General features: G+C 60.5%; 11 protein-coding genes and 1 long non-coding RNA gene across 22 annotated transcripts; 2 read left to right on the top strand and 10 right to left on the bottom strand.

Annotated features, from left to right (window-relative positions):
* Positions 1 to 15226: 15226 nt before the first annotated feature.
* LOC139171658 (BTB/POZ domain-containing protein KCTD12-like) lies at positions 15227 to 17923 on the bottom strand. The gene is made up of 2 exons (XM_070760079.1): positions 17807 to 17923; positions 15227 to 16706 (listed from the first exon to the last, which is right to left on the bottom strand). Exon 2 carries the CDS (start codon positions 16694 to 16696, stop codon positions 15836 to 15838), a length of 861 nt encoding a protein of 286 aa, XP_070616180.1. The 5' UTR covers positions 16697 to 16706; positions 17807 to 17923; the 3' UTR covers positions 15227 to 15835.
* A 1898-nt stretch (positions 17924 to 19821) lies between these two features.
* On the bottom strand, positions 19822 to 21844 carry LOC139171661 (centrin-1-like). The gene is made up of 6 exons (XM_070760084.1): positions 21767 to 21844; positions 21536 to 21688; positions 21331 to 21459; positions 21078 to 21215; positions 20477 to 20563; positions 19822 to 20180 (listed from the first exon to the last, which is right to left on the bottom strand). The coding sequence occupies exons 1-5, from the start codon at positions 21785 to 21787 to the stop codon at positions 20477 to 20479; spliced, it is 528 nt and encodes a 175-aa protein (XP_070616185.1). The 5' UTR covers positions 21788 to 21844; the 3' UTR covers positions 19822 to 20180.
* A 30-nt stretch (positions 21845 to 21874) lies between these two features.
* Positions 21875 to 36044, bottom strand: OGT (O-linked N-acetylglucosamine (GlcNAc) transferase). 2 transcript variants are annotated; one of them, XM_070760067.1, is made up of 22 exons: positions 35654 to 36044; positions 33578 to 33728; positions 32612 to 32855; positions 31669 to 31737; positions 28711 to 28827; positions 27890 to 27969; positions 27596 to 27791; positions 27344 to 27484; positions 26750 to 26850; positions 26502 to 26655; positions 26313 to 26414; positions 26044 to 26223; positions 25754 to 25912; positions 25575 to 25664; positions 25134 to 25259; positions 24503 to 24673; positions 24303 to 24419; positions 24003 to 24170; positions 23719 to 23871; positions 23378 to 23630; positions 23172 to 23295; positions 21875 to 23057 (listed from the first exon to the last, which is right to left on the bottom strand). In XM_070760067.1, the coding sequence occupies exons 1-22, from the start codon at positions 35688 to 35690 to the stop codon at positions 22883 to 22885; spliced, it is 3108 nt and encodes a 1035-aa protein (XP_070616168.1). In that variant the 5' UTR covers positions 35691 to 36044; the 3' UTR covers positions 21875 to 22882. The 2 variants fall into 2 exon arrangements, with proteins under 2 accessions (XP_070616168.1, XP_070616167.1); XM_070760066.1 differs by having other exon boundaries at positions 33578 to 33758; positions 35654 to 36041.
* Positions 36045 to 36314: 270 nt separating this feature from the next.
* Positions 36315 to 57472, bottom strand: TAF1 (TATA-box binding protein associated factor 1). Of its 2 annotated transcripts, none has more exons than XM_070760054.1 (40): positions 57310 to 57472; positions 57093 to 57210; positions 56777 to 56893; positions 56565 to 56684; positions 56016 to 56257; positions 55352 to 55570; positions 55068 to 55268; positions 54784 to 54985; positions 54586 to 54702; positions 53912 to 54076; positions 52743 to 52870; positions 52125 to 52232; positions 51616 to 51789; positions 51353 to 51526; positions 51157 to 51261; positions 50472 to 50672; positions 50093 to 50234; positions 49858 to 49988; positions 49375 to 49455; positions 49116 to 49265; positions 48843 to 48965; positions 48593 to 48768; positions 48024 to 48262; positions 47469 to 47682; positions 46976 to 47141; positions 46304 to 46515; positions 46101 to 46209; positions 45111 to 45209; positions 44053 to 44230; positions 43158 to 43225; positions 41644 to 41766; positions 41161 to 41253; positions 40802 to 40886; positions 40534 to 40601; positions 40328 to 40444; positions 39499 to 39624; positions 38125 to 38223; positions 37743 to 37890; positions 36840 to 37017; positions 36315 to 36748 (listed from the first exon to the last, which is right to left on the bottom strand). In XM_070760054.1, exons 1-40 carry the CDS (start codon positions 57448 to 57450, stop codon positions 36532 to 36534), a joined length of 5874 nt encoding a protein of 1957 aa, XP_070616155.1. In that variant the 5' UTR covers positions 57451 to 57472; the 3' UTR covers positions 36315 to 36531. The 2 variants fall into 2 exon arrangements, with proteins under 2 accessions (XP_070616155.1, XP_070616157.1); XM_070760056.1 differs by having other exon boundaries at positions 48843 to 48962.
* LOC139171663 (uncharacterized) lies at positions 38257 to 44457 on the top strand. The gene is made up of 2 exons (XR_011559775.1): positions 38257 to 38673; positions 43492 to 44457. It is a non-coding gene; the product is annotated as an uncharacterized lncRNA (long non-coding RNA).
* Positions 57473 to 58064: 592 nt separating the features above from the next.
* On the bottom strand, positions 58065 to 61743 carry LOC139171660 (rho-related GTP-binding protein RhoG-like). Its single transcript, XM_070760082.1, has 2 exons — positions 61632 to 61743; positions 58065 to 60295 (listed from the first exon to the last, which is right to left on the bottom strand). Exon 2 carries the CDS (start codon positions 60272 to 60274, stop codon positions 59699 to 59701), a length of 576 nt encoding a protein of 191 aa, XP_070616183.1. The 5' UTR covers positions 60275 to 60295; positions 61632 to 61743; the 3' UTR covers positions 58065 to 59698.
* Positions 61744 to 62463: 720 nt separating this feature from the next.
* ITGB1BP2 (integrin subunit beta 1 binding protein 2) lies at positions 62464 to 68102 on the bottom strand. The gene is made up of 11 exons (XM_070760085.1): positions 67921 to 68102; positions 66401 to 66450; positions 66029 to 66085; positions 65521 to 65654; positions 64996 to 65117; positions 64766 to 64821; positions 64549 to 64619; positions 63869 to 63971; positions 63067 to 63189; positions 62876 to 62938; positions 62464 to 62749 (listed from the first exon to the last, which is right to left on the bottom strand). The coding sequence occupies exons 1-11, from the start codon at positions 68015 to 68017 to the stop codon at positions 62531 to 62533; spliced, it is 1095 nt and encodes a 364-aa protein (XP_070616186.1). The 5' UTR covers positions 68018 to 68102; the 3' UTR covers positions 62464 to 62530.
* A 585-nt stretch (positions 68103 to 68687) lies between these two features.
* Positions 68688 to 75025, bottom strand: NONO (non-POU domain containing octamer binding). Its single transcript, XM_070760068.1, has 11 exons — positions 74636 to 75025; positions 74195 to 74356; positions 73176 to 73369; positions 72419 to 72720; positions 71861 to 71956; positions 71462 to 71658; positions 71267 to 71351; positions 70158 to 70257; positions 70032 to 70074; positions 69781 to 69890; positions 68688 to 69581 (listed from the first exon to the last, which is right to left on the bottom strand). The coding sequence occupies exons 2-11, from the start codon at positions 74328 to 74330 to the stop codon at positions 69444 to 69446; spliced, it is 1401 nt and encodes a 466-aa protein (XP_070616169.1). The 5' UTR covers positions 74331 to 74356; positions 74636 to 75025; the 3' UTR covers positions 68688 to 69443.
* A 1966-nt stretch (positions 75026 to 76991) lies between these two features.
* ZMYM3 (zinc finger MYM-type containing 3) lies at positions 76992 to 95717 on the top strand. 8 transcript variants are annotated; one of them, XM_070760060.1, is made up of 26 exons: positions 77518 to 77603; positions 80737 to 81522; positions 81911 to 81960; positions 82113 to 82185; positions 82724 to 83015; positions 83148 to 83340; positions 83469 to 83681; positions 83865 to 84015; positions 84112 to 84227; positions 85270 to 85356; positions 85440 to 85590; positions 85820 to 85992; positions 86978 to 87143; positions 89444 to 89502; positions 89627 to 89789; positions 90893 to 91005; positions 91083 to 91257; positions 91549 to 91695; positions 91802 to 91905; positions 92991 to 93159; positions 93258 to 93409; positions 93736 to 93850; positions 94286 to 94540; positions 94631 to 94748; positions 94851 to 95078; positions 95445 to 95717. In XM_070760060.1, exons 2-25 carry the CDS (start codon positions 80754 to 80756, stop codon positions 95050 to 95052), a joined length of 4206 nt encoding a protein of 1401 aa, XP_070616161.1. In that variant the 5' UTR covers positions 77518 to 77603; positions 80737 to 80753; the 3' UTR covers positions 95053 to 95078; positions 95445 to 95717. The 8 variants fall into 8 exon arrangements, with proteins under 8 accessions (XP_070616159.1, XP_070616161.1, XP_070616162.1 ...); XM_070760058.1 differs by lacking the exon at positions 77518 to 77603 and adding an exon at positions 76992 to 77072 and having other exon boundaries at positions 94851 to 95717; XM_070760061.1 differs by having other exon boundaries at positions 82119 to 82185; positions 94851 to 95717.
* A 1155-nt stretch (positions 95718 to 96872) lies between these two features.
* GJB1 (gap junction protein beta 1) lies at positions 96873 to 101879 on the bottom strand. 2 transcript variants are annotated; one of them, XM_070760080.1, is made up of 2 exons: positions 101242 to 101879; positions 96873 to 98103 (listed from the first exon to the last, which is right to left on the bottom strand). In XM_070760080.1, exon 2 carries the CDS (start codon positions 98089 to 98091, stop codon positions 97252 to 97254), a length of 840 nt encoding a protein of 279 aa, XP_070616181.1. In that variant the 5' UTR covers positions 98092 to 98103; positions 101242 to 101879; the 3' UTR covers positions 96873 to 97251. The 2 variants fall into 2 exon arrangements, with proteins under 2 accessions (XP_070616181.1, XP_070616182.1); XM_070760081.1 differs by having other exon boundaries at positions 101224 to 101608.
* A 2300-nt stretch (positions 101880 to 104179) lies between these two features.
* On the bottom strand, positions 104180 to 109705 carry LOC139170830 (uncharacterized). Its single transcript, XM_070758351.1, has 9 exons — positions 109391 to 109705; positions 108655 to 108728; positions 108214 to 108308; positions 107840 to 107932; positions 107291 to 107412; positions 106473 to 106581; positions 105998 to 106115; positions 105273 to 105516; positions 104180 to 105088 (listed from the first exon to the last, which is right to left on the bottom strand). The coding sequence occupies exons 4-9, from the start codon at positions 107857 to 107859 to the stop codon at positions 104940 to 104942; spliced, it is 762 nt and encodes a 253-aa protein (XP_070614452.1). The 5' UTR covers positions 107860 to 107932; positions 108214 to 108308; positions 108655 to 108728; positions 109391 to 109705; the 3' UTR covers positions 104180 to 104939.
* A 2852-nt stretch (positions 109706 to 112557) lies between these two features.
* On the bottom strand, positions 112558 to 126844 carry NLGN3 (neuroligin 3). The gene is given in 10 exon segments (XM_070760050.1): positions 112558 to 114832; positions 115566 to 116023; positions 116025 to 116122; positions 116125 to 116355; positions 119234 to 119410; positions 120542 to 120701; positions 122382 to 122449; positions 126407 to 126668; positions 126671 to 126703; positions 126705 to 126844. Coding segments are annotated over 10 exon segments (2403 nt in total). The 5' UTR covers positions 126771 to 126844; the 3' UTR covers positions 112558 to 113982.
* Between the last annotated feature and the right edge of the window lie 4946 nt (positions 126845 to 131790).

Genomic DNA, 131790 nt, shown 5'->3' with positions numbered 1-131790 from the left:
GCTGGTGCGCTGTAGAGACTCAAGGGGGGGATTTCGAAATCCTGGCCCTGTTACTCCCGACTGTTGATGGACAGTCTGCCGTTTCTTCTTCTGGGGAACGTGTTGACTGGGGGGATCTGGTGGCAGTTCTGGCCCTGGGGAAGCCACGCGGCAGGAGCCACGGAGCCCTTGCGCAATCTCTCCCTTCCCGTGACCTCTGCGGCTCTGGGCTTCCCTCGGCAGCCGTTGGCAGGCAGGAGCACCGGGCAGCCCGTGAGCACCAGGCCCAGGGGGTCGGGGGGGGGGGAGCTTTGCCCGGCTACTCAATGAGATCGGAAGGGGGAACCGTGCAGGCTCCATCACCCTCCTGGGCCTGCAGCCTTGGCTTCCCGGTGCAGCTTATGGCCCTGCAGCAGGTGTCCGAGGGGAGCTCTGCCCAGCAGCTGAAGCTGCGAACGCCTGATTAAATCCCCTCCCCACAAACACACTCGTGGTGGAAGCCGGCCTGGTGGCCGATTATCTGCCCCCCTCCCACAATAAGCCGCCTGGCAGCCTATGAAGAAGGCAAGGAGGCTGAACGTTCAGGGCTGGGCCCAGTTGTTCTTGGGGGCAGAACCCACCCGCCCTGGCCCAGGAGCCCTCCCTTGCTTGGTCCCTGGATTAACCCCCTCCCCTGCTTCCTTCGTAATCTGGCCTGTGCTGACCTTAGTGGGTGGGGGGCCATGGACACTACGGAAGGGGGGGGCAAGTGGGCCGATTCCTGTCTGCCTCCCTCAAATGCTCCCCCCCCCCATTTCCCTCCTGAGTTGCTCCTGGGGGGTCTGACACCCAGAGCTGCATCTCGGCTCCTTTTGCTGGGGTCTTCGCCTCAGGGCCCCTTGGCCAGAAGACCACCAAGATTTCATCGTACAATCTGCCCGTAATTGGTCCATTCTTCAGCCCAGGCAGCTTCTCCCGCCACGGGGACCTTCCCAAGTCCAATGTGGAGCTAAGGAGCCAAAGTTTGCCACGTGGCAGAAACCCCTGCGGCTTTGGGAAGAGCCAGTGGCTGGAATCCAGGTGGCCTGGCAGCTTCTCTCGAGGAGGCTGGGAGAGGTGACCTCTCGGGCCAGTCCAGAAGGGGCGGCCCAATGACCAGCCCCCTGCAGAAGAGAAGGGGGAGGCGGGGGAGGCTCGGAAGTTCAGCTTCCTTTGTCTGCATGGCAAACCCTTGCTCCATGCTCCTTTCAGCGGTTACCAGGGTAAATATTTTTGCTTGGTTGCCACCCACAGAGCGAGGGGTGGGTGTGGCCAGGTCCTCCGTGCAGAGCGGCTGCGCAGACCCTCTCGGGGGGGGGCTGTCTTCCCCGCTGTGCACAATGTTCTCCTGCCTTGGCTGGTTTACAAGGGGAATCCTCGCATGAGGAGGAAGGAAGCACCACTTACTTATTTATTTACTATTTATTTATTGGACTTTTATGCTGCCTCTTTCTGAGGACTCGGGGCAGCTCACAACATATAATAAAACAATATATAACATTTTGGGTCCAATTAATTAAATATAAAATCTAAAACCCAAACAACCATAAACAAACAATCCTTCCATTCGCTCAACGCTCTCTCAGCCCATTCGTCGGCCAGGGGACAAGAATCTAATGGCTCCAAGCCTCGCGGCACTAATGAGTCTCAAGACACTTGCAGAAGGCGAGGAGGGTGGGGGCAGTACAGATCTCCGGGGGGGAGCTGATTCCAGAGAGCTGGGGCCACCACAGAGAAGGCTCTTCCCCTCGGCCCTGCCAAGTGACACTGCCTGGCTGACGGGACCCGGACTCTGAGGGACTTGACCGGTCACTGGGACTTGGCCGGCAGGAGGTGGTCCTGTAGCTATTCTGGCCCGATGCCCTGTACGGCTTGATAGGTCCCAACCTTGAGGGCTGCCTCCCCTCAGGTAGGTGGGAAGCCCAAGGGCAGCCAACCAGCCCCCTGTGAGGAGTGCGGTGCAGCTGATAGGGGGGCGACCCTCTTGGAATAACACAGGCAAACCGGGCCATTCCTTTGTCCACTTATTTGCAAAAGCACAAAAGAAAACGCAGAAGTGGGAATGGAGTGAGGCCCCAAAGGCTGCGTGGGGGGAGAGTCCGCAGAGAGGCTGACCTCTCTGTCTCTGATGTCCCTTTTGTTCTTTCCTTTCCTTCTTTCTCCTTCATTTCTCTCTCTCTCTTTCTCAATGTATTACAGAGACCGATCCATGCAACCAGAGTTGCTTTCGTGTCAGGAGAGGCAGCTGCCGTTGGGAAACGGAGCCAAAACGGGGCTGCTGGAGTGGGTCAGGTTGCCGGCCCCCGGCCTTTCCCTGGTGGCACTCACCGTTCCCCATTGCCCCCCTCTCACAAACATGTAATGAAAAGTAAGGGGACGTCCAGACGCTGCCCAGAAGGCTTTTGGTGAGGCTCCGGCCGATGCCAACCTGCCTTGCTTGACCCCGCGTTGGGCAGGGCTCCGGGTGGCACAGCTGCAAGGCTCAAACAGGAGTCTATGCGGGGCAGGGTCGCTCCTTGGTGCCCACCCCACTGGCTGAAAGGGCTGCGAAGGGGAGGAATCCCAGCGGCTGAGCCCGTGTTGGAGCGGCTCCTCCGGTTGCCCCTCTTTGGCTTAAAAGGCCACTGCGCTGAAGACACACACACACACACACACACACTGCATTCTGTTCACACAATCCAAAGTGGAACGCTTGGCAGGAGAGGAAAATGAAGGGAAGCCTCACCAGGGAAACCCCCCCCCCCTACAGCCCTCCCCTCCTCTGGATGAAGGGACGGCTGCCGGACTCTCAGGACTGCAGGGAGGCTTCAGCAGGGGAAGGGAAGGGGGGCTCTGGCTTCCTAGGTGGGCCCACATCCGCCCCCACCTGGGACCAGCCCAGTCCTGTGGCATGGGGGGGGCAGCCAAAGGGCGGTCAGGGCAGAGCTGTGGAGCCCCGGGACCTTCTGCTCTGGGGCCAGAGGCCACTCCTTGCAAAACTCCACCATGAAAAAGGGGCTTTCCGTGGCAGCTGGAGCCTCCCCACCCCAGGCATGGGCTGAGCCCTTCCGTGGCCTCTGAAGGTGGGTCACTGAAGCCACGTGCCCGAGGAGGGACGGGGTAAGGGAGGGCAGACCCCTGCCCAGCCACTGCTGCTCTGCATTCCATCCGAAGTCACGCGACCCACTTGGCCCAGGCTGGTATCTGTTCTGACCACCAGGCCTGGCCTGAATCCCGAACCCCAGAGAATGACCAGTGGCCGGAAGGTGGGCAACCATCTGTAGAAGGCAGAGGCGAGAGCCTGGAGGGGCAGGAGGGAGGCCGCTCCCTTCCAGCCGAGAGGTTAGGGTCCAAAGAGGAAGCGCCCTGCAAAGGCAGCGTCGCCAGGCAAATGGCCGGCTCTTGCCCCACCGCTCCGGTGTTTAGAGGTGGGTGAGCCATGGCTGGAGGCAAAAGCAGAGCCTGGAAAGCCCCACTGAGCTGGGTCTCCCTCGGGTCCCTGGCAGCCCCTGCCCTGCCCGAGCCTCCCTTGCAGGACAGACTGGATTCTTTATTGATCACTGTGATTGGACCCAGACGGAATCTGTCTTCAGTGCCTATCTCTCAGTGGACACAAAGGGAAAGATAAACGTGTCTAGAATCACAAGGTCCAACAATGACAATGCAGGTACAAATAAACAATCCAATTAGGAACCAGTCGATATAAATCATAAGGACACAAGCAGCAAAGACGCACGGTCAGTTGTGGGAGGAGACGGGTGATGCAAACGATGAGATTAATGGCAATAATAGTCCAGACCGAGGAAATGGGTGGACAGTGTTGAGGGAAGGGTTGGTTTAGCAGAGTGAGGGCGTTTGGGGGAAAACTCTCCTTGTGCCTAGCTGTCTTGCTGTGCAGGGCTCGGCAGTGACGTCTTGAGGGTGGGGGCTGAAACAGTTCGTGTCCAGGATGTAAATATTTTCCCCGCCCTCTTTTTGACCCGTGCAGTGTCCAGGTCCTCAATGAAAGGCCGGTTGGCAGCCATTGTTTGTTTCTGCAGTTCTGATTCTCCTCTGAAGTCCGTGTCGGTCCTGTTGGGTTGCAGAACCGAACCAGACAGTGATGGAGGTGCAGGTGACAGACTCAGTGGTTCCTCTGTAGAACTGGACCAGCAGCTCCTGGGGCAGTTGGAGCTTCCTGAGTTGGCGCAGAAAGAACCTTCTTGGTGGTGCTTTTTGGGTGATGCGAGAGTCCCCCCCTTCGAGCAGAATCAGAGCAGGAAGGGCATAATTGTCCCCCCCCGAGCCCCCCCCCCCGAGGGAGCTGGGCCGCTCACTGCCCCAGGGCTGCCTGCCAGGCCAAAGGGCCAAGACATAGACAGCAACCTTCCCTGGACAGATCAGGAGCCTCCCCCGCCCTGTTTCCCTTCTTGGAAGGATGGGCAGATGTTGTGCTCAGTTCTGCACACACACACCCCCCCTGTTTCTGGGCCTGAAGGAAAATAAGAATAAAATCCTTTAGGAAGCAACCCAGCAAAACTGCTTTGGGTTCCTCCCCCATGAGCACAACTGCACTGAAGGCTTGGCAGGGTCTCTGGGACCTCCCCCCCGTCACTCCCCCCCCCTCTTCCTTTGCTTGTGTCTCCACTTCTTTCTCAGGGGCAGAGTCCAGCCCCCTCTCCCCCCCTCACCGGCCAGGGCGGGGTTGGCCGAGCTGCTCCCTGAGGTCACTTTCTTTATGCAAGAAATAAACCAGCCCATTTCCTGGGAAAGTGGTTTAAAGAAGCCCACACTTTCTGAAGCCCTTCCCAGGCTCCTTGGGGGCGGGCTCACTGGTGGGAGGCCCCCAGGCCCCTGGAATTGGGGGAGGGGTGCAGACAGACAGACTTGAGAAGAAGCCCAGGCTCTTCCTGGGGGTCCTGGTGCAGGGGGGGTGGAGAGGGTCCTCCTGCTCCTCGGGGGTGGGGGGTGAAGTGTGGGGAGGGTCAGCTCAGAGACCACATCCACATCCACCCACTCCTCAGTGCCCACCAGCCTGGGCTAATGCAAGCAGCCTTCTTGGCCACCCCAGGCTGAGGGTCCTTCGCTTCTCCTGGCCACGCTTAGAGCAGGGCTCTGTAGAGGAGACCCCCCCTCCCAACTAAGGCTCTGCCCCACCAGCATTTGGGGTGGGGTGGGGCTGTCCTATCCCAGCCAGGCAGAGGCATTGAGGCAGCTGGCAAGTAGTGTCCAACCAACCAGCAGCCTCTCCCGCTGCCTTGAAGGCCTTCTTGCTGGGGGAGGTGTGTGGTGTTAGGCGTCCCCCACCCCCAGAGCTCACGGCCCCTCCCTCCGGGGCGGCAGGGCTGCTCAGGTTAATGGTTACCCTTTAGGGCTTCTTGATTGGGGCCATAAAGGGCCAGGAGGGGGGAGGGAGGGGGAAGCTGACTTGGCACCAACTGCTCGGTGGTGGCTCCTCTTCCTCCCGGAGTCAGTAGGATTAATGTTTAAGAAACGGGCAATCGACTACATGAGGCGGTTCTGGGGTTGGCCTTGAAACCAGGAGATGGCGAGTTCTAATCCTGCCGTGGCATAAAAGCTGGCAAGGTGCAGCCCCTCCCTCTTAAGCGAATCCACCTTGCAGGGTGGTTGTTATGGGGGAAATGGAGGGGGAAAGGCGTGTCACCTACAATCCCCACCCCCACCCCCACTTGGCCAAGCGCCCCCTTCAGGAGGGACACGGGAGAGCACCAGTGGAGCCACAGAGACACAGGCACCACCACCTCTGTCCATGGCCACCTCCCGCCCTCCCCCCTTCCCTCCCTCCCCTCCCCTTCTCTCCCCCTCCCTCTCTCTGATGTGTCCCACACCCAGCGGCCTAATCCCACCTAAGCCGTTGCCAGGGAGATGCCAGCAGCTGCCACACAAGCCAGAGCAGCCAGGCAGTGGAGGGGCCCCAAGCGGCTCAACCAGCCCAGCATCCCCCCCCCTTTGGTTCATCAGCACCTGGGCTCTTTTTGGGGGGGGGGTGCAGGGTTTCATGGGTTTTCTGGGGAGGGTCAGATTTTTTGGTATGCCAGGAAGAGAGATAGGCTCTTCCCCAAACTTCTGTCTGACATTCTGGTCTGGTTGTGTGAAGGCTTCCATGGAAATTCCACCGTCCCCACACGTCCTCCTCCCCTGCTGGTGGTCTTCATTCCAATCCTCAACCTTCCTTCCTCTCTTTCCTTCTTTCCTCCTTCCCTCCCTCCCTCCGTCCCGTGTCTCCACACACGCGTGCAAAGAGAAACCTCCCCAGAGGCTTTTTCGGACCCAGAACCTCAATTCGGACTTCCACTCTGGGACCAGGAGAGCTCCGCCCAGGCCAATCTAGCCACGGGGACATTTGTTTGGGAGTGTGTGTGTGTGTCTCCGGATTTGCCTGTTGTCTTGAGCATCTGCCGGTCGGGCTCGCGGGTCGGCCAGGCATCGCGGCTCCCCGGAGGCTGGGAGCGCTTGGAGGGGGCCAGGCGGCGGGGCGACTCAAACTGGACCCAGCGGGCATTCTGATTGACCGGTGGGCTCCAAAGCGCCTCCCCGGCCCCGCCTGGCTGCCCGGAGCCCCCCGCCCGATGCCCAGAGGGACCGCCAGGCCGGGCCGCTGCCCTCCAACCAAGCCGCCCTGGGGATGACCGGGAGGGCGGGGAGGCACGGAAGCGGAGTCGCAGCTGGGCAGCCGGAGACCTGCCAGAATCGCCTGAACGCCGCTGGCCGCTAGGCGTCGCCCTTCCCCGGCTCTCCGGCGTTGCCCCGGGTGGGGGGGCGCTGGCCGCTGGGTTTGGGGCGGCCGTTACTCTTCCGCCTCTGGAGGGCCGGCCTTCCTCGGCCTTCTGGCAGCCAGCGGGGAGAGCGAGGCGGCACGTGGGCAGAGCAGGAAGCCCGTCTGACTTGGGGCTTTCTCCCACACTGGTCCCTGGGCCGCCACAGAAAAGGCCGAGCGGGAGCTGCCTGCAAAGCTCAGCCCCCCTTTGCAGCTCCTCCCAGGGCTCTTTCCCCTGCGTTGCCCAGGGAGGGGGAAGGGAGGGTGGTGGGGGTTCCCTTCGATTTGCCCCCTGCCAAGCCTCGGGGCTGCCTGCCTTCCCTGTCTGGAAGGCTGCTGGGTGGGTGGATTGGAAGGAGGTGGGGGGGGGGTGTCCCTTCAAGGTGTGCCTGTCAGCCAGAGGTCAGCAAACCTTAAGGCAGCTTTAAAACTTGTGGACTTCAAAAATGGTGGAAGGTCTCAAGCATAAGACTGATCAGGAAAGACTTCATGAACTCCATCTGTAGAGTCTGGGGGACAGAAGGAAAAGGGGGGACACGATCGAAACATTTAAATATGTTCAAGGGTTAAATAAGGTTCAGGAGGGAAGTGTTTTTAATAGGAAAGTGAACACAAGAACAAGGGGACACAATCTGAGGTGAGTTGGGGGAAAGATCAGAAGCAACGTGAGAAAATATTATTTGACTGAAAGAGTAGTAGATGCTTGGAACAAACTTCCAGCAGACATGGTTGGTAAATCCACAGTCACTGAATTTAAACATGCCTGGGATAAACATAGATCCTCCCGAAGATGAAATACAGGAAATAGTATTAAGGGCAGACTAGATGGACCAGGAGGTCTTTTTCTGAAAAGTAGAACTCAACTCCAGGCGGCTCGGCTGCTGCTGACCGGCTGCCTTGAAGAGGAGACGGTTCCTCTCCTAGAGCCCACAACAAGGGGGACTCGGCCCGGAGGGGCTCCTTGAGGCTTTGGGAGGGCGGCCTTTCCTGGTGCAAGCCAGGGGCCCGGCCTCTGCCCCACGGAGGGCCACGCGGGAGGCATCGGCAGGGGGGAGGGTCTCCTCTGGCGATCAGGCAAAGCCTTCCGGCTGCTTCCGTGGCTCAGGGCTGAAAGATGCAGCTGGACCGGCAAGGCGGTGAGTCCCTTTTCAGGAACAGGAAGGAGGGAGGGGAGCTCTTACGGCGGGCATGCAGAGGACGGGAAACAAAGCCCCTGTCCCCCCCCCCCGTTACGCTCCCCGTGAGTGCCTGTGCTTCCAAGAGGCGCCTGGAGGCTCCCTCGCAGCCCCCCCCCCCACGGCTGCTCTGCCTTTAGAGAAACGCTTCCTGTGATAATGGAGCTTTGCATGCGGGCAGAGGCAATGCTCCCATTCAGAGGGATTTTCCATTCATTTGGCAGCCAGCCGGGCCAGCTGATCCAGGCCAGCAGGGCCTCAGCAAGGGGGGCCCCTCTTCCCCACAACCTCCTTCTAGCTGGCTCCACCTGTGGGTGGGGCTGAGGCAGCCGATGCAGCAAGGGTGCGTTGAGGGGCATGTGAGGCGGCTCTGCAAAAGTGCTTGTCCGGGGTGGCCCCTCTCTTGTGCCGACTGGGAGCAGACCGGAGGACTGGCTGCCCTAAGGGAGGAATGGCCTGGACAGGGACTCTGTCGGGGTGGCATTCTTCTTTCCCTCTGTGCTTCCTCCAGCAAGGCAAACAAATGCCTTGAGCCCAGCTAGCCCCTCTGCTTTGGGGGCTTCAGGGAAAGACCCTCCCCTCCCCTCCGGCCCCACCAGCCTTTCGGCCCCTCCTGTGGGTGGGAGCCTCCCCACCGAACTATTCAGGGCATCTGCTTGGCTCTGGCAAGGCCCCCCAGCACTCAGGCCCAGCTGCCTGCAGTGGCTGAAAGATGCCCCCCCTTTCTGCCCCCCCCAGCAAGGCCTGCACCAGAGGGGGCCGGGAGGCAGCATGAATAATGAAAAGCCCCTGCTGAAGAGGCCCCGGAGGGAAGAAAGCGGTTTCCCACAGACCGGAAGTGGCTGGAAAAGGCATTGGGCAAAGGGAGGGGGCTCCGTTCTCTGGCAGTGCTGGGGGGGGCACTGTGACAAGTGGGGGGGTCCCTTTAGAGGCCCAGCACAGCTTCTGAAGGGGGCTCCTTCCAGGCACCAGGGGGGCAAATGGGCAGGGAGCTGGTTGGGGTGGGGGCTGCATGTCCATCAACAACAACCCCCACTGCTCTGCCTGGTGATGTCACTCACACACACACACACACACACACAGGCCCACACAGGAGATGGATGGAAAGGGGGCTGGGGGAGGCCGAAGGGAGGCCCAAGTCTTCCCCAAATGTTGCTGAGAGAGGAAGGTCAATTTTAAGGCAGCTTTGGCCTAGAATCCTTTCCTGAGTTACAGAGGAGGCCGGTTTCCTCCCACAAGAGCTGAGTTGTGTTGCTCAGACTCACATACACACTTGCAAGGGATTCGGACTGGGCAGAAAGCCCCCACCCACCCCCACCCCCCTTGTTTGGCTGGCCTGCCTTGCCCTCCCCTGCCACTATCTTGAGGACCAGGGTGCCCCAGCCTGTCCCCGCTCCTGCTGCAACCCTCCTGGGGGGGGGATCTCTCTGGTGGCCCCTCCAGAGCCAGAAGCAGCCGACTGCCTGTTCCAACTGGTGCTGGGCCTCCCCTCCCCCACCCCGTGGCAGGGACTGGGTCCTCCCGGTGGCGTGAGAAGTGGCCGGCCTTGGTGGCTGCTGCTTCCTCCGGGCTGCCACTTGGCAAGCGTGAATCCTAATTTTATGCCCCCCCCCAAGACAAGCCCCGGTGTCCTCGGCCAGGCTCAGCCCCCACGGCCTGCTGGGGGGCCTGCGTTGGCCGACCCTCTTGCTGCCCAGGGGACACCCCCCCCCCCCGTCTCCACCACCCAGCAAGGCTCCAGTCCAGGTGCCAGGTGATTTTCTGGCTGGAAGAGGTTTCTCCCCCTCCAGTCACAATGTCCAGGCAGTGTCCAGAAGCACCACTAAGAGGAGCTTAATTGAAGGGGGGGGGAAATCCGGTAATTGCAGCCACTCTGGGCAGCCAGCCCCCCCAACAGGCTTTGTGTCAGATCCAGCCTTGGGGTTCCCTCCTTTCTGGGGTCTTTGGGGAAACTTCCACCCAGCCCCCTGTGGACGGCTGTGGCCGAGGGCTTGAAATTCAGGAATTCGGGGAGGGGAGGAAGAAGGCAGAGGAAAGGGGGGGCAGGGGGGAGAGAGGAGGAATGTTGGGGGGAAACAGGAAGCAAGAATACAAAAGGTTCAGGATTAGGGGGCTTGTTAAATGTTGGTTAGTTGCATAAGCTTGAACTGATCTACGGGATGTTTTTGTGCAGTGTATAAAAACATAAATAAAAGACTTTTTGCCAAAGAAAGAAAGAAAGATATTCAGGCACCCGAGAGAGGCTGGAAGCGCCCAGGGAGCGTTGGCAGTGCCGTGTCCGGCTGTTCCCCGTGCCTCTCCGCTTGTCCTTCACGGCCGGGGGGTGGGTGGGTGGGGACTTGGCTGGGATGAAAATCGCAGAGCAGCTGTGCTCAGCCAATGGCCGGAGTGGTAGTGAGCGGAGGGGGGGGGCAGGGGGAGGCTCCGTGCTGCTGCACCTCTGCAGACCCCCCCTGCCTTCCATGCTTGGAGTGGCTGAAAAGAGAGTCTAGGTCCAGGTGGGCAATAAGGGAGGCCTGGCCGCAAGGACAATGGTCAAGCGCCATTCGACCATAGATGAGGGGCAGCCCCAGAGTTCTGGATTGGGGGAGGGGATGTGAGAGAGCAACGGGGCCGGAGGGGCCCAAGGGGAGGCAGGAGAAGCACAAACCAGGCCTGGGTGTCTTGAACCTGAAAGAGAAAGAGGGCAGGGGTCGGTTCCAGGGGGTGGCCAGCGTCCTCCCAGGGATTAGCTGGCCTCTGCTCAGGCCTGAGGGATCCCAGTCATGGCGGCCCCTCCCTCCAGGACCGATTGCGATCCATCAGCTCTCCAGTGGACGGCTGCATCCTTCAGCCATGGAGCCTGGAGACAGATGTTGCCGTCTCACACGAAAGAGGCCAAGAGGGACATTGAACCAGAGGGCAGGAAATGGAACAAAAACCTCTTTCAAATATATCTGGAAATAACCGACTTTCTTTTTAAGGAAAATAAAAAAGAGGGGACCTCCAGACAGAAATTGCAAAGATTCGCCCAGAGGACCAGTATAAAATTATGAAATTATGAAAGAGAGAAAAAAGAGAGCTATAAACCAATTAATACACTATCAAAACAATGAAAAAAGAAAATAGTAGAAAATTATTATGAACAATTATATAAAGAAAATACAAAGCAAGAAGGAATAAAATAAAAGACTTTTTAAAAAGAGGCCTGTACTGGCGTCTCCGCCCTCTGGAATTTGGGGTCCCATGCAAGGTGGGGCCTCCGGGGAAAGGCCGGGGGTCCTCAGGAGGAGGAGGAGGAGGCCGGGGGCCACTTTGGGTGTGGGGTGGGGGAGCAGAGTCCCTGAGCCAGAGTTGGCAGTCTGGCAACCGAGCCGAGAAGGGGAGCCGGCAAGGGGGGCTTTCAGGGGGCTTTGGTGGGACCTTGGCCTTGCGAGGAAGGGCCGGAGCCACCCGAGCAGAACGTTCGAGCTGGGCAGGAGGCCAAGTGGCCGAAAAGACCCCCAGGCCGCCCCTGCCCTCCCCGCACCCTGGGCTGTCTCCCGGTCCCCGCACCCACCTGGCCTTGCCAGCGCTGCTAATTGGCCAGGCGGGGCGCCTCCGTCACGCAGAGGGCGAGCGGCCAATTAGGGACCCCCGACGGGCCTTAATGAGTGCTGGAGCGCGGTGGCTGCTGAGCGCAGCGCCTTCCCTGCTGCCCCGCAGGGCACCCACACACATGCGCAGGCGACCCCCCCCAACCCAGTAGCCCGTTCTGCTGCTAGCAGGCCCCCTGAAGCCTCCTGGGAGCAGAAACCGGCAGGAGGGGGGGATGCTGCACCCCGCCCTGCTTTTAGTCCTAGGAGGCTGTGGGAGGCCGTGTCCGACCTCCCCAATTTCTTTTCCAGGCACCCGCTGGTTTCCCCCAGACGCCTTCTTCCCGGGGCCTTCTCCGATCCGTCCCGCGTGGAAAGGCCCAAAGACCGGCCAGCCAGCAGTGGGCCATACGTTCCCCACCGTGGCCCTAGAGGCTGACCGTGGGGGGTTGCCCAAAGGGTGGTAGATGTGGGGCCATGGGGAGAGGGGGCTCTCGAGGGCTATTATGTTCCCAGGTCATCCCTCAGCCCCTCCCACCCCCACCCCCCTCCGCTGCCTGGGCTGCTCTTTGGGGGCTGGGGGGCCGGGGATTGTGGTGCAGTGGCCAGGCTTCACCCCCGAAGCAGCCCCCCACCCCCCTTTGGAGAACTCCCTGCCTGGGCTCCCCAAGCCCTCCCCCCTTCTCTTTACTGTTAGGCTCCGTGGAGGGGGGTGGGAGGGCCACTCCTGGAAGTCGGCTGCGGGAGAGTCTCAAAGGAAGGAAGCAGCTTAGCAAAATCAATGCTCCCCTAGAAAGTCCAGCCAGGCTTCCTGTGGCTAAAGCATTTGCCCAAGACCAGGGCGATGCTGCCTGGAGGGCTCCACAAGTCCTAGGGCCCCCTGCCCTCAAGCTGAGATTCCCTGCCAAGCCCTCCTGCTCAAGTGACCTTATCCCAAGAATAAAGGATCAGGTGACCTTTCATTTTCTTACACAGACATTATGGTGGCTAGTCCCTAGGAAGGTTTGGCTGCTACGCAAGCCCAGCGATTGGAGATATTTCACATCCACAGACCAGGCTATCCTCCCCCCCCCCCTATCCCGAGCTGCCTGCCTGAGAGCCCCGGTCTGAGCCAGGCCACGTAGCCAAGAACCACTGGCTCTTTGGCCGGCCGGCCCTGGATTATTCTCCGAAGGGAAGGACATCAGACCAGCGATCTGTGGGTGACGGGCCCGGCTGGCTCCTCCCCCACCGTCTTTGGAGCAACACCGCAGGAGACGCCTCCTCAACAACGGCCGCAACAGAGTCGGAAGGGGCCCTGGGCAGGAGACCCTGCGCTGCTCCTCACGAGTCCTGAGCCTCCGTCCACAAGTCCAGAAATCTTAGGGAAAGTGGCCGGACGTGGCCTTTCTCTGAGCCACAATGTGCCAGCGAAAGGGAAAAGGGCTGGTGAACTTTGCCTGTGAACCCCCCCTGCCCCCCCCCCAGAACCAGGATGCGGCCACCAGCCAGGCTCCAGAAGAGCGCATTGCAAAACAGGAAGCTCTGCGGTTCCCCCGGCCCCCCCGCCAGCCAAGGGGCAGAACTCCCGCCGGGCCTTTGGAGAAGGAAGGGACCCCACTAACTGTCTGGACCCAGGCGCCTTCTGCTCAGGGCTCTGGCAGGCGAGAGAAGTGACCGGAGGCCCAGAGAAAGAATCCACCCTTGGCAGGAACTGGACTTCTGCCTTGTGCTGTCGAGGAGGAGCGGGGGGGTGGGGAGGAGAGCCCCCTCCTCTACCGGGCCCCTTCCTTGACCTGGGCTGCTCGCAGTGGGATCCACCCGAGGACTGCCCCATCCTTGGGCCAAGTGGACGAGGGGCATGTGGCTGCTCAGGAGGCCCAGCCAGTGCAGGGAAGCAGGTCCCCTCAACCTGGGCGGCTCAGATCCATGGAACCGATGCCCCCCGCCCCTCCTCCAGTGTTGGCCGGCCTCTTCAGCAGAGAGACCCCCAGAGAGACCGGTCATCCCTCTGCGTCTCCCTCTTAGCCCAAAAGCCCATTGGGGGAGGGAGGAAGCATCGGTTATTGTCCTGCAGGGGCCTGACACCCGGAGGCCCCTAAAACAGCCCCTTGGCCAGCCAGGAAAGAGGTCCCCCCCCTCCTGCCCCCCACTCCCAACTCTCCCACGTTCCTACGAGAGCCGTCCAGGGAAGACAAAGGCAAAGCAGACCAGAACGCTCCTGACGTCAAACTGTGGGGGGGCTGGTCAGCCGCCAGTTCTCCAGAGTGGGCGGAAGGGAAGGGAGGGGAGTGGGGCTGCAGGAGTGGGAGAGCTTTGACAGGCTGGTCCCTCCACAAAACGTGGCCTTGGTGAGCTGCAGCCTCCTTCCCGGCCCTTGGGATCCCTAAGGCTCAGCCAAGCCACCTGGGGACTGCAAGAGCCCCCCCTCTCCCCTCCCCTCCCCTGCCCAGGGCAGCCAAGCCAAGACCCTCCATAGCTCCAGCCAGGCCTTGAACGGCGTGGTTAGGCAGGGAAGGCTGGTCAAGGCTCCTTCCGGCAGCACCACTTTCCCTCCTGTGGCCCCCCACCCACCATGGCCCCCCTGAGAGCCAGGAGGGAATGAATGGTCCAACTGTCAAGGCCCCTCAGGCACAGAGCTCCCCCCCCCCCAAGAAATGGAGATTCATGATTTTCCTACCAAGTCCCAAGGTGGCATTTGCTGCCCAGGAAAGGCTGGAGGAGGCACTTGCAGGACGTCCACCTGGGGACGTTCAGGGCAGGTTTGTGGGGGTCGCTCCATTGTTATGCAAACAGAGCAAGAATATTGGGTGGGCCAGGCCTGCAGGGACCGGCTCGTTTTTCCTGGTTTGGCCTTTTTGCAGAGCTAGCTGTGTCCCTCCTGGAAGCCTGAATGCTGAAAGTGACCGGCGTGAGTTGCATGAATGTGTAGCTGCCTTGTGAGCAGAGGGTCCCGCGCGGTCTTCCTCTGCCCCTCCTGGCCCCCTACTCGTGGGCTTTCTGGCCCTGGGACCCCCCTCAATTGCCCCACAGCTGGAGGAGGAGACCTCAGGCTGGAGGTGGGGTCAGCCCTGGAGGTCTTGACCCTTCTCCTCAAGGGGAGCTGCCAGCCTTCCGCCCACTGAGCCTGAGAGCGCGAAGGGCTCGTGGGCAGCCTCTGCAGACAAAGGCTCTGGCCGTGGGTGCCACGGTTACACGGTGAGCATTTCCGTGGCGGGAGGGGCCCCCCTCCTCTTGCAAAGCCCCTCTGGCCCACCTGCTGCCTTAGGCCAACAGCACCCCCACCCCCACTCGGTGAAGGAGGAATCGGGCACCCGGACGTTTTGGTCCTTTATTAAAAGGCCTGGCCGGCCCTGACCTTGAGACAGAAGCCACCAGCTCAGAATGCCCCCGCCCGGCACAAGGCTGCCCAGCAGACCTCCCACCTCTGCACCCCCAACTGCCGTGGGCCTGGGAGGAGGGGGCTCAAGGGCAGCCTCTTTAAGCGCCGGGGGCTTCTGCTCCCCCCCCCCCCGGGATGGCCGTCCTTCCAGCTGGGAGCCAAACCTGTTCCTGGAGCAAAGGCTTCCGGGGGGCCCCTAACAGGGCCTCTTATATGTGGGGCTCAGCCAGACAACCCCCCTCCCCCCACCCCCACCAGCAACATCCTCAGGTTGGAGAACATGTCCTGCTTGTATGCTGGGGGGTGGAAAAGCCCCCTGCAGACCCCCACCCCCTCCCCTTATTTGGAGAACATGTCCTGCTTGTATGCTGGGGGGTGGAAAAGCCCCCTGCAGACCCCCCACCCCCCTCCCCTTATTTCTAGCAGAAGGTTTAGATGGCACTTCAGAAAGGGAGCGAGGCTGTCGGTGGGCAAAGCGCACGCTGCCCCTTGTGACCCCCTGGCCCCTCCTCGAACTGGGCACCGAGCCCACAGTCACCCCCACTTCAATCAAGGGGGAGGGGCGCACTTAGCGGTGCCAGTGGGCAAGCAAGGCAGGGGGCTTCAGGGCTTCAGGCTCTGCTGTCACTCAGAAGCCCTGGCACCCGAGGGGCACAGCTGCTCCAAGGGCTGGTGGGGAAAGCAAGGGCCAGGGGTCCACTCAGGTCCTTCCCAATTTGCCCCTGTGACCCCCACAAGGAAGCCCCCTGCCACTCTCTGCTTTGCATGAACCGGCAGAGCATCACTGCGCAATCCTGCAGGGACCCCAGCCCCCCCCCCCCAGGGACGCTGTACTTCTCCAGACGTGCTGAGTCCTTGCTCTGGGAGGGGGGGGCTGTGGTGGGGCAGAAGGGCCGGCCTCCCTCCGCAGCTGCTGGGGTCCAGGCTGGGAGCGTGGTGGGGAAGAGTCCGAGGGCGTGGGATGAAAGTGGCGCCAGTGGAGCACGCAGGCTCAGTGGCTTTGGTGCTCCGTTCACTCCCGGTGGAAAACATACTCGGTGTACGAGGTCCAGATCTTGTCGTCCGTCTGCTCGTGGGCGAAGGCGCAGGTCCCGGTGGAGTTGCAGGCCACCATGTGGAAGCCGGCGTCGGCCAGGAGGTCAAAGGCCTGCTCCAGGAAGGTGAACTTGAGGTAGTAGCGGGAGGTGTAGCGCTCGGGGGGCCGGTCGGGGTCCCGGCTCTCGTTCAGGGTCTCTCCAAAGACCTCCTTGGCCAGGGAGGTCTTCCCACACACCATGATTCTGGCCACCCTCCGGAACTTGGCGTCCGCTTGGCTGTCTCTCCCCAGTGTGTAGGAGCCCCGGTAGCCGATGGTTATGAAGCCGGACCGCCGGGCCACCTGCCCCCCACCGGCTCCGGCCACGGGGGTGGGGGAGCTGCCGGGGAGACCGGCCAGGGTGCGGAGGGCCTCCGTGCTGGGGGAGAGCTCCTCAGGGTCGCTGGTGCAGGGCTCCTCCCCCAGCGAGTCCTGCTTGCTGACCTTGGGCGCCAGGCTCTTGGCCAGCTCGGGCAGCCGGAAGAACTCGGCCTCCCGGTGCAGGCGGCTCCGCTCAGGGAAGCGCTCAGGGAGCACCAGCTGCCGGTCCCTCAGGTAGTCCAGGATGTAGCGGAAGAGGAAGCCGTCCCGGTCCACAAAGAAGCGGCCCTTGCTGTCCCGGGCCAGGGACTGGGCGCCCGGCCGGCCGAAGAGGTCGCAGAGGAAGGAGCCCGGCACGGCCATCAGGGTGCTGTGGCGGGTGAGGTAGACTTGCCCGCCCACATTCAGCTCCACGACCTCTGGGAAGGCTGAGCCCCCCCTCAGCCTCCCTCCGCCGGCATCGTCTGCCAGAGCCATCCTGGGCCCCCTGGAAAAGAAAGAGGCGCAGGGGGGTTAGGCCCCTCCTGTCCGTCCCCCCCCCCGTGCGGATACGTCTGAACTGCCCCCACCCTTTTCCAGGAGGAGCCCTGGAGACCGGCCCCCGTGGAGCCTGGGGGTTCTGGGGCTGCAACCCGGCCTCTGCCCAAAACGGCCTCTGCCAGGCCTGGGAACCGCAACGCTCCACGTGGGGTTTTTTCTCAATTTCTCAAATGGACTGGGGTTTGCTGGTCAGTTTAATTTGGATGCAGGTAAAGAGGATAATGTCCCCATTGAGGACAAGAGCCACTTCAATCCAGGGCAGCATCCTGTGCCAGCTCTTTGCTTTGGGGGGCGAAAGGGGGAATGACAGCAGGGTCCCAGAGGCCTCCAGCAAACGCCCTCTGGTTGGGAGGTCACATTCCTCCAGGCCAAAGGTCCTGGAACTTGGCAGCTTTCAGACTGCTGGACTTCAATTATACTGCCGCCATCCCTCCCTTGGCCTGCTGTTCACAAGGTCCCCCCACCCGTGCACATCCCGGAGGGGTCCAAGCTGGCTGTGGGGGTTTTGGGTCTCCTCCTCCTTTCTCAGGTGTGGGGCATCTCACTTTTGGGCCAGAAGGTGGGGATTTCGGAGGACAAGGGACGTCATTATTCACCCGGGTTCTAAGCTGCCCCCCTCCAGCCCTGCTCTCTTCCCTCCAAGCCCGTGGCCCCCCTGGGAAGCGGGACTGGCAGAAGGACTCAAGGGCCCCCTCCCGCCAGCAGGCCCAGGGAAGGCGGACGCGGGGCTCTGGCACATCCCGGCCTGCCGAGGGCCGAAAGGCTGGGGCGGGGGGGGGGGGCTTCCTTTGTTCTGGATCTCCCGCGCCGCCCCCCCGCCGGAAGGAGCCGCCGCCGCCTCTTCTGCCACTGTCGGCGCCCGGAGGCTGAAGGGGGAGAGAATCCCGCGAGTGGGCTCGGGCCTGGCCGCAGAGCTCCCCCGGAGGACACGCGCGCCCCTCCGAACCAGACCCCGAGCCGCCCAGTGCCCAGCGGCGGCCCTTCGCCTCGGAGCCCGGCCTGCGCTCCCAGGCGCCCCCGCCCTCGCCCCTCCCGCCTGGCGCCCACCTGGCCCGCGGCGGCTGCTCCGGTTCTCCGCTCCCGCCGACTCCGGCCGCAGGGGGGGGGGGGGACACGTCGCTTCCGCACTGCTCTGCCCGGCCGCCTCGCACGGCGCCTCCTGGCTCTCCCGGCCGCCCGCTCGCCCCGCCGGCTTTTATTCGCGGGCAGCCTCGGCAAGACCGCCCCCGCCCGCTTGACGACACGCGCCTCGCCTCGCCCCCCCACCCCCAGCCCCGCCGTCCTCCTGGTTAGCCGGGAGCGGCCGCGCGGGCCCGGGCAGAGGGGAGGCCGGGCGGAAGGCGCGCATAGCCCACGGGGCGCCCCGGGACCGAGCCCCGCTTGCGGATCAGCCGGGCTGGGAGTCCCCGAGGCGGCCCAGGATTCCCGGGGATTTGCGCGCGGCGCCTCGGACAAAGAGCGGCGCGCCCGCTGAATTCGAGCCCCCTACGCCCCCCCCCCGATTGCGAGGAGTGGGCGGCCCCCTTCTGTCCTCCCGGGTCGCTTGGGGGGACACTTCGCTCTTACCAGCCCCCCTCCCGCTCTTCATGCCGACCTGCTCCCGGTATTATAATGGATCCAAAGAGCAGAGGGGCTGCCCACCCTCTGCGCCAGTCTGGCAGCAGCTGGGATAGAGGCTCCTAAGAGGCCAGTAAGGGGCGTCCATAAGTGCACTGGTGGGCCTTTCGTCCCCTGTCCAATTGTCTTTCCTTTCTTTCACCTATCATATATATTCTTTCTTTCATATATCCTCTCCTCTAAGTTCACTTTACCCCTATATATATAATCACGTCTATCTTTCTTCCTATGTATTTGTGTATTGGACGAATAAATAAATAAATAAAAATAAGCTGTGTCCACACACGCTCATCTCAGTGCTGCGGTCAAGGTTGGTTTAGAGGCCGAGTCTTGTCGCTTTCATTAAAGCCTCTCACACGGCCTCCGAAGGCAGAAACCCGGGCAAAGAAAGAGGAGGGGGCAGCCCAGCCGTGGGGAAGGGGCCACATGGAGGAAGCCTCTCCCCAGGAAAGCACCCAAGGGCCGGAGGGGCAGTGGGAAACCCACCCACCCCAAAGTTGCCAGGTCCTAACCTGGACAGTGGGATCCTTGGTAGCAACACTGATTATGTCCCCTGCAAGGAAGCCCCAAAGCTTAGAGAACTCCAGGGTCAAGTATTCTCTCCCACAGGAATCTGGGCAGTTCTGCCCATCAAGGATCTGTCCTTGCTTGGTGGAAACTTCTAGAAGCCACGGCTCTTCTCCTTTCTGCACAAGGCAGCCTGCTAGGAAACAGTCATTTATGGGACTAAGAAGGGCACCAAAGCGGCGGGTCACCTCCAAGGGGAGCAGACACATAATGGAGAGAAAGGGGGCACAGAGGGAAGGGCAGAATAAGCCAAGCCCCCCCCCCCCCGTTGTGTATCCCACTTTTTCAGGGAGCCGGTGGCCAGGATCCGAGGAGAGGGCAGGTCACCTGAAGTGTCCCCGGGGCACCACACCCACTAACGCCAGGGGGACAGGCCGGGCTCCAGAGGCGGAGGAAGCCCCCGTCACTCTGAGCCTTCCTGCAGAACCAGCCCGGCTCCAGCCTCTGGCTTCTCCAGGGGACGCGGCATTAATATTGACCAAGTAATGACCGGCTTCTCCCATCCCTCTGCAGCTCCCTACGAGACATAACATATGCCGGCCATAAACCCCCCTCGGAGGGGCCGTGCCAAGTTGCTCTCAGGGCCATAAAGCAGCGGCACCGGACGAAGTGCAGACACGGGCTGCGAATTGCCAGAGAGCTGAATTAATGGCCGTCCAGTCCAGCCCTCCTATTTCCCTTGCTTCCAGCCAGCCCCCCCTCTGGTTACGGGATGCAGAGCGAGACTGCGGCAGCCGCTGGCCCACCAAGAGCCCAGCAGGCAGGCAGGCAGGCAGGGGGGCGGAGGGGGGCTCCAGGCGGGGGGGGCAGAAGCGCTCACTTCTCTGCAGGGAATCTGGCTGCGGTTGGGGCCAAAGAGCCAGTGTGGAAGGGACCAATGGCAACACACACAACTTTATTCATTTCTCATGGCCAGTCAGGCAGGCATTGCTTGTGCCCCTCCCCCTTTTGCCCACCCTCGGAACACACCCTCCCATTCAGCAGGAGTCCATCCCCTCCCCCGCCAGTTTTATGGGACAGGTGTTTCCCTCTTGCGCAATGGCAGGCGATCCCCGTGCTGGTGGTTTTGAGTGGGTCCTGTGCTGCCGAAGGAGGCCACGAAGGAGGCCACGTTTTCTCTTGCGATGGACTGTGACTCCTCCGCCAGGAAGGGGGGCGGCTGGGCACATACAGCATGTTGCCTGAGGGAAGATGACCCAACGCTCCTCCATCCGACTGGGCAGAGGACCCGCTTTGCCTGCAGGAAGGAAGAGCTTTGGGAAGGGAGGGGCCCTGCTCTTGACCAGTGGGGCTACCAGGCCACCTGGGGAGCGTCATCCTGAGTCCCCCCCGGCACCCCTAGAGCTGTGGTCCAGCCGGGCAGGGCTGGGCAGAGGGGGCTGCTTCCAAGAGGAGCCCCAAAGCCAGCCTCTGCCCTGCTCAGAAGGAGCGAAAGGAGACCCCCCTCCTGTTGGGGGGCTGGCTAAATTTCAATGGCCCCCCTCACTCCCAAGCCGGAGGAGTCCAGGGGGGTCGGGGGGGGCACCAGCTCACCTAGTAGTCCCGCCTCTTCATGACTTTCAGGAAGTCCTGCTCAGTCACCTCCCCATCGCCATCCAGGTCGGCTTCGGTGATCATTTCCTGAGGGGGGGGGGAGAGAGAGAGCTGGTGGGGGTGGGAAGGGAGGGAGACCCTCTTCAGGGGGTGGTGTCAGCGGAGGAGGGGAATATATCCAGGACCACCTTCTGCCGCACGAATCCCAGCAACCGATTAGGTCCCACAGAGTTGGCCTTCTCCGGGTCCCGTCGACTAAACAATGTTGTTTGGCGGGACTCAGGGAAAGAGCCTTCTCTGTGGCGGCCCCAACTCTCTGGAACCAGCTCCCCCCTGAGATTATAACTGCCCCCCTCCTTGCCTTCTGTAAACTCCTTAAAACCCACCTCTGCCGTCAGGCATGGGGGAATTGAGACATCTTCCCCGGGCCTAAACAATTCATGTATGGTATGTTTGTGTGTATGTCTGCTTTAATAACCGGTTTTTAAATGTTTTTAAATTATTAGATTTACATTGTTTTATTGTTGTTGTAAGCCGAGTCTACGGAGAGGGGCGCCAGACACCTCTAATTAATTACTTAATTAACTAACCACCCGCCCACCTGCAGCTCTTCGTCGGTCAGCTTCTCCCCGATCTCAGCGGCGATCTGCTTGAGGTTCTTGAAGGCGATCCTGCCACTCTCCTGGTCCACGAAGAGCTTGAAGGCCTTCAGCACGTCCTCCTTGGAGTCCACCTCCGACTGCCGGGGCGGGGGGGGGCAGGGGAGGGCTTGTTCCTCAGCGGGCTCCGCCCCCGCCCGCTCCCCCAGGCCTTCCCTCCCCCTCAACGACCCCCCCACCCGCGCGCGGCCCTACCATCTTCTGGGCCATGACGGAGTAGAAGGCGTCGAAGCCGATCTTGCCCGCGCCCTCCTTGTCCACCTCGGCCCCCACCCGGCGCAGCTCCTCCTTGGTGGGGTCGAAGCCCAGGGCGCGGATGGACACCTACTGGAGGGGGGACGGGCGGTGAGCACCGGGAGGGAGGGAGCCTCCCCGCACACTCACGGCCCCCCTCGCTCGCCTTCAGGTCGCGCACGTCGATGGTGCCGGTCCCGTCCGCGTCCAGCAGGTCGAAGGCCTCGCGCATCTGCTGCTTGTGGGCCGCGCTCAGCTCCAGCTTCGGCCCCACGTTCCTCCGAGGCGAGCCCCCCGACGCCCCCTTCCCGCGATGGGCCTGGGCGGGCGAGAGCCTCCGTCAAACCCCCCCGCCCCCCCTCGAAGACCCCAGGCCTCCCCCGCCCCGCCCGCTCACCATCCGCAGCTCCGGCACCATCGGCGTTGCCCGGGCAACCACCCCGCCCGGAAACCGGTCTCCCCGGACCCGCCCCTTCCCCCCACAAGAAAAGAGGCGGAGACTGGCAGCAGTGATTCCATCTGTATTTGTCAGACACTCATCCGGACACAAAGGCGGTACACGAGCAGGCAGCGGCCCAACGGTTTTTCCTCCCACCCAGCCCCGACCCCTAAGAGGCGGGGCTTCGGTTCCTCCAGCAGAAGCAACAGCAGCTCTTTCCGGAGCCTTCAGCTGCCACGGGGCCGAGGGGGGGCGGCTCTATTTGCATATCAAGGAGCCATCAAGCCCCCCCCCCCCAAATGCAGCACTCTGGTTAATTGCAGGCAGAGAGCAGAGTGGGTGAGGGGAGGTGGGGGCGTTTCCCTGCCTGCTCTGTTCTGCCTGTCAAGCCTCCAGGAAGGGGGTCAGTGGAAAGCAGCCTTGGGCTGGAGGCAGACCCCCCCTCAAGGGGAATCCATACTTACCTGGGGGGCATTTCTGCTGCAGCCAAGGCAGTCCGAGGGGCACAGAATGGCCCGGGGGAGGGAGGGATGGTGCCCCCCCCTCCATGGCCAAAGCACACAAAATGGCACCAGGCCGGCCTTCTCTGGCTATTCCCCGTCAGGACAGCGCTCACAGCCGAGGGGGCGTGCCAGGCATGAGGGAGGCCGACGGTGGCTCTCAAGTGGTTTATAAAACCCGTAAAAAAGCTCTGCCCGCCAGGAGACCTGTCCGGCCCCCCACGAAGTCCATCTTTAAAAAAAAGGGTCCAGTTCCACTCCAGGAAGGAAGGATGGCCGGACTTCTAGGGAAGCGGAGTCCGTCCAGGAAAGGGGGCTGCCCGGTCCCTCTCCTTGCCAGAGCCCAGAGACGCCCACCGGGGCCGGCGGAGTGGAGTGGGGGCCAAAGGCTTTGCCGACTCTTCCGTCATGCAGGAGGAAAGTCCAGCTGGGCCCCCCCAGTCCCAACCGCGGGTCCTTCCCGCCAGCAGTCCTGGCCAGAGGAAGGCAGCAGCAGAGGCACAAGTCCCCCTCGGTGGTGGCCTCCGCTCAGGCGCCTCCAGGCAGCTTCCGCCGTACACGGGAGGGCCCCCCCCTAGGCGGACTCTCCGCTCTCCAGGGCACCGACGATGTGCTCCGGCTTGTTTCCAGCCGCGCAGTGCTGCCACATCTGGAGGTAGAGCCTCTCCAGCTCCACCGTGTACTGCTTGGTGTTGAAGAGGGGGCTGGAGATCCTCTGCCACCAGACCTTGCCCCGGACCTTCTTCAGGCTGTGGGGGAGAAGGCACCTGCCGTCACTGGGAGCCCACCCCTCACACACCCACACACCCCTGGGCCCCAGCACTCCCCCAGCCCCTCTCCCCCGCCCCTGGGAGCACACTCACTATTCCAGGTCTGTGCCCAGCTTGACCGCAATGTCTTCGTACTCCTGCCGACTCTTGGCGATGAGCTCCAGGCAACCCAGGCAGGTCAGCTGGGAGGCCGCCACCCGGGAGGCCAGGGTCTCCCCTGCGGGGGGAAAGGCCAGAGGCTCACAGCTGCTTCCTGGGCCGGCCCACTCAGCAACAGCCCCCTGCCCACTCCCCCATACCTGGCATGGTGACCATTGGCGTCCCAGCCCAGAGCACGTCCATCCCCGTGGTGTGGCCGTTGCAAAGGGGGGTGTCGAGGCAGACGTCGGCCAGCTGGCCCCTCCTCACGTGCTCCTCCTTGGGGGCCACGGGGGAGAAGATGATGCGGCTCTGGGGCAGCCCCATGTTCTGCGCATACTGCTGGATGTTGGGCTCGCCCACCGCCGGGAATCGCAAGAGCCACAAGACGCTGTTGGGGACCCTCTTCAGGATCTAAGGGCAGGGAAGGGCTCTAGGCACAGGCAGCGGACGCTGGACAGAGCCCCACCCTCCAGCCCAGAGGCCACAGCCCACCACTCACGTTCGCCCACATCTGCAGAGTGGCCGGGTCGATCTTATACAGCTGGTTGAAGTTGCAGTAGACAACCGAGTCCTCGGGCAGCCCGTACTGGGACCGAGTGGTCACTATGATGGTGCGTGGGACCTCCTCTCCAGTGGCCGCCTTGTTGTTGATCTGAAGGGAAGGAGTCACTCAGGGGGGCCTGGAGACCCCCCGCCCCCCAATCAAGACCCTCAGCGGGAGGGACCCCTGAGTCCCCAAACGGGAGGCCGGGGGGGGGGGGGAGAGAGAGAAGAGATGTTCACCTGGGTGGTTGCTAGTCCATTGCTAATGTTGAACCCGTTGATTGTGATCTGGATTTGTCCCCGGTTGATCATGTCAATCACCGCTTCCGCAATGGTGTTCATGGGGATGACGGGCATGCTGAGGCCAGCACCGCTATCGGCATTGTCCCCTCCATCCGGGCATTTCATCTGGAAGCCAAGAGAGGCCGCCCCATCCCCCCACCCCGGTTGTTTTCAGAAAGAGGAAGCAGCCAAGCACACCGTGGTCCAGCCAGCCCCACTCCCTACCCACTGCCCCCTTTGCCACCTCTGCGGCCTCACCTTCACTATTTTCACATCAGGCAGGCTGTCCAGGAAGGCCTTGAGGTCAATGCCATTCAGGACAATCCGGTTGTCGTAAATATGCCCGTTTGATTTGAAGTCAATGACGGCCTTTTTCTGGAAGACAAGAGAGGCCTTGAGAAGGCTGGAGTTGGGGCCTCTGCCAGCGCCTTAGCCCCGCTCCCCAGACCCCTGGGTACCTTCAGGTGGGGGAACATGTTTGCGTGGTCTCCAATGAAGAATGTGCTGGGCATGTAGGCCAGCTTTTCGGAGTACTGCTCAGCTACCTCTATGGGCGAGGTTTCTCGGTCCGTGATGATGTAATCCATGAATAAGGCCCCGCTCGTCCCTGGGTAGCCCAGCCACATGGCCTGCGGGCGAGGAGAGACCGTGTCTGGAGGCCTCGGGGTCGCCCCCAGCCCCAACCGCCTCCCGAGAGCACACTCGGCTTATATTCACAGCCATGATTCCAGCCAGCCATGGAAACCTCTCTCATAAAACTGAGCGGGTGACCACTTCATGTATTCAGTGAATAACTAAGCCCAGAGTTTTGTTTTTAAATTTTAAAAATCCATGGAAATGGTCTTAAATGTGCTGGGTAAATCGTCTCTATAATTCCTGCATTGCAAGCAAGAAGTTCTGAAGACTGAAACAGTCTATTTGCGAAATTCCGGCCGCTCCCCTGTGACCCAACCTCATGCCATTGTTACCACGCACCAAAATCATTGTGATTCCTCTGAAAAAGAGTTTTTACCACGTGCACCAAAAAACTCCGAAGGAAGTAGAAGGAAATTTTCACAGAAAGACCCCATGTTGAAGTGACCGCGCTACCTGGATGGGTGCTGGCCTGAGGGCAAAGAGCTCGTTCCGGGCCCCCTTGGTGTAGCCGTTCATGTTCACCAGGATGTGGATGCCGTCCTGGTGGATCCGGTCGGCGGCTTTCCCATTGCACGGGACCTGGGGGGCCAGAACGGAAACACGCTGCTAAGCTAAGCCACGTTTCTGCTTCCTTCAAGGGTGGCAACCGACATTCACGGACTGAGACATCAGGGCACAATTTGACTTTAGATGCAAGAAAACATCGCAACTTTTGCTGTAACCTCTCAATCTCCAAGCAGAAACAGGACCGGTCATTCTGAATGCCAGAGGGTGGACTTTAATTGCCCTGGTCGTTAAACTAGAAGGGTGCGTGACCTGTCCTTCATATTGTGTTGCCCAACGCCCCTTTGACCGACAAAGGCCCAACTCTTACGTCCTGGGAATGGCTCTCACCTGAGACAAGTCAACGAAGTGATTCGCTTCAGCCATCACTTTCACTCGGAAGTTTGTGCCGTCGTCCGGGCTCAGCGCGTAGCAAAACACCTGGGGGGGAGGGGGCAACACGGGTTTTGCAGGGTCCCCAGAGGCCGCTCTCCACAGCCCGGTGCCCGCCCCCTCGGAAGGCCCCTCACCTCAAACCTGTCCGGGCTGTGCATCCCTGGGATCGACTGCATGAGGTGCGACGTGGGGTGGTTCCCGAAGTCGGAGCTGACGTAGCCCACGCGGAGCCGGCCTTCGCTGGCCTTCAGCTCCTTCGGGTGGTCATAGGGGGCCTTGTGAAGCACGTTGATCTGGAAAGCGGGAAAAAGAACAGCCCCTCCGTTTAGTGTATGAAAAGCCCCCCCTGACCCCCCCCTTGCAAGCAGGTGTCTCCGAAAGGAGAGGCTGCTGTGGCGCTTCCGAGGGCCGAGCCCGAGCCCACCTTGTCCAGGCAGAGGTTCCCGTGCCGTTCCGCAATAGCCTTTCGGAAGTTATGGGACAGCGGGTAGAGCATGCTGTGGTGAGGGTGGACGGAAGGCAGCCGGTTCTTCTCCAGCTGGTCAGCAACGATGGTGACCAGCTTCTTCATGCGCTCGTCGTAATCGGTCCAGTCGCAGACAATCTTGGGGAGAAAAAGCAGCCGCCTGTGTAGCTGGCCAATAGCGGGAGAAGAGCTGCCCAATCCACCAGGGAGCCCAGCGGCCTCCTCACCTGCAGGCAGTGGGCCAGGTTGCAGTAGGCGTCCGGGAAGTCCGGCTTCAGCTTCAGAGCCGTGCGGTAGGAAGCAATGGCCTCCGGAATGTTCCCCGAATCCTGCAAGCAGGTCAGGAGAGGTTACACCAGGACAGCCGCCTGCTGCCACTGCCACAACCAGGCCTGCACCGGCCCCGACCGACCGACCTTGTGGATGGACGCCAGGTTGCTGTGGGCGTCAGCAAAGGCCGGGTTGATCTGGATGGCCCGCGTGTAGCACTGCAGAGCTCCCTGGACGTCCTGCATCTCCTTCAAGGTGTTCCCCATGTTGGAGTAAGCGTCAGCAAAGGTGGGGCTGATCCTAAAGCACAGGGAGGGAAGGGCGTTGCAGGGGGGGAGGACACGCAGAAGCACGCGGGCCCACCCCCAGCCACGCCCAGCGTCCGAAGCCTCACCGGATGGCCTCCTTGTAATGCATGAGAGCCTCCTGCAGCTTCCCCTGCTGCTGCAGGACACTGGCCAAATTGGAGTGGGCGGCTGCAAACTCTGGGAAAACCTGCAAGAAAGGTGATTAAATTGTTATCATTATTATTCGGTTTGTACACTGCCCCTCTACGAAGATGGCCAGGAAAACCCACTGTCTCAAGGATCCAAATCACTTTTGTATCATTTTAAACTTAACTGAAAAACAATTTATGTAGAGTGACATACACAACACCTTCCCGGAGCGGTCAAGAACCAACGTGTGCTGTGAATTGATCTCCCCCCCTCCCCCCCAAAACAGCTCTTCCTTTCTCTCCCCCCTGCTCTGATCCTTCTCTCCTTGCACTGACCGTCCAGCGAGAGGGGAGGGGTTTTCAGTCTCCCACCAGAAGCCAAATGCGATGCTTTCCAAGAGGTGTTCAAAGTTGTGCAGAATCGCCCCCCACCTCCCCCAAGCCGACCCTCCCAGCCTTTACACTTCTGCAATTCACCACTGCCAAATTAAACAAAGGTGGGCCGGGCTTCTTCTGAGGCCGACGGCCATGGGAAATGACCGATGAGCTGACCTCAAGAGCTTTGCGGTAAAGGCGAACAGCCTCCTCGATGTTTCCTTGTTCCCGCTTGATGTTTGCCAGGTTATTGAGGGAATCGGCGTGAGTGGGGCACAGGCGAAGGGCCGTGTTGTAACACTCCTCGGCTTCAGCCACCTGTGGACACAAGTCACACACAAGGTTTGGCATACTTGAAAAAGAGAGCGGGAGCCCTCCTTCAGAACTGGACCCAAGGCTTCCACCCTGGCGAGGGAGAGAGGGCCTTACGCTGCCTTTCTCCTTAAGGGCGTTGGCCAGGTTGCAGTACGCATCGGGGAAGTGTGGCTGCAGCTCAATGGCGCGCTTGTAGGTGTCTATGGCCAGGTCGATCAGCCCCTGTTCATAATAGACGCAGGCCAGGTTGCCATGCACGACTGCGTGGTTGGGGCTCAGGCTCAGGGCCCTCAGGTAGGCTGCCACCGCTCTGGAAGGAGGGAAGGAGGGCAGAGGTCAAGACGATGATCCTCGGCCCACGGCCATCCCCAAGCCCTGGCCTGGGAAGGAGTGGTGGTGTTGGGTTACCTGTCAAATATCCGGGCTTCCTTCAAGACATTGCCCAGATTGATGTAAGCATCCAAGAAGTTTGGGTCAAGGGTCACAGCCTTAAAAAAATTGAACAAAGTGTCAGAGGTGTCTGCTTTAGACCAGCCGACTCCGCTTCCTACAAAGGTTAATCCTGAAATCACACCTGAAGGCCGTGTCCCCTGGGGGGTCTCTCTTTCCTCTCTCTAATTGACCAGTTTACGTGACTACATAGGTATAGATGGGAAAGTAAAGATATGCTGGGGTTGAAATCCAGAGCGAATGGACTGGCACCTCCTCAAAGCAGCCCCATCTTCCCTGGCTAAGAGTGACCGACAGGTGCCCACACCTATTCCAAAGGGTTTCCATTTCCCCGAGAACAAGTGGCCATCGCCTGAGCCCAGGAAAAGAGGCGAGTTCTTCAAGGGCAGTGACAACCCACGTGCTCAGTCCTTGGGACAGAATATCCTGAGACACAAGCTCACATCAAAGGAGGGAATAAAGTTGGTCCTGTCATATTATTTTACGTGAAACAATGACGCAGCCGCCCTTAAGATTTCACACACCCCACCCACAACCCATTTCTATTTTTATTTATTAGATTCATATTGCGCTTATCCCCCTCCATATTGTCCTTTCCTATGCTTGGAAGTGATGAAAACCCAGCAGTTCCCAAAGCCATTCTCCTCCCTGGTCGCTTCTAATGAGGAATCCCATTTTGAGGCTAAGAGACCATGGACAGAGGCACCAATTCAATCCTGCTTTTATTATCTCCACGTGTTAAGGGGTTTTGAAAATGGAACGTTGACATCCCCAGTTACCTTTTCAAAGTGATGAATGGCCAGCCAGATTTCTCCTTGAGCATTGAAGACACAGCCAAGGTTGCTCCATGCAACTGCAAAATTGGGTTGCGTTTCAATTGCCTTCAAATAACAGGCCTTGGAAGGGTTAAAGATAAAGGGGAGGGAATAGTTGCACAAAGAAAATGGAGAAAAACAACGTTAGGATCTCTCCTCCGACCCGCCAAAAGTGATCCTGCAGTATAGGCTTGCTTGCGCCAAACTAAAGGGCTGTAAACAGCTGGCTGACCCTGCGCTGGCGCAAACCCAAACCCGAGGGCAAACCCACCATTCTCAGTTAGGCTCATCCGCGCATCACCACCTTTGCTCAGCCCAGGAAGCTCCCACTCCCCTCTCCCTCCCTGACCCCCAGGAGGGTCACCGGGTCCCTGTGAAATCCAAAGCAAGCCTTTAGCACAGCGGCTGAGAGAGCAGACGAGACACTGAACCAGGCCTGTCCACGGAGCTGCCCAAAACAGGGGCCTTTAAGGGGACAGCCCCCTCTCCCTCCAGAGCTCTGCCCTGGTCTTGCCTTCCTCCACGTCTCAGCGCCGCCTTCAGCCTCCAAAACCTCCAATGCCAGGTTTGCCCAAAGGTTCGGGTCCCTGCAATGCAAGCGCAAGACGACGCGGGCGCTCCCTAACAGCGTGCCGCTGCGCTCGCTCTCGCTGCAAACTGCACTGTGTGGAGGAACGGCCCCGGAGACTGTGAACGGCCAGGCAGACGGATCCATCTACCAGAGAGGCCCTGCTTTGGAAGCGGTTGGGGTTCAATTTGGGTCTGGAATCTGAAGGCACTTGCAAAGCCAATTGTGTCAAAAGTCCTGCGGCCCAGGGCCCGGGAGGCCACACCGTTAAGAGATGAATCGTATCTGGTCAACCGTTCACAAGGGCACAATCGCACGCAAGGCGCAATTCCGCTGCGCAGCCTTTGCGCTACTGCAGGATCACAGCGCAGTAGCAGCAGCATCAGAAGAGCAGAACGCTGCAATCCAAACCAAGAAGAAAAAGGAAAAAAATGAACAACCAAGAAGAGTTAGAAGCTTTAACTATAGCAACTCCAATTATTATTATTATTATTTATATCTTTAATTTACTTTTACAATATATCTTTGAAAGAATTGTGGCTAGGACTATAATATATTCTCTAACATTATTTGTTGTATATTAAATACTTAAACTGTTTCTGAAGCCACAAGACAGAAGATTCAGGCATATGGAGGCAAATGGTTTTGCTGTGGCAGTTACAAACCCGTTACCATATTTCTCATGTGAGTTTTCGGTGCGTTCCTTGCTGGAAGAGGAGGAGGAGGAGTGTGTCTGCCCTAGATCCAGGCCTCGAGCTCCCTTCAGCGAGGCACCTTACGCATGGCATAGGAGGTTTCACCCACCTGAAACCTTCTAAATACAATATCAATGGTGAAAAACCAAAAACAAGAGAGAAAATAAAACAAGATCATTAGTAAAAAGTTCAACAAAGCAATTGAAAAATCTCTGGATACGTCTAACACAAGGGTTCAGGACAGTTTTCTGTAACATGGGAGGCATGCAGACGGGAAGGGGTTAATTGGGGAAACTGCAAACAGCAGGGCAGTTGGAAGAAAGGCTCTGGAATTTCTACAAAATTTCACTTGGAATTGCAAATACTCTTGCTGGTTTGGTCTTACAAATGCACTGATAGCCAAAGAAATACATTGCAATTTATTTCAAGTGTGTGTATTATTATCTTGACGTCTTTCGTTATCTCGCCCTTTGGACTGGAATTTCACAGAAACAGCCTCACTCTTTCAAACTAGGTGTCTCCACGCTCTGAAATAAAGAGGTCAGCAACCTAAGGCAGGCGCAGTGTCTTGGCCTACAACAGTCACACGAGAAGCCGCAGTGAAGTGCAGTCACGTTAGCTGTCCGCCCGACAGGCCGAGCGTCGCTGGTTGTCTTCTCAAAAAGACGTCTCACGCCCACCAGCACCCGTTGTTCCCGGGGCAGCTCCATGGCCCAACACGCAAGGCCCTTTGGGCAAGCCGGATGCGCATCCCCCCCACCGCCCAGAGGCCCAGCCGTCAGCCGGACAGCTACACTCTCCATACACTCCACTTGGTAGCAGGCGCGCGGGGCTTGAAGCGGAGGGCTGCCGCGGAGGTCCTTCTGGTGCCTCCACACTCCTCACCCCTGCTGCGCAAATGCGTAAGGTGGCTTGTAACAAGACAATTCCCAGGTGCCGTTTGTCTTTCCTTTTTTTGTTTTGTATTCTAAGTTTTTGTCACGCCAAGAGCCTCAAACCCCATCCTGGTATTCAAATTCTTGGTTGGAAACCAGACTGCTAGAAGCCACCTTTCCACTTCATGTAGCACGTTTTTCTTTGATCAGGTCATTTTCCAAACAAACCAACACCTTTACTCCACGTTTGGGCAAAAAGAGACTGTTTTGAAGACCCCAACTGCAACAGTGCTGTTTGCTAGCCTTTCTTCCATGAAACCATGTGGGGGCAGGGGGAGGGGGAGGGTTAAAAAATCTTTTCATAGCCATATTCATAGGGGTGGGGTGGGGTGGGGAAACATTGGATAAGGTTCTTCTACACTTACAAGCCACAAAGGACTCTAGAGGAGCATTCACAGGAAGCACGGACTAAGTCACTGGCTTGGCATCAGCAGGCAAGCCGCCTCCGTATGGGACCAAAGAGTGGTGCTGCCCCTGCCAGTCACTTCACCATAATGGGCAGTCTAGTTCTGCAGCCAGACCCAAGCGTTCGATTTCACTGCCTTAAACCAAGGGTTGACATGGGCATATGCCATATCTTGCCCTGCCACTACTCTGGGGCAATTCACAGCCTTCGGCTTTCAGCCACATCCTGGGAGGGACTCTTGGAGGTGGTCAGCGGAGGACGGAAGACTCGGTGCAAGCGTTCACACAGTTCAAAAGACTGACTCTACAGGACACCTACCTTGGCTTCTTCCAAGCGACCCAGGGCTTTGAGCAGATTCCCCAGGTCACTGCGCACACAGTACAAGTCCTGCAAGGCAAAGGAGCAGACCAGGGAGTCAGAAAGGAGGCTGCTGCAACAGGGCAACGTCCAACAATCTTCCGTGAAGGGGGAGACGGACAGGTGTGGCTGGAACCATGAAGCAAACATCTCTATGAAATCATCCTGCTGGGGCAACAGAGTTTCATGGAGCTTCCCCCATACAGCTCACGCACCACGTGTTGGATTTAACTGGGAACTGAGAAAATACTGGGAATCGGGCACTGGACCAGAATATCTCCGAGACCGCCTCCTGCCGCATGAATCCCAGCGACCGATTAGGTCCCACAGAGTGGGCCTTCTCCAGGTCCCGTCAACTAAACAATGTCGGTTGGCGGGCCCCAGGGGAAAAGCCTTCTCTGTGGCGGCACCGACTCTCTGGAACCAACTCCCCCCAGAGATTAGAACTGCCCCTACTCTCCCTGCCTTTCGTAAGCCCCTTAAAACCCACCTCTGCCGTCAGGCATGGGGGAATTGAAACACCTCCCCCGGGCATGTTTAATTTATGCATGGTATGTTTGTGTATGCGTCTGTTAGTATATGGGGTTCTTTTAAATCTTGTATAAATTTTCTGATTATTTATGATTTGTTCTATCTTGTTGGGAGCCGCCCCGAGTCTTCAGAGAGGGGCGGCATACAAATCTAAATAATAAATAAATAAATAAATAAATCAAGCAAGCACGGGGACATTATGGGGAGCATTTCCTGTTTTTTTCTGTCCATGCTGTGAGCTGCCCCGAGTCCTCGGAGACGGGCGGCATGCAAATCCAATTAAAACTAAACGGGTTCACACAAAAACCCACGGTCCACCCACAGAGCAGCCTTAAGGGCACTTTCCCCCGGGATTGGCACCACCTCTACTCACAGGGTTGTACTGCAGGGCAGAGACGTAGGCCTGGACTGCCCCTTCCATGTCTCCTGCAGCTACCAAAGCAGCAGCAAGGTTAATGTATCCATCAATGAAGTCTGGCTTCAGGCGGAGAGCGTGCCGGTAGTGTTCGATGGCCTCCTGCAGCTGCCCACGCTCCTTGTACACATTGCCCAGGTTGGAATAGGCTTCGGCCAGTAAGGGGTTCTGCTTGATCGCCAACGTGCTGAAGTGAGCAGACCTGGAGAGACACAAAGTGGAAACATTAAGGTGCATTGATCCAAGTAGAAATTATTCACTGGATCTTTGACAGTTTAAAAACTATCAAGGAAGTCCAAGTTCAACATTTGAAAATACCATTTTAATTGTGGATTTTTTTAAAAAAAATGCCCCTTTTTTGGCCGCAGTGAACTGCCACTCATTAGAACTACCACTCTATTAGAGTACCCCTGTCCGTCTTTTTGAGCCTGCAGGCTACACAACTGGGTAGCTGTGACAGGCTATATATATAGTCCCTTCTTCATCTTATTGCTTACAATGAGCCCAGGCAATGGTAACCTCACAGGCACAGCCTTAAGAACCACGCATGAAACCTCTCTCGCACAAATGGTATTTCCAGAACAATGAGACCCTGTTCACACACACTAGTGTGTCATCTATTATGAGATGCACTTTTTAATTACTTTACTGCTTTTGGGTTCACGAGAAGCAGGTGGTTCAGAAAGATTCTCTTTCAGTTCTACATTCCTTGCAGTTTCTCAATTCTGTCATGTTACCAGAAACTTTAGTTGGAAGTAGGATGTACTTGCAACGGGGCTTCCTGCACATTTAGTACATTTTGAAATATTCCATCAGATTTAAACAATGCAAAAAGCCTTTTGGGAGAGCTGAGAGGGAGCACCAGAGTGCCACCCCAGTGCCCAGAGTCCGTCTTTCTAAGCAGAAAGGCATCGGTCTCCTTACCTGTCCAGTCTGCGGCACTGGAAGTGGATGGAGGAGAGCAGCAAGAGCACGCCCGTGTTGTCAGGCTCTTGGCGCCAAAGCTGCATGCAGTGTCTCTCGGCTGCTTCAAAATCCCCTGCCTGATACTCCCGGTGAGCCAACTCCGCTAACCCTTGGAAGGAAAGCACACGTTTCGTTGGTTCTGGAGAATCACCAAAACATTCAGGGGAGGGAGGGGAGGAAAACAAAAAGTTAGATAATGGGTAAACAATGGATAGTGAAAATGGGTAAACAATGGTGCACAAATTAAGAGATGAAATGCTAACATCCAAGGGGTATTTGATGAATGAAGACAGAGACACATGGCTTCCTAATTTCATGATGAATGGTTGTACTTGTCAGGCTTCAAATATGTTGATCCTTTCCTTGACTAATAACTCCCCACACCCCAATCTTAGCATCTTCACATTTGTCTCAGCCATGACCCAGACTGCCTGTTTTAGGTTTTGTGCCAACCTTTCAGATGCTCTTTTAAAAAACAGGCCAGTGTTAGGAATATACTATCATTCATCACAAGTCTTAAATGTTAAAATCAAAAGGTTCCATGGAAAATAAAAAACGTGATTCCATGCAATGAAATGATAACATACAGCAGGTATTGTTATCTGCCAGATAAACTTAACATTGCTGAGACCACCTCCAGACTTCCACCTCCAGAGAAAGCTATAGACCACTGGTGTTTCCCGTGTGTTCATCTTCCGTTGTCAGCTCCAGAGAAATATTCTCTCCCCAATAAAATAATGAAACTCAACATTTGCTGGACTAAGAATCAGATTTTTCTAATACTCTTGAATATTAAAACACCGAATGAAACAATGCCTAAAATTAATTCAAGTCTGATAAACTGCTATGAACTAAAGTGAATAATTTGTCACAAACGACAGTATTGCAAATAGTAAATAAGCCAACTAGTTTGATGAACAGCTGAACTCAAAGATGTTATCTTCAGAAAAGAAAAGGAAGCTTTGAAAACAGCCTCATAAAACCTTACACAACACTTCTCTGTAATTTTCCATCAGGATGGAAAGTTAGCAAATAAGTCATGGAATCAGAATTTCCACACTTGTTCAACAGCATATTTTTAATCACTTTTTTTTAAAAAAAGTGAGTGGATCATCACAGCCCTCAACTGATGAAAAGGTGCTTAATACTGGGGCCCATACATAAATTGTATAGGAAACAGATCAAATCTTTTCCTTTTAGCTGTTTTCCATCAGAACCATTAGTAACCTGTGCAACATTCATCGGGAATCCCTCGGAAGAAGACCTCCAGGAGTGGGCTAGGGTGATTCTTGACCCCTTTGCTAGGCAAGCTATTGCTTTTTTTTTTTTTAAAGGGGTTCTCCGAAGAAAGGAGGCCACCCGGGGGAGGAAGAGCCCCACAGCCCAGGCCCAATTCCTTCTCTAACAGTGAAGACCACACACGAAGACTTAGAAAGGAAATTTCCTCTAAATTGCGATGATACTAATTGGAAAGGTTGAAAACATGAAAAGCTACACAGCCCCCCGTTATTTCCCTTTGTGCGCGTTGTGTCCCTTTGTGAATGTTTCGCTTATCGGCAGAAGCCGCGCTCGCTCGCCCGGCTCCTTATCTGCCCGCCCCACATGGCCCCGGGGGCCCCTCGCCACCCGCCGCCGCCCGCCCGCCAGAGCCTCCTGCCGCGAGTGGCACCCAGCCCAGGGCAGCTCGGCGCCCACCATCTTGTCGGGACGGGAGCCCGAAAGGCCCATTGAGCCGCACGCTGCCTGTACCCCCGGGAAGACACCGCACGGGCCCACTGCGCATGTGCGCGCGGCCTCCTGCACCTGCCCTCCCCCGCCCCCCACCGCGCGGCCCGTGAGGCGCGTCCTCCCCCTTCGGGGCTCCCCTCACCTGCTCCCGCCGCCGCCGCCCGGGAGAAAGGCCGGCTCTCCCGGGGCCCCAGGGGGCCTCTCTCGGCGCCCCCTCAGGGAGCCCCGCGTCCCCCGCCCGGCCCGAGGCCTCCCCGAAACCGCCGCTCCGGAGCCCAGGCGACGCTCCCCAGTGGCGGCAGGTACCTGTGCTGTCGGCCACGTTCCCCACGGACGCCGCCATGGCTCCGGCAACCGCCTCGCTCCCCGCCGGCTGCCTGGCGCGTCCTCCGGCTGCGGCTCCCGAAATGGCGGCGCGCAAGGAGATGGGGCCTGGGCGGAACGGCTGGCCGGATCTTCTTCCGCCGCTCACGAAATAGGCCCCGGACTCGGCGGGTGATTGGGCTCCGTCCCGCGAAGGCGAGGCTTACGGGGAGGGCGCTGCACGACCCGCGGCCTCCTGCCTCGCGCTCTCCTGACGGGCCCCGGGTGGAAACGCAGCTCTCCCGGAACAGTCCGCGTAGTCCTCCGCCCGACGCTTCACTGCGCAGGACGCATGCGCCATAGCTGGTGGGCGAGCATTCCCCTCCTCTATCGGGGGGCGGAGATGGTGGACGGGAGCAAAAAGGGCGGGAATTCGATTGCGACACCGCGGGGGGAGGAGGGAGGCGCCGCAAGGGGGCGGGGCTGCACCTGACCACCCTCGGATGGAGCACAAAATGGCGGCCTCTCCTCGACGGAGACTTTGGGAAGGGGGGCAACGGTGATGACCCCCCCTCCTTCCCTCCCTCCCTCAGCAGCTTCTCCTCCGTAGCTGGGACCCTCGTATCATCCCCCCCAGCGAAAGCAAGAGGCGGCGGCCCCCCCGGGCGTTCCAAAAAGGTTTATTTACAGTTGGGGGAAAAGGTCCACGTGCTGCTTGCTCCCTCCTGACACCCTTTAGGGCCGGGGGGGGGGCTCTGTCGCCCCCACGCAAGGCCCTCCAGGGCTGCCGGCCCCTCAACGGAGCCTCCCGTCCTTCAGAGGCCGGAGGGAAGGAGAGCGAGAGTCCGAGGCTGCCCGCTCCTCCTCTGTGGCCGGCCCCCTCACTCGTCAGAGTCCAGGTCGCTGTCTGCCGCTATGGAGTGGAAGTCCTCGCTGTCGTCCTCATCTTCGGACAGATGGACCTGGCTGAGGACACTGGGGCCGCATCGCTGCTCTTCCTCCTCCTCCTCCTCCTCCGAGAGCTCGTAGCCCCCCAGGCTGCTGAAACTGGCATCTCGCGTATTGGACTTTGGGCCGGGCTCCTCGTAGCTGCCGTAGCTGGAGAAGAAGAGAGCACCCGTGTCCAAGGGAGCCTCCAGGCCAGGAGTCTTCCCACCAGACGATGAGCCGCCCACCCCACGGGCCTCACCTGGCGTTGCTGTCCTCCATGGCGTGCGAGGCCTCTCCTGCGGCTCCCTCGTAGGACATCAGGCTCTCCTCGTTGTCCATGCCCATCCGCGTGTTCTCTTGGAGGACGTGAGGCTGCTTCGGCCGGACTGCGCTGGGCTCCACATCGGAATCACTCCCGCTCTCACTCAGGTGAATGGCTAGGAGACACAACCGACCGGTCACTTCTCTTCCCCACCACTGCAGGGGACACTCCCTGCCTCAGTACCTTCTCACTCACTGACTGGCCCTGCACGTCCGCTAAGCAGCATCACTACCAGAAAGGAACAAAGGCTCCAGCCGTTGTGCCTTTCCCCAGAGCGCTGCCAGGCCCACTGCCATGACCCAAATCAACAGAATCAAAAACGTCAGAGAAAGACGGTTCTTCGTTGGAACCACTCCAATAAACAGGGTTTTTTTTCACATTAAGTACTGTTTATATGATCGTTCTCATTGTACATTTTATAGACAGTATAAAAATATGAACCGTAAACAAACAGTGTTTCCCTAATTGCTCCCATGGTGACTGTCCCATTCTTCTTTCAATTCACAGGCTCCTTCGTCTATGAAATCTGCCTTCATTTTTCACCACAGTATGGGGGCCCCTCCACCCCACCCGCTTTCTTAAAACTCCCTGGGCCGGGAGGGCAGTGAAGCCTCTTCCCAAACTTATCTGATCCAGAACCCCTTCCCTGTGCTGAAACCGGGGCCCCTTTCTGTCTCGCACTTACCCTCCCCAGTTCTACCCCTGGGCTCGGATGCAACCCCCCCCCCCCGGCTCTGCTGAGACCCTCGGAAAGAGGGAGGGGAGGAGGGCGTCTCTGGAACGGGAGGAGTCTATGCAATCGACAGGGGCACCGCAGTTCCTGCCCTTTTCAGAACTCACACGAAAAGGGGTTGTCGCCCTCCTCATCGCTGCCGTCGTTGTCCTCGCCATCCGACATGAGCAAGTCCTCATAGAGCACGCTGGCCTGAGGCTGCTGGACGGAGCCTTCCTCCTCATCGGCCAGGTCCCCGTCTGCGTCCTCCACTTCCTACCACAGGACAGAGGGAAGGAGAAGAGGCGGTGGTCAGCAGCCGAGGCGGAGCAAGAGGAGGCCTGGCTTCCTTCCCACTGACACGGTGCACCGGCAATGCCGGCTCTTCCTAAACACCGACGGCTTTGGCTAAGCATTCCATCCGCTGCTGACAGAATCACTCCGGAGGGCCCTGCACTGCCGCAGCTTCTGCCATGGGAGCCGAAGCCAACAGGGGTCATGGATACTCACTGGGGCTGGAGTCTTAGGTTTCCCATCCTCATCCTCATCCAACCCTTCAATATCTACGTCAGAGTCTTCCTCGCCCAGCCTACCTTGGCCCTGCCGCATCTGAGTGGGGAACACAGAGATAATAGCGCCACTGAGGAAGGAGCAGGCACGGGCAGGGGGCAGGCGCAGAGGCCTTGGAAGCAGGCCGGCCAAGCCACCGGGGGGGGGGGGGGGGGCTTCTTGGCTGCCCTTGTTCTGCTGCCTCCACCAGGGCAATGGCTGCCTGGGCTCTGTGGGCCTCTTCAACCTCCAGACTAGCCGAGCAGCAGGCCCCAAGCCTCCAAGCTCACAGTGCCGGGCACCAGCCTCCTGTTCCACTGCCCTGCAGGGGCCTAGAGACACAACTGCCTCCCTGGACTGGAAGAAGCCGGCCGTTTGTGGCAGCTGACCAAACCCACAGCCAAGTGGAACACCCCCTCCCCACTCCTCCTTCAATGTCTCTCCTTTATCACGTAATTATATCCAGCACATTAAAAAAGAACCATACGGGGAAAACCACGTTTGTCCCAGGTGAGCTAAGCGGCAGTATCATCCTTTCCTAAGAAAGGCTTCCAACCTCAGCCCTCCGGTCACCACTAACACGGGGTCAAAGGACCAGGGGCGCCTTCCGGTTTCTCCCGCCGCTGGTTCGCTCGGGCGTGTGCTGTGTGCGCGCATGCACAGTGTTTTTAAAAAGCTTCTGCACATGTGCAAAAGCTCACAACAAGACGGGACAACCAGCTCGGGGGCGTGGCAGGCCTGGGCCCCTGGCAGTTCTAGCAACCCAGGCCGCTAAGTTACTATTGGGTCTTTAGAACGGGAGGACCCCCCCCTCTGCAAATGACCCTCTGCATTTCTGACAGGTGTCTTTTCAGACTTCAATGAAACCAGGGAAGGAGCCTCAATCTGGCATTGCAAACGTTTCTGGAGGGCTCAGAGACCCCCCTCGCTCAATGTGAGCTTGGAGCCCGAAGGCAAAGCATGAATGAAGCAGCCATAGGGGGGGGTCTCCCCTCACACACACACACACACACACACCCACACACAGGGCCCCGTCTCAGCTCTTTTCCCGGCTGCTGCAAACGGAGGAATCCCTTGCAAAGGTTTTCGAAGCCGCGAGATGGCTGAGCCCGTCACTCCCAGACACCGTCATCTGGCCAAACACGGCCTTTGGCAAGAGGTCCTCTCATTATGGAGCCCTGGTTCCGCACTGTGGGCCAGGAAGGAGGAGGAGACCCCCGCCCTTACTGTGCTGGGCCCCACTTCCAGGTGTCTGCCCTCGATCCACAGCTGCTGTGGGGAAGCCAGCCCCCCTCTCTCTCTCTTCCTGCGGAATCCTCCTGGGCGCTTTCTGACCTGCGCAGACGGCTTTTCGGGTGTGGTGGTGGGCGAGTCCAGAGCGGACAGGTTGCTCTCATCATGGTAGACGGACGCATCCCTGGACATGCTGAGCGAGGTGTTGGTGTCATAGAGATCGGGCGGCTGCAGGGCGGGGGGAGGACATCCCAGTCACAGGTTGTGTGTGTGTGCGCGCAGGCGACAGGAGCTTTCTGAGCCCCCCCCTCCCCCTTCTCTTTGCTATCCTGACCCCAGCAGGCTAGCTGTGCGAGGGTGGGGCTCAGCCCCCCATTCAGGGAGGAAAGCTCGGCCCAGTCCCACTGCTCCCTCCCAGTGACCAAGACGCCCCCCCCCTCGCTGACCCACACTCCCAGGCAAGGGCAGGCAGACGGCCTTCTTTCCTATCGGTCATCTTTCGCCCCTTGGCTGATCCTTTTTTCTTCTGTTTCGCTTTTGTAGCCTTGGGGGAAACCAGGGCAGCCGCCTCTCGGTCCCTTGCCAGGCCCTCAGCAGCCGTGTCAGCTCCCACCCCGTTCTGACCGGGGAGAAAGCGGGAGGAAGCCTGGGAAGGGCCCGAGAGAGCGGCTGGGCCCCCTGACCGGTCTTCCACACCTGGCAGGAACTGAAGGCAGGGCACAGACCCAGAAGAGCCAGCCATGGACTGATTGGATCTCCTTGGAGTGGGAAACGGCTCTGGGATTCTCCACCCCCCCCCCTCCGTCCACCTCCACCCCCCCAGGTGGAACTCAACGTCCCTCCCTGGCTTTCTCTCCTCCACCCGGCACCTGCTGAGCTGCTGCACAGACCCCTGCAGCCCCACCCCCTCTCAGGCCCCAAACAGACTGACCTGCGGCGTGTAGGGCCCAGGGGTCATGGGGTCCAAGCTCTCCAGGTCAGCCTCCTCCAGGGCGGCCTCTTTGGCAGTGGAGATGTCCCTCTCAAGCTGAGTCAGGTGCTCGTCATACTGGAGGGGAGGGGAGGGGGGAGAGAGAGTGACCCCCGCAGCACTGCCAGGCAGCCTTGAGTGGGTCCAGAGCCAGAGAGCCCCCTTACCTCCGCCAAGGTCTGGTAGCAGATGTTCACAATCTCCTGGGCTGTTTTGGTGTACTGGCTGTCTGGCCCTGCGTGGAGAAGCCCAGTCAAGGGACCAGGGCCAGGGAGCAGAGGCGGCTAGGCAGCCCCACCCACTCTGCCCCACCCCACCCCACGGAGAAGGGCTGGGCCCAGGAGGCCGCAGAGTCCGCAGGGGGCGTCCAGAAGGGGCTCACTCTAGCCAAGCCCCCTTTCCAGGGTGGGGGTGGGGGGGATGGAGTGTCCTTACCGTTGTATTTGATACTATTTCCCAGGATCAGGTTCACATCGTCCAGGAAGACCTCTCTGTTCTGGTACTTGTGCTTGGAGATATTCTGGAAGAAATGGGTGGGTTGTAGGAAGACCCCGGGCCCCAAGCGGCACGTCCAGCAGCCTCAGAGACCCCTCCCCTGCCCTGCTGTGTTTCCCTTTCCCACCATCTGAAGCAACAGGCCCAGGAAGCCCTGGAGATGTTCGGGAGAGGAACCCTCCCGCCTTCTGCTGATCCACCTCGCACCCCCTCCCCGCCCGTTTTTGACCTGGGGATCCGGAGGGCAGCTCTCGGCTTCAGCCGCCCTCACCGCTCTCCTTCCATGCTCAGCCACACACCTTGCGGACAGTCTCCAGGTCCATTGGGTTGACAATGACCTTGTAATAATCTGGCACAAATTTCTTATTCACCGGATGATGGAAGGGCCAAGACTGAGAGCAGAGAGAGAACCGACCAGGGAACTGAGAAGGGCTCCTGCAAAGGGAGCCACAACCTGGCACTGCAAACGTCTCTGGGTCTTCACAACCCCCCCCCCCTCGCTGAATGTGAGCATGGAGCCCACAGGCAAAGCAGGACAAGGGAACGGAGAAGGGCTCCTGCCACGAAGGGAAGGCCTCTTTCCCAACAAATCCTCACCCCTGCTCTGCTAACCTCACCCAGAGGGAGCGAGGAGGAAAGGTCCAGAGCAAGAATGACCCCCCCCAGGGGCCCCACAAGCATTGCTCACGTGGAGAAAGTGGGTCTCCTGGGAAGCAGGGCTGCTGCCTCCCCCAGCCCCCCCAGCCCCCCCCCCCTCCACAGCCTGCCACGGGCACACCTACATCAGGAACCACCTTCATCTTCTGGGTCACAATGTTGTCCAGAATAAAGGAGAAGGCGACTTGGTCATCGTCGTCCAGAAGGGGGTTTATGGCCTTCTCCAAACGAGCCAGTTTATCTTCTCTCTGAAACGACACCCAGGCTCAGGGAGGAAAGAGTTGCACTGACCCCCACCCTTGAACCAACTCCAGCTTCTCTTCTGATAAAAGTATTTGACCACCCAGACTTCAATTCTTCTTGTTCAAGCCCTGAAGCCCCCCACTCGTTATGGGAACCCAGGTGCTGATCAATTTTTCCAGAAATCCCAGCTGGTTTTTCCATGCCCCCAAAGCCAATTTTTTACACACTCTCAATGGCACATAGTACACTTTCCCTTTTTAATTGTTGGAATAATAAAGTATTCCGACAATTAAAAAGGGAAAGTATGTGCCATTGAGAGTGTGTAAAAAATTGGCTTTGGGGGCATGGAAAAACCAGCTGGGATTTCTGGGGGAGGGAATTTAGGGCATTAAAATTTGCTGACTTCAAGCAAGACAAAGTTGGAGCATTAAGTCTGCCACACCTGTGTCCTCTGACCCCAAACAAGCCTCCCAAGGATGGCCTCACCACGCTGAGCTCTCTGCCTAGACTTCACCCGGGGGGCACTTTCCTCCCCCCCCCCACATATACATCCATACATATACCATACATAACCAAATATAAATAGTGAAACATTTATATTCAATAAACCTTAAGCTGACACTGCTTTGTACCTTTTATAATTTTATTACCCACATCCCTCCCCTCCCTCTCCCTCTCTTCCCTTTCTTTCTTTCTTCTTCTCTCCCCCTTTCCTACTAACCTCCCCTCCCCTTCCTCCTCTACTTACTCTTCCTCCCTTCTCTGAGAGAGTCTGATCATAATTCATCTGATATTTAACAGACAGCTGTCTCATATCCCTATTTACCCTTAGCTATCGGTGCAAGTCTATTTTTTCAGTATCCATATTTATTCATATACCTTACATTTTCCTAGGTGTATATATATATGTGTGTGTGTGTTACTATCTTAATGCTGCCTCCTTAACAACCTACTTTTGTCCCCTGGGTCTACCACCTACAATCCCCTGTCACTTATCTTCTATACATATTCATTTTCTATCCAATCATCAAATTTCCCCCATACATTATAATATTCCTTATCTTTAATTTCATCGTTAGTCTCTTCATTTCTGCACAGTCCCAATTTCTTTTGATCACCTCCTCTTCAGGAGGGGCTTTTGTGGTTCCCGTTTTTTGCACAAATGCAATTCTGGCTGCGGTAATTTTATGATTGAATATTCATTTTCTGTATTAAGTTTCTCTGGTTCCACCAGGTGGGCCCTTTGGACCCGGAGGCAGCAAACAGCAATTGTGCGCAGGCCTCTTGTGACCCACAAAAGCCTTTGGTGAAGTTTATTAGTGCTCTAATAAAGAGCATTATGGAGCTTAACGAAAGCTTCAGATGTTCATTCTTTCCCTCTTCACACAAGACTTGCCTCTTTCAGCTTCTGGTCACAGAGGTCCAGCATTGACTGGGAAATCTGGGTCAAGGAGTGCTTTGGCCCTGCAAACGCAGAGCAGACAAAAAGAGTGAGACGCATTTTCTGTGCCCAAACCCTCCTCACTTTGGTTAAGTTTACAGTATTGTCACGAATAAAGCTTCACGTATTCATAGTGGCAGAAACAAAAGCCAATAAAATCCCAAGAGCAAGCCTTCCTTTGGGAGGGTCCTCTTGAACAGGAAAGAAAACTATAAATGTAATTCATTATATTTGTAATTAAATGTAATTAATATAAATGTATAATTAGATATTCGTACTCCACTGACAGCAGGAAGGATTAATGGCTCTGAGGCTCAAGAGCGGAGAACATGGATGGATGATGCTTCCCACGCGGGGTCACCGAGATTAAACACAATCAACACACACACAGAATTTCTGCAAGAGCAGAGTCTGTCAACAGCCAAGCACTTGTTCTTCCTGCTCCACTGTCAGTTCAAGGCTGCAGGTGGCTCCCCCAGAATCACTCCAGGGACAAGAAGGAAAGGATTTCAACAACCCTGAGAGCAAAATCAGACCAGCGAAGAGGAAAGGAAGAGGCTCTGGTCAAGGGGAAAATAAGCAGACATTCCAGGGACTGAGTGGGCTGGTCAGGAACGATTCTACACCAACCCTGTGAAGATGAGAGAGGCCCCCGCAGATTTAAGGACCAAGAAGGAGCAATTTCAAGAAGGGAAGCGGCTTTTGGCGTCAATTCTCAGCTGCCCTCTTCACTGCCCCTCTCCCCCCGTCCAGAGCCCTAGGAGAGCGCCAGGCTGCTGCCCCGAGGCCCTTCCCTGCCCAAGACCAGGGGTGAGTAAGTAAAGGCGAAGGAACAAAAGGGGCCAGAAACCGTTGTAGGTGGCACTGTTCTTCACAATCAGCTCCAGGTGTTCCCGAAACTCTTCGCGGGACGGGTAGAGTCGCCTGCGGACGTTCTCTCGGAGGGTCTGAAGGTCCATCGGTTTGGTGATGATCTTGTAGTAGTCTTTCACTACTTTCCCATTGACAGGCTGGTGGAAGGGGTACGTCTGGAGGGGGGGGAGGAGGCAAAGAGGAAGAGATGGGTGTTGGTTCTGCCCCCCCCCCCCGACATTCTACCTTCCCCCAACGGACCCCACACTCTTCCAGGACACCGGCCAGCCCCAGGGGATACCGAGAGACACAGCTTTGCCCCCCCTCAAGTCCCCCCCTGTTCAGAGCTGCCTTCTGAATAGTTCAAACTTTTAATAAACGGTTGAATTAGAACTTAAACCTTTGAAAGGAAATTTGGTATGCTTTAGATCAGTGATGGCAAAACCTTTTTGGTTCGCATGCCGAAAGGCTCTGCGTGAATGGACTGGCACACACACACATGCCCGCACTCATTCCCTCTGCCCCCCTCCCCCCCACGCTGCCCCTGCGCCCACTCCCACCCCCATCTACGTGCATGCACACAGACCCCACTGAAACCTGGGACAGTGAAAAAATGGCCAAGCAGGAATTCTGGAATTTCGGAAAAACGGACTCCCAGTTTGCCCGCTGGGCTGTTTTTCACACTCTGGGGCTTCGGCCTCCTGAAGCCTCCAGGGGTCGAAACAGGCTGGCAATCAGCTGGCTAGCGTGGGCAGGCACACTGGCCCTGACGTGGGCCCCTCCTCCATGGCTCCATGTGGCACCTGTGGCCCTCATACCGCAGGATTTCCATTGCGGCCTTAGACCCGAGGTCTTCAGACTCGGCAATCTTAAGACTTGTGGACTTCAACTCCCAGAATTCTCCAGCCAGCATAGCCCGGCCAAGTTAGGGGACCCCTGCTGTAGACTTATTTTAATGTCTAAGGATGAAAGCCCCCCTGTTCCAGAGAAGCCCAACTGGCCCAAGGCAAGGGGATTCGGCTGGATCAAGCCCCCTCCCACAACCCAGGCACCTACGTTGGGGAGATCCCGCATCTCGTTGATGATGCTTTCCAGGACAGAAGACAAGGTCACCATGGGGTCCGTGCGTCGTCGGTGGATGGACTTGTGGGGCCGCTGAAAGAGACAGGAAGCGAGACCATCAATGGGGCACAGCCTCTGCAGGGCCCGGAAACACTGCGGCTCCAACTTTCCCCTCCGACTTAGCCAGGATTCAAATGTCCTTCAGACTCATCGTGGTTTTACACTCACTGCTTATCCCGCGAAGGGAGCGGATCTGCAAAGTCGGAATCTGCCTGAGCTCGGTGGTCTTGGTGCAGGCTTTCCATTACCAAACTAGGCAATACCCTCGGTGCTGCGAGCCCCCAACAGGACTCAAGGGCACTGATGACATTATATAGTTTGGTAATGAAAAGTCTGCGAGTATAAATGGTGAGAGAATAAAAAAGGGTTTTGGAATTGAAGGTTAAAAAATAGATAAAATATATTCAGAGAAAGAATAAATGATAGATTATAAGAAATAATAATAATGAAGAATGTGAATAAGGTATAATGAAGATATTATAAAAATGAAGAATTTAAAAATGTTTAAATGGTTGAATATTGAGAATTCAGTCAAATAATATAGAAGAAAAGGAGATAGAAAGAGGATGTCACACAGAGAGATGTTTATTTTGTATTTGTAATGAAAAATTAAAAACTTTTTTTAAAGTCTGCAAGAAAACCAAGCGCACCAAGGACCCTACAGTTCAACCCCGAGCAACAAATATTCTCTCCCAATGATGCAATGTGCATTTCCGGAAAAAACCCCCACAAACCTGTAAATCGGAGGTGTTCAAACTTGGTCACTACTTTAAGACTTGTGGACCTCAACTCCCAGAATTCTCCACCCACCATAGCTATGCACAGCTGCCATGTCTGAAGACCTCGACTGTCAATCAAACCTAAATACTTAGGTAGCAGGAGATACTCTACTGTGAGGTCAAGATGGCGCTCAGCAGGGCTCACGTTTAAGTAGTCGCAATGCACGGTGGTCCCGACCCGCCGCTTCTTTTTGGGGGGAAGCTGCTGCTTGGGGAACTTCAGGACCAAGGACTTCCGGCGAACTTCGTCCGCGCTGTGGAGGAAGAGGAGGAGAGGCCGAGAGTGGGAGGGGCTGCAGCCCTGCAATCCCCGCCCCCTTGGGCCGCCTCCTTCCCCGCCCCGCCCACCTCTCGATCAGCTGCTTCCCCAGGACGATCTTGGTGCCCTCCACTTTGATGAGCTCCTCGTTGTCGTTGGGGATGACGGTCTTCTCCAGCTCCTCCTCCTGCTCCTCCGTCATGGCCACCGGGTTGGAGGGGGGGGCGTTCGTTTGGTAGTACAGGGGGCAGAACTTGTTGGTCCTCATGTGCCCGATGGCCCCACAGGCCCCACACTTCAACTGCAAGGGAGGAGCGGGCGGCCATCCCAGGTCAGGGAGGCGGAGGGAGGCAAGGCTGACCTTGACCCCAAGCCCCCCACCGTCAGCGGGAAAGACAACCTCAGAAGAGCCCTGCTGAATCGGGCCAAAGCCCACCGTGGGCCCCCAATTGTCCAGGGGGATCTTGAGTAGGACCCCCAACAAATGGGACCCCAGGGAGCCCTGCCTGCCCCCACCAACACAGAAGGGGCACAAGGGGGCTGCATCCCGAGGAAGAAAACCTGCTGGACGTGGCAGGAGGGAGAACGCCATCATTCCCACAAGACTCACGGCAACAGCCCAGGCAGAGCTGAAGGCTGAGTGGGGTCCCTGTCCCCCCAAAAAATACCCCCCCCCGAGCAACCCGAGAGTCTGGATGCTGAAGGGAGACCCGGGGGGCCGCAGAAGGGCCAGGCTGGGCTGCTGGGGGGTCCTGGCTCACCTTCAGGTCCGGGCGCTCCTTCATCTTGCGGGGCTTTTTCTCCGGTGGCCCCTTCAACTTCTCCTTCTCCTGGTTCCGCTTGAGCCGCCGCAGCTGCTCCTGGATCCGGCGCCTCTCCTTCCGCATCTCCTCCCGGTGCTGCTCGTCAAAGAGCGCAAACTTCCGGCTGGGGGGCAAAGAGAGGCCTCGCTCAGCCCAGGCGGCTCCCTGGCAGACTCTCTCCCACACACACACACACACAAACACACACAGCCTGGGCAGCGTCAGATTGCAGCCCCCTCTGGGCAAGCGAGAGAGGAGGTCTCAGCATTCACTTGAGAGCCGGCTGCCCGTTGCCATCTCTGCCCGGAAGGGCTCCAGCTTCAATCCACGTGGCCCCAGCACCGCCTCTTTCAACAATGGCCGCCTGGGACCGACCCCCCACCCACCCCCATATCTAACTGCCCAGTTCCCACGGCCGGAGACCAGTGGGCTCCCCCGGAAGGCCCCTCACATGAACTCGTCGTCCTTGGTGGTCCGGATTCGGCTGTAGGCGTCGATGACCGAGGCCTTGCGGACGGTCTCACACCTCACGTACTCCTTCCCGTCCTCGTCACGGAAAGTCCGGTAGATTTTCAAGCGGCGCCCAGTGGCCGAGGAGTTGAGGCTGGTCACGGAGGCCGTGTCGTCGTCCTTGTGAGAACCACCCAGGTTGCCGGGAGTGGAGGCTGCCGGGAGGGAGGGGGGAGCGCAAGGGTGACGTCGGACCCCTCCCAGCAAAGACGGCCGGCCGGAAAGGGGCCCAGAGTGGCCAGGGGGTCATTCAACTCGGGTGAGGGAGGTATATGCCCTCCCCCCAGCTCGCAATGGGACCGCGGCCCCTTCAACTACTAGGCCCCTCCGACTGCGGGTGAAGTCCTCCCCTCATGCAACCTGTCCCTCAATTCTGGGGGGCTTCCCGTGGGCCCCCCCTCGGCCTGAGCCAGGAAGCCCCTCCCTTCCCCAGCCCCCAGGGACCCCCGAGTCTCGCCCCCCTCCTCCTCCTGCCCTCCCTGGGCCCGGTGCTCACCCGCCCCCTTCTTCTCCCCCCGGCGGTCCTTCCTGGCCCGGTCCTTGTCCCCGTCCTCCCCCATCAACATGCGCTGCAGCTCCTTCCGCTCCTGCTCCTCCCTCTCGCGCGACAGCTGGGAGCTGGTCTTCTTGTTCTGAAGCATGTTCTCGATGTTCTTCCCCATCTCCTCGAAGTCACTGTCTTCGGCCGAGCTGCTGTCGGTGTCCGTCGACAGGACCTCCGTGGACTCCAGCACCCTGCAGTGGGAGAGGCCCCCAGCCCCTGAAGCTCCCGGGCAGCAGCCCCCCACCCACGCCCCCCACATTCACTCCTGCCCAACACCACAGGGCCCCCAACAATCCCCACCTGCCTAAAGTATCTGCGCCTCTTTCCAGGAAATCCCTCCATTGACCCACAGATTCCGTGGGGGTGGTGAGGGGAGGCGGCTTCCCTGAGCAAACCCCACAGAGAGGCTGACAGAGGACTTAGGGGTCCGCTCGGGGGGGGGGGGGGGGGGGAGCCGCCTGCAGCTCCAAAATGGCTCTGCCACAAACCATGCAGCCAGCCCCTCCCTGAGGACTACTCACTTGTTCTGCAAGTCGAAGATGCGCTGGCACTCCTCCTTGTAGCGCTCCTGGTGTTCTGCCACAGAGAAGCGGGACCCTCGGGCAAACTTGCTCATGGGACCCTCGCCCGAGCGGGCCTGCTCGGTGGACATGGTGCGCACCACGTCGATCACCTCCCAGCGGGAGAGCTTCTTGATCTGAGGAAGGAGAGCGGTTGGCCCCCGAGGAGGCTCAGCCCAGCGGCCCCTGAGCAGGCCCTGCCCACACCCACCTCCTCTTCAGGGACTCCAAACTTGCGCAGGAGCTGCTTGGCGTTTTTCAGGGACAAGCGCCGGAGATCGGCGTCCGTCCCGGTGACCGTCTTCTTCACGGGCTGTGGCTCCTTGTCGTCCTGCTGGGAGAAGAGCCAAGGCCTTCCGTCCACGCCCACCCCGGCCCTCTTGGGAACCAGCAGCTTCGGGATCCGGCCAGGAGGGACCGTGGCTGAGCGGAGCAGCTGTCCCTCCCGCCCGTGCCTGGTGGGCCGCCTGGGCCTCCCGCTTACCTTCTGCTGGGTGGGCTTGTTGGGGATCTTGACGTAGGAGAAGCCCTCGCCACACCCCGTCGGGTCGGCCACTCCGGTCACCTCCAGCAGGCATTTGCCTTTCATGGCCGCAATGAAGGCCCGGGTGGTGTTCCAGGGAGCGGTGCGCACCTAGGCGGAAGCAACACGGGGGAGGGGGGAGAGAGGCTGGGCACTGCGGAGGGGAGGAGGGGGCTCCTTCAAGGGGCCCCAGAGGTCCTCCAGCAGTCCTCTGCCCTACCTCGTCGTCTATCTTCATCTGGAAATCCTCCTCGTTCTCCTCCTCGGGGGCCAGGAAGGACTTCTCCCCATAGCCTGCATCCTGGAGAAGAGCACCAAAGCCCCCATCAGTCCCCCCAGAGACCCAGCCAGGAAGCAGAGGGCACCTGGGTCCCCCCAGACGCCCCACACCCGAGCCTGGGCCCCCCTTCCCCTCCCCTCGCTTCCCCCTGCTCTCGGCCTAGAATGAGGGGCCGGGGGGCGTTTCTGTGCTGCTTCTCCCCCTGGCCCAAGGGCCCTGCTCTGCCCCAGGGAAGCCGCCCTGAAGGCCTGGTGGGGCGACAGGGACCCAGGGAGCAGAGGGAGGCCTGGCTCTTCTCCCCTTGGCTGAGAACATAGTGAACCCGGAGGCTGAAACCGGCCCAGGGCGTAAGTGGGCAGACGCAGACCGACCGGGAGTCCCCAGGGGGGCTGAGCCGACGCTCCTCGGCCGGGAGACGCTCACCTTCAGGCGCTGCTCGGCAGAAATCATGCTGTAGTAGGCGCAGCACTGCTCCGGGGAGACCATCGCCCGGATCTCCTCCTCGGTGGGCAGCCGGAAGTCGGGTTTCAGGACCCACCAGTTGGAGTCCAGCCCTGAGGAAGCCACAGGGCCCCCGTGAGCCTGGCCAAGGGGGAGGGGGGAGGACAGGCCACACCCCTGTCTCTGAGGCGGACGACCGGACCCGCCCCCTGCCTACCGGTGCGCTTGAAATCTGCGCAGAGCTTCAGCCGCTTGCGGATGCTGCTCTCGGAGTGGGAGGGAAAGGCCTTCTTGATGTCCTCCATGCGGATCCTGCGCGGCCGGTCTCGGCTCTTCCAGAAGAGGCGGTAGATGAAGACCTGGAGCACGGGAGGGGGCAGTGGAGCAGCCAGGCTCTCAGACGGGGAGGGGGGGTCCCAGGGCCCTCACGGGTCAAGGCAGAGTTCAGTCCGTCCGCTGGCCCATCTGCTCAGGCCCAGCGCAGCCTCTTCCCCGGCTGGTGGCCTGGGGCTCCCCTCCCCCGTGATTTCCTCCGCCTTCCCCAACCCCCGCTGAGGGGGCGCATCGGGTGGGCTCCCTCTGCCGCAGCCACCGACCTGCAGGAAGTCCCGGATGTGCGTGTTGGCCCGCTTGGAGTTGGGGCCGGGGACCTCCGAGAGGGGACACTCCTGGCCCACCACAAAGATGTCCACCAGCTCCCGGATGTAGTAGGCCTGGCGCGTCCGGAGGATCAGGAAGTCCGTCTCAAGCATCTTGTGCAGGTAGATGGGCGCCCGGAAGAGGTTGTTTTCGAAGGCCTGGCAAGCGGAAGGAACGGCTCAGGGCCCCCGGGACAGAGGCCGCAGCAGCCGGACGTCCAGCCTCCTCTCCCCCTCTGGTTCCCTGCCGAGGAGGAACGCAAAAGCCCCCCCACGCCCCCACACCTTCGCGGCATTTGGCCGGTCTCTGCTGTCCTCACTGACCGTTACTCCAACCGAGCGTCCTTGGGTTTGACCCACTGATGTGGCATTTGTGGCAATTCACAGCCGCCTCCATCGCTTTGCTTTTCCTTCTCAAACCCCCCCCCCCCCACTATAGAATGGGTCAAAAGTGGGTCAATCCACAAATCCTGGGCTGCCCTAAAGCTGCCTGCCATTCAAGGGCTAGAAACCCCTCGGCTCTCCTCCCACAGCCCCACCGAAGCCCCCCGTCTTTCTTTCTTTCTTTCTTTCTTTCTTTCTTTCTGCTGCTGCTTCCACGGGGGGAGGGGCTTCAAAGCGCAGGTCCGTCCAGAGGCCTCACCTGGAGGAGCTGCCCAGGGTGGAGGGAGCCCAGGAAGGGGGAGGTGTGGCAGTAGACCGTCTCTCCATACTTGCAGTCCGGGGCGCCAGGGTCCTTGCCCGGTTTCTGCCAGGAGGAGCAAGAAGGCAGCGTAAGGGGAGGGGGGGCTTCCTCAGGGGGGGGGGTCTGGCTCTGGCGGCCCAAGGCCGGGACTCACCCGCTTGTAGTAGTTCTTGATCTTGGTGGCCATGCCCACCTGCATCATCAGGGGGGCGTTCTCCTCGCTGTACTCGGCCAGGATGAGGTCCCCGTCTTTGCCGGTGAGGTCCTGGGGGGTGCGCATGAAGAACATCTCCCCCCCGCCAGAGGCCTGGCGCTCCTGCTCCCTCATCTGGGCACGACACAAGGAGGGTCAAGGGCCGCACAGCACGTGCGCACAGGCCCCGAGAGCCCCCAGCCGGGCCCCGCTCCTGGCCTGACCTTGGCCTTCTTCTTGATGTGCTTCAGCAACGGCTGCACTGCGTGTGGGCCGGGCTGCGACAGGGTGCCGAAGGAGTACTTCTTCAGGGGGGGCCGGTGGAACTGCCGCAGCTTCATGGGGCCCATGTGGGTGGGGAAGAAGGGCTGGCGCAGCTCCACCGCAGGAATCGAGTGCTAGAGCAGAGGGGGGGGGCACGGTCTGCGCACGTCCCCAAGAACAGCCGGGCGCCCGTCCACCCCCCTCCCCACGGGGGTGTGGGGGGGGGACACAGCGACGGAAGCCGAGCCTTGGGTGCCCCCAGGAAGCCCAGCTTCTATCAGACCCCAAGAGGCCGTTTCCCCACAACCAGGAAAACAGCTGGACTGCAGAACGCGTCGTGCCAAGCCATGGTTTAATTATGGGCTGTGTGGTAAATGAAACCTAGCCAGTCTTCCGAACACCCCAGCAGCTGGGATGAGGTTAGGGTTACGCTGAGGCCAAGCGAAGCCCAACCCAAGGTGCCTCCAACCTGGATAATGTTGCCGCCAAAGGTCCCACGAAGGCCCTGCTGCTTCGGGTAGTAAAACTCATCATTGGAGAGATTCCAGGGGTCCTTCACCTCTGGCTGGGACATATTCTGCAGGGGAAACACAGGGGCACAAATAAGTGTGTATGTGTAACGTATTTTGGCTGATAATGAAAAGAGAGATTAGGAAGGGAGACATAGAAGATTGATGGCAGAAAAAGACCCCCTGGTCCATCTCGTCTGCCCTTAATACTGTTTCCTGTATTTTATCTCAGGATGGATCTGTGTTTATCCCAGGCATGTTTACATTCAGTTCCTGTGGATTTACCAACCACGTCTGCTGGAAGTTTGTTCCAAGCATCTACTCCTCTTTCAGTCAAATCATATTTTCTCACGTGGCTTCTGATCTTTCCTCCCACTGACCTCACATTGTGCCCCCTTATAGATCCTATTTTGCTCTCATCAGCTAGCCATACCCTTACTGGGATTTGAACCTAGGGTGTCTGCCTGTAAGGCCGCAGCTTTAACCTCCAGGCCACAGGTTCTCTTCCCGTCAGGATCTCCACCCCTTCCTGCTCTGTTTTCCCCTCTGACCCGGAAGAGACGGGGCCCCTCTCGGACCTGCTGGGGTTCTTCCTTAATGACTCCGGTTTTGCCCAGGAGGATCCGGCTCTTCTTCAGGGAAGACTCTTTCTTGTTCTCCTTGGAGGGGGAGTGGAGGGTCATCTCTTCCTTTTCATCCGGGATTTCTAGCAGGAGCACAGGAGGAAAGGGGGCCTGAAGCATCCTGCCCAATTAGCACACACCCCCTCTGACCAACCACCCAGGGCACCGCAAGGATCGGCTCCCAAGAGGGGGAAGGAAGCGACTTCCTTACGGAAAAGAGACGGAGGAGACAGTTTAACTGCCGCAACCCCTGCAGGGAACCTTGGCGCTGGCTCTGAGAATTCTGTCCGGAGCCCAGCTCGGCCCTCAGCCCCAGAAGCCCTTGAGGGATTCACGTTGACTACAGCCGAGTTATGGGAGGAGAACCAAGGAGCTGCCTCCCACCTGTTGGGGTCTGACAGAGGTTGGGAGGGACCTGGGCCAGGCCCGGCGTCTGCAGAAGGCCCAGTCCCAGGGGCAGAGACCCAGCCCGGACCCTCCGGGAGGCCTGTCCTGACTCCGGGGCCTCCAGAGGCTGACGTGAGCGAGGCAGAGGAACCCAGGGGGCAGGGGTCTTCCCAATGTGCGCGTGTGCAGAGCTGCCAGAAGGCAAGAAGAGTTAGGGAGGAGAAGGGCAAACGATTGGCCCCTCCCACCGGACATAAAAGGGGAGCAACCAGGCACCGAGTTGCAGGAAGCAACAACTTGGTTCAATTTCTAGGAGCAATTCAGCCGTGTTCGGTTTGGTCTTGCAAAGCTCCTGGCCCAGGAATGGGCCAGAATGCAAATCTAATACTGTATATTATTATTATTATTATTATTATTATTATTATTATTATTATTGCTATTATTGTTGTTGTTATTGCTATTATTTGTGTCAAGAGAGATAATGGCAGACTTCTGTAACACTGTTTGGGACTCATTACGGCTGGGAACGAACGTATTTCATAGCGGTTGAAATAAAGAGGGCTTTGGGGGCGACGTTTGTGTTTGATGATTTACCAGGCAGCCCCCTGTCAGAACGCCCCCTCCGTTTACTCCCTTCCCCCTTTAGGAAGCCAGGAGACCCCAGAAAGCAGCCAAAGACCCCTCTCTCCTCCCCCCCCCCAGCCTGAAGACACGGACGGGGCTTTTGTGGACGCTACCTAGGATGATATTTTCATCGTTGGGGTCCAGGGTCAGGACGGGGGGCATCAGGACCCTGTCCATCGCGTTGTCATCCCAGATTATGTTGTCCTCCCAGCGGCCATACACCAGCTCTTCATTGTCAATGGGGAAAATGGAGAACCACGGCTTGTCTTCGTCCAGGCCTGTTGGGGCAACGCAGTCTGAAAGCGAACTCAAGGCAGTGGGGTGCAGGCACATTCCCCCCCCCCAATAAGCTGCAGCCCCACTGCAGAAGAGAGAGTGGGGGCTCCAGGCACAGGACAAGACGGTGGTCGTCCAGGAGTTAAGAGGAAAAGCAGCTGTTTCGGCCTCACTTGCCCACGTTTCAAGCAAGCAACGTTTATGGGGCCCAGCAGAATGGTGAAAATAGAGGGGGGGAATGGCAGGATCAGACCCCTGCGACCCCTATCCCTGCCCCAATTCTTCTTTACGCCAGCTCCCTAAGCCAAACGCCTGAATGGCCGGACTGCCACCGCCTGGCCCACCCCCTTCACGGCCCATCCTCCGCGGGGGCTGCCTGTCACCCAGGCCGCCAGGGGTTTTTCCGACAGCCGATTAACCGAAGCTCTCAGCGGAGGCCGGGGGGGTTGGGGAAGGGGCTCCGTTTGCAGATCTCTGCCTCCTGCCGTGAGACACCCCCCCCCCTCCTCACCTGGCTGTTCCGGCAGCTGCTTCTCCTTGCTCTTGGCCAGGCTCAGGACTCCGGCCACGCTGGGCTTCTGCACCAGGGGAGCCGGCAGGGTGAGCAGGGAGCCGCTCCGGTTCAGCCCTGCCAAGAGAAGCCAGGGAAGACTCAGCCGGCGTGGAGGTGGCAGCAGGGCCAGGCCGAGCGGGCAAAGGGTCAGCCTACCTTGCTGGGCGTTGTAGGCGGTGGCGTTCCTGGTCATGCTGGAGGGCAGCCACCCCGCCAGGCTCGCCCGCTGGGCCTTGGTCCCCTTGTGCTTGACGTCCTCCCCGTTCCAGATCACGTCGTCCTCCCACTGCAGCTGCGTCACCATCAGGAAGTGCTCGTCGGCCAGCAGCTCCTCCTCCTCCTTCTCAGCCGCCGAGCTCTGCAAGGGGGGAGGGGAGGTTGACCGGGCGTGGACTCGCCTGGGGGTGGCCAGCGAGGCCCTGCTCCTCTGCGCAACCCACCTCCTCTTCCTCCTCCGCCGCCTCCTTCAGCTTGAAGCCGTAGTCAAAGCCGCTGCCGTCTTCGGGGATGCCCAACATGTCGTACCAGAGCTGGGCAGGGCCGTAGCGCCACTCGGACACTTTGGGCCTGGTGTCAGCTACTTTGTCCGCATCCCCCGTTGCCTGGGAGAACTTGGACTCGACCGGAGCCATCATGGTGATCTGAAGGAGAGGCGGGTGTTGGAGGGTCCAGGGAGGGACCCAGGGGGCAGACCCAGCAGGCCCCTCCCTCTCCATGGACCCACCTCGTCGTCCGACAAGCACTGCTCCGGGGGAGGGGGAGGGGCGAACTCATATTCCCAGGGGGATCGGCCTTTCGAGCCGGGCTCCGTGCTGGCCTCCCCTTCCGGGAGCTGAGCCTCGGGGACCGACTCCCGGTGTTTCTTTCTGCGCTTCCGCCGGGCACTTCGCCAGACAGACGGGACGTTCTTCCCAGGGCCAAAGAGGCGCAGAAAGCGAAGCACCTGAGCGGGAGGGGGGAGAACGGGGGGAGGGGGGAGATTTAGAAGTTAAATAAGTAAAATTAAATTGACAAGACTTCCAGCTGTGTGAAAGGCGCAAAGAGGAGACTGTCGGCTGGCAGAACCCCGTGTCTCTGTGCGTGTGTGTGTGGAGAGGGAGAGTAGTGGAAGCCCCAGGCGGGTCGACAGAGGCTGGGAGAACAAGAACCGTGGTGGGGGTCTTCACCAGGTGGCAGCTTCAGGAAAAAGACCCGCTGGACCAGCGCACTGGGGGTCTTTCAGAATCCTTTGGTGGAAAAGGAGCAAACCGGGCCCCTCGCAGCCCTAGTAGGACAACCCAGGCCCCTGGGGCCAGAACCCGAGGCCCAAAGGGTGGAGCCCGTCCCAGGCACAAGGCAGGTCAGTGAAGGGCTCCCCTCCCCTCCAGGGCCCCCCCCTCCGTCTCTACCTTTCCAGGGCGGAACTCGGGGAAAAGGGCCGTCACGCTGGGCAGCTGCTTGGTGGCATCTCGCTGCATGATCCCAGCGAGCGGCAGGGTCAGCTTCCCCTCCTTCAGCTCGGCCTTCCTCGAGTCCTGGGAGCCCGTCTCCGATTCCGAGTCGGAGGAGCTGCTGAAGTCCATTTTCTCCAAAGCGTCCGAGGAAGGGGCAATGATGGAGGGCAGGATGATGCCATCCCCCTCTTCTGGCCCTGGGAAGAAGGGAACAGCCGTCTCAGCCACTGCCAAGGCCCCAGCACCGAAAGAGCCACAGCTGCACATGCGGCAAACGGAATCTACCATTGCAGGGATCCATGGGAGGGGGGGAGAGGGGACCCTCAAAGAGGGAAAGGCTGCAGGTGGGGAGGAGAAGAGGGATTTGACAGACAGGCAAAGCTCCAAAGCAGGACCTGAGCTGGAGAGGCCAGAGTGCTTCCTCCCAGAGACACCCAGGGCCCTAACTGGACTGCCCCCTCTCCCCCCCCCCACCCCCCAGGCTGCCCCAAAGCAGAGGCCCACCCGAGGCTTCTGCCTCCTTCTCATCTTCCCTCTTCAGTGGCACTGGGGGGGGCGGGGGGGGAGGCATCAGCTTGGAGTCGATGTCTTCTGAGTCGGCATCGTAGTCGTCCTCGCTGTCATCTGAGGGGGAGAAGCAGGGAGGTCACTGGACGGCCCCTCCGCCCCCTCCCCAGCACCCTGAAAGCCCTGTGACCCGTGGTGCCCTCAACCACCTGCTCTGCGGACGAGGGGCAGGCTGCCCATGGCTTGCCGGTATCTGCGGCTCTCGTCTTCAGCCACCTCGGTGATATCGGAATAGTCCACGGCATCCTCCGTGCTCTTCACCCAGCCTGCCAGGGGAAAGGCGTCCCAGGAAGCTCTCCCCCGGCCTTCCCCAGGAAAGGGCACGGGAGGGCAGCCCCAGACCGCCCCCCCACGACCCCTCGGTCCCCCACCCGGGTCTCACGCCACAGGAAGCAGCCCCTCCCGCCTGCCCAGAGCCCAGACGGAGGGCCAGGCCCAGGCGGGGGACGGGGGGGCCCTGCTCACCCTCCTCGTCCAGCTGGGCGGCGTCTCCCTCGGGGGCCTCGTCCTCGCTGGCGGTGATCTCGGTGATGAGGCTGCCCAGGCCCAGCGCCCCCAGCCCGGCCAGGTGCTTCTTGGACTCCTAGGCGGAGGGAGGGAGGGAGGGAGCGAGGGGGGGCAGTTGGCGGCGCTCCGAGACCCTCAGCCGCCGGGGGAGGGGAGTGGGGGAGGGGTCGCCCACCTGGTCCAGCAGCCCCTCCCCCTCCAGCTGGCCCTGCTCGTTGATGTTCCCGAAGAGGAAGCCGGCCAGCGAGAAGGGCGCCGTCCGCCGCCGCCCCCCTCCACCGCCCGCCCCCTCCTCCTCGCTCTCCGAGTCCGACATATCGCTGCGGGTGCCGCCGCCGCCGCTGCTACCGGGCCAGCTCCGCCGCCGGAAGCGGAAGCCCCTCTTCCTCCGTCGCAGGAGCTGCCACCGAGAGCGAGCCTAGAGCGGCCTCCGCCTCTTTTTCCGGCCTCCGGGCGGCTTCTTTCCCCGCCGGGCTTCGCTCCGCTGCCGCTTCAGAAGACCTGCTGCGCCCCCGCCCCACTACTGGAAGACCCCCACCCGCATTCAGGCCAACACGTCATTCGGAGCGTGTTTTAGCCTCCAACCCCCCACAGCCCCCCCCCGATCCTCTTTGTGGCGCTTTTCCGCGCTCTTTTCTCTACAGGGGCGACTAGAACTGGACGTGACGGCGGTTCCCTCCCTCGGTTCCTGCAGCCCGGGAGCGCTTGGGCTTCCTTGGCAGCTGCAGCCCCCGGGCGGCTCACGTCCAAGCCCCCGCCCAGCCACACTCGCCCCCCCCATATCAAGAGGCTTCTTTTGGGGGGGGGGCGTCCAGCACGGCTCTGTGGACCCGAGGCTGAGAGGTCTGGTTGGGGGAGTCCAGCCGGATGGTGTGACAGGGCCCCCTCCCTCCGTGTCCCGCCTCCTCCCGTAATGAAAAACAGCAAAAGAACCAAGAAACTGCTTTATTACAATTTCATTCAGCATAATTTAAAAATAACTGTTAGTTGCCGTACAAATGTACTTTAAACCATAAAATCAGTTGCCAGTGTATGTTGGAAGTACCACACGATGAGGCTGTCCACTCCCTGAACTTCAACGGTCATTGGAAGCAGCCCAGCTCCGCCTGGAGAAGCCTCTTTCCCCAGGGAGAGTCCGGTCCCACCTCATCCGGCTCAGGCGGGGGGGGGGGGGGGACCTTGCAAGGCATTCGGAAGACGTTATCGCTAAATACCCTGAGGATGGCCAGGTGTCAGGCAAACGTTCTGGCCCAGAATCTCAGGTGGGGCAGAGGAGACTGCAGCATGGCCAACATTATAGCAGTCGCGTGAGATTTGCGTGCAGAGGGTGAGAACCACACCGGACATGCGTCACCAACCTCCCTGTGACGTCAGCATCCATGCAAACGGCGCAGATCAGGATCACAGGCAGGACACAGAACATAATTATTTGGAAGACGGGATGGGAGCAGGACATGACACCCCAGCAGTCTTTCTAAGGAGAGGCTGCTCAAAGCGTTTTATCCAGAAAGAGATGCTGTTCAGCACCAGGCTCTCCTTAACTGGGTGAAGATGCCCAACAACGGACATAATCAAGAGTTTCTTACTGTCGCAAAAAGAAACAACCTGCATGATGCTAAATAGGAATGTGTGTTTCCAAAAGAAAAGTTGCAAAATTCATTCTAAAGAAGGCATCGTTAGTATTCCAGGCAGTGTCAGACTCATAATGCATCTCTAGGAGAACCAATGGTATAGAAAGTTTTAAGCTTCTACTGAAAAATCAGTGCATCAGTTTAACAGCACTCAAGCCTGAATGTTGAAAAGTAGTTATGGAGGTTTATCTGCAAGGGGAAAAGGGGGAACAGAAGGCACACAAAGAGGGCTGGTTTTAAAGGCAATTCCTCACCCCAAGACTCAGTCGTAAGGCAGAAGAATCATTGTGGCAGTGCAGAAAAACCATCAGAACAGCAGAGTCAATCTAGGCCTGTTGTGTGTGTGTGTGTGTGTGTGGAGGGAAGGGCACAAGGTTGAAGCAGCAGGTTTCTTTCTATTTTCTAAACCTTAAAAGGCCTCGTGTCAGACGCCAGAGCTGTTCCACAAAGACCCGAGCCTACTTGTGATGCCATAAAGACCCTCCCGGGTTTGCAAGGCTTCTCAGCATGGCTGCCAGCAAGAATGGGGAGGTTTTTGTTTGGTGCTTTTGAAAACCGTGACAGACCGATTCTGCTGCTGGAAAGGCACAGCCCTGCCCGACGTGCGACTGGCGAGGAAGCGACACTGGTGGGGAAGCAAAGCCGCCCAAACGCCTCCTTCCGAGAGACCCTCTGTTGAGCAGAGGCGCCCGGGGCCTTGGGGCCGTTCCCTCGCCTTGGGCGCCTCCACGGGGGGAGTGTGGCAGAGGGGCGCACGGAGGGTCCACCGGGAGGCTGGTCCTTAAGGCGAGAGCCAACGGGTCCATTTCCACTGGCTCCAAGTGGCAGCTGGACCGCAGGAGGACTTGCAGAAGAAAGTTCTCGTTAGGGCCATTAGTGCAAGAGGCCAATGGTTAAGGAGATGGACCGCAAACGCACCACGCCTCCCACCGACTACAACAGCAGGCACTTCTTGGAGTTCTTCTTTGCCACCGGGTAGAGGACGGCGCGCACGGCTTCTGCAAACACTTCCCTCACCCCTTCCTGGTTCAGTGCCGAACACTCCAAGTATTTGACTGCCCCGATTTGTTTGGCGAGCGAAGTGCCCTGCTGGGGGGTGGTGGGGCCCAGGCTTTGCTCCTTCAGCTTCTTCACGGCCTCCGCATTGCTCCGCAAGTCCCTCTTGGTGCCCACCAGCAGGATGGGCACGTTGGGGCAGTGGTGGGAGACCTCGGGGTGCCACTTGTGCCGCACGTTGGCGTAGGAGGAGGGGCTGCCGATAGAAAAGCAAATGACAAAGACGTTGGTCTGCGGGTAGGAGAGGGTGCGCAGGCGGTCATACTCCTCTTGTCCGGCCGTGTCCCAGAGGTTAAGGCTGACCATCCTCCCGTCCACCGTCATCTGAGCGCTGTAGTTATCAAAGACCGTGGGGATGTACTCCTCGGGGAAGGCGTTGGTGGTGTAGCTGATGAGCAGACACGTCTTCCCCACCGCACCGTCTCCCACCACCACACACTTGATCGTCTGCATCCTTTTGCTTGAGAGGGTCCCCTGCAAACAGAGAGACAAACTAGAGCACGGCCCCCAGGCCCCCCTCACCCCCCAACATGCCAGAAACCAGGCTGTGCAAACGAATGAAGCAACGTTCATGGGGTGCAGGCAGCGTGCGAAGCCAGGCCCCCTCCAGTCCAAGGAGAAGCCTCTCTCCCTGGTGCCCAAAAGGTTGGATTGGGGGACCCTGAATTAGAGGGAAGGCCATGTGTCCTGAACAGAGAACCAGCTGCAGGCTTTAAAATGCAGGCAGCCAGGAAGGATCACTGGGGCTGGAGAGCTTGTTTGCTTTGGAGCAGGAAAAACGAGCGGCATCACCATCCACAGAGGGTGCAGGAGCACAGGAGCAAAAAACCCCTCCCTCCCTGCCCTGCCAGAGAGAAGAGAGGGCCCACAAAACGAGAGAGAAGCATGGCGGGTTTCTTCCAAGAGGCGCAGAGACAACTGAGCTCCAAAGCTTTCTTCTTCATGGTCTTCCAAAGTTTGTGTCCCAGCACGATCCAGGCTCCATTCCAGCAGCCCCAGGCAAGAAAAGTTGGGAGCGCATGGTGGGAGCCCCTCCTCTTTGGCGCTTCCCCCACAGAGAGAGGACCAGCACAAAAAACCAAGCGCAAGTTATTCCCAGCAATGGCAACTGGACCCTGAACAGAAAGTCCACCCTGCTGAGGCCGCAGGGGAGTCCAGGCAGAAAGAGGGGGGAGGGGGCTCCCGGGGGCTCCTCAAAGCAGGGACCAGGGAGGGAGGGGGCCGCCTGGCCACAGGGGCTGCAACAAGCGAGGCCTTGCCGGGCTCTCCCGCCCTTCCCAGCCACCCATCCCCCGCTCCTCGCCAGCCTCAAAGGGCCCCGCGGAGGAGCCCGGCGGGAGGGCCCGGGAAAGGCGCCCAGGAGGCCCCTCTGCAGCCCTGCCCCGGACCCTCGCCCCCTCGACGCCCTCCTCTTCTGTTAAGTCCGGGGGAGGGAGGGAGGGAGGGACGCCCCAGCAAGAAGCCCCCGCTTGCAACCCCGCGCTCCCCCCCTGGCCCGGCCCGGCAGCTCCCCGCTCCCCCGCCCCACACAGCCGGGCGTCGCCTTCCGGGGCAGCCGCCGCCTCCATCCCCCGTCCTCCCCCCCTCCCCCTCCCCCTCGGGGCGTCGGTGGCCTCGCAGCCCGGAGGTGGGGGCCCCTCCTTCTCCCCGCGCCCCCCGAGCGCCTGGTCCGGGCCGAGGCGGCCTGGTCCGGGGCGGGAGGCCAAGCCGCGCCCTCCGCCTCCCTGGAAGCCTCGGCGGGCGCGGAAGAGGCGGCTGCGGGCGGGCGGGAGGCCGAGCGGGGCGGGTGGGGGGTCCCGGCCGGTCTCACCTCCGTCCCCGGCGCGCCTCCCTCGCGGCCTTCCGGGCGCTCCCCGCGCAGCCGCCGCCGGCCGAAGTCGAGCTGGAAGCGGCTGTGGGAAACCGCGCCCCCCGTGCCCGGCCCGCGCCCTGCGCATGCGGCCCCACGCCCCACCCCTCCGAAGGGGAAGGCCAATGGCGCGCCCCGCCGGGCCTGCTGGGAAGCGTAGTTCCTCTACGGTGGCCGCGAAGCCTGTCCTCTTGGGCTCGCGAGCCCCGCCTGCAGGTAGCCGCGTGGCGTTGCTGTTGCTGCTGCCGCGGCCGCTGGCCAGGGAGGAAAGTCGCCCCGCTCTGCATTCCTGGGGGGCGGATTGAAGGCGGCCGGGCAGGAGGGCGGGCAGAGCGCGAGGAGCCGCCGAGGGTCGGGCCCAGGCCAGGGGACGTGGCCGCGCGAGAGGCTTCCGCACTGGGGCCGATGCCCGGGGCAGCGCCCCCACTCCCCGTTGCCCAAGGAGACGGTGGCGGCCTCCGGGCTGGTTCCTAAGCAACCGCGGCGGTGCCCGAGCAGCGGGCGATGGATCCCTGCAAAGAGGAGGCGCCTCGGTGGAAGAGTGAGCGAGGCCCTCGTTTGGCCCCTGGATGCCCCGAGGGGAGGGAGCCTGCCGGGAGAGCAGCCGCTTTGGGGGCCAGCGTGGAGGAGGCCAGGCCCCATGGCCGTCCCAGTCAGCCCCGCGTTGGCCTGGGCAAGATCATGGCTGCACAAGGCTCTTGCCAAAGCCCGAGGGAGGGTCTGCACCCCACCCAGCCCCCTGCAAGCACACACGTGGGGCCTCTGACTTCCTCCCGTTGAAAGAAGTTGCTTTTATTTCAGACAGGAACAGGGCAAAAACCCCTGCAGCCCCCCCCCCTCCTCCTGGTTCAGCTGGCCCCTCAGTCCTCCTCCGACCAGTCCAGGCTGTCGTCCGACTCCTCCGGGGGGCCTTCTGGGGCGCTGCCGGCAGGGGCCTCCTCCTGGGCCCGCAACCGAAGGGCCTGGGCTGGGCTCTGTGGCTGCTCCAGCCTGGCCCAGGCGATGGGGCTGCCTTTCCTCAGGGCGATTTCCACTTTGGAAGGCAACAGGCTGGCGAAGCTCTGCTCCACGTTGATGACCTGGAAGGAGAGAGCCGGGTGGGCAGGGGGCCTGGAGCCTAACCAGCCTTTTCATGGCTAGCGATGGAAGGGAGGGGGGGAGGGTGGTCTGGCAAGGGGAAAGCCGGACCAGCCAGGCAGACCTACCCCCCAGAGATCCAGCTGGGCCTGGAAGATCTTCTCCCCCTCAAAGGCCACTCGGATGTCCAGCTGCAAAAGAAGAGGAAGCCGCTTGCTGCAAGGCCTCTGGCCTGTCTTTCAGGGGGAGGGGTGGTTGGTCGCAGCGCTCAGCAGGCTGCCTCTGAGAAGCACCCCCCCCATTGGCCCTGCTTCCTCACCCCAGTGCGGTTGGCCTTGATGCAGCTGAGGTGGGGCAGGGGGGTCCTGGCGTAGAGGGTCACCACCACTTGGCTGCTGGTTTGGTGCCAGTCCTGCCGGCAAGAGTCCAGCTTCTTGTCCTCCTGGGGAGCCACAGAAAAGCAGCCGGTCTACATGCCTGCCCCCCCCCTTATACAGGGGACCCCAATTTGGAGGATGGGACCCCTAGATGGCAGTCAAGTTGCAACCACCCCCCGGCCGTTAGAAAATCTCTCCAGGGATCCCAAAGGGGGCAGGGAGGCATCCGCCCATCCCCCCCCCAAAGTTTCCGAAGGACGTTTCCGTGGCAGGAAGCCCCCCCCCCCCCTTAAAGCAGCAGAGAAACCCAGCAGCTTCCACAGAACCAGGAGCGGAAATTTTGAGTCGTTTGGAGAACCGGCCAACGCCACCTCTGGCTGGTCCCAGGGAGGGGCGGGAACGGGGAGCGTGCAGCGTCCTCCCCTGGAGGGGGTGGGGGTCAGCGGGGGTTGCTCCGGGTGCAGGCCGGTTCTTAGAACTGGTAGCTCCGCCCACCTGCCCAGGAGGCTTCTGTGCATGGGCAGAAGCATCACCGTGCACAAACCGGTGGCAAAATGTTTCCCCACCCACCCCTGGCCGGAGCGGAGGTTTTCCCGGATCCTCCTGCCACAGCCGCCAAGCGACGCCCACGGAACCAGAACTTAACAGGGGGCCTCAACCAGCAAGGCCGGTCCAATCCCTAGCTGTCCCTCCGGCTGCAGGCCCAGCCATGGACAGGGCAGGCGCTGGGCAGAAGACCCTCACCGGCCTGGTCCCCCAGGTGTGCTTCCCTCGGCTGCAGCCCCTCTGCTCCAGGAAGGCGGCAAAATCCGGGGTCTTGATCCCGCAGCAGCTCCAGGACTTCATGCTGGGCGGGTCCAGCCGGAGGGGGGAGGCAAGCGGAGAGCACGGGCAGCCATTTCTTTGGGGGGTTAGAATAGGAATTCCGCCCCCCCATCTCCCCCACACACACTTCCAGACGGCCCACAACAAGTGGGCGGAGCTTCCCTTGGACAACTGCAGCCTTGTGCCCCCTGGGAGTGGGGAGCCCAGCTGCAGGGGCCTGGCAGGGGTAAATCCCCCCCCCAGACAGCCCAATGTGGAGGGGCAGGAGGGGTGGTAGAAGGGGCCGGGTCCCACGGCAGAGAATCCATCCCCCCTCCCCCTTGGGCATCCCAGCTGAAAGCAGGGGCTTTGGGCAGGGAGGGCGTCCTGGGATTCAGCAGGTTCTGACCACTTCTGGAGAACCAATAGTGGACCTTTTGAGCAGTTTGGCGAACCAGCAAATACCGCCCCTGGCTGGCCCCACCCCCACCTATTCTCTGCCTCCTGGGTCCCAGCTGATGGGCAGGGAGGAGAGGGGGGTGGGGGTTTGCAGTCCCCTCCCCCTGCCACGCCCACAGAACTGGTAGTGGGATCCCACCACTGATGCCCAGGACGCTTACCCCTCGTGGAAGACGGGCACTCCGGGGTGGAACAGGCAGGCCTCCCCCCGGCTCTCCTCCCCCCGGAAAGTCTGGAAGGGAAGCCCGGAGGGGGAAGGGAGGGTGGGTCAAGCAGGCAGGAAGAGGCTCTCCTGGCCCTCCCCTCCCCCTCCCGGCCCAGCCCCCTCCTGCCCTCTTTCCTGAGGGGCCCCTTAGAGGCAGCCCAAGAGCCACTCACCGCGTGGCAGCCGGGGTTTCTGCAGGCCGTGCTGGCACTTGCCTCTGAGCTGCCCCCTAAGAGACGGCCAGAAAAGAGCCATTCAGAGCTTTGGGGCCTGAGCCGAGCCAGGCTGGGGAGGGGGCCGCAGCTTCCAGGCTTCTCAGCTGCCTCCCGCCACAGCCTCCCAGGGCCCCCCCAGCAGCCCAGCCTCCCCCCCCCACAAGCCCCCCCCCCCCGTGTGTCCCCACCAGGGCTGCCCAAGCCGTGCGGGGCAGGCAGCTGCGTGGCGGTGGACGGGTCCAGCTTCTCCAGGACTCGCTGCAGTGCCGGCGCCACCTTCAGTAACAGCGGCTGCTTGGGCTCGTCGGAACTGGAGGCCAAAGAGAGAGCGGGAGGGGGGGTGTCACTCCTGCCCTCCTGCCCCCCCTGGACCGGTTCCTTCTTACGGCGCATAATTCATGGACGGGGCTGGCAAGGGAAGCAGACAAGTGGAGCTTCCGCATGCAGAGCAAGTCTACCTGGGAAACACAAGGCAGGTCCCTGCTGCTGCCCAGCCCAAAGGGGTCGGCACCATCAGGCTTGTGATAATAATAATAATAATTAATAATAATAATAATAATAATAATAATAATAATAATAATAACTTATTAGACTTGTATGCCGCCCCTCACAACAATAATAATATGACAGTGTAACAAATCTAATATTTAAAAAAGAATCTAAAAACCCATCATTTAAAAACCATACAACAGAAGCCGGGGGCCCCTCCACACCTGGGCCTCTCCCGCTGCAGCACCTCAACAGACTTTGGCTCCGGAACCAGGTCCATGGTGCAGGGCTTGGGCCGGGCTGAGGCCTCCTCCGGCTCTGGCGGCTTCTCATGGCTGTGGTAGCCTTTGGTGCAGCCCTTTGGAGAAAGGCTCTCCCCTTAGTCCCGCCAGGCGCCCGCCTGCCTCCCCAGCCTTGCAAAAGACGCCTTTTCCTTGCGCGGAGGAGGCAGTTTGCGAGGGAGAGGCTCAAGGGTGGCCCTCCAGCTGAGCCCTGAGGTCCAGCGGTCTCCCCCTCCCTCCCCAGCAACCCCCACCCTCCTTTCCCAGGTGGGGAAGGTTGGGATGCTGGGGGGGGGGGGGGGAAACAGTGGCCGAACAAGGCAGCTGGGCCTCTGCAGCCAAAGCCACAGGGGTCAGAGCTGTGCCGGCCCTTGTCCACCAGCGCCCGGGGCAGATGGCCTGGTAGGACAGACACCCGGCAGGCACCCCACGGCTCCTGATCATCACCTGCCTTTATGGAGAGGAATTCGGAGAAGTCGGTCGTCCGTTTCTTGCAGCAAGACCAGCCCTACAAGGAGGAGGAGTGAGCCCCCCCTCCTCCAAGCCCAGCAGCCCCCCAACATGCTGCAAGGGGCAAGCAGGCCACTCTCCCCCTTGCTAACCGTGTGTGTGTGTGAAGCAGCGCTGGCACCCAAGGTTGGGGGGCAGGAGCCCTCAGGGCAGAAGAGGGGCCTGGCCCTGGAGGGAGGGGGAGAGGCAGCAGACCCTCCACTCAATGGGGACATCAGCCGGGGCCCTCCCTCCCTGCCCCATTGCTGTGGCTCCATCCGTGGCTGACTGAAGGGGGATGCGGTCCAGCTGCCCTGCGCAGTTACACTCCTACCTTCAAGGCATCGTGGAAGACAGGGAAGCCCGGGTGGTGCAGGCAGCCATCTGGGGGGGGGGACGGAGGGAGGGGAGGTTGGTTTTCCTTCAGCAAGCAGCTTCATTCGCCCCCCCCCCAATCCTTCCCCCCCTGTCCATTTCCAGACTAAGGGAGGGAAGAGCTACAGGTTCTCTGGCTCTGCTCTTCTCCAAGGCTGGGACCCCTGGCCCATCCCCAGCTCAAAGGCAGGCCCGGTGGTGGGGGACCTCCGCTGGGCAGGGCGGAAACCCAATTGTTCTACTACCAGTTCTGTGGATGCAGCTTGGGAGAAACACCAGGTCAAGCGTGTCACCCCATCCCCCCAATGGGTCGGACTCTGGACTACTCGGGCCACTTCCACGGTTGTCAAAGGAGCAACTCTTGACCCACCTCCGAGGATTCGCCGAGTGACGGGAAATGGCAGCCCCCCCCCCCCCCCCAGCCTCCGCTTCTGCCTCTGGGGTCTCAGGCAGGGCTGTTGTGACGCAGCTGGGTGGACCCCTGAGCCCAACTTCACAAGGAGACTCACACCCAAGACCCCTCCCCTGGTGCCGTGGCTGAGGAACTGCCCCCTCCTGCCCCAGCCAGATCAGCCCTCTGGCCCAGGATTAAATCTCCGGTGAGGGGAGCCTTGTTGACGATGGAGGACCTGGCATTGAAGAGCAGCAGGCTGAGGCCAGGGCCCTGAGCTCCTGCCACCGGGTCTTCCAGGTCAGCCCTCCCCCTCCCCGTTATAACCGAAGTGCTCCAGCCCTCTACCATCCCAGAGATCCCCCTCCCATGTCCCATCGACCGGTTGAAAATATGTAATTTTTAAGTACGTCTTGTATGGGGGGAAAAGGATCCGTAGTATCTTTGTATGTAGAACGGATATGATAAGTGTTGGGATATAAGACAAAGATTAGTGTTAATGTGCATGTTTAATTAATTTAGTAGTATTATATAAATGTGAATTGTTTATTGTAAAAGGTAAAATGAATGTATGAATACTTTGCAGATGTGAAACTACAGAATAATATAAGAAAAGCTGAAGATTTAAATATGTAATTTTGAAATATATTTTCTATGAGAAAAGTATGATGTGGAAAAGAGGATTATAAGATGATTTTTGATTAATGTGTAGGAAATAAATAATATATTGATATTAGAAATATATAAATTGGGAAATGACCACATTTTTGATTGCTGGAATTAAAATAGGGATAAAATAAGAGGAAAATGACTAAAGGCAGGTATTAAGAAAAAAAGAAATGTGAGATGTATTGAAAATGAATTGTTAAAAAATATTGTTTTAAGAATATGATGTGGAAGAATTAAAGCAAATACCCAAGACACGAGATGCTAAAAGACCAAAAGCAAATAATAATAATAATAATAATAAAAACTTCAGCAGCAGTAGAACTGCCGGGCAGGCCCAAATCAGGAGAAGACCCCCCCTTGTGTCTACCCCCCACCCCCTCTGCTGCAGCGCCTCCCCCCCCCCGTGCCGGCCCCCCTACCCTGGCTGTTGCTCTTGGGGTCAAAGCTCTGGCCGCAGCCATGCCGGTAGCACCGCAGGGCCATGGCGGAGTCCAGGAGAGGAGCCTCTCTGGGCATGTGGGGCCAGGGGGCTCAGCTATCTTTAGGAGGGGGGCCGCAGAGGGGCTGGCCAGAAAAGGGCAGCAGCTGCTCCACCACTGCCCATCACGGGGCCGGGCAGGGGGGGTGGAAGAGCTCCGTCTGCTCTCTGCCAGCCCAGACAGAAGAAGCGGCTCCAGCTGTCGCTCCTGCTCAGATGGGGAGGGGGCTTCTCGTCCCCACCTTGCCTGACACACCTCCCTCTTCCCCCACCCAGGAAGAGAAGCAGCCCCAGAGAAGAAAAAGAGCCAGGGGGGGATCACTCCGGGCGAGGGCGGAGTCTGCCCCGTCCTCCATGTCTTGAGTGCAGCACGACCGCCCCCCCCATCTCCCCCAGTTCATGGGGGGCTTCCCAGGCCTCTGCTCTAAGGGGCTCCACTGCTCTCTTCCCCAGGGAGCCCCCCCCCCCCCCAAGTGCCTGCCCCTCAAAGCCATTCCCCAAATGTGTGAGAACAGCAACTCCCAGAATTCCCAGCCACAGCACACACACACCCCCGGCCATCGGGAGGCACAGAGCTCAAGGGACGTCTGATCCCCTTCCCAGCAGCAGGAAGCGTCCGAGGGTCCCGGGGCTGAGAGACCCCCCCTCGGCCCAGATTCCCCTCTGGTAACCGTAGCCCCAGCAGACACCACAGAGGGACACGAGGTGGAAAAGTCTTAAAATCCCTTTTTAATAATAATGATGATGATGCTGCATTCCTGTAACAACCTGGAGACGAACTCAACCCGTTAGTAGACGATTACAGCTCAGGTTCACACATTGACTTCTACACAAGACAGGTAAAGTTGGGGTTATACAAACAATGGTTTCGGCTGAGGCTTTTTGAACAGGAAACTCTTTTGTGTTGGACTAGATCCAAGAGATTGTACTTTTCTACCCATAGAAAAAGAAAGAGAGGGACAACACGGAATAACTCATCCCAGGACCCTCACCACTACCCAGCCCCTCGCGGCTGCCCCGGAAAACTACAGGGGAGGAAAAAAATGGTCCAGAGGGGAAAAGAAAAAAAGCTACTTTAAAAAACTATCCCCCCTCCCCACCCCCCACCCCAATCTGCCCCTCGTGGCTGCAGCCACAGCCAGAACCACGGGCCTTGTCCCAGGGCTGGGAAGGGCGTTTCCCAGGCCTGGGGGAGACCCGTGGCCTCGAAGGGCACCCCGGGGCCAGGAGCTGGGGGGCGGGGGGGAAAGGGGGCAGGGGTCCTAGCTCGGCCCATACACTACACAGCTACAGAAGCCTCCCGGGATCCAGGTCCCCGTTGCGTGCTCGCAGGAATGCAACCCTCCTCCGGGTGTCGGCGGCACCGGTCAGAAACGTGGCCCGAGGCCTCTCGCCTGGGCTGGCGCTCAAGAAGGAGCTAGGGGGTCTTCTTGAGGGGAGAGCCAGGCACGGGGCCCTTCCCTCTTAGTACCGGCGACGCTTGTTGGGGCCAAAATCTCCCCCGGGAGCCCCCCGGTTGAACCCCGGCGTGGTTCCTCCCATGGTGCCCAGGCCTTCCATGGCTCCGCTCTGTCCGAAACGGTCAGCCGGTGGTGGAGGGGTCTTGCAGAGAGAGAAAGGAAAGGTTCCGGTCAGAGAGGGGCAGAGACCCCCCCCCCAGGGGCATCTGTGTCCCTTCAACTCTCAACGTTAACTTGGGGGCACATAAATCCAATTAATAAATGATAAAGAAATAAACTGGAATAGAAGCACGAGCCCCCCCTGCCCCCCCCCAAAAGGACAAGAGCTCGGTCGACCTTACCAACCCCATGGCTCCATCCGGGATCATTGGTCCAGGGCCAGTGGCCGGTGGGGGTCCTGCAGGGACGCTGGTGCCCCCCATGGCCCCCCTGTTGTTCATTCCTATCGCACCTGAAAGGCCAAGCGAGGACCCCTCCTGAAACGTAGCCCAGCCCCCTCCCTCCCCTGACCCAGGCCCCGTCTTCCCAAGCCCCAGGTGGGGGGGCCCAGAGCCAGAAGGGCCCCCGCTCCCCTCGCGTGCCCCCCACTTACCTCCCATGCCCATCTGGCCCATCCGCAGGTCGGGAGACTCCCTCTGAAAGAGACGCACCCAGGGTGACCGGAGGGCCTCGAACCCAGGCCCCCCTCCTGCTTCCGCCCGTCAGCCCCCCCACTCACCGCGTCCGGGAAGGCCCCCTTGAAGCCCTCCTGCCGCCTCATCATCTCCTCCTGCTGCCGCCTCATCTCCTCCTCCCGGCGACGACGCTCCTCTTCTTGCCTGCAGGAGAAGCCCACACTGGTCCCCCTGCTCCGGCCGGCAGCCTCCCCCCCCCCCCCCCAAGGATCGGGCCCCTCGGCCGCGGCTCAGCCTCAAAGGCCCAGTTCATCCGTCCGTTCATTCCTTCCTTCGACTCCCATGCCTCCCAATGCCAAAGGACTCAGGGCGGCTCACAGCAATAATGTAAACAGAAATAGGCACAGGACAATAAAAAGAAGTCGGATATAACCAGGAAACTATAAATACCTCCGGGACCACCTTCTGCCGCACGAATCCCAGCGACCGATTCGGTCCCACAGAGTTGGCCTTCTCCGGGTCCCGTCGCCTAAACAATGTCACTTGGCGGGACCCAGGAGAAAAGCCTTCTCTGTGGTGGCCCCGACCCTCTGGAACCAGCTCCCCCTGGAGATCAGAACTGCCCCCACCCTCCTTGCCTTTTGTAAAGTTCTTAAGACCCATCTCTGCTGTCAGGCATGGGGGAACTGAGACATCTCCCTGGGCCTATACAGTTTATACATGGTATGTTTGTGTGTGTGTTTGCTTTTAATAATGGGGTTTTTAGTGTTTTTAAAATTATTAGATTTGTTCTTACATTGTCTTTGTTATTGTTGTGAGCCGCCCCGAGTCTACTATTATTAATAATAATAATAAAACCCTGTATTAAAAGAAACCCATTAAGTATAAAAGAGTCATTCACGAACACCCCCTCCAAAACAGGATCGGGGGGGGGGGGGGGTGTCAATTAATCGAGAGGCCACCTAGCTTGGGGGGGGGGGGCCTAGCTTCCCTGGCTAAAGAATTAAATGTTGCTTCTCAGATCTCTTTATCAATGAGTTTTCAACCTTTTATCCTGTTGTTTTGGGTCTTAGATTCTTAATTAATTACTTGGATCCAAGATACTGTTTATTATCCGTTGTGAGCCGCCCAGAGTCCTCCGAGGGGGGGGGGCACAGAAGTCCAATCAATCAATAACTATGCATAGGTTTATTCTGGGCAATCGGCCGCTCACCTGAGTTCCAGCTGTTTGCGCTTCTGCAGCTCCTGGTTGTGCAGCTCCTCCATGCGCCTGAGCTCCTCCTGGCGCCTCATCAAATCTGGGAGAGCGGGGCGAGAGGTTGGCATCTGTGGAGGGGCTGCCCCAAGGGACCCCCCCTCTCCCCCCCACACACAGAGAGAGCGAGGGCCGACCCGTCCCGGGACCCACCTTGGCGCATGAGCATGACCTGGTGCTCGTGCCGGGCCGCCTCCATCTCCATCTCCAGCTTCTCCCGGGCCTCCTTGATGTTGCGGTCCACCTGCTCCTGCTGCTGCTTCTCCATCTCAATCAGGGCCTTCCAGCGCATGGCGTACTCGTACTCGAAGGAGCCCGGCTGGGCAAAGCGGGGGGGCTGCTCGCGCTCCCTGCAGGGGCAAAGGCGGAGGGTGGGGCGAGGGGCTGGGCTCCTTCCGCAGGGCACCGCCCACCCGCACGGGGGCTGATGCAGAGGACAACCACCCAACCCTCATACCTGCTCTCACCGACGCACGTGAGCCCGGCCCAAAGGGGGGTTCCCTCTCCTTCCGTCCCAGAGTGGGGCCCCCTTGGCCTCTCCCCACCACCTACTTGTGGTATTGCTGGTTTTTGATGACCAGCTTTTCCGGCAGTCCTTCCTCGTCGTCCAACTGGTCCATGGGCTCCACCGTCACAGGCCGAGGGAACCTGGAAGGAAAGGGTGAGAGCAGCCACGGCCTTCAGGGTCAAACTCCCAGAACGAAGGGTCTTTCTCTGACAGCCGCTTCTTGGAGCCATCGGTGCCACCAGCAGAAAGCCCATGGTTTGGACCGAAGCCCCAAGCTGCCCGGTCAGATCCTCCTCAGTGGCTTCTCCCGGAAGCAGCACCTCCCACGCTCCCACGGTGGGTGGCAGGGGGACTCGGCTTCCGGGGTAGCCGGTCTGCGCATGCCCACACAACGCTGATAGGCTGCAAGTGAGCCTCTCTAAAAGAGAATGCAGTCGCTGTGCGCATATTCCCTCCGCTGGGTCAGCCCTATGCACGCACCAGAGACCAAGACCATTGGCCAACAGGGGCCACCAGACTTGCACAGCCCCCCCATTCATGACCGCCAGCACAAACAGAGAAGCCCACCCAGACGACCCTGAGGGTCCCCGGCCAGTGCTTACGTAGTCAGCAAGAAGGACCCTTCGCTGCACCTGTCCAGGGCTTTCCTGGCCGCTGGCTTCCCAGAGAACTCCACAATCCCTTTCCCGGAAGGCCGGCCTCGGTCGTCCACAATGACCACGGCCCTCTCGACCTGGCCGAACATGCAGAAGGCCTCTTCCAGGAGCTCATTGGACACGAACTGCGGCAGGTTCCTGACGGTCAGTGATGCGCTGTGGCAAGCGAAGCGCACACGCAGCTGCTTCCCACGCAGGGGCATGTTGTCCAGCTCCACCTTTGCGATCTCAGCCAGGGTCCGGGTTTCCTGAGGGCCAGACAGACAGGCGGGCAGACTAAGTGGAAGGGGCTTCTGGAAAGAGCGGCACAGCGGGAGCCTCATTGCAGCCCCCAGGAACAGTTTGTCAGGTGGATTAAAATAAGAATTATAAATTAAGTAAGATTCCGCTTTGTAAGGAGCAGCCGCAGGAAGAGCCCCAACGTAGCCCTGGCTCCCCCAGCAAAGAAGACCCAAGCAGCCAGACCACCAAGACGAATTCCCCGTGTTTTCAGCCCTCGTTTATGCAAAGAAAGTTGCGATCAACGGCAGCAGCAGAGGCAGCAAATACCTTCAACAGCCTGAAATTCGCTTGCATCCGAAATAGGACATGTGGGTTGTGTGCTGCTCAAAGAACAACAGTTACGCTCTTCAAACTCGGTCGGTCAGGCTAGCTCACCACCAAACCCCAGGACACCCAAGAAAAAACGCCTCTGGTCACTCACCAGCCTGATGAAGCCAAAGCCTTTGTCCTTGTGAATGAAGACTTCACCGGCTTTCCCATATTTTTCAAACATCTTCCTCATCTCCTCCTCGGTGATATCAGGTGGCAGGTTTCCCACAAAGAGGCGACTCCTTTGGGTGAAGGTCTTTTCCCCAGGTTTTCGGAAATTCTTCAAGTCAATGGTCAGGCCTTCGTCTGAGGGGAAGGAGAAATAAACTCATTCTGCAAAACTGGGGAACAAATGATGACAATTCGGAACATCCTGACCTGGAGATTATTAGCACCTTCATCTTACAGCCACAGGAAAGAACTGACCCAAACTATCCATGCCTGCCTCTCCATCCAACCAGAATTCCCATTGCAGCCTTCCTCTTATCCATTAAAACGGGGGTCCTCAAACTTGGCAATTTTAACACTTGTGGACTTCAACGCTGGCTGAAGAATTCTGGGAGTTGAAGTCCACATGTCTTAAAGTTGCCAGGTTTGAGGACCCCTGCATTAGAAGGTTACAAATGCAGACCGCAACAACTGGAAGGTCCCATCTGGAGCAGGGGAGTATGGGTGGGAAGGTTTTTCAGTTCTCCTCTGAAGGAAGGCCCTGGCTTAATAATAAAATGGCTTAAAAGCTAGCTAACATTCACCCGAAGGAGCAGCACCAGATTTATTCAAAGCTTTGAGGAGTCTACATATCTTTGAGCTGGAGACAGAGGTTCTCATCCTCCAAGGGTCAGCGGGGGCCAGGCAAGGCCGCTCTTTCAACAGGGGGGAGGAGTTGAGCATCAGCCAGAGTTGGACTCGTGTCTGCGGCCCGTGAGAGCAGCGCGGCCAATGAACCAACCGGGGAGGGAATGAATTGGGGCGGGAAGCGAAGGGAGATGAACCCGGGCTGAGACTCGGCCTCTGCGACCCCCGGGAAGCCCGGACCCCCCACCACCACCCAGGCGCCCCTCTCTCCCCGCGCAGCTGACCCACGGGGCTGGGGGGGGAGCAGGGCCTCCTTCCCGCCGGCCACTCACTCACTCTGGCTGTTGAGCAGCTGCTGCTGCTGCCCGTTGGCGGGGGCGGCCTGGGGCGGCGGCTGGTGGTGCTGCGGCGGCGGCGGCTTCCGCGGGGTGTGATTCTGCTTCTCCATGGCGAAGCCCTTGCTGCCCTGCATGCCTGGCCGGTCGGAGGGCCGCCTGCCTGCGGACGGGGAGCCGGAGAGGGAGCGATGCGGTGTGGGGGCTCCTCCCCCCCCCTTCGCCCGGCCCCTCCGGGGGACTACAATTCCCAGCGCGCCCCGCGCCGCGCTCCCCGGGAGGCCTCCGGGCCCGCCGCGCTTCCCCGGAGTGGGCCGAAGGGAGCGAGCGAGGCAGGGCCGGTCTCGCCCTCGCCCCCCCCCCCCCGGCTGCCCCCATCCCTCCGCCGGAAGGGCCGCTCCGCGAGGCGCGCCCGCCGCCCCGCCGCCCGCGGCCTCCTCACCTCAGGCGAGCCGACGAGAAGGCGGGGGGAGGGGAGGTAAAGGAAGAAGGAAAAAATGGGGGCGCGCGAGGCCGGAAACCGTTCTCTGGTGCGTGCTGGCTCCGTCCCGCCCCTGTCGCGTTTTGGCGGACCCAATTGGCTGAAAGGCCGCTCCAGCTCTTCCGCCAAGTGGCCGCCGTGCTTGCCGATCTAAAAGCGAACTCAAACCGAGCGGATTGCGGGCCCCCCGATTGGTCCTGCTCTCTGCTCCCCGGGCCCGCGCAAAGCTTAGCCAATCGGCGCTCGTGGCGCTTTCCAGTCAGGTTTGAGTGAGTGGTGAAAAAGGGACAAAGGGGCAGGAAAAGGGAGGGGGTGAAGAGCGAGTGACGTGAGGCTCCGCGAGGTCCGCGCAGGCGCACCAGAAAGCGTGCTGCTTCTTAAAGGGACCGCGGGCGGAGCGGAAGGCGTGCTTCCCGGGGCCGGGCGGAGCGCGGGCGCCTCAGGGTGAAAACTCATTCAAAGCGCACGCAAATCTCGCGCAGAATTGCGCTTTCGGTGGTAGCCGCTTTCTGGGGGGGGGGCACGCCGCGCAGCGAGATCCTGAGCCTTTAGGATGCGCCCCCCGCCTCTCCCCTTAAAGTCCTCCAGGCCCTTTGCAGCCGCCTCCTGCGCGGAGTTGCGGGGGCGGCCGAGGGAGAGCCGGGAGCTGGTGCAGCCGCGTTGGAGGGCTGGGGTCACAAAGCTCCTCGGGAAGCTCCGTGGCTGGGAATGTTGAAATAAATTTGTATTCATTTATTTTGCCTAGTAGGTATTGGTAGCACACACAGATATAATAATGCTGGTTATGCACATGAGATGGGCACCAAGAAGAGGGAAACATTAGGACAGGGCCAGACTTGTATGCCGCCCTTTGCTGACCTCTGAGGAATCGGGGCTTGGAAAGCTTATCAGCAGGGGAGAGGTGATGCCCAGCCCTCCACCTCCAGCCCCGGCCCCCGCCCTCCTGCTGGCATTGTGGTGGGCAAATCCTGGCTAGTGGCCGAACTCTGGTGCCCCTATCCTGAGATCAGCTCTAGCTGGGCCCCTTCCCTGGCTGCAGCAAGAGGGCCACGCTCCCTCCCCCACCCACTCACCCTCTGCCCCAAAGGTGCCCACAAGGGCCGTGACTCACCCTGACATGCGCGGCTGCCACACCAGATGCTGCACTCCCCCCCCCCACTGCTTTTGCCCCTGTCTGCCTGGCCTCCCTGGGAAAGCGGCAGGAAATGCCATAGGCCTGGAGGCCGTGGCAGCAGGAGGCTGGCAGAGAGGAAGCCCAGAGGTGGAGGCCAGAAATGCCATTCCTAGCTGGGGCCCTGGTGGAGGGGGCTGGAGGGCTGCTGAGACATGGTGCAAGATGGGCATGCGCAAGGCAAGGGGGCAGGGGTCCTCCAGCTCCTCAGCCAGCTCAGCCTTCCTTGACTGCAAAGCCGGGGCTTCCCGCTCCGTCCACCAAGGCAGCCAGGCCCTCTGAGGAACTTCATCTGGACCAGAACTACCTCGCAGAGCCTTTCTGGTGTTGGCCCCGGCCTGTGTCCTTTCAGAGAAAAATGTAGGTTGGGGAAGAGAGTCGCAGCCCCTGTGAGGGGTGACCGAGTGATGACAAGCCTGTCAGGGTCGCCCAACTAAGAGCCAGGGATCAAAACAATGCTGCTTCCCTTTCCAGCAGCTCCAAGGCAGCTGGGCAGCCACACTGGGGCGGAGGGGCCTCCTGCAGCACACGGGGCCCATCGACTGAACCCATATTCATTACACGCTGGATTCACACACGCCCGAAAAGAGCCACCTGGATAAAATCCACTAAGATAAAGGAGGGGGGAAGCAGGCCGGGCCCTGTGACTGGGAGCGATTCCTGGGGCGCTTTCTTCCGGGCACAGAGCCCACGGACGGTCCCGGGAGGAGAGAGGCCGGCTCCCTGGGCTCTTCCCTCCCGAAGCCACGTGGAGCCCCCAGGGGTGGCAACAGCCTGAGAAAAAGAAGCCCCTCTTTGGAAGCTGCAGGGACCTGGGAGAGGAAGGGAGGTGGCAGGAGAAAGCGGGATGGGGACCTTCGCCCCAGGACCCCCCTCCGACCGAGGCCTTCACCCCCCCCCAATCCCCGCCTGGGTGCAGGGGGCCCTTCTCGGAAAGGCCCCCGGGGGGGGAGTTTGTGCCGAGCGCTTCTCCCCGTGGCGCCCCTTCCCTCCTGTGCGGGAAGCCTTGCAGCAGGATGGACACCCTCCCTCGGCGCCCCCCCCCCGCTTCCTCCCCTCCTGCCCCCCTTTGGGGCAAGGGCGGAAGTGGGGAGGGTCTGCTTGGGGGGCGGCGCGACGAGGGGGCGGGGGTGGTCTCCGCTGCCCCGCCCCGCCCTGCCCGCGCGCTCCTCGCTGCTGCCGCTGACCGCCCGCCCGCCCCGAGGGAGCCCGGCCCGCAGGGAGGAGGTGAGGGCACCGCCGGGGGGCGGCATGGGGGGTCTGGAGCCGGCGCCGCCTCTCCCCGCGGCCCCCTCGCACTTGGGGGGGGCACTCCTGAGGGGGGGCAGAGGCGGCGGGTGGGAGCCCTTCAACCGCCCCCTCCGCTCGCCCTTTTCCGACTCCGCCCCGTGATGCGCCGCTCCATGTTTTCCGTCTTGCCCGCTCAATCCGAGCGAGCGGGCCGTTCCGCGCCGGGTTTTGAGTGCCGCCGGCCTGCCGCGGCCAGTCTCGCGAGCTCCGGTGCGGGTGCTGCCAATCGGCGCGCAGGGCCCGCGATCCGGCAGCCAATCGGGGCGCGCCGCTGCCTGGGCCCCGACCAATGGGCGGCCTCCCCGACCTCCCCCCTCGCTCGGGCTGCGGCGCGCAGAGAGCTCCGAGCGCGCCTCCATTTAAAGGGGCCGCCGCCTCCGCACGCTCCTCGGGGGCTCCGGCAGCGCCTGCGGCGGGGACGGGTGCGGCGGGGCGAGCGCTGTGGCGGAGCCGGGCGGGGGGCGGCAGGTGAGGGCGAGGGCCGCGCGGGGGGGGGGGAGGCGGCGACGGGGCCTCGTGAGGGGAGGGGGGAGGGGCGCGGGAGGGGAGGGGCCACGGGCGGGAGGAGGGGCGGGGCCACGGGGCGGCCTGCACTGAAGGGGGCGCGGGGGGTCTCCCTGGACGGGCCGGTGGCTCCCGACGGCCTACCCTGCAGGGGGGTCCGCAGGGCCAGGCGGGGGGGGGCAGCTCTCCTGGAGGGAGGATCGCCAGGCCCCCGCCGCGACGGAGCGGGCATGGCATGGCGGCGGCCCTCCCGCAGGTGCTTCCCGGGAGGTCTCGCGTGGCTCCACCCGGCCCGGGACTTCCCCGCGCGCCTTGGGCCGCTGGGCGCCTTGGGGGGCGGGAGGGGCGGGATCCCTCCGGGGGGGGGGCGAGAAGGGGGGGTTCCGGGGGAGGGGGGTCGAGGGGAGGCGGGGGGCCCGGGGTCCGTGCAAGCTTCCAAAGGGCTCTGGCCAAGGGGCTGTAAGCCGCCCTGAGTCTCAGGAGAAGGGCGGCATTATAAAATGGAATCAACTCCGGGCCCTTTGCCGCCTGTAAGGAAGGAAGCCTGCCGTGCCAAGCGCCCCCTCCCCTTCTGCAGCCAGGGCAGCTGGGCGACCCAAAGGGTGGGAGGAGCCGACTGCTGCTGGACCTCTGCCCCCCCCCCTGATCTCCCTGGGGGGATGGGAAGCTCCAGCACCTCCCTTGGCCCACGTGGGGCAGACAGACTGTGGGGAGCAGGTGGCCCTGGAAGGGCTGTAGAAGCAACCCCCGGGCCCCCTTGCCTTAGGAAGAAGCCTTAACAACCCACACAGCTCCCTTCAAAGAGGGGTGGGCAAAGCCTGGGGCCAATCAGGGAATGAGCAGCCGCCACCTCCAAGTTACCTTCAAGGGCAGCTCCACAGAAAGCAGATTGCAGTAGCCTAAGAGAGAGAGGGGGGCAGGAGTACAAACCCCGGTCCTCAGCGCTGCCTGGTCAAGGGAAGGGTGTAACTGATAAGCTGGCTACAGTTGGCCAAAGGCTGCCGCTCTCTTTGGAACTGCAAGTCCAGGAGGCCTCCCCAGATTGTGGGTCTGTTCCTCTAGGACCAGCGAGGCCTCCAGTGGCGTAAGAGACGCAGGCCCACGCAAGATCAGAGGCCGATAGTCGCGCCCTATTGCTGAGATCCCACCTGCCCCTTCCAGACCCTCACAGTCTCTGGGCACTGGGTAACAGCCCCACCATGTTGCCTGCTACTTAGTAGTCACTTTTAATTAACTCGATTTGTTGTCATGTTGTTTTTTGCATTCTGTGAGCTGCCCAGAGTCTTTGGAGAAGGGTGGCAAGGAAATCTAATAAATAATCATGATGATGATAACAATAATACTTCACCTGCATAGAGATGTAAGCGTGAAGCTGGGGAGCACCAGCCTAGTGGCGGTGTTTATAATACCTGCGACATCCCTTGATGGGTGTGAGCACCACAACTGGGTTGAGCTTGATTGGAAAGGCCCACTTAGGAGGGGGCAGAGGGACTGCAAGCCACCTTCTGCCCCCCGACCCCTGGGCCACAATGGACGCTATGGAAAGCCAGGGACAAGAAGGGCAGGCCTAAGTGGGGGGCTCTGCCTTGCCCAAGAGAGACTTTCGGGGAACATTCCAGGCAATGGCCCCCTCCCACGCAGAATTACATCCCCTGAGGAGACTCATTGGACAGTGAAGGGAAGCAGCGGCCAGATAGCATGGCCAAAGAAAGGAAAAGGAAGCCCCGGGGATTGCCTGTACCTTGAGGCCTCTATTATTATTATTATTATTATTATTATTATTATTATTATTAATTGGATTTGTATGCCGCCCCTCTCCGTAGACTCGGGGCGGCTAACAACAGTAATAAAAACAGCATATAACAATCCAATATTAAAACAATTAAAAAACCCTTATTATAAAACCAAACATCCATACAGACATACCATGCATAAAATTGTGAAGGCCGAGGGGGAAGGAGTATCTCAGTCCCCCCATGCCAGAGGCTGGTCCCGTAGGCAGGTTCTCTCTCTTGTGGCCAAGCGTGGCCAGGCACGGGTGGCAGCCCTCTGCGAAGGGTCTCCAAGCTGCCCTGGAGCTGCTTATGGCCTGCATTGTCCAGCTAGCAGGGTCTCCCTTTTGTACAGCTGTGTTGCTTGCCAAACACTCCCGTGGTGACCCCAACAAAGGTTTTGCCTTTTGGAGGATTAACTCATGCGAGGGTTGGGGGGTCTGAGGTCAGCATGGACTTGTGTGCCTCCTTTTAGCTCAGCTTACAGCAGTAAACGGGCGTAAACGGTTACATCTTTTTGCATTTAGCTGTTAAAAAGTGACCGTTCCAGGCCGCCTAATCTCGGGTCTTGATTTAAAAGGGAAGGAGGGCCGAGGCTCGGTTGGGCGGCGGTGGGCCCATGGAGCTCTTTCAGCCTAAAACAGCTACGCCAATGGTCATCTACACACACTGCCAAGCCCTCAGACCCCGGTGCCTGTGGTGGGGGCTGCCCAGGATGGGTTTGCATGGGGGGTCGGGGAAGAGGGCCATTGGGCAGATCCTGGGCTGGTTTGCACTGGGAGAGCATTCAGTAGCTGAATCTGCGCTATTTCTGGAAGGTTGCTTAATGTTGGGCTACCTGTAGAACACGGGCTGCCTATTCACACCATCCTAAACCAAGATCTAGCGGCTGTGTTTGTGCAACACATTAAACTTAGTTGGGCTTAACATTGGTTTTAGTTCTGATGGGTTTGCAGTCCAGTACATGGTGAGCCTGACAAAATAGGTTAATACTTCAATTAAATGTCTCATATGAACACAAAGCATTTTTAATTTTTTTCCAACTGACCCTCCGTATTGGTCCCAGCTTTACTTTTCCCAAAGTGAGCGCTGTGTGTGTGCGTGAATCGGCCTGTGACTGTTTTTGTCATGGATCTGTTGCTTCGTAGTGGGTAATAATTTCGATCAGGCTGTTTCAGATCAGTTGGGGTTCGGCATCCGTTAAAGACCGGGGGAGGGGTGTCTCCATGAAATAGGTTTTTGGGAGGCATCTTTTTGCTCTGACCACAGCTGATTTGTAGGCCAGTGAAGGAGGACTGACCGCTTTCCTTTCCCTTCCCTCTCAGTTGCTCGGCCTCTCTGAATGGATCCCAGTGGATTCCCTGCCTCTTTGGGGCCCCTGACTCTGCACAATAAGCCCCTGGTGGGAGACCTCCCGGTGGGCCTGGAGTTCGGAGAGGACCTGCTGGCCTCCCAAACGGCCTCCGTCCCACAAGCAGCGGCGGCCCAGTCCCAAGAGATGGAGTGGGAGGTGTCCAAGCAAGCAGCGCCCGACGGGAGCTTGGAGTTGGGCGTGGGGAAAGCGGCTGACCTGTCCACCCTGAGCAAGTCCAACAGCTCGGCCCCCAGTAAGCCCAGCAGTGTGGCTGTTCTGGAGAAGCCAGGCCTTCTGGGCAGCCTGAGCAAAGGAGGAGGGGACCAGGAGAACGGGACGGAAGCCCCCCCTGGGCAGGGGACTGAGCGCCTGAGTGTCGAGGCTTTGCAGGAGGAGGGGGCGCCCCAGGCAGCCATGGAGCAGGAGAGCCCCCCAGACAGCTCCACCAAGGAGGACCCGGAGGTGGTGGAGGTGGGCAGCCTGCCCCCTCCCCAAGAAGCCGCCCTTTCGCCCGGCAGCCCCCCAGCGGCCCCACGGCTGGCCAAGAGGTCCCGCTTGAAATCCCCCAAGAAGAGCTCCCTCCAGTCCAAGGAGGACCCTGCGGCGGCCGCGGAGGAGGAAGAGAAGCCCCCGCCCAACAGCCTTCCTGAGCCTGGGCTGCCCCCGCTGGAAGTGGCTGAGGGCAGCCTGAGGGCAGCCAAGGAAGAGGGTGGCCCCAGTGAAGCGGCAAAAGCGGGGACCCCGCCCTCCCTCGCAGGTGGGTCGGCCTTCTGCCAGACTTACCGCGGTTGCTTTCCCTGCCGCCTGGCCGGGTGGCTCTTCCTGCTTTGCTGACCAGGTCCAGAGACCCTCCCGCTTCCTTCTCTGAGCCCTGGGCCCCTTCTGAAGCCCCCTCCTTCATCTGGGGAGGGTCCTGGTCATCCTTGCCCAAAGGTGCTTCGAGAGGTGGCTGGAGTTTCTCCTCCGTGAGCGGGTGAGGAGGGAAGCGTCTTCCAAGCCCAGCTGCCTCTTGAAAAAGCCCCGCTGAGCCCCCCTCCTTTTGCCCACATCGCCCTCCCTGGAGGTGGTTTTGTCCCCAGGAGCGGGAGGGGGGCCCCCTTGGGGGTCTTGGGTGCCCATTGGGTTCCTCCTGCTTTCTCTTGCAGGGGAAGGGGCTGGTGCGAAGGGAGCCGAGGCGGCACCTCCTGTTGGAAGGGTAAGCTGGGCCTTGGTCCCTTCCTTCGGGCCTGGGCTGCCTTTGGGGCTCGGACCTCCCCCTTCCCAGCTCAGAGCCTGGGAACCGGCTGGCTTGGGGGGGGGGCGCCTTCCCTGGGGGGGGCTGCAGGGTGATTCCTGGGTGTCTTCCAGGAGCAGAAGCGGAGCGAGCGAGCCAGGAGGGCAGAGGTGTCTCGGCCAGAAACGGTCAACTCTTCAGAGAGCAGTAAGTCCACCCGGGCGGGAGGGCCAGGAGGAGGGCTCCCCATTGGCCCAGCATGTCAACTGGGGAATACAGCAAGCGTGAAAAAAGAGGCCCAGAGTAGTTTCGTGAGAGAGAGAGAGAGAGACTGACCCTGCAGGCCGGAGGCAGACTCTCCGCTGGTGCTGCAGCTTGGGTCCGAGTCTTTTCTCTCCCGCAACAGTTCAATAAATCCTTGGAATTTTGTCTGTAATATGGGAAATGATTTAGCTTTACTAGAGAAGTGGTCAAAGCAATGGAAACTGCCGTTTAATGGTTCCAAATGTAAAGTAATGGACTTGGGGAAACATTTGCGTGAATGGTGACATGTAAACAGAACCTCATTCTTCCCAGATGTCCTTATGCCTAAGTGGAGGGACCCCAGGTGCCCCAAGAGGCGTCCATTGTTTCTGTTTCAATGCCCGTCCTGCCTCTCCGTCCGTGGGGGGGGGCTCTAGGGGAGTTCCCCTTTCGTGAGGGAGGCCCTGAGCCCTTGCCCCCTCTCCTCCCTCCCGCCTCGCAGTCCCCGTCTCTGATGAGGACTCGGACGCCATGGTGGACGACCCCAACGACGAAGACTTTGTCCCCTTCCGCACCCGCCGCCCCACCCGCCTGTCGCTGCGCAACCAGATGGCCCAGCGGGCGGCCCGCTCGACCGTCACCAAGATGAACTGCGCCAACTGCCGCACGCCGCTGCAGAAGGGCCAGACGGCCTACCAGCGCAAGGGCCTCCCCCAGCTCTTCTGCTCCAGCTCCTGCCTGACCACCTTCTCCAAGCGGCCCCTCAGCAGGAAGAGCTGCACCTTCTGCAAAAAGTAGGTGCCCCCCCCACCTCCCCACCCCTGCCTTCCGCCAGGGCCTCCCTGCTCCCTCCCCCTGCACCCTGGGAGAGCCTCCTGGCCCCCGCCTGCTTCCCCAGGCCTGACGGACGGCCTCCTTCCCTCCAGGGAGATTTGGAACAGCAAGGAGTCGGTGGTGGCCCAGACCGGCTCGGACAACGCCTTCCACGAGTTCTGCTCCTCCGTCTGCCTCTCGCTCTACGAAGCCCAGCAACAGCAGCAGCAGCAGCAGCGTCCAGCCCAGTCGGCGGCTGAGACCTCGGACTCTGTCCGGTGCAGCGTGTGCTACAAGACTGGAGAGGTAGGCCGAGAGCCCTCTCTGTGGCCAGGGAAGGCCGTCCCGGGAGTGTCCCCTCCCCTCCCTGGTGTTGGGGCGTGTGTGTGTGTCCTGTGGCGAGGCTGCGATGGGTCCCCCCCCTCGCCCCCCAGATCCAGCACGAGGTGAGCAACGGCAGCGTGGTGCACCGCATCTGCAGCGACGCCTGCTTCACCAAGTTCCGGGCCACCAAAGGGCTGAAGACCAACTGCTGCGACAGCTGCGGCCTCTACCTGTACAACAAGGGGTCCCCGCTGGAGTTCCTCCACCACGAGGGGCAGCAGAAGCGCTTCTGCAACTCCGCCTGCCTCAACGGCTACAAGAAGGTACGGGGGCCGTGGGGAGGGAAAGGGTGGGGCAGGCCCGGGGCAGCCACCCTCTCTCTTGGGGGGTGGGGGGGCTGAAGGTTGCCTGCGTCTGCCTGGCTGTGAGGCGGGGGCGTTGATGGAGGGGGAGGGGGGCAGGAGCGGCCCTGCCCATCCGCCCCCCCTCGCTCTGGGCCCCTGCAGAAGCACACCCGGGTCTACCCCTGCCTCTGGTGCAAGACCCTCTGCAAGAACTTCGAGATGCTCTGCCACAAAGACCCCAGCGGCAAGCAGGGCCTCTTCTGCTCCGTCTGCTGCACCACTTCGTACAAGGTCAAGCAGGCCGGACTGACAGGTACCCGGGCCGGGGGGTGCGGGCGCTGGGCCCCGGGGGGGAGGAGAGGACCGGCCCTGCCACGCGCCCCCCTCCTCTTCCTCCTCCTCTCCGCAGGGCCCACCCGCCCATGCAGCTTCTGCCGGAAGAGCCTCTCGGAGCCCTGCTACTACAACCAGAACCAGCAGGTGGTCTACGAGTTCTGCAGCCCCAGCTGCTGGACCAAATTCCAGGTACATGCGGAGGCCCCCCCACCCTCACAGTGACGGGACCGGGCCCAGCAGCCCCCCAGGCCTCCGGAGGGGCCCTGCTGCTCCACTCCCACCTCTCTGGCAGGGAAAGGAAAAAGGCTCCTGCGCCCCCCCTGCCCCCTCCCCCAGACAGCTCTGAGTAGGGAAGGCAGCGCCCGGGACTCAGAAGGTGTAGGGGCCCCCCTCCTCGCTCTTTGCGCGCCCCCCCCCCTTTCTTACGCCACCTGCCCTCCCTCTTCCTGCCTGGGTCGCCCGAGTGGATCACCTGTGGATGCTCTGCCTGTGGGTGGATTTGCCTTCTCGAATTCTGGTGCTGCCTGGGGAAGGGCCTCCTTCGGGGCCACTCCCAGGCTGTGTGTGTGTGTGTGTGAGGGTGGCCCCTCTCGCTGTGCCCGCCTCCTCCCTCCCTCCCCATTGGCTGGGCCCCTCTTTTCCGCCCCCCGGCCCCCCCCCCCGGCCGTCGCTCTCCGTTGCAGCCTTTGCATGAGTGAATCTTCCTCTCCGAGTGGAGACATTCGGGATCCTGCCGACATCTCAGAAGCCAATGACTGGGGGGGGGGCGTGGGGGGGCAGGCTGCACATCTCATTCGTAGCTTACGGACCTTTCTCTATGATGTTGGATCTCTCGTGGGGGGGGTGCTGGTGTCATTGTCTGAAATGAATCTGTTTTTGCTTCTGCTGATGGCAAAGAGAGTTTGTGTCTGCTACCCAATAAATCAGTGAAATTAACCACCTGTGTGACTTGCATAATTTATTCCACTCGCAGAAAGTTGGTCTTGGGCTGCCCCCCCTCCCCACAGCAGCAGCAGCAGCACAGGGGGGCCAGCTGGAGGGGGGGCCTTCCTGGTCCCGGGGGAGGGGAGCGCTGGGGGTGGGCAGGAGGGGAGGGGTATCCGAGGGGGGGGTGAGTGCAAACTGAGCCTGGAGGTGGGCAGGGAGGCAAGCCGGGGGCCGGGAGGGGCCACAGCAAGGTGGGCAGGGTCCTTGCCCCCTTCTGACCCTGTCCCCTTCCCTCACCATGCAGCGCTCCAGCCCAGAAGGTGGGATCCACCTGACCTGCCACTCCTGCCACAACCTCTTCACTGGGAAGCCAGAGATCCTGGATTGGCAGGTGAGGGGGGGCCTTCCCCCAGGGGTGGGGAGGGCCCCCGTGCGTGCCCGCCTGACGCCCGCGTGGCCTCCGCTCTCTGGCAGGAGAAGGTCTACCAGTTCTGCTGCCGCGACTGCTGCGAGGACTTCAAGCGGCTGCGGGGGGTGGTCTCCCAGTGCGAACACTGCAAACAGGAGAAGCTGCTGCACGAGCGCATCCGCTTCTCGGGGGTGGAGAAGAACTTTTGCAGCGAAGGTACCCGGGCGGGGGGCTCGGCCGGTGCATGCGGTGGGCAGGGGCTCGCAGGCCGCCTGGGCCTTGGGACCAGAGAGGTGAGCGACGGGGACCCCCGCCCGGGGCCAGTGCAGGAAGGGCTGCGTCTCGTGTGTGCTTGTGTGCGTGTCTCGTGCGTGGCTGCCTGCCGTGGGCTCCCGTGGCCTCCCCCGCCCCCCGGGAGGCCTTCACCCGTCTTGTCTCTCCGCAGGGTGTGTGCTTCTTTACAAACAGGACTTCACCAAGAAGCTCGGCCTCTGCTGCGTCACCTGCACCTACTGCTCCCAGACCTGCCAGCGAGCGGTCACCGAGCAGCTGGAGGGCAGCACCTGGGACTTCTGCAGCGACGACTGCAAGGCCAAATACCTGCTCTGGTACCACAAGGTCAGCGGCGGCCTTCTCTGCGGGGGAGGGGGGCGCCAGGACGAGCACCAAGTGGGCCGAGAAGCCATGCAGGCCTCTTGGGAGGAGAGAGTGCCCCCTGGCTGGAACCCCCCCAGGAGGTGTTTGATCCCGGGGGGGGGGGGGATCTGGCCCTGGGAGGAGTCCCAGGGGGAGGCTGCTGAGTTGCTGACTCCCCGTCCCTTCTGAGGTGGGTTAGAATAGGCCCCTGCCCCCCTTTGGGTGGTCACCATCGGCAGCTCCTCTCCGGCCCCCTTTCAGGACCAGGGTGTCCAGCAGACTTCGAAACTAGGGAAACCAGGGAATTAACCGGAAAATCAGCGGTTTAGGAAATATCAGCGAATTAATGAAAAAAACAGAATAAATCAGGGGGGGGGGGGAACAAACTGTATTAAAATGTTTAAAAGTCACAGCCTGCCTGGCAGAGTCAAGCAAACATGAGCCTAACTGTGACCACTCGGCTGCCGATATTTCTCCATGGCTCAGCCGTTTGGTATGGCGTCACCTACGACCGGGCCTTAACTAGATCACGGGTTACAGAGAAATGTCCGGGAATTTCAAAATGCTTTTCCCCCTGGACACCCTGAGGGGCTGCTGGTGGCTGGCTTGCTAGTGCCCTTCCGTGACCCTCAGAACTGCCCCAAGCAGGCGGATATGGGGCCACGGACTTAAGGCACCGCTCAGTCCTTGCAATCTCCCCCTTCTATGGGCCTCTGAACTGGTAGATGTGACACCCACACACCCCTCGCTCTGCCCTAGGCTGGGCTGCTGCCTCTCCACAGCTGGACTGGTGTGGCTGGGGGCCTCGGGCAGAGTCGGGGCAGCCTGTCCTTGGAAGCCCCCCAGTTAGCATCTCAGCCCAGCCAGGGCCTCACGGCAGGAGCCTGGCTTTGAAGGGGGAATCCATCTGGGAGTGGGGGGACGAGGCCCCTGGCCTAATGCTGCCCCTCCCTCTGGTGCCCGGTAGGCAGCTCGGTGCCACGCTTGCAAGCGGCAGGGGAAGTTGCTGGAGACGGTCCACTGGCGAGGCCAAATCAAGCATTTCTGCAACCAGCAGTGCCTGCTGCGGTTCTACAACCAACAGAACCAGCCCAACCTGGACACCCAGACAGGGCCCGAGAGTCTGCTGAACAGTGAGTAGACGGTGCTTTGGTCAGCCACGGCGTGGAAGCGCATGAGTGGAAATGGGGCGGAGGAAGAATCCTGCACTGGCCCTGGGGGGGGGGGGGGGGCTGGGCTGGAACTCCACCGGCGGGGGGGGGGGGCGGGTGGCTTCCCTTTCTCGCTCACCTCTCTGGTTCTGAGATGCCGGGCCATCCGGGGGGGGGGGGGCGTGTGACCAATGGTGCCCCCACCGTCTAGGGCGGAAGAGACCCCATTGGGCTCCCAGAGGGTCCCAGGGTGGGGGGTGGGCAGCGTGCCTGTTCTCCTCCTTTGCTCTCGGGGCTGGTCCGCACTTTGGGGGTCCGGGACGAGGGCCACTCACCCCTGCTCAAGGGTCCGGTGGCAGCCGTGGCCAGGGGGCTTTTCCAGGGTGGAGCTTGGGGTGGTTCCACATGGTGTTTATTGGGCTGGTTTCGCTCGTCTGAAAAAGCATTTGTGGAGCTTTAAGCCGCCTCCTTCCGGGTTGGGGGGCACAGCAGTCGAATGCATGGATACATGTTGAAGCCCCTGGGTTGACCACTCCAAGACCTCCACTCCACAGGGGAACCGGAAGTACTTTTATTGGCGGTGGCTATGTAACGGATTCTTCCAGGCCTGATTATGGTCCTCCCCCCCCCCCGCCCCCCCGACAGTCCACTGAAGGAGAGAGGGGTCTCATCCCCTTCTGGATGTTCTCTGTCTGCCGTGGAACCTGAAGTGTACTTCCCCACCCCCCTCGCCCTGGCGTCCCCACTTGCCTTTGACCCCCACCCAGGTCGTCTTTCTTACTCTCTGCAGTGGCCGTCTGGGCAGGGTATCGGGGTGACCCCCCCCCTTTGCCATCTGGCTTCCCGGTGGGGGCTGGCTGTCACCTCTAAGGCCTCGGGTGCTCCTGGGGTCTCCGAGGCCCCTTCTCCCTTCTTCACCCAATGATTTTGGTTTTGAACTTTCATTTATTGAATAGTAAGGCTCTCAAGTAACTGAGGGGCCTTGATGTGCGAGAGAGAGAGAGAGAGAGAGAGAGAGAGGGAGGAAATAGAGGTGTAGAAAGTTATAAATGGTTGGAAATATATAGAGGCCTAACCTGCCCCTGCGTTCTCCACATTGTATCTACGTTGTGTTGCTAGAACCTCTGCAGTAACTGAGATCAAGTATAAAATCCATCTGACTTTGGGGCAGGGGGGGTCTTTTGCCCCTGGTGTTTTTTAATGCTAACTTTATTTCTAATCTTTTCTAAAGCAGTAGTTGAAAAGGCCTCGTTTATCCACAGCTGTTCACACATATAAACACTTCCCAATGTTGGGCCAATGTTGCTTCAGCTGGTCAGATGAAGTGGCCACAAGTCCCTTTTTCCGCTCGTCCTGGTCCCATCAGCGTGAGGAGGCCATTGGCCGGGGCGGAGGCAAGGGGTCTTGGCTGGGCTGCCCTTTGCATCCTGGGGCTCAAGGGGGCAGCTGAGGCCTGACTTCTGCTCTTCTAGGAGAAAGGCCTCTTGCAAAGGGTGGGGGGTCCTAGCAATAGTAATACTACTACTACCATTACTTATTACTACTACTGCTACTAGGAATTTTGATTGACAGCTGCTCACAGCCTTTAAGGAGGGGGGAGCATCCTTTCACATACCCAAAACTCACTCTTGGGACTTCTCCTATCCATTGCCCCCCTCCCAGCCCCCAGCCCCCCCCAGTTGTATGAATTTTTACCATCTACTATTCTCAGAAGTGGCCGTGCTGGGTCAGGGAATTTGGAGTTGAAGTCCGCACATCTGGAGGCTGCCCAAATTAGGGAGGAGGGCTGCTGTGCTCCTCCGCCATGAGCTATTTATAGCTCGGTAGCCGAACGGCCGGACCGGTATATGAATTACCCAAAGTTGTTTGTCCCAAGGCTAGGACTTAGGTTTTCTTGAATGGCCAAAGGAACGTTCCAGAGGGAATGCCCGCTTGGCTGGGTTGCTCTGAGACAGGTCAGTAGAACCGCTGCTCCAGGAGGGCCCAGGGGAGGAGAGCAGAGCCCTGCCCGGATGGCCCCTGGGTAGCTCCGGACTCCATCCCAGGGCCGCGTCCCAGCGTTCTCCTCTAGTTGGGGGGCCTCTCCCCCCTTGGTGGTCTCAGACCCGGGTCTCCTGGGCACCGGCCTGGTCCTTGGTGAGGAGACTGACGGCTTCTTTTCCTGCTGCCCCGGATGAGAAGGGCCAGGCACCTGGACGACAGGGAGCCCTCGGGCCTCCTGGGCAGGGCAGCTGGGCAGAGGAGCTGCAGCCCTCAGCCGTGGACCTTTCCCTCTGCCGCAGGTCAGGGCCCAGAGCCCAAGCAGCCCTCCACCACTGCCCAGAAAGCGGAGTCCAGCCCGGTGAGTCTCGGGGGGGAGGAGAGGGCCCCCACTTCTGGCGCTGGGGAGGCCCCTTGCAGCCGGGGTGGGCAGGGGGGCAGGAGGAGGGCTGCTGAGCCCTTCTGCCCCGCCTGGGTCCCTGCAGGAGCCCACCAAGGCCGTCCCCACCTCGCCTGCACCCGCTGCTGCCCCCCAGCCGACTCAGCCGGTCACCCCCCGGAAGAACAAGGCCGTCATGTGCAAGCCCCTCATGCAGGACCAGGAGATCTCCTGCCAGACCGAGACGATGTCCGAGGGCTGCCAGACAGGTGAGGGGGGGCGCTGGGTGCTCCCCTCCTGGGGACAGGTCCTCCTGCCCCCCTCCCCTGGCTTGGAGAGAAGGACAAAGGGAGGAGGTGGCTGGAGAGGGGCCCCAAGCAGGCGGGTCAAGTCCTGCTAAATTTTCCCTTCTTTCCTCTCCTCTCTGTTCTTCTCTTTTCCTTTCCTTCCTTCCTTCCTTCTTTCCTTCCTTCCTTCCTCTCCTCCTTTCCTCTCCTTTGTTCTTCCCTTTTCCTTCCTTCCTTCCTTCTTCTCCTCCTGTACTCTTTGTTTGTCTCTTTTCCTTCCTCCTTTCCTTCCTTCCTCTCCTCCTGTCCTCTCCTCCTTTCCTCTCTGTTCGTCTCTTTTCCTTCCTCTCCTCCTCTCTTCTCTTTTCCTTCCTTCCTTCCTCTCCTCCTCTCCTCTCTGTTCTTCTCTTCTTCCTTCCTTCCTTCTTTCCTTCCTTCCTTCCTCTCCTCCTTTCCTCTCCTCTGTTCTTCCCTTTTCCTTCCTTCCTTCCTTCTTCTCCTCCTGTCCTCTTTGTTTGTCTCTTTATCTTCCTCCTTTCCTTCCTTCCTCTCCTCCTTTTCTCTCCTCTGTTCTTCCCCCTTCCTTCCTTCCTTCCTCTCCTCCTCTCTGTTCTTCTCTTTTCCTTCCTTCTTTCCTCTCCTCCTCTCCTCCTTTCCTCTCCTCTCTGTTCTTCTCTTTTCTTTCCTCCTTTCCTTCCACTCCTCCTCTCCTCCTTTCCTCTTCTTTTCTTTTCCTTCCTTCCTTCCTCTCCTCCTGTCCTCTTCTTCTCTTTTCCTTCCTTCCTCTCCTCCTTTCCTCTCTGTTCTTCTCCTTCCTTCCTTCCTCCTTTCCTTCCTCTCCTCCTTTCCTCTCCTCTCTGTTCTTCTCTTTTCCTTCCTCCTTTCCTTCCACTCCTCCTCTCCTCCTTTCCTCTCTTCTTTTCTTTTCCTTCCTTCCTCTCCTCCTCTCCTCTCTGTTCTTCTCTTTTCCTTCCTTCGTTCCTTCCTCTCCTGTCTCTCTTCTTCTCTTTTCCTTCCTTCCTTCCTTCCTTCCTTCCACTCCTCCTCTCCTCTCTGTTCTTCTCTTCTTTCTTCCTTCCTGACAGACGACTGGAACCCCCAGCTGGTGGTGCTGCCCGTCCCGGTGCCGGTCTTTGTGCCCATGCCCATGAACATGTACTGCCAGAAGGTCCCGGTGCCTTTCTCCATGCCGGTCCCCGTGAGTACCCCCTGCCCTGCCCGGAGGCCCCTCCCCTCCCTTCCCCAGGCCCTGACCCCTCCCTCCCCCCCCCCCAGGTGCCTGTGCCAATGTTTCTGCCCACCACCCTGGAGAGCACGGAGAAGATTGTGGAGACCATTGAGGAGCTGAAGGTCAAGATCCCCTCCAACCCGCTGGAGGCTGACATCCTGGCCATGGCCGAGATGATCGCGGAGGCCGAAGAGCTGGACAAGGCCTCCTCTGACCTCTGCGGTGGGTCCTGTGGGGGGGAGGGGCCGCTCTGCCAGGAGACCCCCCTGGGCCCCAGAAGGCCAGCTGGGCAGGGGGCGGATCGGCAGGGCCAGAGGCAGGGAGGGTCCCCCTGGGCCCAGGACACGCGGATGCCAGCCAGCCACGACCCTCCCCCTGGGCCTTCCTACCCCCTCCCCCGCGTGCTCTTGGGGCATGTGGGGAAAGGCCCCCCGGCCTGTCCCTCCCGGAGGCTCGCAGGGGGCCCAGGAAGGAGCGCAGGCCTGAGAAACACCCCCCCCCCCATCTCCACAGACCTGGTGAGCAACCAGAGCACCGAAGGGCTCCTGGAGGACTGCGACCTCTTTGGGCCGGCCAGGGACGACGTGCTGGCCATGGCGGTCAAGATGGCCAACGTCCTGGATGAGCCGGGCCAGGACCTGGAGGCCGACTTCCCCAAAAGTGAGGGCAGCCCCGGGGAAGGGGGAGGGGAGGGGGCTCCCTGCAGGAGCACGTGGGGTGCTGGAGGGGGGGGCCGGGCTGCAGCGTCTCCTGCCTTCCCCTGCAGACCCCCTGGACCTCAACCCCAGCGTGGACTTCCTCTTCGACTGCAGCCTGGTGGCCCCCGAGGACGTGGCGGCAGACCCAGACCTGCCCCGCTCCATCCGCAAGGTGGGTCCCGCCTGGGGTCGCCCCACCCACCACACCAGGGCCGGACCTGCCCACCCTACGCCCGGGGGGCTCCTGGGGACCGAAGAGCCCGGAAGGGTCGTTTTCTGCCCTGGTTTTCAAAAGGAGCCGAGGCCAAAATGCGGCTAGCACAGAGATCCGCTTCTTTTTCATGGAGGGAGGGGGTTGTTGTTGTCGCTGTTTGTGCTTTGCGATAACTGGGAAGGAGTGTTTGCTAACAGACATTCACCTGGGCCAGTGGGGGCGGGCCTTTCCCCCCTCGGGTGCCAAAAGGGCCATCGCACACACGCAAGTGCCCACACCCATGATTCAATGCCTGGGGAGGGCAAAAACAGCTTCCCCGCCCCCTGGAGGCTGGAAACGGCCTCTTTCCATTAGGCTCCTGTTTCACCCTCCAAAACTCCAAAGGCTCCCTGGTTAAAAACGCCCTCCCGCAGCCCCCTGGAGGCTCTCTGGAAGCCAAAAACGCCCTCCCGCAGCCCCTTGGAGGCTCTCTGGAAGCCAAAAACGCCCTCCCGCAGCCCCCTGGAGGCTCTCTGGAAGCCAAAAACGCCCTCCCGCAGCCCCCTGGAGGCTCTCTGGAAGCCAAAAACGCCCTCCCGCAGCCCCCTGGAGGCTCTCTGGAAGCCAAAAACGCCCTCCCGCAGCCCCCTGGAGGCTCTCTGGAAGCCAAAAACGCCCTCCCAGAGCCGGCCGGCACCCACATGGACGCTGGAGCTGAGCTAGGGCAACGGCTCGTGTGCCAACTGCGGTGCCCGTGCCATAGGTTCACCATCTCTGCCCTAGGCTCAGAAGACAAGGATGAGAATCCTGGGGAGCAAACTGCCCCCTCCTCTATCCTGCAAGGGGGGGGGGATGTTCAGCAGGGGAGGGGGAGTTGTATTGCCTGAAGGAAAAACAGCCTCTCGTGTTTTGCCAGCTTGAGTGACCCCTGACTTGGTTCAAAGCAGGAGGCTCTTTGGCCACAGGTTGCCGCGGGGGGGGGGGGAGGACCTGGGCTCCTCCCCTCCCAGCTGCCTGGCCGATGCCATCGTGGTGCTGGTTTCACCAGAACCCCACCCCCACAGGGCCAGAAGCGCCTGGTGCTGTCCGAGAGCTGCTCCAGGGACTCGGTCAGCAGCCAGCCCAGCGGCTCGGCCCTCAACTCCTCCTACGGGGTCAACGCCTGGAAGAGCTGGGTGCAGGCCAAATACGCCGGGGCCAAAACCAGCAAGGGGGACGAACTGCGCTTTGGCCGTGAGTCTGGGACGGGGGGAGGGCAGGGAGGGGGTGGGGGTCCCTGCCTGCTCCCGCCTCTGAGGCCGCCCCCCTCCCTGCCCCGTTGCTGCCCGCAGCCAAGCCCATGCGGATCAAGGAGGACATCCTCTCTTGCACGGCGGCCGAGCTGAACTACGGCCTGGCCCAGTTCGTCCAGGAGATCACGCGGCCCAACGGGGAGCACTACGAGCCGGACAGCATCTATTACCTGTGCCTGGGCATCCAGCAGGTGGGGAACACCCCCCCCCCCCACTCAGCCAGGGCCTTTGCGGAGGGAGGGAGGGGGGCGAGACCTCCCCGGAGGTTGTCCATGGATTTCAGGTGGCCAGTTCCTGGGGGGGGGGGAGCAGAGGGGGCATATTAGGCCTTTCTGGGGGGTGAGAAGCTTGCAGACAGCAGCCCTCACGAGGCCTCTGCGTGCGTGTGTGTGTGTGTGTGTGTGTGTGTCCCGGCCTCAGAGACCCCCTGGTGGAGGAGGGCAATGGGAGAGGCAGATTTGGGGGGAGGGGGAGCGTGTTTGACCTCTTTGACCTTTGTGTCCCTCGGCCTTTCCAGTACCTGTTGGAGAACAACCGCATGGTCAACATCTTCACTGACCTCTATTACCTGACTTTTGTCCAAGAGCTCAACAAGTTGCTGAACGGCTGGCAGCCCCCCGTCCTGCCCAACAGTGAGCGTCTGCTGTGGGGGTGGGCGGGGGGGGGCTCCTAGGCTGGTGTTGGCCGGGTCACCCGCAGGCCTGGATCCGGGAGTGCTGTGGCCCAGGCAAGGCAGCCTTGGCAAAGGGGTGGGGGGGTTGAGCGCCATGGTGTCTCCAAAGTTGAAAGGGGAGGAGCTTCCGGGTCTCCCCTCTTCCCGCTACGGGGCTGAAACGGGGCCGGTCTGGGTTGCATGGGGCGGGAACCCTTAGGAAGAGTTGGGGGGCTCCCAAGGCTTCGGGTGATGGGGGTGGCACAAAGGCAGGCACGCCGGCTGCCCCTCCCTGGGACCTCCAAATTCTGCCCTGCCACTCGAGGCTCCCGGCTCTCCCCCCGTCAGCCCGGTTTCAGCCCCCGGTCGCCCTCCCTCCCTCCCTGACGTCCGGCTGCCCCCTGGGCCCCTGCAGGCACGGTCTTCTCCCGCGTGGAAGAGGAGCACCTCTGGGAGGGGAAGCAGCTGGGCGTCTACTCCCCCTTCGTGCTGCTCAACACCCTGATGTTCTTCAACACCAAGTACTTCGGGCTGCAGACGGCCGAGGAGCACATGCGCCTCTCCTTCACCAACGTGGTGCGCCAGTCGCGCAAGTGCACCACCGCGCGGGGCCTGGCCAAAGTCGTGACCATCCGCTACTACGCACCCATGCGGCACCGGAAGGGCCGAGGTAGGGACCCCGCCCTCTGCTTCACCCCCCCCAGGCCCCCCCCAGGGCTCCCCCCAGCCCCGCTCACCCTCTGCCGGCCCTTCCACGCAGATAGCAGCTTCGGCAAGCGGAGGAGAGAGGAGGAGGTGCCGGCCTTGGAGCAGCGGGAGAACCGCCTGAACCCCTTGCGCTGCCCGGTCAAGTTCTACGAGTTCTATCTCTCCAAATGGTGAGCGGGGAGCGGGAGTGTCCCTCTGGCCGCTCTCTGGCCCCCACCCAAGGGCTCCTCTGACACCCCCCCCGTCTCTCTCCCTCCCCCTCCGGCCTGCAGCCCCGAGAGCCTCCGCAGCCGCAATGACGTCTTCTACCTGCAGCCGGAGCGCTCCTGCATCGCGGAGTCGCCGCTCTGGTACTCGGTCATCCCCATGGACAAGAGCATGCTGGAGAGCATGCTGAACCGCATCCTGGCTGTGCGCGAGATCTACGAGGAGCACAGCCGCGGGGTGGGGGGCCTGGACGACGACATGGACTGACCCGGGCGGCCCCCCTGTGAGAGAAGGTGGGCTCCGGGCTGCTCTCCCCTACTCCCCCTCCAGGGGCCGCTCGCCCGTCAGCCCTTCCCCTTTTGGGTGGAGGGGCACAGAGGGCTTGGCCGCTGCCCCCTTGCCCACCCTGGTGCCTCCCCAGACTTCTTGGGGGTCCGTGCATTGCTGGCCTGTCTGTCACCCAGTCTGTCTCCGGCAAGGGAGAGGGCACGGGCTGCTTCTGGGCCCAGAGGTCGGACCGAGAGCCCCCGACCTCTGCCTGTCCTGGCCGTTGGGGGGGAGGAGGTAGGGAGGGAGGGGTGGCTCCTGAGGGCCCGCTCTCTTCTGTGGCCCCTCCCCTCCTGCTGACCTCTGGCCCTGGCCTGCTGCTCTTCCTGCAGGGGCTCAGAGGCGCCTTGCACCCGGGTGTCCCCCCCCCCCCATCTCTGCGTGTGGCGTTGAACTCTGAGCTACGGCTGGTGGTGGTGGTGGTGGTGCCGTTTGTGGAGCCTGTATATACCTTGTCCTGGCCCAGCCCTGCAGTGTCCGTGTCTCCAGCCAGCCAGGTGCGGGCCTCGTTGTCGCGTTGTGATATACTGGACGTTCAGATCCGGCCCCTCCCGCCCCCCGCGTCTCTCTGGAAACCGTTCATTTCAAATAAAGGCAGAAAGTTCTCTGGGTTTGGCTGTTTCTGGCGAGGGAAGGGGGCGGGGCGGCCCCAGAGGTGAGCCGGGGGGCCCTCGAGACCAGTGGGGATCCAGCCCCCCCCGTCCCCAATTTCTATTGGAGAAATGATCTGGGGGTGCCCGTCTCCTGTGTGTTCTTTCCCTCTTTGGCCATTAGGGGGCGGTTGCTCAAGACGGCGTTGGGGGAGATGCTGCTGTGGTCAGAGCCAGAGGCTTTGCCCATCTTGGCGCCCTCCAGTGGACTTTGCGGTCTGTGCAAGCTAGGGATGATTGTGGAGGGGGCGGGGGGGCGGCTCAAGGGAGGCATTCTGGCTGAATCCGGGCGGCCAAGCGCAGCAAGAGCAGGCGGTCTGCTTTGGGGGAGGTTGTGATTGTGGGAGGGGGGCACCTGGCAGGGAGGAGGAGCAGGGGGGTTTCTGCCCAGGAGGAATCTGGGTTGGGCAAGGAGGCAGGAAGGACGTCTGACTGAGGGTCGCCTGGGGCCAGGGTGGGGGCCAAGCAGGGCCCCTGGGCAGCCTCCGTGGGAGGTCCCGGGCAAGCCCCTCCCCCCCCCACTTGACTGGGTGCAGAGGAACCCGGCTGGTCCCAAGGGAGCTCAGCTGCCCCATTTCAGTTGAGATGTTCAAGCCCCCGTTGCCCCCAGTGGAGCTCTGGGCCCCTGCCCTTCCTCCTCCAGCTGTGGGGCCAGGCGGCTTTTCCCATTCCAGGGCCACCTCCGCCTGGCTCATTGTGCCTCCTTCTATGGGGGGCGGGGGGGGTTGCTTCCTTTAGCTAGTAGCCCCACAACAAAGGAAGTCGGGCCGGTCTGCTGGCGTGCCCCTCCTGCCCCATCTCTGCAAAACCCACAGCCCCTCCCTCCTTTGGCTGGCAAGACGGGGACACTTGGAATGGGCAGCTTGCTGCCCCCCCCCAACCGGCTAAGGGTCCTGCTGGCTGCCCCCTCTTTCCTCAGACCCCCCTCCCCCGCCTTAGTCGCCTTTGCCTGGATCCAGACGTGGGGAGGGAAGATTCGTCCCCCCTCCTTCAGCAAACGGGGGCAGGCGGTGGATTCAGCCGGAGGGAGGGAGGCCCGGCATCTCCAGGTAATGAAGCCCCTTCCCACGGGCAGCTGTGGACGGCCAAAGAAACCATGGAAGCAGGAGCTGTAAAATCCTTTTAATACTGCGACTTGCTTTGGTACAGTGAAATGCAGCCAGTGACCCCCGCTGCGGTTGGGTTGCCCGGCTGGGAGGGGCCTTCCGCAGCCCCACTGCAGACCACCGGCCCCTGGGCTTCCCCCAGGGGCAACTGGGGCGTTGCTCAGGCCCACCCGGTGAAACCCACAGAAACTCTCCACGGAGCAGCCTGCCAGCCAACGGGCGGGACGTGCGAGGCCACAGCAGGGGCGGGAGGGGGAGCGGCCCGAGCCCGGTTCCCCAGAAGGGCCTGAGGCGGTGCCGTCACCAGGCAGCTCGGCCGCCCGGAAGAGTCCTCTGCTGTCCATCAGGCCGGGGCCCAGAGACCCACCGACAGCACTGGGCCTCTAACAGGCCGAGCAGCGGTCACTCTTCTCCTGCAGCCCCGAGTTCCGCCGGAGAATGTCCTTGAGGGAGCCGTCGTGCTCGGTCAGCAGCTGGTTGATTTCGTTCTGCTTGTACTCCGAGGAGAGCTTGTGTCCCAGGAAGGAGCCCTTCCCCGAGGAGGGGTTGTGGCTGCGGCTGGCCCGCCGGACACAGGCCCGCACAATCAGCAGGATCATCTCGGCCACGTTGAGGACGATGCAGATGCCAGAGGTGGCCAGCATGAAGACGGTGAAGATGGTCTTCTCGGTGGGCCGGGAGATGAAGCAGTCCACGGTGTTGGGGCAGGGGTAGACGTCGCACTTGACCAGGCGGATCATCTGGTACCCTGGGTAGATCATGTAGAAGATGTACATGAAGGAGCCTTCGAAGAGGAGGCGGAAGAGGACGCTGAAGATGTACGTCCACCAGAGAGACCCCGAGATGCGCATCTTGTGCTTCTTGACCTCCTCCAGGTGCTTCGTGTCCCCGTGGCCGGTCATCACCAGCAGCTTCTTCTCCTGGTGCTGTTGGTAGGCCACGTGCATGGCCACCAGCAGGGCCGGCGTGGTCACCAGGATCAGCTGCAGCGCCCAGAGGCGGATGTGGGAGATGGGGAAATAGTGGTCGTAGCAGACGTTCTTGCAGCCGGGCTGCTGCGTGTTGCAGGTGAAGGAGGACTGCTCGTCCCCCCAGACGCTCTCGGCGGCCACCACCAGCACCATGATGCGGAAGATGAAGACCACGGAGAGCCAGATGCGGCCGATGGCGGTGGAGTGGCGGTTCACGCCGATGACCAGGGCATAGAAGCCTTCCCACTTCATGGCGCCTCAGACCTGAAAGGTTGGGGAGGGGAAGGGTCTGGTCAGAGCGGGGGGGGCTCAATCTCTGCCCCACTTTGTGCTGTGCCCATCTCCCCCCCCTCAAATCGCCCCTCCCTTAAGCCCCACCTGGCTTTGTTCCATTCCCTTGCCACAGACCCACCCACCCCCGGTGGCCATAAAGACAAGAGTTTGGACCCCTCCTCGCTGAAGCCCATGGCAGCCCTGCTCTCAGAAACGTCCGTGTGCTATCGGCCCTCCAGGATTGTCCCGAGCCCCCCTCCCCACCCAATCAGGCCGAGAGAAACAGCCCCGCTGCCCTAACAGAGACAAAGAGACCCCCGGGGCTCCTTCCCTCCTCTTTCTTCACACCTGGCCCACCGTGACAATTGGCCAGAGGCTGCAGTCAGATTGGCGCTGCCTACAAGGACTGGCCGTTTCCCACAGCTTCCTTTGGCAGCTGCCCCCAAATCCACAAGCGGGCATGGGCCTGGCCCAGCCCCTCCAGCGGAAACGGGGACCCCCTCGCAGTCCCCCACTCCTCTCCCTGGGTTTTCCCTGCGGCTGATGCCACCACCCCCACCCTCCCCCCCAATTGCTGTGAGGGGCCTGGCTGCATCCCCAGCCCCGTACGCCTGAGCAGCTCTGCTGGGCCAGCCCGGCCCCTTCCCCAGGAGGGGCAGAGATGCTCCCCACTGCCCACCATGCCTCCTGCCCCTTGCGCCAGGTGGGAGACGCGGCTGGGGTCCCCTCACGTGGCACACGCTGGCTGCTCTCAAGCCCAGAAGCAGAGCGGTGCCATTCCCTGGAGTGCCTGCTGGGTGGGAGAGTCCTTCCCTCCTCCAGAAATTCATTGGAGGCCCTGCACAAACACAGCCACTGCACTGATGGACACTTAGGGAGATACAAACATATTTTAAATAATACTTTGAGAATCGAGTTTTGGGGGGCTTGCGATGAGCCCACAAAATCTGGGTGGAGAAGGCCAAAAGTGGCCATGGGTTTCTCTCGACGCCCGGCCGGCCCGTTGGCTCCTCCACGGGGTGAGGACGAGCCCCCCTGCCGGCTCTTACCTTGCCTTGGGGAACTGTCCTTGTGCCCGGCAGCCGCAGGCTCCCTCTCTAGGCGCAGCCGCCCAGCAGACTCGGCCCATCTCGGGGAAGTCATATGCCGCTTTATAAGTCACTTTGCATACAATAAGCCCTTTATCGGCCACCAAACAACACACTTTAGAATTCAGGCCGCCTGTCAGGACTTCCGCCCACCCTGACCAAACAAAGTCCCTATGTGTGCCATTCCAGCCGGCCCGAGCGGCCACGGCACCTGGTCCCACGCGCTGCCAGGAGCCTGCTGCCCAGAGACCCACTGCGCGTGGGGCAGAAGGTCCCCTAGGATCCGGCTGGGGGTGGGCTTTTCCCCTCCAGGGCCTGCGATTTGGCAGCTGCCCCAGGGCCAAAGGTCCAGATGCTGGACGCTGGCCAGCTGCCTCAGCCGTGACGCCATTTGGCGTCAGCCGTACCATATTCCGCAGAAACGGAGGTTCTTGGCGTCTCCTTCCGGGGTGCCAAGCCAGTGCCGGAGTCCAGTGCCAAGGCCGGCCGGAGACAAAGTGACCCTCAGTTGAAAAGGCCGAGCCTGTCCCTTCCCTGCGCACATGCACCGCACCCCCCCTGCCCTTGTGCGTCTCCCCAGAGCTCAGGCCCCACGGACGCAGGAGCTGCCCTCCCACCCGCCAGTGGGGCGGAATTCTGCCCCAGCCCTCCATGCCGTCACGGGGGCTGGCTCTGGGCCGTCTCGCTGTCCGAAGGGCAACTGGGCCTGGAACACGAAAGCCACCTGGATGGGACCTGCACCCGCAGACTCCGGGAGGGGGCTTGGGGCTACTCAGCCGAGCCTTCCCAGCCCTGGCCCAGTGGCGAAGGTAAACATTAAGCCAGCACAAACAGACAGCTGGAGGGCCAGAGATCGGCCGGAGCAAAGGTCTCCCTCCTCGGTGTTCTGGGCCCCTGAGATTTGGGGGGGGGAGCCCAGCACACAGTCGGAACATCTGAATGTAAACATGATGCTTCATGTCTCAAAGAGACAGAGGGGGTTTTGGAGAAGGAGGCCATGCTCTATTCTGCTCGGTCAGTGTCTGGACAAGTGAAAGTGGCCAAGGAGGCCCAGCATGGATGGCACGGCCAATGGGGAGCCTGACTGGCGACTGCCACTCAACGAGGGGCTTCCGGGGCCACAGAAAAGGTTGACCACGGGAGAAGATCCAGCCTTGACCCTCCACAGGCCCTGCCTGCCCCCCACAGGCCCCCGGGTAGCCCTCGCCTTCGCTCTGGCTGCTGCCCCCCCCGTTTCTGAAGTTGCTTTGTTTGCCCACTGACCCACTGTCGCTATGTTGGGGTTGGTGGCGTGGCCTTCTGCAAAGCCTTTGGCCCATTGTTGCCAGAGGTGGGGAGGGAAATAAAAATGGCGCCAGCAGCACAGGGAGGTGTGGGGAGATGGGCCAGATAAGGGCTCCCAGCCCCAGAGCCGGCCAGTTGACTTGGAGGGAGAGAGCGAGGCCACCACACCCCTCTGGGGAAGGAGTCGGCCTTCAGTGAAGGCCCAGGGGGTGTGTGTGTGTGTGTGCCCCCCTCTTGGTGCCTGGTTGAACTTCCCCACCACCTGCTGGGTGGACACCAAGGGGAGAGAGACCCCTAAGCGCCTGTTGGGGCAGAGCAGGGGAAAGGTGGACCCCCCCAACCCCCCCCCCCCCTAGGCTCCCAGGGCTGATCAGAGCGGCTCAGCCAGGTCATCCCTGGAGCTCTTTGGGGGGGGGGGGCTGTGGGGCGTCCTGGGACTTTTGAAAGCCACATTGAAAAGCTCTTTTCCTTTCCTTCCTTTTTTATTTATTTATTTATTGGACTTTTATGCGCCCCCCCCCCCTCGTTCTTCCTTCCCCCTCCTTTGCAACAGCTGTTGGAAGGGCTTAATTTCTGGGCTGGCTTGAGGAATCAACCTTTGCCTCCAACCAGGGCTGCCTGGCGAAAGCTCAAAGGTGAAGCAGCAGAGAACAACTTGATCGTGAAATTCTGGGTCTTTGACTGAGCGAGAAGCCCACCCACCCCTCCAAAGCCACCCCCCCGCATCCCCACCACTCACCCCTTGGTCCAGGCTCACCTGTCGCAGCCGCAGGAGGAGGTGGTGCTGGGCAGCCGGCTTCCCTGGATTTGAGGGAGTTGCGCCAGCCACCGAGAGCTTTTATACCCCTGGAGAGGCCCACCCCCTTCCCCGGATGACCTCCTCCCTCTCAGAGTCCTCCCAGGTGACTAAAGGCCCAGAAAGTCACGTCCAATGCCTCAGGTCGGTCCCAAACCGTCTTTGGGGGCAGAGTCCCCCTTCCGGGGCTCCTGCCTCGCTTGGGGGCCACTGGCCGCCCCTTCCAAGCCTGAGCTCAAAGCCCCCACTGGAACGGTCACTTTTCTTGCTGTTTTCACTCAAGGCAGAAAGCTTCAGTGTGGCTCAGAAGGACCCCAGCCGCCCCTCCAAGATCAGCAGTGCCGGTCACTGCCCTGCCCCCACCCAGCGGCAGGTTGCCCAGCCTGGACCCTCAGCTTGTGAGGCTCTCCCAGGTTCTAGAGCCAACGCTGGGCTCCCCTCCAGAGAGGTCTGCTGCTCGGTGGCCCCTTGCAAGGACCCCTTCCCCCAGAGACCGTCCTGTCCATGCTAGCAGTGCCCCCCTCCGAGAGAGCGCCCACCGGCTGCCCACCTCTGCACCCTCTGCCACCAGCTGTTTGCTCCACATCGTGTGAGCCCCAGAGTTTCCATGAGTTGCAAAAGTCACTGTCCTCTTGTAAACATTAACTTGCGCACTTGGGTGCTCTTTCCAAGGGCCCCTGCCAGTCATCGCTCACAAGGCCGCCCAGAGCGCGTCAGAAGCCGTGAGGGGGGGTCGGGGGGGGGGCAAAACGTTGCCCTGGGTAAACTAGGCGGAAGGGCTGGAACCGTTTCTTGAAAGCCAAGGCAACACACCCTTGACATTTGGACTGACCGCAAGGACTGGTGGGGCCTCTGCCTGCGCAAGGGGCATTCCGGCCACAGTGCCCGCTGCTCAGAGGCCCCCCCCCGAAGAAGCCAGCCTGGGCCTCTACGCTTGTCTCCTTCGGGCCCCCCAGGTGCCTCTCCGAACTGACCTGGCTATTGGGGGGGAGGGAAGGGCCAGGCGTGGGAGGGGCCGAAGGGCCACAGAGGGGGGTGCAAGTCCGGGTGCTCGTGTCCACCCCCTGCCCCAGCCAAGGAGCATCAAGAGTTAATTTGATTGAACGTTCAAGCTGCCCAACTCCCTGCGAACTCTGAGCAGCACACGATCATAATAAGATAGTAAATAAAACGCAATAACCACTGATAAAATAGCCACGTACAGCCCACGTCTCTCTCTGGGGAATGAGGCCAAAGCCAAGCCCTGCCTTCCTCTCAGGTATCCCGGTGGGCAGTGGCCTTTCCCCGATTAAGTGGGCAGGGCCGGCTCAGGTGACCGCCAGTAAGAACCTTATCGCTTCGGTCCCTGGTACAGCTCAGCCTTTGTCCACAAAGTAACCGTGGGGGGGGGATTAGCAGCCGCCCAAGCCCCGGCCATGCCTAGGACGGTGTGGCTGGCGGGCGGGTGGGCACGACGGGTGGAGGAATGCTGTGACTCAAACGGGTTCCCAAGAAAGGCAGCGCCCAGGAGAGCTGGCAAGAGGCGGCACCCGTCCCCACCCAGACGCCCTGCAAGTCACGTCCAGGCCCCTCCGCCCCCCTGCTCTGCCTCCTCCTCCCTGCACAAGGGCTCCCCACTTCTCTTAGTCTGAGAGGGGCGGCATAGAAATCCCATTCAATCTTAGTGCAAGAAGGGCAGGGGGCTCACGTTCTGGACGGTGGCAACTTCAAGAGGTGCAAACCTCAATTTCCAGACTGTCCCCGGGGGGGGGGCTGCTCCCTCCCTCTCCCTCCACCAAGCCTTGCCTGGGGGATTTCAGAAATTTCTTAAAACGGGGCAGGGCGGCACAGAAGTGAAATAAATTCCAAAACTGCGAAGGAGCCCAACTCTTCTTTCAAGCAATGGTGACTCTCCGATGGCGCTTTGTTCTTCCTTGGACGTCGCTCCTTGAGCCAATCACTGAGATTCGCCTCGTCCAGGAAGACCCCGACACTGAGGGGTGGGTTTCTCTCCATCTGCTCTTACCAGGAATCCCCTTTGTTGAAGCTGGCAGTTTATAAACACCATCAATCAATCACTTTTTCCCACTTAAAAGGGCCAATGGCTCTAGCCCACTTTTATTTTATTCATTAGAGTTGGAAGGGAGCTTGTAGGTCACCTAGTCCAACCCCCTGCTTGGGCAGGAGACCCTCCACCACCCCAACCAGATGGCAGTCCAATCTCTTTGAAAGTGTCGAGTGTTGGGGCGCTCACAATCTCCGCTGGCGAGCGGTTCCACCGGCCGATCACTCTCACCATCAGAAAGTTCTTCCTTATTTCCAGGTTGAATCTCTCCTTGGTCAGCTTCCGTCCGTCGCTCCTCGTCTGGCTCTCTGGTGCTTTGGAAAATAGTGTGACCCCCCTCCTCCTCCCTGTGGAAGCCCATCAAGTATTGGAAGACTGCTATCCTTCCCCCCCCCCCGGGCCCCCACCTCCCTGGACTATCCATGGCCTTTGGGGTCCTCTTACCCCAGCCAGATGCCTCCAGAAGACAAAGTTTTTCCGGAGCAGGATTGTTCTTTTAAAAGATCCATTTACCAAGTTTAAGGATCCGCTCTGGATGTCAGTGGTGGGTTTCTCAGCTGATTCTTCACCCTCTCCAGCTAAGCTTAAATAGGTCTGGGGTCTATGGGGAAACACCATCATTGCAAAGTTTGCCAGTATTGTGTTTTATTTTTGCACTGCGATCCTACTCCTGGCCCATTCCCCAAATCCAGAGGGGACCTGGCCTCTTATCCCATGGCTGCTACATTCAGTGGTCACTTGGGTGAGAGAAGGGGTCAGGCAGAAGGTGGGGGGCCAACTGCCTTTGGGAGGATTACAGACTGCACAGGGGGGCCCTTCTTCAGGTTTTTTTAAAAAAGGTTCCATTTACACTCATTGCGTTTCTATCATTTTATTGTAGTATCTCTTACTGTTGCGTGGACCGAAGCACTGCTGGTCCCTGAGCAGAGAGATTTTTATCAGCCCTTTGCAAACTTTTACCAGAAGATCCATTGTTCTGAATTGTTCCAATGTTCGGAGTTTCTGCTGGCAGGTCAACTAAACTTTCCAGAGTTAAAAATTAACGTGTTCTTCGAGTTTGTTGTTCTTCAGAAAAACCTTCCCCTGGAAAGAGCTCTTCATTTGCTGTGGACACCCAAGCCCAGTCTCTGGTCATCCATTGAGCTGCTCCATTGTGGGCTGGCTCCCCGGCCAGCCTCCCTCCACCAGCAGGCCAAAGACACTCGCTCCTTGTTTCTTGACCACCATTTATTTAATGCACCTTTGTGTTTCCTTTGCCAGCTTCTGCTCATCGGTCTAGGTCTCTGCAGGCCCCACTGAGCCTGGGGAGCTGAAGGCTGGTGGAGGGAAGCACCCACCCCCCACCCCCGGCTTCACCCATGCCAGACTTAAATTGGGTTGCGGGTCAGCGTGTCAAGGAAGCCGGCCTTTCCAAATTCGACCCTCCGGTTCTTTCCCACCCCCCCTTTCTCCCCCCTATGCAGCTTCTTCATCGGAGGGGGCTCTGCTCTGGACACGGCTGGGCCCCGGCCTCTTCCAAAGGCTCGGGTCCCCTGCCTGGACCCCCGAAGAGATGGGGGTGGCAGTCCCTCCATGGATGGGGGCAACTGGCCAGGCGGGTGGGGTGCCGCACCCTTCACCCCCCCTGGCAGACCCAGCCCAGGTTCCCTCCTTGGAGCAGCAGCAGCAGCTGGTCAGTGGGGGGGGTGGGGTCTTCCTGGCAGCTTTGCTCATGTTGGCTCTGAGGCTGGGGGGGGCCGTCCGCAGCCCTCTCGCAGAGGAAGTCTGGGAGGAGGAAAGGGGGGGCTCCATGAGGGACCTGGGCGCAGGAAAGGAGGGTTCCTAGAAAAAAGCCCCCTCCCCAGGAAGGCTGGATCCCTCTGCCGTCGGTGCCTTGTCTGCCCCTCCTACTCCCACCACTCAGCCCCCCCCAGCATCAGCAGGGCTGGACGCAGCCCAGTCCACTCACCCAGCGAAGTGCTGCTCCCAAAGGAGACCAAGAGGCTGGACACCTCAAGAGCCCCCGGCTCAATCCGGCAACCTAAGGCTGGCTCCAGGGCAGGGCCTGAGAGGGGGCCACTCTCCTTTAGGCCGGCCTCTGGGCCTTCCACAGGGGGCTTCCAGATGGGCGCCTGTTTCCTGGTGCACCACCTGCTTTTCCAGGATGAAAATGCCAGGACCAGCAGGGCTCCAGAAAGAGGGTTGAGGATAACCTGGGAAGGGGAGCAATAAAAAAAGACCCCCAAGAGACAGAACCGCTGACTGCTTCCCCTTCCTGCTCTGCAGCTTGGCTCACTGGCTTGGCCAACCTATTTCCCAGCCTCTTGACCGATCCATTCGAATTCCGCAGAGAGGAGAAAAGCTTGGGAAGACTGAGCCCCCTCCCCCGCGTCCCAAGAGTGGCGAGAGGGCCAAATGCCCAGGAGACCCTCCCCACTTCCTCCTCCTGGGGCTCAGCTGCCTCGACTGCAGAGCAGAGTCCAAAGGAGGGGGGCCAGGCTTGAAAAGGCTCCAACGCCCAGATGTCCACGCATCTTAAGGTTGCCCAGTTTCAAGACCCCTGCCCCAAAGAGACGGACCTCTCTGGAACACCAGGCAGCCCTTCTGGGCAGGGCGGGGGGTTGCAGAATGATGCCCTTGGGAGGTCCCGCAGGCCCGGCTCATGCTCCCACGGGACACATCCCCCTCACCCACCATCACTGCCCAGCAGCTGAGGGCTGCCCCACGGAGCAGCTGCCCGGTGCCCCCTCGCCCCAAGGGCTCCCATTCCAGCAGCAGCCACAGCAGCTCGTGCAGGACATTGGCCAGCCAGCTGGAAAAGAAAAGAGCGTCCATGAATCACATCCCTCTTCATTTGGGGCCTGGCCGCCCCACAGAAGGTCCTCCTGGGGGGCTCTCGCAAACGCCAGGCCCCCTGAAGGGCTGGGGGCTGGTGGGTTCTTTATTTTGAACCTGCTGGTCAACAAAAGCTCCCAGCCAGGGGGAAAGCCCCAGGTGCCCCTTCCTGGGCCACAGAGGCGGCTGCTGACCACCTCCGCGGCCCCACCGAGAGACCCTTTGCACTCCCCACAGGAGGGCTCTGCATTGCCCCCCCATCCCAGCAGGGCCCCAAGGGTCTGGGCGCAGGCTGCCCGAAGAGGCTGCCTCCCGAAGGGCAGAGGGATCGTACCAAGCAGCAAAGACCACCATGACGCTGGTGAACCTCCTGCGAAGCTCCTGCTGTTGGCGCCATTCTCCAGCCGCCTGCATCCCGCAGCCCCTCCGCAGCAGAGCTGGCACTGTGGGGGGGGGGGGAAAGGCCGCCCAAGCTCAGCACCCTCCTGGGCCCCACGGGGCTCTGTCGCTGCCCAGGTGCCCCTGACAGAGGCGAACGCTCTGCCCACGCGGGACCCAGGGAGCACCCGGTGCCTGCCTGGCCCTCCACCCTGCAAGCGGCCAAGGAGGGCCCGCTGCAACTCAGGCCTGGTGTTGCACCCTCTGTCGGGGGTCTCTCTTTGGTGGAAAACCCCAGAGCCCCTTTCCTTTCACTGCCCTGGAAGGGCTGAGGGGCCGATCTTTAGGGCTGCTCCTGTCCCAGCCTGAAATGGGCCCCCATCCCACTTCTTCCCTCAGCCAATCAGAGGAGCTGCTCGATTAGACGTCTGATGATGGAGGACACGGCTGGTGGGGCCGCCAGAGAGCAGAGTCCTGGTTATTTTTATCACGGTTTGGCAGATAAAACTGGTTAAGTCCGGAGTCAGCCACCTGCGGCCCTTTCGCCCCTCTGCTGCGGCTCCCTGTAGCTGTTGCTCCCCAATAGAAGGGGCTTTGGTTGGGACGGGCAGAGCGAAAAGGACGCTGCGCTAGAGGAGACTCTATGGGGGGGGGAAGAGTGGACGTCCGGTTGGCTGCAGAGTTGAACAGGGAGCTTCCGGTCCGGACCTTTGTGGCTCTTTGGGTGTTGAAGGCAGCCGACCTCCCCTACTGGGGACCCTCGGTGTGGCGTACCTGCCCTGAGGGCTTTGTAGAAGAGCACGGGGCTTCCCAGAAAGACCAAGGCCAGCGGCACAAAGCTGGAGGCGTAACACACAGTGTCCAGCATCCAGGCCAGTCCGTGGGGGGAGCTGCAGCTGGGGCGAGAGGAGCAGCACCACCAATTAACAGCCAACACCCCCCCCAGGGCCCCCTTCTCTTCGCCCTCAGGCTCCCCATCCCTCCAGGCCCCTGGACTCTGGCAGGAGGGGCGTGAAGAGGGGGGTGGGAGGGGGTCCCCTCAAGTCATGAAGCAGCAGCGGAAACTGGAGGCAAGCAAGACACTCCAGCTGTTGGCCACTGGGCGGCAGTCCAGAGGTGCTGGACAGGGTTCAGCTCCAGTGGCAGCAGATGGGAAGAGGGCAGACCCCGGGGGGGAAGGGGTCCCTCTGGTCTTGGGGCGCATCAGCCCATCCCCCCCTCACTCACTGGACCCTCCTGCTCAGCCCCCCATTGGGCCCCCTTCCCCTCCCGGGGGCGCCTTCGGAAGAGGTGCATTTGGGGGGGTGAAGGGGGGGCGCTTACTCCACGTCCCCCGGCTTCATCAGGAGCAGGAGGCCAAGGAGGGCCTGGACGGCTGGCAGACCCCAGCAGAGGAGGCCGTAGGGAGTCAGGGACCTGGTCAGCAAGAGGGAGAGAGAGTCGCCCCGGCTGGTCACTGGGAGGCAACTGGTCAGCTTCCGCCTTGGGGGGGGAGGTGTGGCAGGAAACGGGGGCTCAGAGGGGGGGGGGGCTCCCTGCAAGTGGCCAAATGCACACACACACACACACACACACACACACAGCCAAAACATAGTGCAAGGACAGCCAGGGAGCCCGAGTGGCATCACCTGAGCCCTTCCAGGTGAGGTGGCCAGGGGGGGGGGCCCTGCAGAGCTCCAATGGGGGGGGCTCCCTACCTGTGGCTGGAGGGGTTCTGTAGCAGGAGGGCGGCTTCCAGGGAGTAGCAGAAGAGAGCCCAGAAGTGGGAGGAGAAGCCAAACTGCACCCACACCTGGAGGGAGAGAAGGGGGTGTCAGGGGGGCTGGCAGAGGGGGAGGGAGCAGCTCTGGTCCTTTGGGGCAGGCAGAAAATCAGTGCTGCTCTCCCCTTTTGCTTGGCTTAGGAGGTGGAGGAGGAGGCTGGCCTTGCAATGGGGGGGGGGTCGTGGCTGTGGGAGGGGGACCCCTCAGGAGCAGAAGGCCCCTGGCGAGAGAGCCACAGGGGGCGTGGGGGGGATCCTTCCAGGGGCATCCTTCCAGGGGCTGGACCAAGTGGGAGGGGGAGTCGGGGGCGGGGTCTCAGCCCCCCTTCGTGGAGGCGGAAGCCCCAGCCAGGCCCCTCCGCTGAGCACCACCTACCACGACCAGGCGGCAGAGGGGGGGCAGGGAGCCCGCGGGAGCAGCCAGCCAGAGCAGAGAGCGGCCCAGCAGCCCTGCGGGAGGAGACGGTCAGCATCCTGGCCAGGCGGGGGGGGGGGGGCGCTAAGGAACAAGCGTCACACTGGCTTCTTTTACAGGGAATTCACTAAACGTGGTTAAAGCGACGCCTCCCTCCGCCTGACCCCGCCGGGCCCCGAGCTGCAGCAGAGGCGCCACTTGGGCCGGAGACCTCCGCCCCCGCCGCCGCCGCTCTTCCTGCCCTTCCGGGGGGGGCTCTCACCCGCCGTGCCCAGGAAGCTGCCCAGGAGCGCGGCTGCCCGGAGCGCCCGGCCCGCAGCCCAGCCCGGCCCGGCGGAGACCCGGCAAGAGCCGCCGCAGCGGTGGCGTGGGCGCCGTCGGAGCGCGAGCAGCAGCGCGGCCGCCCCCAGTCCCAGCGCGGCGCTGCCCAGGGCCAGTCCGGGCCAGGCGGGCAGCTGCCGGGAGAGCCGCCTCAGCCCCGCCGCCCGACGGCCGCAGCACCAGCCCAGCGCGCGCGGGGAGGCCATGGCGGGGGGGGGGGGCGCTCTGCACGGGCTTGGGCCGCCTCTTTTGAAGGGACCGCCGCCCGCGGCTGATGGGAGTTGGCGTCCCGGGAGCCAAGGAGCCCCAGCGGGAAGGGCGTGGCCTGGCAGGTTCCGGCCTCCGCCCGACCCCCGAGCAGCCTCCGTCCGCTGACCTGGAGCGCGGGACTGGCGTCTCTCGATGCTTCCAACCCAGGCCCCACCGCCCACGGCCGCCCGGCCCCTCTGGACGCCCTGCCAGCTCCCCCGGGGGGCAGAGGGCTCCGACGGCCCCGACGGCCTCCTGCACGGGACCTGGGGCAAAGGCGCAGGCGGGCGGGCTGGGCGCGTGGGGCTTGGGAGGGGGGGGATTGGAGGCGGTCAGAGGGGGGCCAGGGGGTTAGGGTGAGTCTCTCCCCCCCCCCCCGCCTCATTTGGAGCTCAGCACGCCCCAGCCCTGAGGATGGAAGGCAGAAGGGGAGGGGGCGCTCTGCTTAGAAGAAGGAAAGCCTGCCAGCCCCGCCCTGCCCCTCCCTCCCACCTCTCGGCCCCCCAGGAGCTGCTCAGGGGGGGGGCTTCAAAGGGGGGAGGATGGACCTGCCTTGGTTCATTTGTTTCAGTCAGTCTGTCTCTCTCTTCCTCCCCCTCCCTCCCCCCTCTCTTTCTCCCCCTCTCCCTCCCTCTATTCCACACCCTCTCCTCCCCCCTCTTTTTCCCCCTCCCTCCCTCCCTCCCTTCCCCAGCATCACCCTCCCTCCCTGCAAAACTGGCTGCTTGCTGGGCACTCAGCCCCCCCCCTCCACAGGCCAAATTGCCTGCCTGCGTCCTGCCTTAATCCCGGCTGGGAGAGGAAGGGGCGGGATGCAAACCCCCCCCCCTTGGCATGGGGAGCCCCCTCCCCACGTGCCCCATCCATCCGTGGCTCCCTCCCACCGCCACCTCCTGCAGCCACAGCTGCCCGTCTGTTCCAGGTGCTGTGAGAGGAAAGAGCCCCCCCCCTCCTCTCTTGGCAAACAAGGTGACCCCGAGTTCTGCAGAGGGAGCCCAGCTGAAGGGCAGGTTAATCGGCGGGGGGGGGGCACTGTGCTGTGTGTGTGCGCGTGTGTTGTGCCCATGTTTTGTGCTCCTCCCTTCCCCCTTCTGCCCCCCCCATTCAGGCTGCCCACAACTCTGGCCTGAAACGGTGGGAGAAAACACTGGCTGTCCCCCCCACCCCCAGTGGAGACAAGGAAAGTTTGTGAACCGATTTGGGGGGAGGCGATGCTGCATAGACAGCCCCTGCAGGTACACACACTGACACACACACACACACACACCCTGCAGAAGGCTTGGGGAGGAGGGGGCTGGGAGCAGCCTTCTGCAAACGCCGGGGTTGCCATGGAGAAGAATCCCCACTGGCTGCCTGCTCGCCCGCCCTGCGTGTTGGCCCCCTGCCCCCCCTCTATTTGTCTGCAGACCGGCTGAAGGGGGGGAGATGCTTTGTGGTGTGGGGGCCACAGGGGGGGGGGGAGCCTTGCTGGTCATCCTGAGCTGGGAATGGGCAGCCCATCAGCTCCGGCCGGGCTAGTGTCCAGCCTCCGTCACCCTCCAGAGTGGAGCCCCTGTCCAGCTGCAGGAAGAAGGACCAGGAGGGACCATTTGGCCCTGGAGCAGGGGGGTCGGGGCAGCCGGAGGGGGACGGGGAGGGGGCTCACATGGGCTCTCTGCTGCCGCTCTTGAGGAGCAAGACCCCAGCCCCTTTGACCCAGGCCCCTTTCAGCCTGGGGGGGGGGGGACACAGAGATGGGTTCCTGCTGGTTCCAACCAGTTCTATAGAACCTGCAGTAACTTGGCAGCCTGAGTGGCCGGAACCTCCAGGCCCGTCGTGCCCCCAAATTGGCTCCCTCCGCGGTGTGGCAGGGGCCGCTCCTTTGCTTCTGCGCATTTACTTCTATGCTGCTCTTCTCACAGTGACTCAGGGCGGCGAACAATATTATAAATACAACAATACATAAAATAAATCTAATTTACTTTAAAAGACTGACATAGACGCAGACATACACGTTCATCCCATTCAGGTGTTCATAATATTGGCCCCCACACCCGCCAGCAGAGGTGGCTCTATAGAGCTTTACGAAGGACCAGGAGGGAGGGGGCGGTATGGATCTCCGGAGGGAGTTTGTTCCTGAGGGCCGGGGCCACCACAGAAGGGGCTCTTCCCCTAGGCCCTGCCAGGCGACATTCTACAGAAGCTGGGACTTTAGCACTGCTAAAAGGGGAGGAACTGGGGTGAGTGGGGGGGGGGGGCTTAAGGGAATCCCCAAGAAGGGGGCCATGGAAGGCAGGGGCAGCCTAGCCGGACTGCCAGAGAGGAGGCGGCTGGGTCAAGAATCCCTTCTCAGCCCGGGGCTGCTTGGAGAGGAGGTCTGGGGGGCGGAAGCAGTGCAGAGGGGGGGAGGCCCCGGGGGTCTCCCCCCATGCGGCTGAGGGAGGTGGGCCTCCTATGGGCTGAGCAGGGTCTCCTCCTGGTGGCTCTTGCTATGCCTGGGGGGTCCAGGGACCGATCAGCGTGCAAACCCCTTTCAGAAATGGAAGGGCCCCATTTGGCATTTGCAAACGTCTCATGGAGCCCCCCACCCCCGACCACAGAGGCCGGACTGGCCCGAGTGGGGGAGATACGGAAGGCTCCGGAATGGCTCCTGCGCAGCCCCTTTGGACGCTGGGCCAGATCCCCCCCATACACACACACATCCTGATGCAGGAGTGGGGTCTCAGCTAGCCCCGCCCACACAGGTGCCTACCCCCACCCACATACCTCCTCAGCCCACCACAGGTGCCTGGGTGCAAAAGGCTTTTCGGTTGCCATGGAAACACCACCAGAACTACCATCCAGCAAGGGAGAGAAGGGAAGGGGCAGGTCACTCTGTGTGTGTGTGTGTGTGTGTGTGTGTGTGTGTGTGTGTGTGATAGGACACCCCCCCTCCCAGGATGCTGGGCAAGACACACCCGCTGTGGTCCTCCCCACTGGCTTCTGCCCCCCCCCTCGGGTGGCCTTCCCCCCTCTTCACCAATGAAGGGAGGGCAGGCAGAGCTAAGGGCTGCACTAGTGGGGGGGCGGTGGAAGAGGGGGGGTCTCTGCCACTCGTACCCCCAAAGGCCTCAGGAACCCTCTGCAAGGGCCTGCGGGGGGGCTGGGAAAGGGTGGGAGGGGTGGGGCTTCAATTCCCCCCTCCCCCCACTGCCTGCTTTCTGGCCTGTCAATCTAACCTGAGCCCGGAGGGAGGGGCAGCTTGGCAAAGTGACCCCCTCCCACCCACCCCCAACCCACATGACCCCAAAGAAGAGACAGCACAGCCAGGAGCTAAAAATATCTGTTCCAGTTTATTGGGAGTCTCCCCTTCCTCTGCTCCAAGATAAATCCCCCCCTCCACCCCCCCCCCCAGCAAGGAGCAGGCTGGTGATGGGCGGAGGAGACCCAAGCAGCAGACCCACTCCCAGCTGCCCCAGTTGCTTGCAGCCCCCCTCTCCCCCACGTGCCCTCCCCCCTCAGGCTCCTCTCCTGGCCGTCTGACAAGGGCTGCTGACCACCTGGGGGGCCTCCCTGCCGGCCAGACTTCCATGGAGCAGGGCTAGCTGCCGGCCCCCTTCCCCCCCAACCCCCAGGCCCTACACTCAAGCGTGGCACATCCCCAGGCTGCCCCTGCAGGGTTTCCGTCAAGTGGCAGCCCCACTCCTGGGCCAGGCAGCCAGACACACCTGGGCAAGCCCCTCTCCGCCCCACTGCGTCCGGCCACACCCTCCCCCCTCCCTCTCCAGCCAGCAGAGGGGCAGCCGTGAGTTGGAGGGCAGGTCAGGCGGTGGGCTGGCAGGAGGCTGAGGCGCCCGATGCGGCCGACCAGGGCAGAGGGCAGGAGGGAGGCGGCGGCTGGCCCCCAGGAGCACAGATCGGCCACCGGACACACGAGATGGCTGGGGAGGGCGTATCAAAAGTACAAAATGGCCTGCTCGTCGTGGTCTGCTCTGGGCCGCTGCCCCCCCCCAGGGAAGCCTGCTGGTTTCATATTTTGGCACAGATGCGGCTGGAGGGGGAGGGATGGGCGGGATGTGCTCGCCCAGGTGACGCGCGTGTCTAATTGGCTGTATCAAGAACACTTAGTTTAAAATCTTTACAAAGGACAAAACACGGTGTCTCCGTTAGTGTTTAAAGAACTAAAGATCTGCTTAGAAAACGTCTTTCGGAAAGAAACAGACAGACGGACGGAATCTCCGCAACATGGAAAGTGTGATATGGAGCCCGGGCACCAGGCAGGGACTCCCAGCATCAAGGCCGGAGGGGAAAGGGGTCCAGAGTCCACTGTGGGGCTTAGAAACACCCCCAACCCCCACGTGGCACCTGTCCAAGAGCTCCAGGACGCGCCAACCGTCTCCCACCACAAGGTGGCAGTGGAGCTTGTGGGAGCCATTCTCGGGGGCTCTGGGCTGGCGGAGAGAGACTGGCAAAGCTCTGTTCCAAGAGTGTCCACTAGGGGGTGCCCGGCAGAGTCCCCCACAGTTGTTCCAGGAGGCCGGGGGCTGTCCTGGACTTCCTTGGCAGTGCCAGCTGGACCTGGGAGCACGAAGGGTTTGCTCAGGGCAGCCCGGGGGGGCCTGGCCTTCTCTGCCGGACCCCGTGGAGCCTCGGCTGCTCTGGAGATGAGGAGAGCAAAGCACTTGATACTGCGAGCCAAGAGAGTTGCCATGACGGAGCCCGTGGCCCGAGGTCCAGTGAGGTGGAGCGTGTGCATGGCGGCTATACCCGGGTGGTGGAGTGTGAGTGAGGGAGCCCCGTACTGCTGAAGCTGGCAGCAAAGGTGTTGTAGGGGTGCAGGGTCTGCAGCCCCACCAGGGAGTTGGGGATCATGGTGATGGTGTTGGGCGTCATGAGTGGAATGTCGTCGGGCGAGCGGCGCAGTGTGAGCGTGTAGTCGGGCAAGGCGGTGAGGCGGAGGGCGTCGTGGGTCGGCACTGCCTCGCGGTCTCCATGGTGGGACTGGTTGGTCTGCAGGGAGGGAATCTCCTCTTCCGGGGTGTGCCCGATGTCGTTGGTGGCAGGAGCGTGCTGAGGGCTGGGCTGGCGGTGGGTGTCCTGCCGCCGCTTGTCCTTGCGGTAGTAGAGTGCTGCGAAGGCCAGGACGTTGAGGAAGAGGAGGGAGGCCCCCACGGCAATCGTGACACTCAGCTCGGTGGAATAATCTCGGGGGTTCTCCACCAGGAGCGTGCCTGCCCCGTCTTGCTCAGGGTTCCACTTCTCCTGTGAACCCTCGCTGGTGTAGGCAGTGGAGATGGCCGGCCGCTTGGTGCTCCAGGCCTTCCCATTGGGACGGCGTGCCATGTGTGAATTCTGGGTGGTGTCAGGGGGCGGCACCTTGGTGGTGGTGGAGGTGTAGTGGAACATGTCATGCAGGTTGTACAGGTGGGGGACCAGATGCTTCCAAAAGGCAACCTTGGTGGCACGGTAGTGGTCGCGCACCCGAGGCTTGAGGCCAATGTGCAGGTAGAGCTGGTCACGGGGATTGTATTTGGACCAGGCGACTTCCTCAAAGCGGTTGGCCTTGGTGTGGATGAACTTGGTGTCCTGGGGCACTGGTTTGTTAGGGTCCCTGAAAGAGGGGGAGAGAGAGAGAGAAAGGGAGGGAGGGAGGGAGAGAGAGCGGGGGGGAGCACACCATCAGCAATCTCTCTTCATCTTGTCAGAACAAATAATTAGCTTGGCAAAGACCTAGATTGGCGTTTCTGTAACCTGAAGGATTACAGCTGGACTTTCCCTAAGTCACGCTGGCTGGGAACTCTGGGAACTGCAGTCCCAACCCATCTGGAGGGGAGTAGGCTGGAGAAAGCAGATCTTAGGGTCACGATCCTTGGGGGGCACTGCAGAAAGAAGGGACCTTCACTGCCCTCACACTGCTGGTCTGAGGAGCCCCTGAGACACATTTGTTTAATCCCCTCTCTCTCGCTTCTCTCCTTTCTTAGCACCCTGGGACTAAATCCACCAATGGGGACACAGCTTTGCTCCCATAGCCTGATACTGGGAGCAGAAGGGCCTTAACAGTGGTGGGTTGTGACCGGTTCGCCCTGGATCAGGCGAACCGGTGGCGATGGTAGTGGTAGGTTCTGCCCACCTGCTCGGACATCATCATGGATGATCTGCGTGTGCACAGGAGTGACGCATGTGCACGTTCACAGTTCCCAACCAGTGGCGAATGTAAGTGATGCCCGCCCCTGATCCAGTCAGGGTCCAGTTCCACCCAGCAGAGGGGCGAACTGGCTCCACCCTCTGAGAGAGGCCACCCATTCACCCTGCAAAACCCACCAGTCAGGGGGAGGGCAACATACCCAGTCTTGGCAAAGTTGGTCCAGTAGGTCATGACGACGGCACTGAGCATGACGTCATTCTTGGAGAAGTTGCAGGGAAAGAGGTCGGTGGGGCCAATCATGGGTATCCCAAAGACGTAAGGCACCTCGTCCCCGTGGGCCGCGTCAGACCAGGGCGGCTTCATGAGGCTCTGGCAGTGGTGATAAAAAGCGTAGAAATATGTGGGGGATCCATAGCGTGCGTGAAGGTCGGCGGTCACCACCGAGGGCTCCACCCACTGGTGGTCGGTGAAGAGCGCCACCAGGGTCTTGCGCCGTGTTTCCGGGTTGTCCCGGTCAGCCCAGTCCGTGTACATGAATTTGATGGTCTCGCGCAGGGTGTCTTTACCCTCTGGGTAGCCGTAGAGGTTGTCCACAAAATTGGAGACAGAGTAGTCAAAATCGCTGCCTGAGACACCATCCTCCGGGTCCACGACCCCCCTCCACAAACTTCAGCCCCTCACCCTGGTTGACGCCAAGCATGATGTCGTAGTTGAGGAACTCTCCCTGCTCCATCAAGATCTCGGGGTCGTCGGGATGACGTCCCCATCGATGACCGGCCCAAAGGCCACGTGGTAGCGGGCTGGCTGGATGTCCTGCTCCACCAGCTCCTTGGCCGTCTTCTGCCTCAGGCAGTCCACCATATCCACCGTGTCCAGCACGTTGCAGCCCACTTTGTCAGCCAGCAAGCTGGTGTACTTCACTGGCTGGTAGTTGACTGCCCAGCTGGAGAGGGCGGAGCCGCTCTGGATGATGGCCCGCTGGAAAAGACCTGCAGGGTGAGAACATAAGCATGGCAGGAACGGGCAGGCCACCCACGAGCGGGACCAGCGATGGGCTCCTACAGGTACGGTCAGGTATGCAGAACCGGCCGAAAATTGTTGATTTTTTCCCCCTGTTCCTCCCTTCTGGGCACTGAGTATGTTTTTCCTATTGCAGTAAATGAGGTTGAATGTGTATCGTTTTAGAAGAGTTGTGCGTGCATGTGTGTGTACCTACACAAACAGTTTATATAGCAGATGATGTATATTTTTGTGTGCCTGTGTGTAATACTGTATGTATGTACACACATGGAATATATGCATAGTATTAAATAGCATATTTTGGATGTTCAGGAATAGTAAACAGAGGGAAATTGTCTTTCTTTGAGGCGAGGAGGGGCCAGGCACCCTAAACCAAACCCTTGACGTGAGTGACCTCAATTTGGCCACCTTTAAGCCAGTCACATGACCTTTCAGCCACCTCTGGCCACATGATTGTCAAGCCACTCCCACCTGGTCACATGGCTGGCAAGCCACAAAGTAAGCCACGCCCAGCATGTGGTAGTAAAAAAGTGTGCAGCCCTTCACTGAGGTTCCCAGACAGCTGTGCTGAAGGGAGGCCATCAACGCCTGCCAGCTGCCCTCTTATTGCAGCCAGGCCAGCAAAGGGGCAACAACGGGGGGGGACAGGAAGCTCACCCCCAGCCATGCCGGCTCCTTCGCCCAAGACCAGGCTGCAGCAGGCCAGCAACCGCCTTCCCACCCCCCGTTCTGCCCTCCCTGACAACCGCCCCATGCCAGCCGGGCACCCGCCAAGCGGTCATGCTCCTGCCCCACCCAGTCTCTGGGAACCCTGGGCAGGAATGGGAGGGGGAGGGAGCAATCGGAGGCTGGCACGGCGGGGGTTAAGCCTGTGGCACTTAACCCTGTGTGTCCCACAGAGAGCAGCCCAGTTCATTTCCTGCCCAGCTGGGCCCCGCTCCGTGCCAATGTGGGCTTGGCAAACGGCACATTCCCCAGGGGCACAAAGGAGCCTTTTTGCTGGCGGGAACACAAGAGGCCGAGGACGCTGGGCCTAGGAAGCCGGCCCACAAAGGCCCTGGGGCTGGCAGAGGAAGGCCGGGCCGGGCGCCAAGGTTCCTTCCGTGTGGCTTCTCCCCGGAATACAAAAAGGGCCAGGAAGTGCAGCTTTTGCAGCTGAAGCCGGAGGGAGGGAGGGGCAGGAGGACAGCAGCTCCCTCACCAGCTCCTTCCCTCCCTCCACCTGCAGGTAAAAAATGAGACCCACCTTTGCTGCACAACTGGAGGAAGGGGAGGAGTGTTATTGTTTCCTCCATCCCACCCTTGGGTTCCCTTAAAGCAACAGGGCCACTCCCTCTTGGAAGACCCTCACCCAAGATTGTTTTCCCCAACCTCCCCCCCCAGGAGGGCCCCCTTCTCACCAAGGTGTCCAAACTCCTTTGGCTTCCAACCCTCAGGCTGTATCACAGAGGGAGGGGCTGCCAGCTGGGGCCCTGAGAGCTGCTCAGTGTCTTTGGGACCCCCCCCAAAGCAGCCTCCCCCAATCTGGTGCCTCTCCGACATTGATGCCAATGTGCCCATGCCCCTGAGGGCCCCTCGGCTGGAAAGCTTTGGGGGGCCCAGAGGAAGGAGGGAGCCACGGGGCCCTTGCAAGTCTTTGGGAAGCTGTGTGCCCAACCCTGCCAGGCCTGTGGGCCCGAGCAGCAGCCCCACCCGACTTCTGTGCTTCTCTATGAACGGCTGATAACATTAACATTCGCTTGGCTAATTCCCATCCTCCAGGAGCCGTAAAAAACACCGTGGAAGTATCAGGCACGCTGCTTCTTCAGCCGCCGCAGGAAACGCCTGTGCAGCAAAGCGGGCGCGCAAGGGCTGCTAATTAAAAAGCAGGGCCCCCCTCTGCACCCCAAGACAGCATCTGTGCTGGGCTACCCCACCCATGAGGATGGCAGGGACGGGGACAAGTGTCAATGCCCTTAAAACTGTCCCAGCGGTGACACTGGGCTGGAAGCCGCCACCGTCCTTCGCTTGCAGATTCCCTCTTGATGGACTCTAGAGCTGGCAGGGACCCCCGGCAGTGAGCTGGGCCCCTTCAAAAACACTACAGAGATGCAGGGTTTGTCCACATCACCTACAAAGAGGCCACTACCCTTCCCGACATCAGCCGGTCTGGCCAGGATTCAGGTGCAGGAGGAGTAAAGCGGGCCTGACTGCTCAAGGTTTGCTTGGCTGGGGTTTTAATTCATGCAGGTTGGGGTCTCGGCTCCTCCCTGGCCTCGGGCCCCACCTCCCCTTGAGGAACTTGCAGACTTCCTCCCGCAGGCTGGCTGGGCTCCCCTGGGCCACATCTGGCCACCCGGTTGCAGCTTCTGAGGGCTGACAACATCTGTCCTTGGAGAAAGCACTGAAGCCCACTTGGCAAACGGAGCAGCCAGAGGTGGGCTTCGCTTGAAGACCCCCCCGCCATCCTCAAAGAACCTCCTTTGATACCCAAGCATTGGCTGCTGCCCGTTTTCCAGCGGTCTTTGTGAATTACAATTGTTAGTTTATTTTGAAATAGAAATTATTGCCGCCTCCCTCCAGTGGTGAGATCCAATTTCTTTTACTACCAGTTCTGTGGACGTGGCTTGGTGGGCTTGGCAGGGGAAAGATACTGCAAGGTCCCCGTTCCCTCCCCACTCTGGGCCCAGCCAGAGGTGGTGCTTGCTGGTCCCGTAGACTACTCAAGCGTTCCACTACCGGTTCTCCAGAACCTGTCAGAACCTGCTGGGTTTCACTCCTGCCTTCCTCCTTATAATCCTGAGTGCAGATAAAAACTTTGGGGGAGAGGGAGGTCCGTCTTGGGAGAGACCCCAGGGCCTCTCTTACCTTCCGAGTGGTGCGACAGGGTGAGCAGGCTGACGCAGGAGGCCCCGATGCCTGACCCGAAGACGGTGATGCGCAGAGGGTCTCCGCCAAAGAAGGCGATGTTCTCGCTGATCCAGCGCAGAGCCTGGATCTGGTCCAAGAGCCCGTAGTTGCCCTTGGCAGCCTGATCGCCAGTTGCTCAGGAACCCTGCAGGCGGGCAAAGGACATTGCGTTGCTCCCCAGCCACTGCCTCCACCCCCCTCCCCCATTCCCCGTGCGCGAGGGAGCCTTTTGCCATTCAAAGGAGGGCAGGGAGATGCCCCCGGGCCCTCCCCACAGCCTCTTCGGCCCTGAGTGCCCTTCATGGGCTGGGCAACCCGCCTGTGGGGTCAGGCCATCACCCCCGACCGACGGTTGCTGGGACCCTCCCAATCTTTCTGTCCTCTTAGACTGGCTCTGGAATTTCCCCTTTGTCTAACGGCAGGACAGTGACACCCTCGGCAGTTTCGAGTTTTTGAAATGTTTGGGAGCCCAAGAAAGGGACCGATGTGGAAAGGAGCTGGAACGAATCTAGGGTGAATCCTATTGAGTTCAGCTCGGCACCTTCAACAGGGTGGCGTGTGGCCGGGCGGGTGAGACGAGTGCGTCATTTCTAGGCTCCTGACCCAGGTGCCAATCCCTCCGAGAAAAGTGCTGCTGCAGCCACAACCCACACCCTTGAATGCCAAGGGCCCCCCTGGCGCTAGAGTGGCCAAGGGCAGGGCTGTTTGTTTGTCTGTGGAGCCGGAGAGCAAGGCCCCTTCCCAGCTTCACCGGGCCTGCCTTCTGCTCCAGGGAAGCCCTGCAGGATCCAGTGCGATGCTTCCGGAGGTGGCCTGGCAGCCCCCCAGCAGAGCCACCAGATACTCTCTCTGGGGAGGCCCATTGGTGGTACTTGCCGAGTGGTGCAGAGAGGAGATGGGATTGTAAACAGGGATTCTACACTATTTAACCACAGATCAATACTTGCTCTCTGCGGGGCCCTAATGGGAAAACACAAGGGAACTCCAAGCCAGGGACACAGGGCAGCTTTCCCATGGGTCAGCTTGGCCTTAAGGAGAGTGGAGGGCCGGAGGCTGGAGGGGAAGGAAGCCCTTTCAGGGGAGCTGGTGCAAAAATTGGGGTGCCAAAGCTGGGGATCTTGCTCCCACATGGCCCAGTCCCTATTCCCCGCAGGATCCTCCACCCCCAAGCTGCTAAGAGTCACAGGGGCTCTCCACAGCCTCCCCAGGGTCCGCCAGGGTCCCTCCCCCGCACTGGCATGGGGCACAGCCACCCCGTGGTGAGACTCTCCATACCAAGGACTCCCACGCGGTAGTTGAGCGTGATGACGATGACGTTCCCGTAGCTGGCCAGCACGCTGCCGTCAATCATGTTCCCTGTTCCTTCCATGTAGGAGCCGCCGTGGATGTAGACCATCACCGGCTTGGCCCCGCTGTCCTCGGATGTCTGCAAGGGGGAGAAGCTAGAGACGGGAGTCTGGCATGGCCTGATGGGCGCCCACCCCGGCGTTGTCTGGGCCCTTCCCGGGGAGAAGAGGCACAGCAGGGGACCTTAGGCTCTGCTCGGGGGTTTCCAGCCTGTCCGGCAATGTGAGAGGGCCCAAAGGCTTGCAGGAGCACCCAGGGTCTCTTGCGCTCCCGTGGGCCCCACCGTCCAGTGGCCGGCAGAGAGATTCAACGCTTGGCATGGAGCCCTAGAAACATGCGGCCATCCAGGGGGAGGAAGGGTCGGGGCGCAGCAACACTCTTTTCACTGACTGGGGCAAAATCCACTCTGGAGGGAGGGGGGCAGGGGAGTAGCCCGGCCCTGTCTTTCTTCTGAGAAGCTGCTGCTTGACCAGAGACGCGCTCAGCCATCCTGCAAGATCCAGACCCCGGGTCCCCCTCTTCTTCTCTCTTGCTGATTCCAGCAAAGGCCCCTGGACCCTGATGCCGCCCCCCCCAGCACCTGGCCATGCCTTCAACGCAGCGGCAGGAGCAGCTCCCCAGGGGTCCACACACACACGCTCAGCGCTCGCACTCCTGGGAAGAGCTAGAGCCTCGGGCCAGAGGGGGGTCGCTTGGCCCTGCCCTGTCAAGGATGCCCAGAGGGGGTTCTCTGCCCACCCTGCACAGACATCAGAAGCACAGACATGGTAATAAGCAGAAAACCGGCAAGAAGCCCCTCGTGGCAACGTCAGCCAACTTGAGGGCGCTTCCACCCAGGACAGACGAGAATTGGCACTCGGCCAAATAAGCCACGACCGAGCGCAACTCCCACATGCTCCACCGCAAGAAGGAGGACCTCCTGCCCCCTCCGGCCTGGCTAGGAGGCCGTGGCGCCCACTTCCAGACGTGCCCACCAGCTCAGCTGTGCCGGCATCCAGGTTCCTGCGAAGGGGGTCCTGGGCAGCTCTTTGTGCTTCTCTGCCAGGCTCTTTGCACAGGTTGGCTGGGATTTCCTTAGGGGTCACCTTGACCTTTCCCTTCAAGCAAAACTGACGGGCACCTGGCACACAGAAGGCTTTCCTCAGGATTAAATGGCAGCCTCTGCGCGGGGGGAGGCCAGCGGAGCGAGGACACTGCTGCCCCGGCAGGCACAGAAGTTGGCAGAGGGGAGGCCAGCCGCAGATCCCACCCAGCTGCAGAAGGGCAACGCTGCCCTGCGCCCCCAGCAGCCACATCCCTGGTGCCCCTCCTGCCTGCCCTCCACAGTGCCCCCACGCTGGCCAGGAAGCAGCCCCTATCTGTGGAGGATGCTGAGGACCCGGGCTGGACCGGGGGGGGGGGATTTGGGTGGGTGGGTGGGGATGCCAAGTGCCACTTTCTTCCCCCAGAGACCCCCTTCCTGCAAGCCCACCAGGACCTTCTGTGGGGGGGGAAGGCCAGGAGAACCCAGAGCGTCTGAGCCGAGAGGGGTCCTGCAGCCCCCGGCCTCCACCTTCCCGGCCAGCAAGCAACCCAGGGCGAGGGGCAGCCGGGCCCCCTCCCCATCCGACCGCTCAGCACCCGGCGAGACAGAGACACAAGCAAGGGGGGAGGGGGCTTCTTGGAATGGCGGCAGCAGCAACCAGGGCATGCACGAGGGAGAGAGAGGGGGGGGAGAGAGAGGAGGGGGCTTCCATGCATCGACAGCCACCTGGCGCACGCAAATACCTTCGTCTTCATCCCCGTCATTATCCGCTAAGTCCTCGCCCTGTTTCTTAGCGCTGGAGCCTGAGGACCAAACACGAGGAGACCGAACAAAAAGGAAGAAGGGGCCAAAAGGAGAAACCAAAACGGGGGGAGGAAGGAAACAGAAGAGAATTCAAACATAGCATGGCTGCAGAGACGGTGGGAGGGGGGGTCACCTGGCTCAGGCCTCTGCTAAGCCTCCGGCCGCCCCTCGGACCTCCAGCAGCAGCACTGGGGCAAGGGGAGGGGCTCCCTGGGGCCAGAGAGAAGGGCGGAGGAGGAAGGAGGGGGAACCCACCGGAGGGGCCCTGAGGGTCGGGGGGGTGGGGGGCATCCTCGGAGGGAGAAGGCCCTTGGGAGGCAGACCGTTGCCCCGGCCTCCTTGGGGTGGACATCCCAGTCTCGCCGCCAAAGGGTGGAAGCTGGGGGCCGCCATGGGGTGCCTGCTCATGACTGCCACTCCAGGATGGCCCCTCCCCCGCCCCTGGGCTTGCAGCAGCCTGGGGCAGACGGAGGAGTTGGGCTGGGGTCTTTTCACTGAGCAGGAACTTTGCCACGCAAGATCCAGCTGCCAATCAGGTGCAGGCCTCCCTCCTTGGCTGCCCCCCACCCCCTGGGAAAAGGGGGGCGCAGGAGGCCACTTGCAGGATGCGTTGGGGGGTTCCCGGTGGCCGACCCTCGGACGTCTCCTGCAGCCCATGCGGAGGCAGAGCGAAGGCTGCCCGCTCATTCTCGGGATCCCTGGGCGGGCATTCCGGCCAGGGTGCCAAGAGGGCCCATCTCAGGCAGAGCCGGCAGGTGCCCAGCTGTGCCTTCCGAGGGGTCCAAGGGCCCCACCCGAGGGGGAGGGGGAGAGGCCTGCAGGCACCCCCTCCCCCCCTCCCCCCCCGCCTGGATCAGCTGAGAGCAGAACAAAGCGCTCCTGTCTCCAGCCGCTGCTGCTCAGATGCCAGGCCCGCTCGGTCGCCATGGAAACCGAGGCAGAGAGAGGCTGCGCTGGTCCTCTGCTCATGGGGCGCATCAGCCCATCCACCCGGCCGTCTTCCTCCAGACCCCCCTCCCTCCCTCCCCGGTGCAAACAGGGGGGCCGGGAGGAGCCTTGGGGCATCTGGAGATGGGCAACCCAGGCCGGACAAAGCAGGGAAGCTGTGGGGGAGGTAGCCGAGAAGGCCGCGTTGGAGGGATCAGCCCGGGGCGGAGGGAGGGTTCTCGGGCACCGTGCAATGGGGCAGCCTTCCATGCGTGAGATGGCCGACAGAGCCAAGCCAGCCCAGGGGGCAGGGGGGAGGGGGGAGGGAGGGGTGACTCCTCTGCTCTGGTGGGAACCTGCCACGCCCCACCCGAATAAGTCGGAACTGCTTCAGAGACGGTTGGTGCATAAGAGGGGCGTCCGGGGGAGGGGGACCACAACTGACAGGGGTGCCTCCTCCCCCCCATCAGATTTAGGCAGAGATGCAAATTCTTGCCAGGTAGACTGACCGTGTGATGAGCCCAGGCAGAGTCTGCAGGAGGAGGAGGGGCAGCCCGAGGAAGGGGACGGCTGGGAAGGGACTGAGAGGCCGAAAAGGAGCCCCAGCTGCCCCAGCAGGACACAACGGCCCCCCAAGCCTCGGGAAGTGGGTCAGAAGCGGGTCCGCCAAACAGCCCTCCCTATCCTGGCCTCCCTTGCAGTGGACGTCCCCCGCTGGACGGTGGGGCTGGAAAGTGGGCAGGCGCGAGGCAAACCAGAGAGGGAAGGAGCTCTGTTGGTATGGGCGGGGGTCCCCCTCCCCTCCTTCTCGGGGCCTGAGCCCTTCCCCCCACCCTCCGTCCCTGCGACATTGGCGTCCGTTAGGGACAGGACCCGGGGGGAAGTCTGCCCCACTTGCCCGGACCCTCTGTCGGCAGGCCCCGTGGGCGCACGCAGGCAGATTCTAGTCCTCCCTCGACTGCCCCTGCTGAGATGCTGCTGGGTTCTGGCCCCTGGGCTGGGAATGGCGTTTATTATTATTATTCATTATTATTATTATTATTATTATTATTATTATTATTATTATTATTATTATTTATTAGATCTGTATGCTGCCCCTCTCCGAAGACTCGGGGTGGCTCACAACAATAAAAACAGTACAATACATGAAGTACTAAATCCAATAGTTAGAAGAATTTAAAACCCTTAATATAAAAGCAATGATGGGGGGTGGGGGGGCTCAGGGAGGGGCCTTGAGAAGAGCCGCCCAGGGCAGTGGGGGGGGGGGGAATGGCAGGAGGGGAGCTTGTGGAGGGGGGGGTTGAGGTTAGCATGTCCAGAAGCTCCAAAGGACGGTGGCACCTCCACGCCCGGGCCTTTGGGGAGGAAGAACAGGAGAGATTTAAGGGGGGCCGTTTGGCACAAGGGGTGGCCCCCTCTGAAGCTGCTGCTCCGTCTGGGGTGGAACCGAGACCCTTTGTGAGGGGGGGGACAGGGGGGGTGCAGAGCCAGCAGAAGCTCCCTGCCTGCCCCTCTCCACTCCTGCTCTGGGGGGGGGGGCAAGGCTGGGGACCGGGCAGAGCTCCAGAAGGACCCCATGGGGCAGAGCAGGCCCCGCAGTGGGCGAGGGGGCAGGGGGTCAAAGGGCAGTCCAGCTCAAGAGAGGAACAGGATGGGGGGGCTGTGAGCAGTGGGGGGGGCCAGTGTGTGCATGTGTCTGCTTGGGGACCCAGGGGGCCACGGGGGCAGGGAAGGGGGGGCCCCACCACATGGGGGGTTCCTATGCTGAGCCGAGCCTGGACTGGCCAGAGAAGCTGGCCGGAAGCAGGGCATCCTCAGCCTTCTGCCCCCTGGCCACTGCCGAGAGGGAGTGGGGCAGACTCTGGGGAGGGGGCTCTCTCCTCTGCTCCCTAGAGATAGGTCAGCCGAGGCCGGCCAGGGCAGCTGTGCCCCAAGAGCGGGGGTGCTCTGCTCTCCCGGGGAGCCCTTCCGAAAGCCCCCTGCCCGCCCCGCCCGCCTCTTGTGGTGGCGTGGGGCAGGCCCTCTCTCACTTGCCTCTCTCTGGGCCTTCGGCCAAGCCCCCCCCGGCTGGCTACCTACCTCCTTTCCTACATATTTTCTTGTTGGGTTTTCGGGCACATTCCTTGGAAATCCGCTTTACTGTAAAATGAATAAAAGACTACAAAATAACAGGAAGGCCCCAGCAGAGGGGGGGGCATGCAACCCGTCCTTCTCCCCCCCAGCCCCCCCAACCCCCCCCTTGGGGCTGACCACCGGGAGGGCAGAGGGGAGCAGAGCAGCAGCTGCTCGCTGGGGGCCGGGAAGGGGTGCAGGAGGGGGGGCGTGTCAAGCGTGAAGCTCCCTCCCCCCCTGCCGGGAGGGAGGGGCCCAGCTGCCCCAGTGCTGCTGCTGCCGCTGCCAGATCAAAGGCTCCCCTTGGCTGGGACCCCCTTGTGGTGAGGCCGAGTGGGCTTGGGAGGGAGGGGGGCTACTTACAGTTCCACCACCGGGAGCGCCCTGGAAAGGAAGGGTTAAGGGGCTCGGCCTCACCACAAAGAGCCCCCCTCCTGCAGACCCTCCTCCGGCCGGGGGAGTGGCCCCTGCTAAGGCTGAGCTCAAGGACTGGGAGAGGTGAGGAAGAGGAAGAGAGAGACAGAGAGACCACCAGAACCCTGGAAGTGGTGGTGGTGGAGAGAGAAGAGGTGGGGAGGAGGGTCGACCCACAGCCACTTAGGGCCCCCGGCTGCCCCCCAACCAGCTGGGATGTCCTGCAGCTGTCCAGAGGCTTCTCCTGCCTTGCCAGTCCAGGATGAGGATGATGGGGGCTGGAGGGGGGAGGGGAGGGCGAGCGGGGGGAGGGGCCGGTGTGGGGGAGAGAGGCGGGAGGAGGGTCAGGGCCACGGACGGAGGCGGAACAGACGGACAGCCATGCGGCGGGAGGAGAGCAGGTGATGGCAGCATGCGCAGACCGCCAGGAGACAGACGTGCACACGCACACACACATACGACACGCGTGTGTCCGGCAGGCACCCAGCGGGGGGGGGACTCACCATCCTCGGTGGGGATGTAGATGTTGAGGAAGAGGCAGTCCTCGTTGGGGTCTTGGATGTAGGTGGCCACAATGTCCAGGTTGGAGGTGAACCAGATGGGGGAGCATGATCTCGGGCACCGCGGTGTGGATGTTCTGCGGGGCACACCGGGGGGGAAGTGGGGTGCGCGTTCCGGATGCCCGACCAGGAGGGGGGGGGGCTCGGGCGGCAGGAACCGCTTGTCCCCGATGGGAGGGGCGGCATAGGGCACCCCCAGGGTACTGGGTCCACCGGCCCCAGGATCTCGCTGGGCAGGGGCAACGCGCACCCCGCGGAGCTTCCCGTAGTGAGTGTTGACGGTGGGCGAGTAGGCCTGGCTGTCCATCCGCCCCCACGGCCGAGGCCAGGCCCAGGATCCAGAGGGCCAGGGTGGGCGCCCCAGCCGGCTGCCCCCTTGCTTGCTGGTGAGAAGGGCGGGAGGAGAAGCGGGGCACAGGGGCTGCCACATGGTTTGGGGGAGGGCAGCGCCGGAGAGCGGGCCTCAAGCAGACGCGGGGGGGGCTCGAAGCAGGGCCAGCCGAGCGAGGGAGTCCGGGGCCAGGCTGGAGCGGAGGTGGCAGCCGAGGGCCAAGGCGGCTCACGAGCTCTTCCTCTGCGCAGGCGCTGCTCTTGGGAGACAGGGGGCCCTGCAAGAGGAGATGGGGGGGGGAGGAGCAGGTTAACAGGGAGCATCTGGAGGGAGCAAAGCTCAGCCACACCTGAGAAGCCCCCCCCCATAGGGAGAGAGGCGAACTTAAAAGGTATCTCATATTTTGCGCTTTGTGGCTTTATATTTTCTAAGCCGCCTTCAGTCGCCTTGAGGGTGAATGGGCAGCAATATTAACCCCACAAATAAATACATAAAAAGCCACAGGTCCAGCATTGGAGCAGGTCTGATTCTCGGGGAGGGGGGGGTTCCCTGGGGGGCTCATTGCTGACTGCCCCACGGTCTGGGCTGGTGGCTTCCTGGGACCACCGACTCCCAACTGGGTGACACCAGCCCCCAAATCTCCTTGTGCCCGGCTGCCCTCCCCCTTCTGGAGAGCCTCTGGGGGCTGCTGCTGGTTCCTCTCCTGGGTGACCGCATGCCAGGTGGCTCTCGCCCTTCCACCAGGACGAGATCCTGGGCTCTGACAGGAGGGTCCCCCCGAACTCCCACGCACCCAAGGAGGCAGAAGCAGCCCCTGATTGCAATAGGGGCTTGCAAAATTATCCAAATTACAAAATCCCCTTCGAGGGACGAGAGCTGCTCTTTCCCAGGAATTACGTCCAGCTCTTTTTTGGCCAGGGTCAGCCAGGCGCGTTTGTGGCGAAGGAAGCTTTGGGAGGCGCTCAGATAATTGCTGGCTGCCTCATTGTCCCCCTGGCTGGTCAGAAGCTCAGGAGAGGAGGGGGCCAAGCTCAGAGCCCCTCAGCAGCCAGAGGCCAGGCAGAGCTCTGCAGGGCTGGGGGACCCCCCCACCCTCCCCCAGTACAGGGGCCCCCCTCCCGCAGGGGCTGTGAATAAAAGGGTGCGGAGTACAAGGACATTCAGGTTTCGAGGCTGAGGACGAAGGGCTGCTCCGGTCAAGAGATTTTATTAATTTATTAATTGGACTCTGAGGACTCGGGGCAGCTCACAACATATAATAAAACAATATGCAATATCTTGAATACAATTAATTAATTAAAAGTCTAAAAACCCAAAAAACCCATTAAAAAAACAGTCTTGCCATTCGCTCAGCATCCTCTCAACACATTCATTTTCCTCTGGACACAAAGCGGAGGCAAGACTGGAGCTGCCCCAATGAGGTCAGCCCCTCAATTCTAGCCGGACGATGGAAGGGGACAGCCGGGTATCAAGGCTCCCCCCCCACCCACCCCCGAGGCTCAATGAAGCTCATGGATTTAGGTCTTGAAACTTGGCCACTAAGAATTGTGGACTTCAACTCCCACAAGTCTTAGAGTTTAGCGAGACTTCGAAATCAGATCAGGACCAGAGATCGGCCCCCCTAACAGCCTGGAGCCCCCACAGCCCATAAACCAGACAAGAAGAGCAAGAGGGTTTGGGGGAGTGTGACATGCAAAATGAATACAACACAATATACAGAACTAAAGAAAACAAACGTACAATTCCACACACTAGATGCAGATACTTAATATTTGGTCGCTTGATATTGATAGTCAACAATATGGTTGACAAATTATGTCTTCTATATAACAAATAAATATATGTACGTAGTGAAAGAAAATATTAATCAATGATAAGCAAACTATATTTATGTGCATACAAAGAACACCACTGTAACTGAATATATTTAATACGCTGTTCAGGTTTATATGTTCACTTGTTTTTCCTGCTTTTTTCTTTCTTTTCTTTGCGTGTTTTGTTTCTTTAATTTTTTTCTGTTCTTTCTATTTTTATATGTAGAATCCATCACGTCCTGGACACAAACTGTTTCAACTCCTCCCCTCAAAACGTTGCTACAGAGCCCTGCACACCAAGACAACTAGACAGAAGGACAGTTTTTCCCTGAACGCCCTCACTCTGCTAAACAAATAATTCCCTCCACACTGTCAAACTATTTACTAAGTCTGCATTCCTATTACTACTAGTTTTTTCTCATCATTCCTACCACCCATTTCCTCCCACATAGGACTGTATGACTAACTTGTTGCTTGTATCCTTTTTTTAAAAAAAATAAATTTTATTGATTTTATAGAATAATTACATAGAACGAACATATAACAGTGCACAGTGCATGTGCCCATCACCTTACTTGTTGCTTGTATCCTAAGATTTTTATTAATATTGATTGTTTCTTCATTGCTTATTTGACCCCTGTGCCAATCATTAAGTGTTGTTCCACATGATTCTTGACAAACGTCTCTTATGTCCACTGAGAGCATCTGCACCAAGACAAATTCCTTGTGTGTCCAATCACACTCGGCCAATAAAGAATTCTAGAAACTTAATAAATATTTTTTTTTAAAAAAAGAACAAGAGGATTTGGGGAGTGTAACAGGGGAGGCTGGAATGGGTGAACCGGCCGCGAGAGAAAGGTCAGGGCTGGATGAGCTCAGAGTTTTGGAGGGGACCCCATTGCCAACACCAGCTGTGGGCATCAGAAGGGCAAGCGAGGTGGCCAGACTCACTGGCTGGATGACCTCGAAATCAGCAGACGTGCAAGAGGAAAGAAGGCCGAGGAGTACAAGGTGTCCCTTCCAGATGCAGACGGAGAAAATGAAAGCGCCCCCGGTCTCACGAGAAGTGCTGACCCCTGCCGGCCCAGAGAAGGTCCATCGAAAGAACATAGCCAGAACTCTGGACTTGGGGTGAAATTGAATTTCGGGAACTCCAGGAAGAGGTCAGAGATTCTGCACAAACCAAAGCAGAAAACGCAACATACACACACACACACACACACACACACACACACAAACAAATCCGAGGAGTTCTCAGGAAAGTCAGAGACAGACGGAGGATGGAAGATCTCTGAGTCCCACGGGATTGGGAGGCATAGAAGTCAAATTAATAAATAAACAAGACTTGGACCGAGGGTGAAATGCTAGCGGTGCAGCCTGGTTCGGGGGTACCAGCAGTGGTGGCCTCCGGTGGGTTCCGAGAACTGGTAGCAGCAGCAGTGCGAGGCTCCGCCAGAGGTGGGCTGCTAAGGGGAACGCTGACCAGTGCTTGGCCCCCCAGCGCAATTCTGCTACTGCAACCCGGGCAGCCACAGGTGCACCTGTGTGTCCATGCGTGATTTCTCTACCTGCCCAGGTACCGTAGCAGAATTGCACTGGACTCCACTTAGCACCCAGAGCCACGGGGACAAGCACAGCTCACCCTTCCCCCTTTGCAGCCCACCTCTGGGCTCCACTCACCCGCCAGGGTGCTGCCATTTTCTTTTTTTAACCCTCTGCCCATGTGCAAAGCCTTCTGCGCATGCGCAGAGATGGAAAAAGCATGCATGACAGAGATGCACGCGCTTCTGGACCGTTAGGGAAGGTAAATAGGTTTCCCCCACCGACGGAGAGGAAAGCAAGGGGTGCGTAGACCCCCGAGTGCAGACTCAGGGCATCAAACAAGGGAGGAAAACAAAAGGTCTCAAAGGGGGGAAACAACACAACTGCCTGGAATCGAGGAAAACGAACACGCGTTCCATGCTCTCCGAGAGGTCATCTCAACGGCTGCTCACAGATGACCCCCCCCCCCACAGCTCTCACAAAAGCAAATGAGGTTAAAAGACGAAGGGAAGATGAGGCTGGAATCACACAGCAAGAGAAACATTTGTGGAGAAGCCATTTATTCAGGCATTGGCTCCACCAAACATGGGGAGGTGGGGAGAGACCACAGGCACTAAATGGGTTTCCAGCAGGGGAAGCACTAGAAGTACCCCCCAGCCCCCCCCAGCCCCCCCAGCCCCCCTCCCCCAAGCAGCCAAGAAACGGCAAGGAAACGGATACCAGCTTCGTGTGAAGAAATATGGAGCAGGAGAGCAAAACAGAATCTCCGCAGGGCCGGAGTGCTAAGATGGACGACCAAAGAGATGCCCAGAGTGGGCTTCCTCCTGGCTTTGTTGACCACAGCAAGTCCTCTGACTGTGGAGATCATGTGGGATCTGTTAAAGGGAACGGCTGGGCCACCTGCTTTCTCTGGGGAGGGAACCTTGGCAAGGGACAAGGAGCTACTGTGAGGATTGGACCTGGAGGAATCAAGTGCCTTAACGACGGGGAGGAAGGAAGGAAGGAAGGAAAGAAGAGAAAGGATGGAAGAGAAGGAAGGAAGGAAGGAAGAGAAAGGATGGAAGAGAAGGAAGGAAGGAAGGAAGAGAAAGGATGGAAGAGAAGGAAGGAAGGAAGGAAGGGAAAGAGAGAAGGCAAAGAGAAGGAAGGAGTAGGGGGTCCCTCCTTGAGTATCTCAATCCTAAACCCACCGCAATGGATCTTTCAGAACTGCCCCTTCTGCTTTCCCGAGAACCTCTCCAAAGGCCGAGCTGGGCAAGGGCACAAACGGAGACGTGGTGGCTCCAGCCGTGAGTGTCTACGAGGGGAGTCGGCTCCTCCCCGGTTGTCTGCACACGGTGATGATAGTATCACCCACCAAAATAGCTCCGTCTTTCCTAGCACTTCACCCGCGATGTTTCCAAGTCGGCATCGCTGGGCGGGCAGAGCCACAGGCTGCCTTGGGCCCACCCGCCTCGGCCACCAGTCTTGCTGGCTTCCGACCGGAGCCAGGAAAAGCCTTATGGGACATGGTGGTGCCCTCCAAATGGAGTCCCAGGCCATCCGGAGAAGGCGGCACAGGGCAAAGGGATGGAGGGAGAGAAGCAACCCAGGCGCTCGCTCTGCCCCCCTCCCCAAAAGGGGGAGGAAGGAAAGCTGCC

Source organism: Erythrolamprus reginae, chromosome 8 (assembly GCF_031021105.1).
Source record: "Erythrolamprus reginae isolate rEryReg1 chromosome 8, rEryReg1.hap1, whole genome shotgun sequence".
In the NCBI taxonomy this organism is placed as follows: domain Eukaryota; kingdom Metazoa; phylum Chordata; class Lepidosauria; order Squamata; family Dipsadidae; genus Erythrolamprus; species Erythrolamprus reginae.
Note: the sequence above shows the minus strand (reverse complement) of the source record. Positions and strands in the feature narration are given on the sequence as shown.

Coding starts and splice junctions, on each gene's coding strand:
- LOC139171658 (XM_070760079.1), bottom strand. CDS start 16,696: ATGGCTCTGGCAGACGATGCCGGCGGAGGGAGGCTGAGGGGGGGCTCA.
- LOC139171661 (XM_070760084.1), bottom strand. CDS start 21,787: ATGGTGCCGGAGCTGCGGATG. Junction 21,689..21,766: donor TGGTGCCGGAGCTGCGGATG/GTGAGCGGGCGG, acceptor TCGCCCGCCCAG/GCCCATCGCGGGAAGGGGGC. Junction 21,216..21,330: donor CCGTCATGGCCCAGAAGATG/GTAGGGCCGCGC, acceptor CCGCCCCGGCAG/TCGGAGGTGGACTCCAAGGA.
- OGT (XM_070760066.1), bottom strand. CDS start 35,690: ATGGCGGCGTCCGTGGGGAACGTGGCCGACAGCACAG. Junction 25,913..26,043: donor GGAACCTCTGCCTGGACAAG/GTGGGCTCGGGC, acceptor CCCGCTTTCCAG/ATCAACGTGCTTCACAAGGC. Junction 23,058..23,171: donor CTGGGCACAGACCTGGAATA/GTGAGTGTGCTC, acceptor TCTCCCCCACAG/CCTGAAGAAGGTCCGGGGCA.
- TAF1 (XM_070760054.1), bottom strand. CDS start 57,450: ATGTCGGACTCGGAGAGCGAGGAGGAGGGGGCGGGCGGTGGAGGGGGG. Junction 48,263..48,592: donor ATCTTCGACTTGCAGAACAA/GTGAGTAGTCCT, acceptor CTCCCACTGCAG/GGTGCTGGAGTCCACGGAGG. Junction 40,887..41,160: donor ACCTGGAGACTGTCCGCAAG/GTGTGTGGCTGA, acceptor CATTTCTTCCAG/AATATCTCCAAGCACAAGTA.
- LOC139171660 (XM_070760082.1), bottom strand. CDS start 60,274: ATGCAGACGATCAAGTGTGTGGTGGTGGGAGACGGTGCGGTGGGGAAG.
- ITGB1BP2 (XM_070760085.1), bottom strand. CDS start 68,017: ATGCCCAGAGAGGCTCCTCTCCTGGACTCCGCCATGGCCCTGCGGTGC. Junction 64,620..64,765: donor GAAACCCCGGCTGCCACGCG/GTGAGTGGCTCT, acceptor CTTCCCTTCCAG/ACTTTCCGGGGGGAGGAGAG. Junction 63,190..63,868: donor ACACCTGGGGGACCAGGCCG/GTGAGGGTCTTC, acceptor GTGGCTCCCCAG/GAGGACAAGAAGCTGGACTC.
- NONO (XM_070760068.1), bottom strand. CDS start 74,330: ATGCAGGGCAGCAAGGGCTTCGCCATGGAGAAGCAGAATCACACCCCG. Junction 73,370..74,194: donor GCAGCTGCTCAACAGCCAGA/GTGAGTGAGTGG, acceptor CCTTCCCCTCAG/ACGAAGGCCTGACCATTGAC. Junction 69,891..70,031: donor GGGCCAGATGGGCATGGGAG/GTAAGTGGGGGG, acceptor TTGGCCTTTCAG/GTGCGATAGGAATGAACAAC.
- ZMYM3 (XM_070760058.1), top strand. CDS start 80,754: ATGGATCCCAGTGGATTCCCTGCCTCTTTGGGGCCCCTGACTCTGCAC. Junction 87,144..89,443: donor GCCCGAGAGTCTGCTGAACA/GTGAGTAGACGG, acceptor CCTCTGCCGCAG/GTCAGGGCCCAGAGCCCAAG. Junction 94,541..94,630: donor GCGGCACCGGAAGGGCCGAG/GTAGGGACCCCG, acceptor CCTTCCACGCAG/ATAGCAGCTTCGGCAAGCGG.
- GJB1 (XM_070760080.1), bottom strand. CDS start 98,091: ATGAAGTGGGAAGGCTTCTATGCCCTGGTCATCGGCGTGAACCGCCAC.
- LOC139170830 (XM_070758351.1), bottom strand. CDS start 107,859: ATGAAGCCGGGGGACGTGGA. Junction 107,413..107,839: donor ATGAAGCCGGGGGACGTGGA/GTAAGCGCCCCC, acceptor CTCTCGCCCCAG/CTGCAGCTCCCCCCACGGAC. Junction 105,517..105,997: donor TCAGCTGCTGGGCAGTGATG/GTGGGTGAGGGG, acceptor TCCCCTTCCCAG/GTTATCCTCAACCCTCTTTC.